A 144,179-nucleotide genomic window follows, 5' to 3' on the forward strand; every position below is an offset into this window, starting at 1 on the left:
GTGAAACCCTGCCTCTACTAAAATACAAAAGATTAGCTGGGCATGGTGGCTCGTGCCTATAGTGCTAGCTACTTCGGAGGCTGAGGCAGGAGAATCACTTGAACCTGGGAGGCAGAGATTGCAGTGAGCTAAGATTGCACCACTGCACTCCAGCCTGGGCAACAGAGTACGACTCTGTCTCAAAAATCAAAAACTCCCAGCAAGGAACTACTGGTCTAGTGAATGAATATCATCATATTCACACCTATGCTTCATGTTCATTTCAATTGTTTTAACACTTTGTGTTAAGACAGCTCTGTTTCTCTGGAGGTCCTGCTGAGACTTCTAGCTGTGTGCCACTGGCAATGAAACCCAACACATTTACCATACACACTTGTGAGCACATTCTTCAGATATCCTTCTGAATTATAATTGTAGCTGTTGTAAGTCATTTTGGGACAGTCTGCCCTCGAGGAACCAAAACAAATAAATAGAAAAGATTATCTCTCAATAGCTTTAATTAATTTTGTTCCATTAGTCTTGCACTTTCATACTCCTATCACATAATTATTTGTAAATTATATTCATAACTGTTTCTTAATTTGTAGTAATTTTATCACTCAGAGGATAATAGTTAATTATTTTCCCTATAATTATCATGGAAGAAAAACAGGGCTCTTTAAAACTGTGAAATTAAATTGGAAAGGAATTTCAAACAGCCACACTTCCCTTTGCCCTGACATCCCAGATGGTGTCTATGGTTTGTGTTCACAGTTATGCAAAATGACAGATGTCAGGAAGCAAATATTTTCAGCATATTAATAAGAGTGAATGCACTGCCACCTTCTGCATTGCAGCCATGCACTGACACAGAATGCTGATAACTCTCAGATGGAGCAGACGAAAAGGCTCAGGTACACTCCTGGATTGTTTAGTGTCTGGAGCAGTCAATGGAAAATCAAAACACTGAAGATCTAGCACCTACTCCACCAGAGACTCACTGTGTGACTTTGGTCATGTTCCTTTTAGGAGGCAGGGATATGAACTAGTAAGTAGAGAAGTAAGACTAGTAAGCAGAGAGCCACATCTCATTGATTCAGCATCATCATCAGAGATGAGATGGTGCACACACCATAATTCTCCAAATAGCTGAAGCTTATTTTAAGCTCTGACATGTTAATTTTTATCAATTTTGAAGGAAATCCCTCTAAAACATATACAGTCATATTGTTTCTTAAAGTGAATGACATAAAACAATTTCAACCTCCTCTTTAACCAACACAAAAATATATAATAGGCGGGGCGCGGTGGCTCACGTCTGTAATCCTAGCACTTTGGGAGGCTGAGGTGGGTGGATCACCTGATGTCAGGAGTTCAAAACCAGCCTGGCCAACACAGCAAAACCCCATTTCTACTGAAAATACAAAAAATTAGCTGGGCATGGTGGCGACTCGGCAGGCTGAGGCAGGAGAATTGCTTGAACCCGGGAGGTGGAGATTGCAGTGAGCTGAGATCATGCCACTGCACACCAGCCTGGGCGACAAAGCAAGACTCTGTCTCAAAAAATAACAATAATAATAATAATAATAATAATAAAACAGATGGGACAAATAGGTAAATTTACTCCCAAATTTACATGACATGGAAATGGACTATGTGTGGCAGTTAAAAGAGATCTGCTGTAGTCAAAGAACTCTCTTCCCAACTTGACCATTTCCAAAAAGGCCTGCATCTGCTGGAGGTGACATGTCACTCTACAGAGGCCTCTGGGCCTGACTTCTCTTCCAGAGGGCTGAGACTTAGTATGTGGATTTGCAGGCCTAGTAGCCAGAGTCGCTGATCCCTCCGGCCTCCTCTGGAATGTGTTCTTGGATGAGTTAGGCTTTCTCAACACGTGAACGCAGTGTTTCAGGTCTATCCCCTAATCTTAAGTACTATGACCCTCTTACCTTCTAGGTGAGGGGTGCCCTCCTACTCTCTGTTCAAACCATGTTTCAGGTGGAATGGAAAGGTGATGTGTCTGATTTTCAAATCCTTGTGCGTTGGAAGCATTGATGATGACGGCAGCAACCTCAGCTCATCCATTTTAGCTCCCTCTGCTGTTTCAGCAACATAGATCATTAAAACAAAAAATTACAACAGAAAACCAAACCAACAACGACAAAACCCCTAAGAACTCTTAAGGAGAGGAAAAGGAAAGAAACTTAATTGGGGCTGGAAAGTTTTATAAAAGAAGCAATCTTTATATGAAAAACTAAAGAGGATATGGAATACACTTTTCTAAAATAGCTACTTTTTCTTTCACTGCGTCTTTTTATCATCATTAAAAATTATGTTCACATTAATAAGTATTACCAATCTGATAATAATAATTTATGGCTTGGAGTTATTGATTTATTCTTCAACAAATATTTATGATCCCATTATGCACATAGTACACGGGGCTGGGTGCTGTGGATACACAGGGGAGGAAGAGAGTTGTTTTAATAATGCTCTTTAGCTGGGCACAGTGGTTCATGCCTGTAATCCCAGCACTTTGGGAGGCCGAGGCAGGCAGATCACTCAAAGTCAGGACCAGTTTCGCCAAGATGGCAAAACCCCATCTTTACTAAAAATACAAAAATTAGCTGGGTGTGGTGGCATGTGCCTGTAATCTCAGTTACTTGGGAGGCTGAGGCACGAGAATCACTTGAAACCAGGAAGCAGAGGTTTCAGTGAGCCGAGATTATGCCACTGCACTCCACCCTGGGCAACAGAGTGAGACCCTGCCTCAAAAAAAAAATACAAAAAGTAGCCAGGCACAGTGGCGCATGCCTGCAATCCCAGCTACATGGGAAGCTGAGGCAGGAGAATCACTTGAACCGAGAGGTGGAGACTGCAGTGAGCCAAGATCACTTCACTGCACTCCAGCCTGGGTGACAAAGAGAGACCCTGTCTCAAAAAATTAAAAAAAAAAGATACTCTTTAATCTCATAAATCTGCATGGGTTTATTCCTGTTTTCATTGTCATAACCATTCCTTGGAAAATAGACGAAATCATTAATGAAGATTAATGTAATTTACTATAGATTTATTTAAAAAAATAAAACCCTGTAAAAGTTTTGTCTCTGATCTTCAAACCTATCATTAAAGGCAGTAGTATGAACCTTGAAAACAAACTTGGGCACATGACCTAAACTTTCTGTGCCTTAGTTTCCTTAGTATAAATGGGATGTTGGCGATAACACTACTTCATACAGGATTGTTGGAAATAATAAATGAGTTAAATCACTTTAAGTGCTCAGGCTAATACCTGACACCCAGAAAGCACAAAATAAATGTTAGTTATTATCTTCATTCATTTGTGAATTCACTGAGCACCTACTATGTTTTTCCTATTCATATGAGCAAACATACAAAGACTTTATGCTTTGCTAATTCTTTCCATCATTTCCAGCAAAATTTCTAAAAGACAAGTCTTCCATAATTGCCGTCTCTGCTTCCCTACTGCCGGTTCTCACTTAAATCCTCCATACTCTGGATCCTGACTTTGGTCCCCTTCAGTACCTGTATTCCTGAAAGGCCGTTAAAGATCCCCAAAGTCCCCGCGGGGCTTGGTGGCTCACACCTGTAATCCCAGCACTTTGGGAGGCCTAGGTGGGCAGATCATGAGGTCAGATCAAGACCATCCTGGCCAACACGGTGAAACTCTGTCTCTACTAAAATACAAAAAATTAGCTGGACGTGGTGGTGCTTGCCTGTAGTCCTAGCTACTTGGGAGGCTGAGGCAGAGGAATCCCTTGAACCCAGGAGGCGGAGACTGCAGTGAGCCGAGATCGCACCACTGCACTCCAGGCTGGCAACAGAGCGAGACTCCATCTCAAAAAAAAGAAAAGAAAAAAAGATCCCCAAAGTCCAGTAAGACATTCACGTGGACCTTCTTCGTCTTGAAGTCTGGAAAGCAACTGCTGTCTGACATGTATTGTTCTTGTGGTTTCTCTGACACAGTGGTGGCAGAGTTCTTTTTTTTTTTTTTTTGAAACAGGGTTTCACTCTTGTTGCCCAGGCTGGAGTGCAATGGCTTGATCTCGGCTCACCACAACCTCTGCCTCCGAGGTTCAAGCGATTCTTCTGCCTCAGCCTTCTGAGTAGCTGGGACTACAGGCATGTGTCACCATGCCGGCTAATTTTGTATCTTTAGTAGAGATGGGGTTTCTCCATGTTGGTCAGGCTGGTCTCGAACTCCCGACCTCAGGTGATCCACCTGCCTCGGCCTCCCAAACTGCTGGGATGACGGGTGTGAGCCACTGCTCCTAGAGTTCTTTTATCTCTGACTCTTTTTCTGTTTCCTTTGATCTTTCTTTTGTCCCAATGAGGCAGGGAACCTAAGGATTTCCTACAACTAAATCAAACGGAAACACTTCAGTATGACAGGAAATGTCCTCTTCATTTACATAGGGCATACACCGAGTAAATGACTTTATAACTTTGCTTCATCCTCTTCATTTACAAAGGGCATACAGTAAGTAACCAATGGAAACCTCTCGAGGGTATTTAAACCCCAGAAAATTCTGTAACAGGACTCTTGAGCCTCTATGCTCCGGCCCGCTCCCACACTGTAGATTGTACTTTTGTTTTCAATAAATTTCTGCTTTTTTTTTTTTTTGAGACAGGGTCTCACTCTGTTGCCCAGGCTGGAGTGCAGTGGTGTGATCTCGGCTCACTGCAGCCCCCACCTCCTGGGTTCAAGTGATTCTCGTGCCTCAACCTCCCTAGTAGCTGGGACTACAGCCGTGTGCCACGATGTCCAGGTAAGTTTTGTATTTTTAGTAGGCACGGGGTTTCACCATGTTGCCCAGGCTGGTCTTGAACTCCTGACCTCAAGTGATCTGCCCACCTCGGCCTCCCAAAGTGCTGAGATTGCAGGTGAGAACCACCATGCCCGGCCAAATCTCCGCTTTTGTTGCTTCATTCTTTCCTTGCTTTGTTTGAGCATTTTGTCCAATTCTTTGTTCAAGACGCCAAGAGCCTGGACACCCTCCACTGGTAACACCAAGAACAAGGGTTCTCCAAAGTGCCGTATTCAACATCTTCTCTTCCTACTTTTCTGTCCTTGTGGAATAACATCCATGTTCACAGGGTCAACCATCACCACTGGGATTGGGGAATGGAGCATAGGCTGCTCTGGTGTGTTTTCCAACACCAACTACTTCTCTAATTCTCAGGATACCAACTGGGTGTCCTACAATTCAATTGCATTCTGACGCTCACTTCAGTAGTTAGTGTCAGATTCCACAGATTTAAGGACTCAGCCCCACCAGACTGCCCCCATTTCAAACACCAGCCTCAAGTCCCAGCCACATGTACTTCTGACCAACCAGCTGTAACTCAGGGATTCCCAGGATCCCGTCTTCAGTTTTGACAATTTGGTAGAACAGCTCACAGAATTCAGGGAAACTCTTTACTTATGTTTACTGCTTTATTATAAAGGGTACAACTCAGAAACAGCCAGACAGAAGAGACGCATAGGTCAAGGTATGGGGTGGGGGTGCATGGAGCTTCCACGCCCTCTGGGGCAGGCCACCATCCCAGCACCTCCATGAGCTCAGCAACCTGGAAGTTCATCAACTCTTGTTCAAGGGTCTTCAGAGAGCTGTTTTCCAGTGAGTGGGGATGAAAGTTACAACCTTCTAATCACTTGGTGTTTCTGGTTACCAATCCCATCCTAAGGCTATTTAGGGGCCCCACCCTAAGTCACCTCATTAGCATAACTTAAAGGTTGCTAGAAAGGGACTTTTTAACACAGACAAAAGCCACTCCTATCGTTCAGGAAATTCCAAGGGTTTTAAGAGCTTTGTTGCAGAAATCTGAGACAAAGGACATATATATATATAATATATAAATATATACGTATTATTATTATTTTTATTTTTTTATTTTTTTGAGATGGAGTCTTGCTCTGTTGCCCAGGCTGGAGTGCAGAGGCGTGATCTCGGCTCACTGCAAGCTCCGCCTCCCAGGTTCAAGCGATTCTCCTGCCTCAGCCTCCTGAGTAGCTGGGATTACAGGCACCCACCGCCACGCCAGTCCAATTTTTGTATTTTTAGTAGAGACGAGGTTTCACTATGGTGCTCAGGCTGGTCTCGAACTCCTGACCTCATGATCCACCCACCTCGGCCTCCCAAAGTGCTGGGATTACAGGCGTGAGCCACTGCACCCAGCCAAATATATTTCAGAGCCAAAGGGCTTGGGTATGAACTCAAGCACCATGACTTAGGAGCTGTGTGACTTGGGTGCCTTAAGTAATCTCCATGAATCACAGTTTCCTCGTCCGTTAAATGGCGATAATAATAAAACCTCCCTAATAAGCTTGTTGTGAGGATTAAGCAAGTTAACAGAAGCACTTAAAATAGTACCTGGCACATAGAAAGCGATTCGAAAGTGTTTGCTCACTATTCACTCCATGGCTCACTCCATTGTAAGATAACATTCTAACTCCTCTCTTCCCTACAGGTTAAGTTCCCAAGGGCTTTTAAGGCTCTCTATTTTACAAAATATTAAATTCCATATTATTCACAGCAAGTAATTTAATAAGTGTTAAATAGAGGTGAGATTGGCTAGAAGTAGTCTTCATTCTAAATGAAGACCTTGGGAAGCGGGGTGTGTGTGTGAGTGTGTATGTGTGTGTGCATGTGTGTGTGACTGTGTGTGTGTGTGTATGAGAGTGCGTAAGTGCATTTGTATTCCAGAACTCCACTTTCTGGAATAGGAATATTTAGGAAGAACATATCTAGGCTTTCAGTACACCTATTGAAATGGGAGAGTTCCCTTATCTCCCTTCCAGGGCATGTGGCTGGCTTCTTCCGTGCCCTGCTGCTCAGACCCCTAGGGGAGCATGCAGATGTGCAGGTGCAGAGGTCGTGGGGAGCGTTTTTGGGCTCTGACCCCCAAGGCAGTGAAGCCCAAGTGGGCGTGTGTTACAGTGTGCTCCTTCAGCTTTCCTGTCTGCTGATGGCTTGTCTTAATCAGCTGGATAGACCCTCTGCCTTACCGCAAGGGCAGAGGGCGTCCTGTATCCTGAGTTCTTACCCAGTGTACTGGAAAAATTGTATCACACGTGAGCTCAAAGGATGAGTGCAAGGTTTTATTGAGTGGTGGAAGTGGCTTTCAGTGAGATGGGTGGGGAGCTGAAAGGGAGATGGAGTGGGAAGGTGGTCTTCCCCTGGAGTTATGACGCCCAGTGCCCCCCAGCCAAACTCCCCTCGGTGTCCACATAGTTCCGCCATCCCTGGTCTGCCGGTGTCTGCTGGTGTGCTCCTCTGCTCCTCTCCATGCCCAGCCACTTGTGTCTGTGCCTGCTAAGGCCTTGGGCTTATATGGACACAGGCTGGGGGGACGTGTCAGGCCAGAGAGGTCTTGGAAAATGCAACATTTGGGCACAAAATCAAAACAGGAGAGCCTGTTCTCACTTAGATCTGTGGGCACAAGCCCAAGGGTGGAGCTCTCGCCAGGGACCCTGCCCTTTTCTACCCAGCACTTTCCTGCCCCCTCGTCCTGTATCACTAGCAGTATAGCAATATATACAGATAAGTACCAAACCCTTGCATGAAGAATGAAAATCTTTCCAAATCAGAAATTAAGAAGTGATTTTTGGCAGAGATATTGAAATAAATTATGTTCCTGGTTGCTGGTGGAATGTCAGTATTTTCATTATAAATTGTCGATTCAAATTCAGATGGTACAGGATGGAGTTCACTGTGTTCCATTAAAGCCTTTGAATTCCAGGGTGTGTGTGCCCTGATTCCTTTCAGGTTATTACACAGTTTTCCTTGAAACGGATAAAATTGGCTGATTCATTAAACTCATCATGACATAATGCCAAGTAATAAATTCAAAGACAAACCCATACAGGAAAATCAGGTCGCAAAAACTAACAATCTTTCTTACACATCCACTTGTTTCATTTGCAGCCATTTTTATGTATTTCAGTTTAATTTATGAGGAGTTCAGTTTAATTTGTGAGGACTCCTAGAATATTTTGAAGGATCTGCTAGGAATTTGTTGCTCTGTGCAAGCAAAGATCTATGCTTCCTTTAAGACTCAGCTCAAGTCACACCTCCCATTAATCTTACTTAACCAGAAATCTTATGTAACTCTTCTAATGGACTGTGTGTTGTGTTCCCAAAAATTCATATATTAAAATCCTAGCCCCCAATGTGATGGTGTTTGGAGGTAGGGTCTCTGGGAGGTGATCAGGTTATGAGGGTGCAGCCCTTATGAATGGCATTAGTGCCCTTATGAAAAAGACCCCAGAGAGCTCCCTCGCCCTCTTTCTGCCAAGTGAGGATACAATGAGAAGTTGGCAGCCTGCACCCCAACAGACCCCTCATAGGAACCCAGCCACGTTGGCACCTTGATCTCGGACTTCCAGCCTCCAGAATGGTGAGAAATACTTATTTGTTGCTTACAAGCCACCCAGTCTATGGTACTTTGGTATAGCAGCTTGAACTGACTAAGGCATTCCCTGGCCTAGTATTTCCACTAGTTCATCATCATAATCACCTATGAGTTTTTGAAAAAAAAAAAAAAAAAAAAAAAAAAAAATCCCAGGCCAGATTTCTAAAGATTCCCCTAGGTAAATCTGGAATAGGCCCAGTAACAATTGTAAAAGTTCCTGTGGGGACTATGATGATCAGGCAGATTTAGAAGCCACTTGTCTATCTCAATCTTCTAGTACTTAATAGGTGTGCAGTAGATGAGTTTAGAAATACCGAACTCCTGCAGATCTGCTTTTCTGAGAACTATTTATCTATCCACAAGTAGTGGGTCCTGACAAGTTTAACTTTGGTACATGACTTTCTTTTGGGGATGGTGATTTGACCAAGAGAAGGTATCTGACATAAGCTGAGTCAGACTTTTTTCTTGTTTTATTTGAATTGAGAGATTGAGCCTGAAAGAGCTGGGAACTGTGTCACTTAGAAGAGCATGAGACTCAAGGTCCACAGTGCCCTGCTGGGCTTCTGGGGCTTTTCTGCTTCCCGCCTTTTCTGGGGCCCGTTGCCATCAACTCTTCCTGGAGTTCCCGTGAAACACTGTGTATTGGCGCCCTGGGGCTGCTATAAAAACTACCGCCACCTGAGTGCCTTCAAACACTAGAACTGGATTCTCTCAGAGTTTAGGAGGCCAGAAATCCAAAATCAAGGTGTTGGCTCACGCCTGTCTTCCTAGCACTTTGGGAGGCTGAGGCGGGTGGATCACCTGAGGTCAGGAGTTTGAGACCAGCCTGGCCAACATGGCGAAACCCCATCTCTACTAAAAATACAAAAATTAGCTGGGTGTGGTGGCGGGCACCTATAATCCCAGCTACTCAGGAGACTGAGGCAGGAGCATCACTTGAACCCGGAGGGCGGAGGTTGCAGTGAGCCGAGATCACGCCACTTCACTCCAGCCTGGGCGAAAGAGTGAAACTCTGTCTCAAAAAAAAAAAAAAAAAAAAAAAAAAAAATCAAGGTGTGGGCAGGATTGGTTCCTTCTGGGGGCTGTTAAGGAGAGACTGCCCCAAGTGTTTCCCCTAGCTTCCTTCTGGTGTTGCCAGCAATCCTTGGCACTCCCTGGTTGTAGGTACATCACTCCAATCTCTGCGGCCTCTCCTTTTTTTTTTAAGGACACCAGTCATTGTATATAGAGCTCACCCTAAATCCAGGAAAGTTCTTCTCAAGATCCTCAACTAATTACATCTGCAAAGACTCTATTTCCAAATCAGGTCAGACCCTGAGGTTCTGGGTGGACTAGATTTCAGAGGGACACTTATTCCATCCCATACGTGCTTATTTGCTTGAGTGAGCTGCCAAAGACAACACACTCAAAATCCCAAAGAGAGAGGGGATCTCTCTTCCCCAACATTTATATCAGTCCCATAAGGAACTCAGGAATCAGCTTGGGTCATGTGACCACGCCTGGACTGTGTCAAGGGAGGCAGGCATTCTGATTGGCCAGCCTGAGTCACACGCTCATGTGCATTGGGGAAAGAGGAGTCAAATGATTGACAGCTTCACCAGAGTCACATGGGATGGAGAAGGGAGTTTTCCCAAAGGGAAGGAATGCTGGGTAGATATAATTGCAACCCCTCAGTATCCCCACGACTCATCTGGTTTCAGATTTGAAGGAAAAATAAAAATAGCAATTGACATTTCCATAGTTCATAAAATTTATAGCAAACTGGCCCCCAAACACTCCCTCTTTCCACAGACTTAGCAAGCTTTAGTTACAGGGTTCCTACTACCTAGTAATAAAAGATAAAAATTCTCAGATAAAGGACTTAAACCTTAGTCTCTCCATCTCAAAATTGTTACCCATAAAATCAACTGACTGTGTTCAAAGAAGTGATAGTTGTTCACATTGACATAGCACTTTGCACGTTCATATGTATTATCAAAATTGATGAGCACAGCGACTCTGGGAGACAGGCATGTGCTATTATCTCCATTTCGAGGATCTGGAAAACTGAGGGGCGGAACACGAAAGACATTTGCCGGAGGTCACATGATCAGCTTGTGCAGAACCAGCCTCAGAATCCAGACCCGCCTGATTCCTGAACAGCCTCTGCACTTATTATAATGGCCCCGTTCTGGGATCCCTTCAAAGCCAGGAGAGTACTCTGCAGAACACTTTGTCCCCCTCTCAAACAGCCTCTCCATGACACACGGTTGCTTTTTTGCTGGGAGACACTAAGACAAACTTTTGATCTCACAAACACGTTTTTCTTCCTCAGAAACACATATTCTCATTCCAAAGAAATGCAAAGCTCAGAGGTTTGTGGAAGAATCAATCTTTGCTCTCTTCTAGAAAATGAAAAAACAGGGAGCTTTGATATTGTCTTCTCCTCCTTAAAGTAAAACAACAGGCTGGGTGCGGTGGCTCATGCCTGTAATCCTAGCACTTTGGGAGGCCGAGGCAGGGGGATCACTTGAGGTCAGGAGTTCGAGACCAGCCTGGCCAACATAGCGAAACCCCATCTCTACTAAAAAAAAAATACAAAAATTAGCTGGGCGTGGTAGAGCGCCCGTAAGCCCAGCTACTCAGGAGGCTGAGGAATGAGAACTGCTTTAACCTGAAAGACAGAGGTTGCAGTGATCTGAGATCACGCCACTGCACTGCAGCCTGGGGATAGAGCGAGACTCCATCACACACACACACACACACGTATGGCTCATTTCTCCTCTGGAACTTTGAGGACTGAGGCTTAGGGTGATGGGCTTCAGTCGTGACAGGAGGGACCCGTCAGGACTTGGGAAGATATCTGTGTGTAGGTGTGTCCATGTACTTAGTGGGTATATGCATGTGGTGCGGCATGAAATAACGATGTTAATTTTCCCGCAGGGTGATTAGTTCCCAGGCAATAGCAACAGAAACCAAACAGCACTTCTTCACTATCTGCAGAATTGCGGGAATTCCCGCCATCTGCCTCATGCCAGGCCTCCTGAACAATTGAAAAGGAACCCAGGAAAAAGGGTGGAAAAGAGGGTTAATTTTAGGTGTCAACTTGGGTAGGTCATGGCACCCACATATTTCATCAAACACCAGCCTAAAAACAAACAAACAAACACAAACCTTTGCAGCAACAAAGATGTTTGATTAAGCACCTCTGTTGTTTGTTTGTGTTTATTTGTTTTTCAGTCAGAGCCTCACTCTGTCACCCAGGCTGAAGTACAATGGCACGATCTCAGCTCACTGCAACCTCCCCTAACTGGGTTCAAGCGATTCCCCTGCCTCAGCCTCCCTAGTAGCTGGAACTACAGGCACCTGCCACCACACCCAGCTAATTTTTGTATTTTCAGTAGAGACAGGGTTTCACCATGTTGGCCAGGCTGGTCTCAAACTCCTGGCCTCAAGTGATCTGCCTTCCTTGGCCTCACAAAGTGCTATAATTACAGGCATGAGCCCCACACTCAGCCTCAAACACCTTTGTTGCTGCAAAGGTTTGTTTTTTTTGTTTTATTTCCTTTTTTGTTTTTTGAGACAGGGTCTCACTCTGTCACCCAAGCTGGGGTGCGGTGGTGCAGACATGGTTCACTGCAACCTCCGCCTCCTGGGCTCAAGTGATCCTCCCACCACGGCCTCCCAAGTAGCTGGGACTACAGGTGAGCATCACTGTGCCTGGCTAGTTTTTGTATTTTTTTGTAGAGGGGGTTTCCTCATGTTTCCCAGGCTGTGCAAAGGTATTTTAAAGATGAAATGAACATTTAAGTCACTAGACTTTGAGTAAAGTAGATGGTCCTCTGTAATGTGGGTGGGCCTCACACAAGCAGTTGAAGGCTTTATGAGAAAACTGGCTGAGGTTCCCCTGAAGAAGGAGGAATTCTGCCAGCAGACTGTCTTGGGATTTGATCTGCAGCATCAATGCTTTCCTGGGTCTCCAGCCTGCCAGCCTACCCTGCGGACTGTGGGCTCACCAACAGCACTGTGTGAGCCTCCAACAGGACTGTGTGAGCCAATTCCCTGGCACAAATCTCTGAATATAAATCTCTACACGTCCTGTCGGCTCTGTTCCCTCCAGCGCATCCTTGCACACATGCTTCTGGCTGCCCCGTGACGCCTGCTTTCCCCCTTCACTGGTCACATGGCGGCTTTGCTTCCCTGTCCCCCACCCCGGGTGCATGGGCTCTGCTGTATCTTGTCTCTTCCCATGTAGGCCGGTCCTACCAAGTACAGGGGTCGTTTTCACACATGCTGTCATTGTCTCATATCTCTCCGTCCCCTGCTCAGACACACTCTGCCCCTTGAGCTGTCCTTGAGCTGATGACTACCAAGCATCGCTGACTTGCACTCAGCTCTCAGGGACGTCAGCATCACAGCTCCTTCTGGTTTCCTAACTCCTCTTTGAAAGACATTTCTAGGGGAAGCCATCGTTTCTAATTACCTTCAGAGGTTATCACCAAAACCTCCTTTCTGAAAAAAATTAGTACATTTCTACAGTAAGTCCTCACTTAACATCATAGGTAGGGTCTTCGAAACTGTGACTTTAAGCAACGTGTACAGCAGGTCCTTGAATAACGTTGGTTATAATGTCGATGAGGGAAAAAAAACAGTTTCATTATACATTGTTTTGCTTAAAGTTACAGTTTCCAAGAAGCTATCTATGACATTAAATGAGGACCTCATGTATATTCAGATGGATTCTCTTTCTGAGTCTCTAGATATAGACTATAATGTGAATTCTAATCATCACGTTATTTCCAGAGCTCCTGTATGCTCAGTTATATGCCTTAGTTTTGATTTTGGATATGCTAATCGTCATGTTAAGTTCCCCATCATTTGGAAACTGAAACATCGGATGCTCTATCAGCAGCCTAGGGATGCTCACATTTAATTAAATGCAGCTGGGAAGATACTTCTTTAATAATTGTTTAGTCTATTATCACTTATCAAGTAAGTATATAGCAGCTCTAATCTTCAGGAACAAATGACTTTCACCTCCCCTCTTTTCTGTAAAATGCACAAATTGCCATGAGCTCTTCTTGGTATTGGAGCTACTTTTCTTTTGAGGGTGACAATCCGTTCCTTTACTACAGTACTTGAAAACTTGTCCTTGAAAATGACCCAAGAGACCAGGGGAAAATGCAGTGAGCCTCCTGTTTGAGGGTGACACAGTCAGTGCTTGTCTTTACCTCCCTCCCTAGCTCCCAAGATCTAATGAAAAGGATACACAACATATGTTCTTAAGAGAATCAATCCATTCTCCATCACAGAGCTGGGAAAGAAGAAAGGCTGTCACCATTAAAGCAGAATTTGGTGGGGGTGGTGGTACAGATTTCTGGAATATTGAAAACAAATGGCCTCAATTTATGAAGAAACTAAGGCAGAGAGTTCCACCACTAAACACAGGCATTGTCAGAGGCGTGCCATTCTCCCAAACAGAGCCCCAGAGAAACTCCAAGCTCAGGGTCAACAGAAACGAACACAGACGTTAGTTAAAAGGCTGACTGCCGATTGTCATGTCTCGCTGCCACTTTGCATATAAAAATAGGAAAACATAAACATCAAGTAGATATGTGTGTAAAGGATTCTAATAGTCGGAGAAATACACATGGCCCTTATGCACATAAAAAGATGCTCAAATTCTCTAGTAGTCTAGTAGATAAGTGCAAAAAGAATGATGACAACATACCATATTTTACTCATTTGAAAGCTGATACTATCCTGTTTCAGTAAATGTATGGGTGAATGGTCTCTGCCTGTTGGTAGGGATCTAAAGGTATAGTTGTTTCTGTTTTTTTTTTTTTTTCCTTAGTTGCTCCAGAGCTAACTCCTCGGCAGTGCACCCAGAGTGAGTCTAAAAGTACAGTCTTCTGGGATGACAATTTGTCACCATCTAACAAAATGTCCCATGTCTTCGTACAGCAATTCTTCTTTGACTTTACAGAAATATTGACACATGCAGAAGAATACAAGTGCAGGAATATACCACATAACATGGTTTGCAATGGCTAATAATTAGAAACAATTTATAGAGAAATGGATAAATTACAGTTTATTTATAGTAAGGAAAACTATGTTTAAAAGATCTGACAGGGAAAGACCCTTAAGATATATTGTTTAAAAAAATAAGCAATGTGCACCTGGGATAATCCTAATAAACCCAAAGTAATCACAAGTGTCCTTACAAGAAGGAGGCAGTGGAGTTAGGGTCGGAGAGAAGATGTAAGGATGGGCACAGAGGTCAGAGAGAGGAGAAGATGCTTTGAAGATTGAGGAAGGGGCCTTGAGTAAAGAAATGCAAAAGCCGGGAAAGGCAAGGAGACAAAATCTTCCCGGGAGCCTATACCTCTTTTGTTGTTGTTGATTTTCAAACAATTACGAACATACTGAAATTTTCAAGAATAATACGACTTTTTTTCCCTGAACCATGGGAGAGTAATGCTGACACAAAGCCCCACCATTCTGAATTCTTTAGTTTGTAATTCCTACAAACAAGGAGATTCTCCTACACAAGCAAACATACCACCAGCAAAATCAGGAAATTAACAACGAAATCTTCCTACCACCTACTCTACAGATTCCACCCCAGTTTCTCCAATTGCACCAATCGTATCCTTTATAGCCAAAGGATCCAGGACAGGGTCTCCCGCTGCTTTCACTGGTCATGTCTCTACTCACTTTCAATCTAGAGGCTGTCTTCTCGCTGCCTTCTATCGGGTGGCAAATGATTCTGATTTGTCCGTTTCTGCTGAGATCAACTTGATTAAGGTGGTATTTGTCAGATTTCTCCACTGTGCATGACTAATGTTTTGGAATCAGTAAGGAAACGTGAGACTATTTAAATATCCCATTTCTTTCTTTCTTTCTTCTTTCTTTTCTTTCCTTTCCTTCCCTCCCCCTCTCTCTTTCTTTCTCTCTCTCTCTCTTTCTTTCTGATAGTCTTACTCACTTGCCCAGGCTGGAGTACAGTGGCGTGATCTCAGTTCACTGCAACCTCCACCTTCTAGGTTCAAGCAACCTTCCTTCCTCAGCCTCCCGAGTAGCTGGGATTACAGGTGCCCGCCACCACGCCCGGCTAATTTTTGTATTTTTAGTAGAGACTGGGTTTCGTCATGTTGGCCAGGCTGGTCTGGAACTCCTGACCTCAGGTGAACCGCCCACCTCGGCCTCCCAAAGTGCTAGGATGACAGGCGTGAACCACTGTGCCCAGCCTCAATATTCCATTTCTTATCAAACATTGACTCACTGATTTTAGCTTCCATTGACATTTTTGGATGATTTAATTATTGCCTTATTAATGACCAAACAGTTATTTTTCTAACTGCATCATTTTTTTCTACATTTACTTGTTGCCACTTGCATTAGTGTCCTATTGTGTGTCATACTGTATTAGTGCTGCTATAACAAACTACCATAACCTTAGCGGGTTAAAACAACTTAAATGTATTATTTTATAACTCTGGAGGCCAGACGTTCCCCATCGGTGTCACTAGGTTAAAATCAAGGCACTGGCAGGCCTGTGTTCCTCCTAAAGGCACCAGGGAAGAAGCCGTTCCCTTGCCTTCTAGCTTCTAGAGGACGCCTGCATTCCTGGGCTATGGCCCCCTCCTCTATCTTTAAGCCATCAGCATAGCACCTTCCCTCCTCTCCGATCTCTGCTTTCATCCATTTATCCTCTCTCTGATTCTGCTCCTCATGGCTGCTTTGTGTAAGGACCCTTGTGACCACATTGGGGACCTCCCCCCCATAATCCAGGATTATACACACTCGTCTGCATTTAAATCTACATATTATACATAATATAGACACATATTTGTATAATATATTATATCTTTATTTATCTATATAATTTTTTTGAGACATGGTGTCATTCTGTCACCCAGGCTGGAATGCAGTGGCACGATCTTGGCTTACTGCAGCCTCAACCTCCTGGGCTCAAGCGATCCTCCCACCTTAGCCTCCCAAGTAGCTGGGACTACAGGTGTGCACCACCACACCTGGCTAATTCTTAATTTTTTTGTAAAGAAGGGACCTCACCATGTTGCCCAGGCTGGTCTCAAACTCCTGGCCTCAAGTGATCCTCCGACCTTGGCCTCCCAAAATGTTGGGATTAAAGGCAGGTGTGAGCCACTGCACCTGACCCTTATCTGTATATTCAAAACCATGAGTTTGCACCAATGCCTTTAATTCCAATCCAACACCATAAGGTTCAGATCAGTTGTCTTATCATTCACCCTGCAGCTCATTTCCAACAATGAAAAGCCTGACTCCCACCACTTTCAATATGTTTCACTATTGGACTAATCCCTCTTGTGTGTGTTCAGTCTCCCCTCCCGGCCAGACCCCTCCACTCTCCTCACCCTACGCGGCCTGCCAGGTGAAAACAATACAGGGACTGCCACTAAGCCCTACTTTTTTTCTTTTATTTTTCTTTCTTTTTTTCCCCTCCCTCCTTCCTCTTTCTTTTCCCTCCCTTCCTCCCTCCCTCCTTCCTTTCCTTCCTTTTTTTTCTCTTTCTGTTCCTTCCTTCCTCTCTTTTTCTTTTCCTTCCTTCCTTTCTCTCTCTCTTTCTGTCTCCTTCCTTCCTTCCCTTCCTTCCCTCCCCTTCCCTCCTCTTCCCTCCCCTTCCTTCCTTCCTTTCTTCTTTCTTTCTTTCCTTCCTCTTTCTTTTTTTTCAAGGTCAGTCTGGCTCTGTCACCCAGGCTGGAGTACAGAGTGGCCTGATCTTGGCTCAAAGCAGCCTTGACCACCCTAGGCTCAAGCTATCCTCCTGCCTCAGCCTCCTGAGCAGCTGGGACCACAGGGCTGCACTACCACACCGGGATAATTTTTGTGTCTTTTGTAGAGACGGGTTTCACCATATTGCCCAGGTTGGTCTTGAACTCCTGAGCTCAAATGATCCACTCACCTTGGCCTCCCAAAGTGCTGGGATTACAGGCATGAGCCACTGGGCCAAGCCTGTCTTTTTCTTAAATACTACTACTTATCTTAGAACTAAATGTGAAATCATCCAACTATCATATTATCCTCAATTTGATTAAGATAATTACTGTTGGCTGGAAAAGGTAGTATTACATATGGCTTAATTCCTTTACTGTATAGTCCACAGAGATTGAGACTTTAATCTTCACATTGAGTGGAAAATAAGAGAGAATATGTTCAGATGACAGTAAAATAAAGTCAAATTAGACTTTCAGACAAAATTACATTAAATATATTTTGACATTGAAACAAGTGACCAAGTGCAGTTGAGGAATTTCTTTGACTCATGACATTTACAGTAAGAGTAAATATAGAGGCCGGACACAGTGGCTCACACCTGTAATCCCAGCACTTTGGGAGGCAGAGGTGGGTAGATCACGAGATCAGGAGATCCAGACCATCCTGACTAACACGGTGAAACCCTGTCTCTACTAAAAAATACAAAAAATTAGCCCGGCGTGGTGGTGGGCGCCTGTAGTCCCAGCTACTCGGGAGGCTGAGGCAGGAGAATCACTTGAACCCGGGAGGCGGAGGTTCCGGTGAGCTGAGATCGTGCCACTGCACTCCAGCCTGGTGACACAGCGAGGCTCCGTCTCAAAAAAAAAAAATAAAATAAAGAAAGAAAGAAAAAGAAAAACTCAGCTGTTAAACATTTCTTGCTCAAATAACTTCTGTAAAATGCTTAATAGAATAAATAATCGTATCAGTCAGAGTTCTCTGGAGAAACAGAACCAATAAGAGATATATATGTATGTGTGTATGTATACATACACATACAAAGAGAGAGACAGGGAGAGAGATTTTAAAGAATTGCTCAAGTAATTGAGGAGGCCGGCAAGTCTGAAATCTCTAGGACAGGCCCACAGGTTGGAAATTCAGGCAGGAGTTGATGTTACCGTCTCGAGTCCGAAATCTGCAAAGCAGGCCAAGCCCTCCGGAAACTCACTCAGAGTTTCTGTGCTGCAGGCTCGAGGCAGAATTCCTTTTTTCTCGGGAAAGGCTCAGTCTCTGCTCTGAAAGCCTTCAGCTGATTGGATGAAGCTCACCCACATTCAAGAGGATAATCCACGTTACTCAGAGTCAGCTGATTGTACGTATCAATCACATCTACACAATACCTTCACAGCAACATCCAAGTTAGTGTTTAACCAAGCAGCTGGGCCCCACAGCCAAGCCAAGTTGACACATAATGAACCGTCACTGTCTCTCTAACTACCTGTTTTCAAAGAAACATTGATTTTCTTTCGCAATCACTTCCAGAAGTTTGACTTAGTATTTCCTACACACTGTTTAACTAACATTGAATTAACTCTTAGTTCCTAATAAAGGTTTGCTAACACATACATACAAATCTTATTAGAAAATTGATTTGCATGTGTTAGAAAACATATTTATTGCATTATTTTGGAACAGTTTTAGTTTTTGCATTATCTCTTCTGTGGTCATATATTGGATTTTCTTTGATGCTTTTCACTGATGTCAGCTATTTGGGGGAAAACATAGATGATTTTTACAAAACGCGTCACTGAAAGGGTTTGGGCAGACAACAGTGCGTCTTTTGGTGCAGGCTGGCCTCACACGCAGAGATGCCGCAAGCTCAGTCTCCACCCCTCAGGCCTCTGCGGAGGGACGCTTGGGTCCGGCTAGTTGGACTAAGACAGCCCGGACTGCAAGGAAAGGCCTCAAGGCCCCGCCCCCACGCATTTGGGTTCTCTTTTTAAAGGGCAAACCCGAGTGGCCTTGCCAGGGGGAACAAAATGTGTGCTTGGGCATCGGGCAGGCTGGGCTTAGGTGACAGCTGTTCAGGCAGTTCGCTGTCTGGAGAGCCTGTTGCCAGCACCTGTTGACCTTGTGAGAAGTTCCATTTGGGCACAGCCCCTCCTGCAGGGGGAGGGGGGAGGTTCTGGTCCCATTTAGATTGTTGCCAGGCAACCCATATCTTCAGGGTCAGACTGTCCTGTTTGTCTTTCCACAAAGTGTACAGACAACCATAAACAAAGCATAGCTTAAGTAACATTTAGATTGCTGAGGGAACATAAAATAGGGCTTGTTTTTTCCGTCCCCCTCCCTCATCATTGCCCAAAGATGTTACTGATTTGAAACAATTTTTAGATGATCTGCGTGCAAGAAAAAACACAGGGACGGCCAGGCGCGGTGGCTCACGCCTGTAATCCCAGCGCTTTTGGAGGTGGAGGTGGGCGGATCACCTGAAGTCAGGAGTTCAAGACTGGCCTGGCCAACATGGTGAAACGCCGTCTCTACTATAAAATACAAAAATTAGCTGGGCATGGTGGCACATGCCTGTAGTCCCAGCTACTTGGGAGGCTGAGGCAGGAGAATTTGCTTGAACCTGGGAGGCGGAGGTTGCAGTGAGTCGAGATGGCGCCACTATACTCCAGCCTGGGCAACAGAGTGAGACTCCGTCTCAAAAAAAAAAAAAAAAACAACACAACAGGGACAAATATCCCATAAGCTAACGCTGTGATGATGTTGTCACAAATTACGAGTGGCCTCAATGGAGTGTGGTAGTTTTAAAATTTACTGTTTAAATAATGCAATAAATACAGACTACTTAAGTGGTGTATGTTCAATAACGCCACAGAACTCTTTAATTGTTTAATCATTTAGGGCTACATTTCATTATTTCATCTTTATTATATTTCAATCCATCCTCTATCAACACCATAGCAAAGCTTCCCTCTAGACCTGTGTGTCCAATAAGGTAGCCACTAGCCACGTGTGGTTATGTAAATGAAAATTACAATTTACTAGTTTAAATGAACAGTTAGTTCCTCCGTCACCCTAGCCACATTTCAAGTGGTCAATAGCCACATGTGGCTAGTGGCTACTTTATCAGGGAACACAGCTAAAGGACACTTCCATCATTGCAAAAAGTTACATTGGACAGTGTTGCTGACCTTTGGCAGGAAACTTGAATTGTCTGGTGTCCAGGTTTCATAAAAAGCCTGTTTACACCAGAAATGGGCAGAAAAAAGAAAAAGAAAAAGCCTGCTTAGGAGAAGCAATATTTACGGACGATTGGTGGAAGGGTGCCCACCTCTATAATTTATTTGAGTTTTAGCTTGGAATCAAGCAAGCCCATAGCAGTGTTTCTGGATCACAGAGTCTTGGCGCTCTAGAAAACTGTTTTCATGGAGCCACATTTTAGGATTTTGTCCAATAACTCATTAAGAAATAACCTTGTCAGTATTGCTGTGCAGAAAGTAAAGAATTAAGCATCATGGGGACCTGTCAAAGGACAGATGTGCTAGCCTGATGTGGCATTTACTGGACAAATCTGAGAGAAATTGAGCAGCAAAATAAATAATGATGAAATGGATTACAGAATTAACCCAGCATGAAAATAGTCTGTACTGGCCGGGCGAGGTGGCTCACGTCTGTAATCCCAGCACTTTGGGAGGCTGAGGTGGGTGGATCACTTGAGGTCAGGAGTTCGAGACCAGCCTGACTAACATGGTGAAACACTGTTTCTACTAAAAATACAAAAAATTAGCCAGGCATGGTGGCACGTGCCTGTAATCCTAGCTTCTTCGGAGGCTGAGGCAGGAGAATCACTTGAACCCAGGAGGCAGAGGTTGCAGTGAGCTGAGATCGCGCCATTGCACTCCAGCTTGGGCAACAAGAGCGAAACTCTGTCTCCAAAAAAAAAAAAAAAAAAAAAGAAATAGTCTGTACTGATGTAAATTAATATGTGGAGGAGAATGGGAAGTTGTTTCTAACCATGAAATGCCAACAAATGAATGCACAGGGAATAACGGAATTCGAACATCACCACTTGTCTATTGTTGTAGACATAATTGTTTTATGGAAGAGTCAGCAAAGAAACTAGCGGGTTGGATATGAGACAAGAGATTTTTATGACACCAAAGTGTCTCCTTATAAGTATTTATTAATTATAAAGGTAAAAAATAGTAACTTTACAGTGGAGAAATGGCAGACGCTACCTTAACCAAGCATTCAAAGATAACATCACCAGTAATGGGAAAAGTAGATATCTTGTGCCCCCTGATGGGAAACACTGAGGACTCACTACTACTTCTGAGATGTTCCTGCCGAAAATACTGAATCTGGATCTAATGAGGAAGAACAGGCAAACCCAGACTCAGAAACACTCTACAAAAGCATCTGGCCTGTGCTGTCCAAAATGTCAAGGGCTTCCAAGACAAAGAAAGATTTAGGAAGTGTTCCAGATTAAAGACCAAAGAGACATGATGACAGGTACAAATTTGAGCCTAGATAAGATCACTGAGCAGAAAAAAAAAAACCAAAAAACTCTTTTTTTCTTTTGCCATAAAGGTATTTAAGAAAAATGATAACATCTGAAAAGTCTTGTGTATTAGGAAATACTACTGTATTCATGTTAACTTCCTGATTTTGGTCATTGCACTGTGGTTACAGAAAATAACATTCTTGTTTTTAGGAAGTATACACTGTAGTGTTCAGGAGTAAAGGGGCATAGTGTCTCCAGCTATCTCTCAGATGGTTCAGAAATATGTAATTCCCTCTTACAGTCCAAGATCTCCAGCGGATGTCTGGAACCAATCCATGTGTATACTATATTTTTCCTGTATGGGAACACCTGTGGTAAAAGTCAGTTTAGAAACATGGTACAGTAAGAGATTAGCAACAATAGTTAATAAAAAGAACAATTATAACAATATACTGTAATAAAAGTTATGCAAATGTGGTCTCTCACTCTCTCTCAAAATATTGTCAAACCCCAGTTGATGCAGGCAACTGAATCCACAGAAAGTAAAATTGCCGATAAGGGGGGATTACTGTATATATGTACGTGTATAGAGAGAGATAGAGAGAGAAATACATTGGGAGAGAGGCAGAAAAGGAGAACAGTAAAGTAAATATATGGGAGGCCGGGCATGGTGGCTCACACCTGTAATCCCAGCACTTTGGGAGGCTGAGGCAGGCAGATCACCTAAGGTCAAGAATTCAAGACCAGCCTGGCCACATGGTGAAACTCCATCTCTACTAAATATATAAAAATTAGCCAGATGTGGTGGCATGTGCCTGTAATCCCAGCTACTCTGGAGGCTGAGGCAGGAGAATCGCTTGAACCCGGGAGGCAGAGGTTGCAGTGAGCCAAGGTTGAGCCACTGCACTCCAGTCTGGGCAACGAGAGTGAAACTCCATTTCAGAGAAATAAAAAAAAGTGAATATATGGGAAAATACAACAAATACAACATTGAGAAATCTAGATGAAGAGTATTAGCAACCTCTTTGTACATTTTTTGCAATTGTTTGTGGTCTGAAATTACTTCAAAAATGAAATGAATAGAAGAAATAATCTTATGAAATCCATTACTATACTTGTGGGAGGCTTAAACCTCTGCATCCCAATTGTGAAACTTCATATGAGCAAATTCTTACAATTAAAACCTATAAAAGCTTTAATTTTTTCCAAAGGTTGTAGAGTTTCTCTTTTTGCCTGTTTAAAGTATGAAACTGTTTCCCTTTTATCCTTGACGTTCAGAAAGCTCAGGGCTAAGTAGTATCTGTAGTTTCTAGCTAACTATAGTGACCATGGAGAACCCTATAGAAAACACTCTGTGGGCCGGGCACGGTGGCTCATGCCTGTAATCCAGCACTTTGGGAGGCCGAGGTGGGTGGATCACCCGAGGTCAGGAGTTCAAGACCAGCCTGGCCAACATGGCGAAACCCTGTTTCTACTGAAAATACAAAATACTGTACATAAAACCCCACCAGGTGGCGACTCATGCTCCTGTCCCCACTTTACAGATGGGCAAACTGAAGCACAGAGAAGTTAGGGAGCACACAAGCTCATCAGCTTAGAAAGCCGGAGAGCCAAGGGTGGAACCCACGCAGCCAGCACTGTTAACAAACTGGAACTGTGCGGCCATTCAAAGGTGAGAATTACAGAGGGAGGGAGCTCACTTCATGCTTGCAAGAAGATCTCAGCACAGAGTTGACCAAGGCAACAGTTAAATAGTCTTCAAAATAAATACACGTCCACATTATATTGTTACAATTTTTTTTTTTTTTTTCTGAGGCAGCATCTTGCTCTGTTGCCCAGGCTCCAAGTGTAGTAGTGTGATCTGGGCTCACTGCAGCCTCGACTTCCTCAGGCTCTAGTGATCCTCCCACTTCAGCCTCCTGGGTAGCTGAGATTACAGGCGCCTGCCAACACACCAACTAAATTTTGTATGCTTAGTAGTAGTTTCGCCATGTTGGCCAGGCTGGTCTCGAACTCCTGGGCTCAAGCCATCCACCCACCTCAGCCTCCCAAAGTGCTGGGATTACAGATGTGCACCAGCACCACGCCCGGCCTATTGCAACAATTTTAAAATTAGCATGTGGAAATATATAATAAAATAAGAATTTTAGCAAAATAAAGGATATTTTTCCTGAAATTTTTGTATAAATAATTGAAACGCATTACATTTATTTTTTTGGGTTTATTTATTTATTTTTACAGAGTCTCACTGTCACCCATGCTGGAGTACAGTGGTGCGATCACAGCTCACTGCAACCTCTGCCTCCCAGGTTCCGGTGATTCTCCTGCCTCAGCCTCCTGAGTAACTGGGATTACAGGTACATATCACCACGCCCATGTAATGTTTGTATTTTTAGTAGAGATGGGGTTTCACCATGTTGGCCAGGCTGGTCTCCAACTCCACCATGCCCAGCCTCCCATATATTTACTTTACTGTTCTCCTTCTCTGTCTCTCTCCTAATGTATTTCTCTCTATATATACATGTACGTATATATAGTAATCCCCCCTTATCGGCGATTTCGCTTTCTGTGGGTTTAGTTACCTGCATCCACCCACCTCGGCCTCGCAAAGTGCTGGGATTACAGGTGTGAGCCACTGCGCCCGGCCCCCATTATATTTATTGATGATGCTCTCACGTATGATACCAAAGAACTGGGTCAGGGAAGGGAGGACTTCCAGGCTGGAGAAATATTGTTAGGGAGTCACAGACGAGGCAAAGGTATGTGGGTGTATGTGGGTGTGTGTGTGACTGAGGGTAAGTGTGAGTGTGAGTGAATGTGGGTGACTATGAGTCGCCCTAGGACAGGAGGGTGTTCTGGCCAGGGCGGGTCCCACCTGGTGCCCTAGGCTGCTGTGAAGGACTGTGTGGCCACTCCCGACCCTGAGCTGGAATAAGCAGGTAAGTCTTTGTCTGACTTGTTTTGATTAATCCAAGATGTTAAAGGAGTAGGAGAGCTGGCTGTTTCTCTCCATTACTGTTGTGTAGGGGAAAAAAAAGACCAATATAGATATAGGAATCCCTCAGTATCCACAGAAGATTGGTTCCAGGACCCCTTCAGATACCCGAATCCAAGGATGCTCAAGTCCCTGATATAAAATGGCTTAGTATTTGCCTAGAACCATACACATTCTCCCGTATACTTTAAATCATCCCTAGATTCCTTATAATACCCAATACAATGTATTGCTATGTAAACGATTGTTATATTCTATTGTTTAGAGAATACTGACCCCCGAAAAATGTCTGTACATGTTCAGTACAGGCACAATTTTTTTTCGAGTGTTTTCGATCCACAGTTGGTTGAATCCAGCAATGCAGAACCCATGAACACGGAGGGCTGACTGTATATATATATATATATATATATATATATATATATATATATATATACACACACACACACACACACACACACACACACACACACAAGTTTAAAAACTGTCTGCAGAGGAGAGGCTGAGTAGAGAAATGTGGTGGTCTTTGGGCCAAACACTAGTACCCACCAATGATAATAAAAAAAGCAGGAGTAGGCCGGGTGCAGTGGCTCATGCCTGTAATCCTAGCACTTTGGGAGGCCAAGGCGGGTGGATCACCTGAGGTTAAGAGTTGGAGACCAGCCTGGCCAACATGGTCTCTACTAAAAATACAAAATGAGCTGGGCGTGGTAGCATGTGCCTGTAATCTCAGCTACTTGGGAGGCTGAGGCTGAGGCAGGAGAATTGCTTGAACCCAGGAGGTGGAGGTTGCAGTGAGCCAAGATCACGCCATTGCACTCCAGCCTGGGCGGCAGAGCAAAAACTCCATCTCAAAAAAAAAAGGAGTATTTACTAGCTGACCTGGATGTCTTACGTGCTACCCCAGGCTGGCCTGGCCCAGCTGGAGTCACAGGGGCGTAGGCAGGAGGCTGCCTGCCTGGAGCAGGAATAGGGGATGCAGAGGTCGGCTACAGGCACCTGGCACCCTTTTCTCAGCATGAATTGTACCTACCACCTGGCTACAAGTGTGGGTTCTTCCCATCAATCTAGCTCATAAAACCCTGTATTTTCCTTCATAAAATCTACTGTAAGTTGTAATTATAAGCAAATGTACTTCTACTTAACTTTTAACAGAACAGCTTGCACAGATCCCGCAAAGAAATTAACCAAAGAACCAAAGAAATTAACATCATGAACAGAGGCTGGGCACAGTCATGTTGAGGGTGACCAACTTGTCAGATCCGCCTTGGCCTCCCCAAAGTGCTAGGATTACGGGCACGAGCCACTGCACCCGTTTTATCACTGAAAGTCCTGTGTCCTGGGAAACCTCTCCGTAGCCTTACTATTGGGCGGTTTATCTTGGCTGCAGGATAACTGCTGGTACATACAGGCACCTTTGTACAAACTGGGAAAAGGAAACCCATCTTTTTGGCCGACCAACCAGGAAAAAGGTTTTCTTCGTCCACATTGAGACTGTCTCAAGCCTGGGCAAACAGCTTGGTGATTCATGTGAGCCCCTTGAGCAAGTACAAACATACAGGATGGCCTTGCTTTGCCGGGATCACAAGCTCATGGTCCAGGGGTTGAATTCTAGCCCATGGCCATATTTTTTTAGGCCTGTTTTTTTGAATATTTTAAGTACCAATGTGTAAAATTCAGGAGAGTCTGCATAAAAACACAACTTTTAGGCCAGGTGTGGTGGCTCATGCCTGTAATCCCAGCACTTTGGGAGGCCGAGGCAGGTGGATCACCTGAGGTCAGGAGTTCGAGACCAGCCTGGCCAACATAGCAAAACCCCGTCTCTACTAGTAATACAAAAACTAGCCAGGTGTGCTGGTGCACACCTGTAATCCCAGCTACTTTGGAGGCCGAGGCAGGAGAATGGCTTGAACCTGGGAGGTGGAAGTTGCAGTGAGCCGAGATTGTGCCGCTGCACTCCAGCCTGGGTGACAAGCGTGAAATTCCGTCTCCAAATAAATAAATAAAAATAAAAACATGACTTTTTGGCTACTGTTTAAAAGATCTAGTAATACTCTACTTTTCTTCTTCCATGGCAACAACAGGCTGGAGTCACATAGCAGCGGCTAACTTTGAACTCCACAAATCACCATACTCCCCATTACCCCTGAGTGTCACTGACTTGGAGGCTGAGTAGAAACTCATCATTCCTTAGTGCTTTGTGTTGTTTTTTTTCTCTAAACTGAACCTGCTTACATTTTGTGACAGCCCAGCCCCTGTAGGCTTTGTGGTTCTTGTCTGTTTGAGACAGGGTCTCGCTTTGTCACCCAGGCTGGAGTGCAGTGGCATGATTATACCTCACTGCAGCCTCAAACTCCTGGGCTCAAGCGACCCTCCTGCTTCAGCCTCCTGAGTAGCTGGGACTATAGGTTGAGCCACTGCGCCCAGCTCCCTGTCGGTTTTTTAGCATTCAGTCCCTGCTACTATCTGACTCTCCATTGATCACAAGGTGAGACTGCAGCAAGTTCAAACCTTACAGCCTCTTGGCTTAAGCCAGAAAGCAAGAGCATCTTCCTTGGAGTCCTGCCAAATCTCATTGCATACTACTGGTTCTTAGTAAGTCCAGACCAAACCTTCCTTTGTTGTTGTTGTTTTTGAGACAGAGTTTTGCTCTTGTTGCCCAGGCTGGAGTGCAATGGCATGATCTCGGCTCACTGCAACCTCCGTCTCCTGGGTTCAAGCGATTCTCTCCTGCCTCAGCCTCCCGAGTAGCTGGTGTTACAGGCATGCACCACAACGCCCGGCTAATTTTGTATTTTTAGTAGAGACACGGTTTCACCATGTTGGTTGGGCTGGTCTTGAACTCCTGACCTCAGGTGATCCACCCGCCTCGGCCTCCCAAAGTGCTGGGATTACAGGTGTGAGCCACTGCACCCGGCCCAGACTAAACCTTCCAACAGCATATGAATGTTGTATTTTTGCACTTCCATTTGTTTGCAATCTCAGATTTTTGATGCATGTCTTTAGGGTTCTGGTGGTTTGGAGGAAAGATCATGTATCTACTGTGTTTGTGTTTAGATTTCAGGGAGAGTAAGGCTTCTAGGAGGACATTGCTCCTGAGCCATATTTTGAGGAAGGTAAAGGACGAGAGGAGCGGGATGAGTATTTCAGATTGAGGACGTGGGCCAAGGGAGAACCAACTGCCCATGGCGAGGGAGAACAAGCTGCTCTGGGGCTCCTTACAACTTTCCCAGCTGTCTTTCTCCCCCTTTCTGTAGAGGCTGATGCTATTTGTGATGCCCATCTTCTATAAGCTGTCAGCCAGAAACACCTGCTGAAATAAAGGCCATCTGTTCTGAATGCTGAATGCGCGGTTGTTGGGATCTCCCAAGAAACACACACACAAAAATGAACTTACTCCAAGGAAGCCAGACTTGACATGGACCCTCTGGGGCTTTGACAGCCCTTGGCCTCCAGTGGACGTCCAGAATCAGGGAAGACATTGCTGTGGCCTTCTCGGTACACTATGGGCTCCCATCAGGTAGAGGTCACGCTGTGTGAGCTGGTGTGTCTCTTTTGACTCAGGGAACATGCTTGCTTGTCTGCACTGCAGTGAGTCCCCAGTGAAATGAAACGGCAGGTCTTCAGAGGCACGAAAATGCCAGCTGTTGTGTGTCATGGAAAGACGCACCAGCCTGGGCAAGTCAGAGGCAACTCAGAATAAATGGATCCACTGTGAAATGGGATTAATACCGGTTTCTACCCCATGTGGAGATCAGAGACTGGGCAGTTATTAATATTAAAGTGGAGCTTTGCTGTGCAGGTCAGCAGAAAGAGGGGTAGTGAGCTGGAGACGGGTGGGGGATCAACCAAGGGCTTTCATTTTTGTTATTTGAGAGATACTAGAGCATGCTTGTTTGCTGAAGGGAATGATTCAATAGATAGAAAGCGGATACAAGAGAGAAAGGGCTGATTTGTGGAAGCCTTTGAGAACGTTAGAGGCAATGGGGTTTAGAACCCAAGTGAAGATGGCTGGGTGCGGTGGCTCACACCTGTAATCCCAGCACTTTGGGAGGCCGAGGCGGGCGAATCACAAGGTCAGGAGATCGAGACCATCCTGGATAACATGGTGAAACCCCATCTTTACTAAAAATACAAAAAATTAGCCTGGCACAGTGGCAGGCGCCTGTAGTCCCAGCTACTCGGGAGGCTGAGGCAGGAGAATGGCATGAACCCAGGAGGCGGAGCTTGCAGTGAGCCGAGAAGGTGCCACTGCACTCCAGCCTGTGTGAGAGTGCAAGACTCCGTCTCAAAAAAAACAAAACAAACAAACAAAAAAACCAGAAAGAACCCAAGTGAAGATGTGGGCCTCGGGTAAGAGCAGAGGCATTTGATCCTGTGCACCAGGAAATCGAATATGGATACTCCTGTAACCAGGATGTAGCTGTGGTGCTGGGCAGATGAGTTACTTAAAGCAAACAGTTTTCCTCCAAACACAGAATGGCACTTAATCAGAGGCATTAATATGAGTTTCACGGGGAAAGGGGACATGAACTTAGGATATGGTTGAGAGAGGCAGGTAAGGGGATGGGACATGAAGTTGGAACTCTGGGGTTTTACTGTAGCATGTGGGCTCTGAGTGTCTATGGAACAGGGCGTCTATGCCGGGACAGGGAAAAGAGATGGAAGCAGAATTGCCATTCTTTACAGTAAGTTTTGCCTAGGCTGTCTATGATAGTGCTGCAAGTTTTGAGTTAATGACTCTTCACCAAAATCTTTTACTTAAGTGTCCACAGATCTGCTTATTCCTGATCTAAGCTAGAAATCCAAGAAACTAAATTCTGTTGAGCCAGTCAACGAGGATCAGTTTCAGCCCGGCGCACTGGCTCACACCTGTAATCCCAGTACTTTGGGAGGCCAAGGCAGGCAGATCACTTGAGGCAAGGAGTTCAGGACCAGTCTGGACAACATGGTGAAACCCCATCTCTACTAAAAATACAAAAATTAGCCGGGCGTTGTGGTGTGGTCCTGTAATCCCCGCTACTTGGGAGGCTGAGACACAAGAATTACTTGAACCTGGGAGGCGGAGGTTGCAGTGAGCCAAGATTGTGCCACTGCACTCCAGCCTGGGTGAAGGAGCAAGACTCTGTCTCAAAAAAAAAAAAAAAAAAAAAAAAAAATTCCACCACAGGGAAGAGTTAAGAAAATTGCTAGGGAAGCTGCCCAGCCCAGTGGCCTCAGAAGAGGGACAAAATTCCCTGGAGCCAGGTTTAGACATGGGGTCAAGTGTTTACTTTGCAGCCAGACCTGGGCCCACTGTCTAAGTGGAGATGTCTGCCACGTCTTCCCTTCTGAAACAGTCACTCCGCATTTCTTTCAATAACAAATATCACTGAATGTGCAAAAGGGAAATGATTTAAAGGTGACATTTAGAAAGATGAGGAAATTTTAAACTGATTTTCAGCTTCTTCAGAATGACGTTTCTCCTTTCACTTAAAGAATCACAACGTGGAGGCCAGGTGTGGTGGCTCACGCCTGTAATCCCAGCACTTTGGGAGGCCGAGGCGGGCGGATCACAAGGTCAGGAGATTGAGACCATTCTGGCTAACACAGTGAAACCCCATCTCTACTAAAAATACAAAAAATTAGCCGGGCGTGGTGGTGGTCGCCTGTAGTTTCAGCTACTCGGGAGGCTGAGGCAGGAGAATGGCGTGAACCCGGGAGGCGGAGCTTACAGTGAGCCGAGATTGCGCCGCTGCAGTCCAGCCTGGGCGACAGCCTGAGACTCTGTCTCAAAAAAAACAAAAACAAAAACAAAAATCACAACTTGTCAGTTAATAGGGTTGCAAATTTAAAAAAAAGAAAAAAAGGGCCGGGTGCAGTGGCTCACGCCTGTAATCCCAGCACTTTGGGAGGCCGAGGCGGGCAAATCACAAGGTTAGGAGATCGAGACCATCCTGGCTAACACGGTGAAACCCCGTCTCTACTAAAAAATACAAAAAATTACCCGGGCGTGGTGGCGGGCGCCTGTAGTCCCAGCTACTCGGGAGGCTGAGGCAGGAGAATGGCGTGAACCCGGGAGGCGGAGCTTGCAGTGAGCTGAGATCGCGCCGCTGCACTCCAGCCTGGGCGACAGACTGAGACTCCGTCTCAAAAAAAAAAAAAAAAAAAAAAAAAGTTAAAGAAAAAAAAAGAATTACAACTTAAGTGCAGAAATTGAATATATTTTTGTTTTTAATCACTGACTCAATGCAGAAGCAGATGTCCTAATTTCAAGCATGATGCAGTTGGAATGACAGGTACAGCTCCAGTGGAAAATGGTGTACAACAAATTCTGCAGCTTATTAAGAAACAGGAGGCTTGTCAGGTGCGGTGGCTCATGACAGTAATCCCAGCACTTCGGGAGGCCGAGGTGGGTGGATCACTTGAGGTCAGGAGTTCGAGACCAGCCTGGTCAACATGGTGAAATCCCGTCTCTACTAAAAATACAAAAATTAACTGCCGTGGTGGTGGGCACCTGTACTCCCAGCTATTCAGGAGGCTGAGGCACTAGAATCGCTTGAACCCCAGAGGCAGAGGTTGCAGTGAGCCGTGACTGTGCTACTGCTCTCCAGCCTGGGCAACAGAGCAAGACTCAGTCTAAAAAAAAAAAAAAGAAAGAAAGAAACAGGAGGCTTAAGTAAAATGCAGGATTTTGCTCTATATTATAGTTTGCTCCATTTTATAGGTAGAAAAAAATAAAATTTTAAAGAAGTTATTTGCTGACAGTGGAAAGTGGTCAGGTTTTTTTTGTGTGTTGTTTTGTTTTTTCAGTCTCAGACTGAACTCTCTAGGACACTTGCCCTGTTAAGTGGGTTGGTGCCAGAGAGAAAACGCTCTGGACACTCCAACTAGTGAACCGCTAGACTTCACCAGACTGACTCCCCACCACCTTTGGCCCAATCTAAGCACTGTTCTGGTTCAATTCAAGGTCGTCTGATTTGATTCCACTGAAACCCTCACAACCATTGAAGTCGAGCAGCAACTTAAGATTTAGAAAAGTGGTTTTCAATTTTTTAAAATAGAACTCACAGTAGATTTTATGCCACAACCCAGTCCTTAAACACACACACGCCCATTCTAAAGCAAGCCAAAAATGTTTCACCAACAGTATCTACTCTCAGAACACATATTGCATTCCGATCAATATATTCTATTCAACTCTGTTTTGTTCATTAAAAAAGATGTTGCTAAAAATCTACTACATTGATTTTTTTTTCTTTTTTTGAGACGGAGTCTTACTCTGACGCCCAGGCTGGAGTGTAATAGCGTGATCTCAGCTCACTGCAACCTCCGTCTCCTGGGTTCAAGCGATTCTCCTGCCTCAGCCTCCCGAGTAGCTGGGATTACAGGCACCTGCCACCACGCCAGGCTAAGTTTTGTATTTTTAGTAGAGAAGGGGTTTCACCATGTTGGCCAGGCTGGTCTCGAACCTCTGACCTCAGGTGATCCACCTGCCTTGGCCTCCCAAAGTACTAGGATTACAGGTGTGAGCCACTGTGCCCAGCCCTAAATTGAATTTGTATCCACTATTGGGTTACAAACCAGCCTGCCTGAAAAACACAGGTTTAGAAAATGTATTTTTCTCTATTTTGATCATTTATGTATTAGAATAACAGCCAAGATTTTATAAACCGGAAAACATTTGATATTAATATTCAAGGACATCTGATTAGAACAAAGGTGACAAAGTATTTATTTTAAAAATAATCACCACCACTTATTGCCTACTTTTATAGTATTAGGCTCTTTACAAACATTTTCTCCAATCTCTTAAACAACCTTGTAATTTACGGTACTCTCGTTCCCATCAAGGGATGAACCCCAACCTCACAGAGGATGGCCAGAAGTAACAAGACCCAAAGGAGACGACCGAGCAAGCAAGCCGATGGACTTGCCACAGCGCATGCTTGCTGGCAGTAGATAAGACTTGGTGGATCCGAGCGAGACAATTCATTACTCTCAGCACAGCACACGACAGCAGCTCAGCATGACAGAGCTTGGTCTCCTGACCCCAAGTCCCATGGCACAGGCCAGGCTCTGCACCTTTGATGGCAAGTGGTAACAAGCCAGTCTCCTCCCTATGGGACAAACAGTGGCCTGGCAGTCATGCTGTGGTTGCCTCTACGACTAGCTACACAAATGGCTACACCCTGGTCAGAGGGTGGTGGGCCTTGCAGGTTGGCATAGTCTGCAAAGACACGCAGGGTCCCGGGGCCCGTGGTGGACTGACTCTCTCAATAATTCTCCACTTTATAGTGGAAAGACATTATTTTCTTTTTTTTGTTTTTGAGACCGAGGCTTGCTCTGTTGCCCAGCCTGGAGTGCAGTGGCGCGACCTCGACTCACTGCAACCTCCGTCTCTTGGATTCAAGCGATTCTCTTGCCTCAGCCTCCCAAGTAGCTGGGATTACAGGCATCTGCCACCACGCCCAGCTAGTTTTTGTATTTTTAGTAGATATGGGGGTTTCACCATGTTGGCTAGGCTGGTCTCGAACTCCTGATCTCAGGTGATCTGCCTGCCTCGGCTTCCCAAAGTGCTGAGATTATACAGGTGTGACCCACCTTGCCCGGCCGAAAGACATCATTTTCTTACATGTATACAAATAATGTGGCAGGGTATGCATTCTCGTACATCCCCCTTACTCTGATGCAAATGTTTTTCTTTGATCCCCTGTCTAATCCGGCTCCTTTGACCCAGGACATACCTGAAGATACTGATGAGTATGGGCAAGTAATGACACAAGACTTTCTCCCTGTACATCGATCATTTCACACAGACAAGCACAGACGTGGAAACAATTTCTAGAAGTGGAATTTCTGGACCAAAGGCCTTTGTGATTTTGATGGATATTGCTGAATTGTCCTTTGTCAAGGTTGCATTAGCTTACACTCAAAACAACTTGTGAGAGAGAACCGGTTTCCTCACACCTTTGATATGTCACCAAGCTATTCAGTCTTCGCCAGTGTCACAGGAGAAAAACAGAATCTCCCTGCAGTTTTAGTTTCTCTTGTGATGAGGGTGTGTCCTTTTGTTTAACATAAATTTACATTTCCTTTTCTGAAACTGTCACATCTAAGAGTTCTTTATGTATAAGTATACTAAAAGTACTTTTTCTTAGTTTTATTTATGCAATTTTTTTCCACGCACAATTTTTTACATTTATGTCATCAAATGTAACATTTTCTTTATGGCTTCAGAGTCTTGTGTCATACTTTGGGAAGGTTGTCTCACCCTGAAACTATTTTTAAAATCTCCATTTCTTTTTTCTTTCTTTTTTTTTTTTTTGGAGACAGGGTGTTGCTCTGTTGTCCAGGCTGGAACGCACGGGCATGATCACAGATTCACTACAGCCTTGACCTTCCCAGCTCAGGCGATCCTCCCACCTCAGCCACCTGAGTAGCTGGGACTACAGGCACATGCAACCACACCAGGCTAATTTTTAAAATTTTTCGTAGAGATGGGGGTCTCACTATGTTTCCCAGGCTGGTCTTAAACTACTAGGCTGAAGCGATCCTGCCATCCTGGCCTCTCGAAATGCTGGGATTACAAATCCATTTTATTTTAAAAGTTTTTTTCATCTCTCTGAATTTACCGCAATGTTAAGAGTGAGATAGGAGTGCCTTTCCTTTTACCCCAGGGGCTCTTTGGTTCTCCAATACCATACATTGAAGAAACGGCATATTAAATTTTCTCATATATATATATTTAGGTCTATTTCTGGGCTCTATTTTCTTTCATTGATCTGAGCAGGTATCAGCACAGTATCACTTTAATTCTTGCTGCTGGAAATGTTTGACTAAATTTTATTTTTATTTTTTTTTGAGATGGAGTCTTGCTCTGTCGCCAGGCTGGAGTGCAGTGGTGTGACCTCGGCTCACTGCAATCTCCACCTCCCAGGTTTAAGCAATTCCCCTACCTCAGTCTCCCAAGTAGCTAGGACTACAGGTGTGTACCATCACACTCAGCTAATTTTTGTATTTTAGTAGAGACGGGGTTTCATTATTGTTGGCCAGGCTGCTCTCGATTTCCAGACCTAGTGATCCGCCCGCCTCGGCCTCCCAGAGTGCTGGGATTACAGGCTGAGCCACTGCGCTGGGCCATGTTTGACTAATTGAAAGAACTAAACTCACATCATCACTGTTTTTGAAAAAAAATTTTTTTTTTTTGTCTATTCTGGTATGCTTAGTTTTCCTTAAGAACTTTGGAGTCAGCTTCTCTTTCTTTTAAAAATCCAGTTGCAGTTTCACTGGGATTACCTTACTTATTTATAGGATTGCCTTATTTATAGGATCAGTTAAACAAAACTAGTATCATTATCAATTGATTTTTTTTCAATTGCTTAGGCTAAAATCCAATTTGGAGTTAGCTCCGATGCCTCCAGCTCTCCCACATCCTTCATCTGATTCACCAGCAAGCCCGTCAGCAGTTTCTTCACTATATATCCAGAAACTGACCGCTTCTCACCCACTCCCACCTCCCACCCTTGTCAAGGAATCGTCATTCTTCACCCACTTCCTCAACAGCTTCCTAACTGGACTTCCTGCCTTCCCTCTTGCTTGCCTATTCTCAACACACAAGTCAGATCCCCTCACTCCTCCGCTCAATACATACGCTCTGAAGGCTTTCCGCCTCACTCAAGTAAAAAGCAGACTTGGAGCAGAGGAAACAGCCAGAACAAAGGCCACAGGCAGGATCATGTTGGGGAAGACGAGGGGAGGGCCAGAGCTAGCAGGAGTCTATGGCCTTAGCGACTAGTTCACGCTAAAAGTAGCCGAAACTAGTTACCCCCGCGGGGTGGAGATTGTGAGAGAAGGGAAAAAGATCTTTTTTTTACAAAATTAAAAGCCTTGCAGAACTACTTGCCTTCTAAAACTATCTACATGTATGACTTTGATAAAAATAAAAAATAAGAAATTTTAAAACACTGACATACAAAAAGAAAAATATAGAAACCAACGGAAAAATGTAACAGATGGTATTTGTCAGCATGCAGTGGGAGTTCAGCTTTCCTTTAGCAGATGGACGGACATTCTTATAACCAAAACTGCATGATTCCTCAGTTATCATGAGAATTTCAAACAAAAAAAAACTAACATCTATCAATTTAAAATTTGTGAGATGCCCCTGGGAGGTAAAGAATATTTTGTTAGTGTAATTTATCAAGTGAAATGGCAAAGTGACAATGGTAGGTTTAGCAATCTTCAGAAAAACAGAAGGGGGAGGAAAAGGTTTGATAGTTTTTTTGTTTTTGTTTTTTGAGACGGAGTCTGTCTCTGTCACCCAGGCTGGAGTGCAGAGGCACAAACTCGGCTCACTGCAACCTCTGCCTCCTGGGTTCAAGCGATTCTCCTGCCTCAGCATCCTGAGTAGCTGGGACTGCAGGCCACTCAGCTAATTTTTTATTTTTAGTAGCGATGGGTTTTCACCATGTTGGCCAGGCTGGTCTCGAACTCCTGACCTCAGCTGATCCTCCTGCCTTGGCCTTCCAAAGTGCTGGGATTACAGGCATGAGCCACCACGCCAGGCCAATAGTTTTGTGTTTTAAAAATAATCATACTGTTGCGTAGATATTTGAAAAAAGTGTGATTTTAGGAATACAAAGGATAGTGAAGAGAATATGAAAGCTAAAGTGTTGGCTTTCTGTGAAGAAGCCTCAGAGATGAAAATCTCCCGTAGGCTCCAGGGTCCAAATCTTCGTATGTTCCTTCACAGATGAGACTGACTGTAAGCAATGCAGAACACCTACTGCCCTCTGTAAAAACAAACATATGGCATGCAGCGTCTTCTTGCCTTAGGAGCAGGAGAATGAAGAGCCGGAGCAGTTAGGAGGAAAAGCTTCCTCCTTAGTCAATTCCACAGCCATGTTAAACACAAAGATTTTCCCCGATTGCTTTGTGTACTCTAAAAACTGTCCCAGTGTTAAACTTTTAAGGTTGATTTCTAATCACCCAATTATGAAGCAAAATATTTTAAATCTGCATCCCCCCCTCCACTCCCCAACAGTTTCCTCCTTTTCTAAGCTGGATTCTCTTTCACTAACAACAGAGCATAGACGTGGTTTGTTATTTAAAATATCAAGAATAGTTTCCCAACAGGCCAGACTTCGTGGCAGGCAGAGAAAAGGACCTATTATAGATCCAGAAGGCTGCAGCCAAACAGGCAAGATCACTTAAAACTTCCCAGGTGCCAGCAATAACAAACAGAAAACGGGCAGGGGTGGGGACGCTTCCTGCCTTACTGTATCACCACCATCAACCTATTACGACAATTTATTCTGGAAACTAGATTTATACAGGAAGCTCAGCAAGCAAAAATGGTATTCCTCTAGAAATGGGAAAGTTAAAATAATTTTCTTATTTTTGGTTCTCATTAGTGAGAAATTAAGGCTATTAAAATTACTTATCTATTTATTCAGGCATTGCCTCTTAAAATGTTCTCAGCTCTTCATATAAGCAAAAATTATCATGCAAGAATTTTCATTATTACAAATTTACAAAGTCATTAAAGATCTCATTCTCAAACACTTGCTCCTCTCCTCATACTGTGCAATGTAGCTTTACTTAATTGATCTTCAGGAATAATGCAAAAATCAATGATAAAAGTCCTTAGCCCTTTGAAAGGCACATTTTGTGCCTCTGAAAATTAACAATCTTCATATAAAAGTCGTTTCATCTTTCGCATGCTCTGATCAGTGGCTTTCACACTTTTTTCATGACTCATTTTAATAAACTTTACATAGTGACTCAGTACCCATACATGCACACCCCAAACTAAAGTTTTCACAGGGAAAAAAAACCCTCTTACAACAGGTAGTGCATGCTGGTATTTTCTGTTCAATTCTATTGTCTCCCATTCCATTAAAAAATGTTAGTAAAGACCCCTAATTAATTTCCTCACTAAAGGAACACAAATTTGAAAATCACTCTGGGTTACATATTACTTATTTTTTTGTCACGTTAACTGAAAATACTGAAATTTTGAATCTTAGATGGCCAGACAATCCCTCTTGTTCTGTTTTCACTCTGGAATATTCAAAGGTAAAAACACGCAAACACAAATCTCTATTGTTACTACATAGCATGACTTTTATATTTATTATTTATTTTTGAGACAGGTTCTTGCTCTGTTGCCCAGGCTGGAGTGCAATGGTGTGATCTCTGCTCACCACAACCTCCATCTCCCGGGTTCAAGCGATTCTCATGCCTCAACCTCCTGAGTAGCTGGGATTACAGGTGCCTGTCACCACGCACAGCTAGTTTTTTCGTATTTTTAGTAGAGACGGGGTTTTGCTATGTTGGCCAGGCTGGTCTTGAACTCCTGGCCTCAAGTGATCTGCCCGCCTCGGCCTCCCAAAGTGCTGTGATTACAGGAGTGAGCCACCACACCCTGCCAAATTTATGGTTAAAGCAATCACAGCCAGCCCTCTGGAAACACTGGCCGAATCCTCAAAACTGCTCTCTTCTGGGAATCTGGAGTCCTGCTTACTCGGGAGCCTAGGTCCTGGGGAGGCTGCAGTGAGTTATGATCGTGCCGCTGCACTCCAGCCTGGGTGACAGAGCAAGACCCTATCTCTCTACAAAAAAAAAAAAACCCTCCGAAAAAATTCCAAGATCCAGGGTTAGGCACATCTACAGTACCAAGCAGGGCTTGGTGAAAGCTTCAATCAAGCAACAAATAAAAAAAAGCTGTGGCCTGTGACGAAATGGTGTGGAATGATTCTAATGCTGCAATCAAAAAGAGAAAATCCAAAGTGCCGGCCAGTACCCGTTTCATTCCATAGGATATTTAAACATATCAGATTTGTCAAGGTTCACTGCAAGTGTATTTGTCATCTTTAAATTCAATTTCAATTTTTTCATTTCAAGAAGTTCTCTTTGGTTTTCAAATCTTCTGATAATTGTCTTGTTCCCTATTCAGTTTATTTATTTAAAACACACTTTGAGTCTGTATAGTATCACTATACCCTTGCGGCTCCTATCCCCCTAGGATTTTTTGGCAGGCTCTCATGCCTTGCTTTTATGTATTGTGATTTTTGACTGTGAGGACACATTCCATAAACTCTTTATGGGGCACCTCACTGGTGGTCTGGGTTCAAGTTGAGTTCTGAAAGAACTTCATTTCTAACAGTTACCTAGAGCCCCTACTGATTTGGTTCAACTAAAATACTGGCTTGAGGTTTTGTCTGTTTTAAAATCATACATAGGGGGAGGAATTTGGGCTGAAATCCAAGTGTGAGGTAACTTGGGGGCACAAACTGTCAGGAGTGTGTGTGTATCCACACTTATATATGTGTATATATATGTATATACTTATATTTTACTCTTCCATCCAGAACCACAGTTCCAAGACAGAAATTCCCTCAGGGCTCGCACTGGAGGATGGGCCTCAGTCTTACAGATGTGTCGGGGGTATGACTCCCTAACCTAGGCTGATCCTGGCCTTCATCTCTTGTCTTCTGGGCCCTTGAAGCTGAAAACTAAAGCTGTCCTTAACCTCTAGGTTCCAACTTTCACTGAATTTTTTAGCCTCCAGGCATTCCTTTTCTCCTGTGAGCTCATTTGAAAAACATTTTTTAATCCAACATTTTGAATAGTTTCTAGTAGGAGGGTACATCTTGCACCATAAGGCCATGCAGATTTATAAAATCAACAATTCTCTCTGAAGTGATCTGAAATAAAATGTGTAGAAAAATCACTGTGTATAATTCAGACTTTATTGCTTATTAATTATGTCACTCCACAAAATTTTAAGTAAACAGACATTGAGAAAATATACTGGGAGTGTTAAACAGATGACGGCAATATTGACGAGGCTGTTCAAGTGTTTTACATAAGGTAATAAGAGGCACCACCATCACCATAACCCCTAGAAATGTGTACATTTCATATAAAAAGAGTAAAAATAGTTCATTGTTATGTAACTAGCATCATTCTCTGTAATCTATGAGCCATAATAAGCCTGAACAATTTCAGTCTCTTCAGAGCAAAACAAAGTATTTTATTCCACTAGCAGATGTTTCTCCAAAAACAAAAAACAAACCAATACAACCACAAATACTACCCACACACAACCCTGAAACATAAGTTGCCGTATTCCAGTGGTCTTGAATTTTAACATGTTTTGCTCTACGTTAATTCAAGAAATAAAATGAGAAACAGCTTTGAAAATGAGATTAACTCCTTTGCTGTAATTATACTTACTCTATAATTCATTTAGCTGAAGTCAGTTAACGAGTAAAAACCGAGGATACAGCTCAAACTGCTCTTAACTTCTTTAAATGTTTACTGTTCTATCAAAACTCAGACCCAAGCTGCACAGGTGTACCTTGAGGCACTAACAATCTCCCTACCAGACATAACAGTTTTATGTGTTCTTAAAGCTGGGCGCATAAACAAAATCACTGTACATCACACATAAACATCAGAAACTTTTCTTGGCACAACTAGACCAATAGTTTCCTCTATTATTATTACTTTTAAATCAGGCATGTGTAACAGTTCAGCGTTTAAAAGACTCCCATGTATATGATTAAAAACATGCTCAGGTTGAGAAATATATTTGAATACTTGAAGAGACACTCCAAAAAGAAACAAGACTTGAAATGCGGTTTTATGTTGAACCATTTAGGAGACCTCAGTTATCCAACAACTAAAAGCACACAACAGCAGATAAATAGGATTTTATTAAAATCAATGTCTCCAACAATACAAAAACTAAGTATTAAGGCATCTTTTACTCCCATCCTGGTATATGCAAGAGAAATGTTTTAAGGAAGGGCCGGCATTTCTTACTAAAATGCTTTCTAGTGTATTTGGCAGATTTGTTTTTATATTCTCCTATTCCACGTATCACTCAAAGCACTCATGATCAAACATCTTGACCCAAATCAAGAGAAAAGTATAAATAGATATTAATTTATTAAAGGGAAGCAGTTCACCTTTCAAAAATTAAAAGAAACTACAAAAAGTATCATGTATAAAGTTCAAATACCAGCATTTAAATTTCTCTGAAGCAATTTACGGTTCAGTAATTAAGCAAAAGAAGAGATGAAGACTTAAGAAGCCTATTAATATGGATTGCACTATGGAGTAACTGTTCACTACTTGGCTCCACTGGGATGATAGTTTGAAAAGGGCTTCATACTCCTTTAAGAAAATAGCACATCCACCAGGATAAGATCATTTAAATTAACACTGATTCTTATTCCCCATGCCTGTCCATTTATAAAGCTCAAGGGGCTTCATAAAGTATACTAAACAGTAACATTTTCACCTTTTATTAAGGCAAGTTTGTGAAAATAATTTAATACAACCAGATCTCTTCATGAACTTTCAACTTACAACCTTTTTAATGTAAGAAACATACAAAAAATTGTGTTTTATAAAAAGTCGCCTCAATACTGGAAAATAGTAATGAAAGATTTTGAACCCAGTTTTACTCTTTAAAGAATGCTCTTTCCTTGTCTCAAATTCCAAGCGCTACTCATCATCCTTAGAGCCAGTTTTGCTTAACTATAAGAAAAAGAGAGAAAATAGTCAACAAGTGGTATTTTCTGAGTTCACTATTTCCATGGAGTATCAAAATTAAACTATAGGCAACGAGGCTTAAGTAACTTAAATCACCTACAGTTTTTACCACATGTAGCTACTTTTCAACTTCAAGCTCAGCTACTTCAAACGGGTTTCAAAATGTAACCTCGACAAAAATCTAAACTCAACAGAACAAGGTGGTGTGTGGGTGGGTGAGCGGGACACTCTTGAAGCTTCCTAGGAAGTAAACTGGAACCAAGAATATACAAATAGAAGGTACCATCTATAAAATGAATGACACTCTTCCAAAGTTCTTGTTTTCCATCACACATTATTTTTAAAAATTTTAAAAAATAATTTTAAATGTGGTCAAATAAAAAAATAGGTAACCTAAGATTTACCATCTTAACCAGACAATAAATTCTTATAGTTTTGAAAATATGATAAAAGTCTTATTTTTGCATTGCAATTTTTTTCTAAGAAAAATCTTCGGCAGGGGTTGGCAAATTTGGGGTAAGGGGAGGCAGATAAAATACAAAGATGATTCTGATCAGACTACTGCTCCAACTACTGAGAAAGGCCACCGCACCTGACAACTCCAAGAACACTAGAGAGTGTGGGAAGCCGTGAAAAGCAGAAACTGCTAAAGGTGTTGGTTCTCAAATATTTCGGCCTGAGGACCTCTTTCCATTCTTAAAATTTTTAAGCTTTTTGTAGAGAAGGAGTCTTACCAGTTTCCCAGATGGTCTTGAACTCCCGGGCTCAAGCAATCCTCCTGCTTAGGACTCCCAAAGTGCTGGGATTACAGGCGTGAGCCACCATGCCCCACCCCAAATCTCCTTATTATCTAGCTCAGTGGAAGACAGCTGGCTTCTCACAAATATGCTTCAACAGTAAATCAGGTATAATGGAAGACAGCTAACAACAGCACAGTATAAGTAGTAAGAACAACCTGGGTTAATATGCACATCCTCAACCTACTGATTGAGAAAATTCTGGTAAACACAAGAAAATACAAGCACACATTCTCTTAGTGCTTTAAGAGTATTAGTGATGGCATCATCAAATGTCATGCAGCCTCTGGAAAACGCCAGAGAAGTTTCATAAGAAAATGGGTTGGCCGGGCGCGGTGGCTCACGCCTGTAATCCCAGCACTTTGGGAGGCTGAGGTGAGGGGATCACAAGGTCAGGATATTGAGACCATCCTGGCTGACACAGTGAAACCCTGTGTCTACTAAAAAATACAAAAAATTACCCGGGCGTGGTGGTGGGTGCCTGTAGTCCCAGCTACTCGGGAGGCTGAGGCAGGAGAATGGCGTGAACCCGGGAGGCGGAGATTGCAGTGAGCCGAGATTGTGTGACTGCACTCCAGCCTGGGTGACAGAGCGAGACTCCGTTCAAAAATAAATAAATAAAATAAAAATTAAAAAAAGAAAAGAAAAAAGAAAATGGGTTAAGGCCGGGCATAGTGGCTCACACCTGTAATCCCAGCACTTTGCGAGGCTGAGGTGGGTGGATCACTTGAGGTCAGGAGTTTGAGACCAGCCTGGCCAATATGGTGAAACCCCATCTCGACTAAAAATAAAAAAATTAGCCAGGCGTGGTGGCGCATGCCCATAGTCGCAGGCTGAGGTAGAAGAATCGCTTGAACCTGGGAGGCAGAGGTTGCACTGAGCTGAAATTGCGCCACTGAACTCCAGCCTGGGTGACAGAGCAAGACTCTATCTCAAAAAAAAAAAAAAAAAAGCATTTAAGGGCACACATCATCTTACTATTATGATGCAAACAGTTCTGACCTTGTGTACCCCTTGAGAGAGTCTCAGGGACATCCCAGGGGTCCAAAGCCCACAGCTGGAAACTACTGGCTTAGCATAATAGATTCAGAGACCAAATTATGTCTAGGTGGTAACCTCCTTAAAAATATCTTCTTTCGGGCTGGGCATGGTGGCTCAAGCCTGTAATCCCAGCACTTTGGGAGGCCAAGGCGGGTGGATCACCTGAGGTCAGGAGTTGGAGACCAGCCTGGCCAACATGGTGGCCAGCCTGGCCAGATGGCCAACATCTCTACTAAAAAAATACCAAAATTAGCCAGGTGTGGTGGCAAGCGCCTGTAATTCCAACTACTTGGGAGGCTGAGGCAGGAGAATCACTTGAACCCGGAAGGTGGAAGTTGCAGTGAGCCGAGATCACACCACTGCACTCCAGCCTGGGCAACAAGTGCGACACTCCATCTCAAAAACAAACGAACAAACAAAAACCACAAAAAAAAATTCTTTCATCTCCCAAGATTACTGGATAATTTGAATTTTACTCTTTGTTACAAATTGGAATTTTATTTCTATTATCAGGGACTCTTAAAAACTTCTGGAGCTAGGGAAGGAGGAGCACTATCAACACCTTTAGATCAGATTCGTTTTCTTCTCATTTTCGGCTTAGAGCTGCACTAAGAGAGGCAACATTTTGACTAAGAAAATTGCTCATTCTGGAGCACAGCATATTTGGAGGAAAGAATGAATTTGGCTGGTTAGGCTGTATGTTGGTATACGTAGGACAACATGAAGTATCCATCAAGCATCAGTGGAGAAAGTCCTGGGAAATGAGAGAATGCCGGAGAGGCTTCACTCATACAGTACCTTACACAGGAGAGGAAGAAATACTGTGTCTCTTCCAATTGTAAGTTAGGGCCCAACTCCCAGGAAATATTTTTGTACTAGTTACTAGGAGCACTAAGATTATTTTAAAGTTTCAACAGAAAATGCATTCAATGGAACAAACAGCTGGCTTTAAAATAAAGTTTAAGAAAATGGCCAGGGCCGGACACTGTGGCTCACACCTGTAATACCAACACTTTGGGAGGCAGAGGCGAGGGGGATTGCTTGAGGCCAGGAGTTTGAGACCACCCTGGTCTACATGGCAAAAGCCCATCTCTATTAAAAATACAAAAATTAGCCAGGTGTGGTGGTGCATGCCTGTAGTCCTAGCTACTTGGGAGGCTGTGGCACAAGAATTGCTTGAACCCAGGAGCAGACGGTGCAGTGAGCTGAGATCACGCCACTGCACTCCAGCCTGGGTGATGGAGCGAGACTCGGCTTCAAGAAAAAAAGAAAAGAAAAGAAAAGAAAAGAAAAGAAAATAGCCCTGAGCAGTGGCTCATGCCTGTAATCCCAGCACTTTGGGAGGCCAAGGTGGGAGGATCACTTGAGCCCAGGAGTTCGGGACCAGCAGCCTGGGCAACAAAGTGAGATGCTGTCTCTAGTAAAAATAAAAAAATTAGTTGGGTGTGGTGGTGCATGCCTGTGGCCCCTGCTACCTGGGACGCTGAGGTGAGAGGATCGCTTAATCCGGGGAGGTCAAGGCTGCAGTGTGCCATGTCCACGCCACTGCACTCCAGCTTGGGCAACAGAAACAGACCTCGTCTTCAAAAACAAAACAACAACAAAAAACCCAAAACAAAAACCAAAAAGGTTTAAGAATACACTGCTTGTAAATTACCTGTATTTGTGGGTCCTCACTAAAATCCTAATCTTTAACTACCCTTGCATCACATTAAACACTTCTCACAGGAGTTGTGGCACTAAATGGAATGCAAAATTTATTTCGTGAAGTCCTACAAAGAGAATTAATTTACTATGTTAAATATTAGTGTAATGTATTTGAAACTACAGCTAATACAAGAAAAATCTGAGACACGTAGGCAGAAAAATTCAAAATGAAAGCAAACAATTTTAAACAAAAACAGAACATTGTTCCTGGTATGATGAACAACCACGTTTAAGGTCTGTCCTTAAAAAAACCCACAAAAGCCGAGGCCAGGTGTGGTGGCTGCTGCCTGCAATCCCAGCCCTTTGTGAGGCCGAGGTAGGAGGATCACCTAAGCCCAGGAGGTCGAGAACAGCCTGGGCAACATATCTGTCTCTGCAAAAAAAAAAAAAAAAAATTAGCCAGGCATGGTGGCACATGCCTTTGATCCCAGCTAGTCAGGAGGCTGAGGATCACTTAAGCCTGGGAGGTCCAAGGCTGCAGTGGGCTGTGATTATGCCACCAGCTAGCCTGGGTGACAGGGCAACATCCTGTCTCAAAAACAAAAAACAAAAACTTAAAAGTAATTTCTACTAAGAAAGTAAAACATTCTTTTCCATATCTGGTTTTCTTCAGTTTCCATATATTGTTGATAACTTGGAGTCATATTTAGGAATCTGCATTATTTTTTCTTTTCTTTTCTTTTTTTGTCTTTTTGAGATGGAGTCTCACTCTGTCACCCAGGCTGGAGTACAGTGGCACCATCTCAGCTTACTGCAACCTCTGCCTCCTGTGTTCAAGTGAATTCTCGTGCCTCAGCCTCCTGAGTAGTTGGGACTACAGGCGTGTGCCACCATGCCCAGCTTATTTTTGTATATTTAGTAGAGACAGGGTTTCACCATGTTGGCCAAGCTAGTCTCGAACTCCTGACCTCAGGTGATCCAACCACCTTGACCTCCCAAAGTGCTGGGATTACAGGTGTGAGCCACTGTCCCCTAAGCATCTGCATTCTTAAGATGTGCTTACATAGTCATACTATATTGTAGTTTTAACTTCTGCAAATTTTCCATTACTTAAAAAAAAAAAAGATCTAAAATTGAGAGTGTAGGGAAGAGAAGAATGTAAAAGGTATTTCAAAAATACTTACATGCTGAATGTAAAAAAGGAAACAGACATCGCAGTGAATTCCAAAGGTTGTGAAGGGGAAAACAAAAAATAAGAATTTCATTATTTGCTGGTAATAATTGTAACAAGTTTAAAGACTAGAATATAAATGTTATATACCTTCACAACATCAACCCAGTTCCAGCCTCGAGGAAGTTCTCCTTTGTGATCTAGAAGATAAAAAATAGTAACTTTATTTCTAAGACCAACCAGCTAGTTTTATAATAATTAAGATTTTATATACTATTGTACACAACAAATAGGTTAAAAATTTAAATGACATATTACTAAGTTGGAAAAAGAGTTTATCATTATGAATCGATACTGTTCTCCTAGGAATACTTGCAAAATATTTTAGGTATACTCCTTTTTTACATTTATGATATTGCTATCCAAGACAAAACCTGATAACAAGGAAAAAATATAGAGATGGGTTGGTAATGCCAGGAAAAGCAGTTAATCCATTTATTAGTTTCATGCATTTGCATGAAGCTACTGCTTTATATAAGAGGTCATTGCTTATTTAAGTAATAAGTTGTATTGTTCTGTTTAATAAATTAGCATTTCGCATCCAGAAGCTAGGCTCAAGACAGGAGGACTCACAAATATATGTCTGACCTGGCTTCAAGACTAAAAGAAGGGCTGGCTAACTTATGTATTAGTTGCTATGATCTGATAACATATTCATTATTTAATCTAACATTCTTTAAAAAGGGCTTTAATCTGTTGGGATTGCTTGGAAACTAGCTTATAATTCATAGTCTGCAAAGTGCTTTTATAATTTTAACAGAATATTCAAATTTAAAGAATAGCTTAACAAATATTATCTAAAAATTCTTCAATTTAAAATGGCTTGATTTCCTTTATGCTTGATGTATGCCATGCATATCTCCACTTTGTGAAACCTTAAAAATTTAAACTCAAAACAAGTACATTATATGAATTTTCCAGCTAGGGAAAAAGAAATTAACCCATGATACTTACAGGAGAGAAACAATATTACTGGAGCTCAATTTTAGATGCTATCGGTTCTTTTCTCTTTCATGCCAAGAAGAATCGTATCCCCCTGGTTACTGGTTACGGGGGGCACATCACCAATTTTGGTTAACTAAAACTAAGCCACAGTGCCGTGGCTGTCCCATTAAAATTTTATTTAGAATGAAAGCTCCAAGTCACAAACTCCTATACTGTCATTATGGGAAGGTAATGGCTTTAGGTGGGCATCATCAAAGAGATGAAGGTAGGGAGATATTAATGAAATAGAGTGATCACAGGTCATTATGTATGAAAGCAATAGTACCTAACTGACATAGATGCTGCAATATTCAAAGAGAGATAAACCAAATTCTAGACAACAAACTGTAATGGCTAACAACTTACTGCTTCAGTTGTTTTTATAGTTTAATGCTGCTCTGACATTAGGTAGAATGAATTCTTAGATTTTTTTATTTCACAAACCATTACCATTTCAAAAATGTATTTTGGAAACAAACACAGAGTTGCTATTTGCCACAGACAGACATTAAACAAAACATAAACCACAAAAAAACTGCCATTCCATTACAGAAGAAAGGACATTTAAAAGGCCCTCACCAGGCCGGACACGGTGGCTCAAGCCTGTAATCCCAGCACTTTGGGAGGCCGAGGCTGGCAGATCACGAGGTCAAGAGATCGAGACCAGCCTGCCCAATATGGTGAAACCCTGTCTCTACAAAAAATAACAAAAATTAGCCAGGCGTGGTGACATGCGCCGGTAGTCTCAGCTACTCGGGAGGCTGAGGCAGGAGAACTGTCTGAACCCAGGAGGCGGAGGTTGCAGTGAGCCGAGATCACGCCACTGCACTCCAGCCTGGGCAACAGAGCGAGACTCTGTCTCAAAAGAAAAAGAAAAAAGAAAAAAAAAAAAAAAAAAGGCCCTCACCAAAAGAAAAGGGTCGGTTCTTCTCAATAAAGAGAAACTTTTTAACCTCACATAGTAGCGCACGCATAGATACATACATAAGTGTAAATGCGCAAGTACACAAATGACGTCCTCATTTTCCCTAACTGAAAAAGTTTACAGACTGTTATCAATTTGCAAGTTTTCAGGTTAAATAAAGAAAAGCAATCAAATATTATTGTTGATATGAACTGGAGTTTATTATCTTCTTCTAAAGAACTCTTGTTTAGAACATATGAGAATTCTATTCTTAAATATCATTGTTGTATAATTAACTACAGGCAAAAATGTTAAATTACTTATCACACTAAGACCTAATGGTATACCAGTATCCATTTCAAATGAAAACTGTATTTCAAAAAATTTTTAATAACACACAGCTACTAAAGAGGTAAACAAATCCCAAACATGTTAGAGCTCCAGGTAGAACATGTTTTTGTAGACTATTTAAATGCTCCTCAATCTCTAGACTCATTTATAGTTACTTTGCCACTCAGTTACCTTTTTTTTTCAAATGGTGACCTCTTGTGATGAAGTAGTAGTAAATATTTTCTTTTTTTTTTTTTTCTTTTTTTGAGACAGAGTTTTGCTGTTGTTGCCCAGGCTGAAGTGCAGTGGCAGAGTCTCGGCTTGCTGCAACGGCTGCCTCCTGGGTTCAAGCAATTCTCCTGCCTCAGCCTCCCGAAATATTTTCAATATACATATGTGACCCAAAAGTTCACTGGCCCAAATGTTCCAAGAAGAAAGAGTAGAGAATTAATCTAAATATATCCACCATATCGCACTAAGAAGCAATCCATTTACCTGGGTTATAAAAGAAAAAAACGGCTGGGCGTGGTGGCTCACACCTGTAATCCCAGCACTTTGGGAGGCAGAGGCAGGTGGATCACCTGAGGTCAGGAGTTCGAGAACAGCCTGGCCAACATGGTGAAACCCCGTCTCTACTAAAAATACAAAAATTAGCCAGGTATGGTGGCACGCACCTGTAATCCCAACTACTCGGGAGGCTGAGGCAGGAGAATCGCATGAGCCTGGGAGGTGGAGGCTGCAGTGAGCTGAGATCATGCCACTGCACTCCAGCCTGGGCAACAAGAGTGAGACTCTGTCAAAAAAAAAAAAAAAGAAAAGAAAAGAAACACACACAAACCTGTTTTGTCTGCCAGCTTACGCTTCTGGGCTTTTGAAAGTTGTTCTTTTTTGTCTTTTTTCTTACTTGATGGGGCTGTATTAGGAGTTTCAATTGAAATGATATTGCTTATCGATGTCTACAAAAAAAAGAAATAATTCTCAGCCTCATACCTTACAACTTGTGTTACACTAAATACAGCTATATCCTGAAGTGGGTTGATAATTTTTACACTTATGAAATAAAAGAATCTTATATTATTATGATTCATTTTTAAAATCAAGTGCCCTTAACACATTATTAGTTTCACTCTTTTAAAAGTTCAGATCAAGGACGTAATATTAGTTTAATTGTTATAACCAAAATCCTGGGAAGGAAGATCTGATTATCAGCCTTATGTTGAAGATCTGAGGTTCCAAGGTAGGTTTACAATTCAGTTAACTTGCTATTATTTGGAAATTTAATTAAAACCTTTTTTTTTCTTTACAGAGCTTTTCTCAGTGTGAACACTTGACAATTTAAACAGGTCTTTAGAAAAATCACGTGCGCCTACCTAGAACATCCTGGTTCCCGGAAGAAAAATTTTAAGACATTTGGGTTAATGCAGTCAGGGTATATGATAGCTAAAATGTAAAATGCTTACTAGGTCTAAGCATGGCTGCAAATGTTTTCCATATACCACACATTTGATCCTCAGCACAATCTTAGAAGGTAGATACTATATAACCCCCATTTGACAGATGAGGAACTGGGCACATAAAGATTAAGAAAGCTGCCGAAAGTCACAGAGTTGGTGAGTGGTGCAGTGATGTGAACCCAGGCAGTCTGGCCCAGAGTCCATGATCTTAGCTACCACCCTCCACTGCTCCTCCAGTTGCCTCTTGGGGTTCTGTGTCCTGTTGGGAATGTGAAAGCCAAAACCACTCGCACAGAAGACAGGCCTTGCTGCCAACAGCTTAGCACTTGGTTCACAAGACAACACTAAATTATACTGAACCCCTCAAAGTCTTTTAGTGCATGACGTGGTGCAAAGGGGCCTCATACACAGATGCTTAACGTCATGAAAGAAGTATTTCCTAAAACTATTCTAGAAATAATAATAAAACAATTTTTTCTATTCAATAAAGTTTCCGCATGCTGCAACATCTACAAATTGAACTGTGGCAAGACTATTTACAATGAAACAAGCCTCATGGAGAAAGCAATTTCATACTTATTTTAGCACTGCATAAGAGATCCCTTAGCTGTCTAAGCTTTATGGAGAGATTAAACAAATATTAAAAATACTAGGTTCTACGATATCTCAGTTTTGGTGGGCATGTTATATATTCTAGTCTTTGATAAAGGATAAAAATCTAGAGAATATATTATCATTTTCTAGGTTAAATAGAAGAAATCTGAAATCCATTGTTCTCATTTAACTCAAGTGTAACTCTCACTTTAACAAAAGTCTTCTTCCGATTTTGAATATATATTAAGTAGTACAAATTTATTGCTAACAGCAAAACCAAAACAACAAAAGAATCCGGCAAAAAAATAATCACATACTCACTGCGGAATTGATGGGATTGTGATTCTCCATGAACTGCTCTTTATTGTCTTTGGCATATTCGAACAATGTATAGGTCATAGCGGTTCCAAGATTAGCTTCTACTGCTTCCTGTAGCTTCGCTAATATACTCTGCTTTACAGCTGATGATCTACAATGCACAACAAAAATACCTTGCTGAGAGAAAAGTATAACAGAGAGTGAAATGAAAAGCAGTAAAAACAAGACACTACTCACATGGTGTTGTTAAAAAAAGCGTTCATAGATAGAATTGGAGGTGTTTGGGGATATGTTTCTGTCCAGGAAATCTCTATTAAGAAGGCTTTGGGATCACCATTTTCACCTATCTGAAGAGAATGGGAAATCTTAGGCTTGTAAAAGGTGATAAAAAGACAGAAAACTAAATTATAATCTTCAAAAGGGTGAATTCTTTCCAATACTCATGCTCAGATCAGAAATGTAATATTTTGAAAAGTCCAGTGACACAGGCTAGGACTGAGCAGGGGTGAAGGGAGTCTCAGGACAGTCTGACTTTAATTTAGTCCTAGTATGCCTTCATAGGTTCGGTTTATGCCCATGTCCTGTCCCTAACCAGCCTACCAGCTTTTCTAGTACCACGCCTACATCTTAGGTATTTTTTAGTGTTTTCTGAGGATGAAAATAAGACATCAACTTATCCGTGGGATACAGAAAGAGAATGGACAAAAATAATTCACAAACTCGACACACCTCGTCTTTGTTTTAAGTTATCCAACTGCTAAATCCTAGGAGGCACAACCCCAAGAGTCAAGAAAATGAAATTTAAAACTGAGAGAAAGAAGGAAAAGGCAAAGGATAAGGGACAGGAATGCCTTCAGCTGCTAACAATTTCTGAATAAAGACACCCTTGTTTCTTATGCTCTGCTAACTTTTTATTTAAACATTTTTAATCTTAAAGAAAAACTGAAATAGTATAATGAACACTCTGACATTCATCTTATTCACCAAATACTTTCTGCCTCGTTTACTTTATCTTTCCCCCTTTCCACCATAGAATCAACCCCTACTCTCCCAATGTGATTTTTTTCCCCTTTGGTTTTTGCTTAAACATCTAACAGTAATGAAATTTCCTCAATATTTGAGTAAAGTATCTTAAGAAAAGGACAATCTTCTTCATAACCACAAGATCATTGTTACACCCAAGAAATTCAACATTGGTACAAAAATGCTATCTAATACATAAACCATATTAAAAACTACCCAATCATATCTAAAGTGTCCTTTAATAGACATCACCTCAACCCACAAATCCATAATCCATTGAGGGATCATGGATTGCACGAGTTGTTATGCCTCTTTATTCTGCTTTAATTTACAACAGTCCCCAGCCCTCTCCCCTGGCTTTTTTTTTTTTTTTTTTTTGAGACAGGGTCTCACTCCACTGCCCAGGCTGGGGTCCAGCAGATCACGGGGCGGTCACAGCGAGCTGAGATCGTGCCATTGCACTCCAGCCTGGGCGACAGAGCAAGAGTCTGTGGCAAAAGTAAAAAAATAAAAATAAAAAAAGAAATCAGCTGGACACAGTGGCTCATGTCTGTACTCTCAGCACTTTGGGAGGCCAAGGCGGGTAGATCATGAGGTCAAGAGATCGAGACCATCCTGGCCAACATGGTGAAACCCCATCTCTGCTAAAAATACAAAAATTAGCTGGGCATGGTGGCATGCGCCTGTAGTCCCAGCTGCTCAGGAGGCTGAGGCAGGAGAATCACTTGAATCTGGTAGGCAGAGGGTGCAGTGAGCCGAGATAGCGCCACTGCACTACAGCCTGGCAACAGAGCAAGACTCCATCTCAAAAAAAAAAAAAAAAAAAGAAATCCTCCCACCTCAGCCACTCAAGTAGCTGGAGCTACAGGCGTGTGCCCCATGCCAGACTAATTTTAAAAAACTTTCTGTAGAGACAAGGTCTCCCTATGTTGCCCAGGCTGGTCTCGAACTCCTGAGCTCAAGTGATCTTCCTGCCTCAGCCTCCCAAAGTGCTGGGATTATAGATAGGCATGAGCCACTGTGACTGGCTTCCCCTGCCTTTTAAGCCAAAAAGAATACAGGCTAGTTTTCTTGTATAATGTCCCCAGATCTGAACTGATTCAAATTAAACATTTTTGGTAAGAAAACTACAGAGGTGATGTGGCATCTTCCCATAGCATCATATAAGGAGGCACACAAGATCTTCCAGAATCATCATTGGTGACACTAAGACTGATCACATGGTTTAGGTGATCTTCTCCAGATCTCTTCAACACAAACCTTTTCATTTTGTAATTAAGGAATAATCTCGCTGGGTGAGGTGGTTCATGTCTGTAATCCCAGCTCTTTGAGAAGCTGAGGTGGGAGGATGACTTGAGGCCAGGAGTTAGAGACCAGCCTGGGCAACACAGCAAGACCCTGCCTCTATTAAAAAAAAAAATCATCATCGTCTGTGGGGCAACACTACAAAACTGTATGAATACCTTGTTTCTCAACAACCTTTCACCCAAAGGTTTTAGCCTTCATTAACAGTCCTTAACTATAACTGAATCAGTTATCATACTGGTGGTTGCAAAATGGTGATCTTCTAGTAAAACTGTGGAATGATACATGAATCAACATCTCATCCTTGCACAGGGCTATGCTAATCTCCTCTGTATTGTTATTAAAATAAATGTAGGGATCTACTGATAGACCTGGATAAGGATTATCTGCATAATAGATGTCATTGGTTTATGTTTAAATATAGATGATAAAAAGTGATAAAAGTGATAAAAGTTACCTGCTTGATGCAATCACTACATCCTTACTCATGGCGCATTTAGGAATAAATTATCACATGCCTCACACTGTGCTGGGTACCGAAGATACAAAGATAGAGACAAGGCTATTCCTGTCTTCAAGACAGATATTTATATAACTTACAAAACTGCAATACGAATAATAGTTCAAAAGTAACAAAACAAAGTATGAAGAAATGGGGAAAGGCTAATTCTGATTCAAAGTCAGAGCAGAGACAGGAGATATGGCCCAAATATTAATGTGTCACAGAGAAGGCCTGAGTTAGGCCTTAAAGGAGAGGCAGGGGGATAATGGACCTGAGGTGAGAGAAAGATCAAACAATGTGCGCAAAAGCAGAGTACTAGAAAAAAATACACGGGGGAAAATGTCACAACCCATTATGTCTAAGGCATGTGAGTGGAGGGGAAAGTTTGGAGACAGAAACAAACAGAAGGATTTGGAGTGTCAAGTGAAAAAATTTCGTCCTCATTTTATAGGCAAGAGGAACCCAGAGAAAAACATTTTTAAAGAAGAGAATGGGATGACAACTTAAATGCTTCAGAGCGCCAACTAGTACTGTTGGAGGACTCATGGTGGAGTATAAGGGGGAAGCTAAAGAAAGTATTAAACCAGGGACGTCAACTAGGAGGCTACCAGACTATTCTGTGCAAGAACTCAGGGGTGTGACTTAGGACACAGGAAGAACTTTACCCCTGGCCCTTTGACTATCAACACAGTCTCCTAATCTCATGTATCATTCTTCTTAAATCCATCCTATGGGTCACGTCAGTGTCCGTTTTATAGTACATATAAATGTCCTAGGGCATTCTGCACAACATGCTCTAAATCACTGCCATTGTGAATGAGACATTTAGGAGAGTATAGGGAAATTCTCGACCTCCCATTTGCTAAGGAGAGAGAAGCAACTGGATTCAAACCGAAGGGCCTAGGACTTCGCTCCACTGTTAACTTTGGACATTTGAGGTCCATGGTTATTACATACTTGGAGATGGTGTAAGGACTGTTAAGCTTGAAAGGGAATTGAGAACAGAAACTTATTTTCTGTGATGGTCATCCATCGATCATGCATAAGAATCATTTCTAATAGTTTAAACTGTGACAATGTTAATAATAACTGTAAATCTTTTACAAAAAAAACTTCCCCATTCCGCTACTTATAATCATTTGTGTGTTTTTTTTGTTTTTTTTTTTTGAGTCCCGCTCTGTCGCCCAGACTGGAGTGCAGTGGCACAATCTCTGCTCACTGGAACCTCCGCCTCCTGGGTTCAAGTGATTCTCCTGCCTCAGCCTCCCAAGTAGCTGGGATTACAGGCATGCACCATCATGCCTGGCTAATTTTTGTATTTTTAGTAGAGACAGGGTTTCACCTTGTTGGCCAGGCTGGTCTAGAACTCCAGACTTCAGGTGATCCGCCTGCCTCGGCCTCTCAAAGTTCTGGGATTAAAGGTGTGGGCACTGTGCCCCGCCTACTTATAATCATTTGAATAAAAGGTTTATATGACTTATTTACAAAATAAAATACTGTTACTATTTTTTTTTTTTTTTTGAGACAGAGTCTCGCTCTGTCGCAGTGGCTTGATCTCGGCTCACTGCAAGCTCTGCCTCCCGGGTTCACGCCATTCTCCTGTCTCAGCCTCCCGAGTAGCTGGGACTACAGGCGCCCGCCACCATGCCCGGCTAATTTTTTGTATTTTTAGTAGAGACAGTGGGGTTTCACCATGTTGGCCAGGATGGTCTTGATCTCCTGACCTTGTGATCCGCCCACCTTGGCCTCCCAAAGTGCTGGGATTACAGGTGTGAGCCACCGTGCCCAGCCCTACTGTTACTATTTTATGTTAAAGATAAGATTAAATAATTTTTAAGGTTTTTTCCATTTCTAGTATCTTATGATTCTGGTACAATAAAAACAAGTTTATCTTGGTTTTTTAAAAGTTTCTGAATTAAGTTTTCAAACGTTAAAAATGACTGATGTTAGGGTGATGTTTCCATTTAAATGCTACAGAAAATACAGACATAATAAATTTAAACAAGTTTAAAAAACAAAATAAGCATTTTTAGCCACTTTCAGTCTTTTCTAGCAAAGTTCTAAGTGCTCTTATTCATGCCATGTCTTACCCTATATTGAAAAGAAACTGGACTTAATTCCCGGAAACTTTCATCTCCTTCATAAATGGAGCGTAATGCTTCTAGTTCCATCTGAAATAAAGAACTGAATGAGTTTTGTTTAGTGGTATAAATGAATTAGAAATAGAGGGTCTTTACTTTCTCATTCAAGCCCACTCAACTATGTAAAAGCTTGACTAACTTATATAACCTTAGATACTTACCACATAGGTTCATGCAGCAACACATGACAATATTACTACCAATGATACTTACTTTCAAACTCTGTGTCAGGGACTGCTAAGCATTGTACAATGTATGATCGCACTGACTTCTCAAATCAACCCTGTCAAGAGGCTCCTATTATTTTCTCCTTCCTACGGAAGCAAGGAAGTCTCCCTTTAAAGCCACTCCAGAGCAAGTGCTCTTAGAACTCTGCTAAAGACGAACCTGGGTGCAAAGAGCATTAAACCTGAAGACAAGAACTATGAAAAACAATACTTTCCCATTATTTACATACATTTCTTTTATATGTAATCCTTCCCACAGTGATACAAAGCTCTAAAAAACACCTAAGGGCAAGAAAAAGAACTTAAGAAAAAGGCTGACAAGTATCTACCCAAGATGAGACAGGACTGTCAGAGAAAATGTAACTAGTAATCCTTGCTTGGACATAGTTCTTAGAACATTTTGGTATTACAACTGAGAAGTTCATCACTGTGATCACCGATGAATACCTGAGAAAAGAAGTAAACCAAGACTGCACTTGGGTACACGTTTAAGTTTTTCAAAAAGATGCATGTCATGAATTCTACAAACTAAAGATGGTAAAAGTGGGCTTGATCTACAGTCAAAATTTTAGAATAGAAATTATTGGCTGGGCGCGGTGGCTCACACCTGTAATCCCAGCACTTTGGGAGGCCGAGGCAGGCGGATCACCTGAGGTCAGGAGTTCGAGGTCAGCCTGATCAACACGGTGAAACCCCATCTCTACTAAAGACACAAAAATTAGCCGGGTGTGGTGATGGGCGCCTGTAGTCCCAGCTACTCAGGAGGCTGAGGCAAGAGAATCGCTTGAATCCAGGAGGCGGAGGTTGCAGTGAGCTGAGATCAGGCCACTGCAATCCAGCCTGCGCTACAGAGCGAGGCTCCGTCTCAAAAACAGCAACAACAACAACAGCAAAAAGACATTGTTGAAGAAATAGTGTGTGAGGAACTGGGACATTAAGGAGTAGACCCTAAGACCTAGTAAGCCATATGAAAAACAAGATATACCCTTCTTAGATAGGGAAACTTGATTGGCACAATGAAGAAAGGCATAAAACACCGACTGTATAGATTTCAGCCAGGCTCCACAGGTTTCTCTTGCTACCTTTACAGAAAAAACAAAACAAAACAAAATACAGAAATTCAAGCTGGATTCAAGAATAACTAAGATTAGATTGGAACAAAAACCTTACTCAAGATATAGTACTACACCTTCTGTCCCTAATCCTTTCCCATATTTTAATTTATGACTTGGACAGGTACAAAAATAGGAGGCAAGTTTATTAAATTTGTGGATGACAATTTGTTGGGACACTGAATAATGCTGATGGCTGAATAAGAATCCAAAAAGTCTTTGAAAAGCAAGCTAATGATGAAATTTAGCAGAGTAAGTAGAACTTGTATTAATACTCAGATACCTAAATGTAGAAGTTGAAGATGAAAGACAAATTGCTTTGTATAAAGCACTTAAAAGATTTCAGTTGACAGTAAATTTAACTAGACAAAACAGCATGATGCCACAAGTTTGAAACAGGACATTTAAAAAATTAAAATCTGTCCACAAACACGTGATTCCAGGATAGTGAAGAGATTAACAAAGAATGGATATATGAAGACAAGCTAAAAGGAACCACTTCCTCAGAGAAGGTCTGAGAAACTGGGCAGGAAACTATCTTCAAAGATCAGAACATCGGTCATCTGAAAGAAGAATGAAATTTTCTTGTTAAACTGGAGATTCCTGGGCCCACGACAGAAATTCTGATTCAGTAGGTCTGGGGTGGAGTGCACGCATCTGTTTTCTAGCAACCATCTAAATGGTTCTAAGGTAGGGGACTATGGTCCAATTCTGAGAAACATTACACTGTATGTTCTTTGCTTTGCAGGGAGACGAAGCTATTAACGCATTCACTTAGAAATTCACCTGGCAAGAATATTTTAGAAGAGATTCAGATATCAACTAGCTAGCTTGTTGGACTTTGGGTCCTTTAAAGGTTAACTTCCAATCCAGAGATTCTATTACATTTATCATGTAAAAGTAGTAAGTTTCAAGCATTATACTTTAAATTAACAGTGAACTTATCTACCACCCAATAAGACCTGGTTTCTAGTCCCGATTCTACCACGTACTTACTGTGCAGCCCTGCGGCTATCATCGACCCACCTATCAAAGTTAGAAGGTTCCCCTACAGATGGCCCGTAGCACCCACCCCCCAACTCTAATATTATATGATTCAATGTCAAAATGGCATCTCACAAGGAAATATTTGAGCATAAACCATAAATTCAGGTGGTACATGAATGCTCAAAACAGACAGATGGGTAAAAGATTTCCCCAAACAATATGGACAGAAACTCAGATGCACCACCAGTGTCATTTTCTTCCATGAGAAATGTAACTAACTCAATTAGCCCTCTACTAGCCAAGAGATTTAAAGATGACCAGACTAAAATTTAAAGGTGATCAGCCTAACTCAGTAAACAGGCACTGAACACATGGGATTCAAGGAGAGCCAAGAGCACTGGATCGTGCACCAAGGACGCTCATCCCTGTTATTAAGTAACCAGGGGAGACTCCCGGGTTTGCAAAAAGTAAAAATGAGGGGGGAAGAGTGGCAGAGGCGGACTCCTGCCCATTCACGCGCGCTTGGGTGGGACGCCGGTGAACTCGGGGCACCCCGGCCGGCTCCGAGGGCACAGGGCACGTGCCGGGCAGGCTGTCCGGGCACCAGGTCTCACGGGGGCCCGGGGCTGCGCGCCGCGCCCGCGCTGGGAGAGGGCCCTGAGCCGGGGGGCTCACCTCCTGGTCCTCGTTGGCACTCATCGCGCCGGTCGCGGGGCGCCTCCTGAGCGGACGGCGTTCGCAACAACGAAGAGAAAGCGAAGGCAGCGGCCCAGAGGCCGGGGGTCCCCCTTTCGCGCCTCGGCTGTGGGGGCGGCACAGTCTTGGCACTGGCAGACGCCAACTGCGCGCGCCCCGAGGCTCGGCAGCGCCCAGCCGCCGGCGGTGGGCTGTGGGTTACGAGCCGGAGCCGCGGCTGGTGGGGCCTGGGAGGTGCAGCGTCTTCCTGACGCTTGGATGAGCGGCGTAAAGTTCCGGGACAGCGATTGGTGTAGAGCGCTGTCACTCAGGCCCAGAAAGTGCTTCCTGTGCCGGGGAGGTGGGTACAGGGAAGTCTCGCCTGTTGGAACTGGCTGTGGGGCTGCGGCGGTGGGGACGGGCCCCGGCGTTCTGTGACATCCCCCCGCCTCCCCTCGTCTTGTCCCGGCTGGCGGCGACCGGCCTCAGCTGCAGCGGGCCCGGGGCGTGGGGCCTGGGTGAGTCCGGGCCCGGAGACCCGCGGGGCCAGGCGGGACCGCCGAGGAAGAGAGCTAGCTCTTAACAATGCTGGTTTGGGGGCCTGCGTTTTGCAATCCCATCGACGGGTGCAATCCTGGCACTTCTCTTTTAGACCCGAGGAAAGACGCACCCGTTTCTAGGGCCTCCCAGGTTTAAGACGGGGGAATAAGAGGAGTAATATATCTGCCTTTAGGGACTGCAAGGTTATTTCTCTAGCTTTCCTCACTGGAGCTACCAGAACAGATACTGGGACCACGGGGACGGTGTTTCTCCTAGGTCGGATTGTTGCTTCTCATCTTTAACATCGAAACATCATTTCGTCCCCACACTGTCGTTCCTCTTTTGTTCGTTTTGTAGTTGAGCATCTCTGAATCCCATTCTTAGCAGCCTTGTGTCCTACACCCTGAACTTCCAGTTAGTTAAAAGAAAAAAAAAGTAACCACATTAGGTTTTGGGGTTTTTTTAGTTGCCAATTTGATTGGGTCACCTTTCTTATCTTTCACGCTAGTTTCCAGTTTACTTCCCTTGCATTACTTGATCTCCCATCCATTATTCACCTTCTATAGCTGCGCCTCCTTTCATGTATAGTTTCGTTGGTTGCTCCATTGGATATCTGAAAATTTCTCCTTCCAGCCTGTCATTGAAATCCATTCGATCTGCGCCTGTGCGTTATCGGGGTTCTCATTCAAATTCCTTTGCTACAGAATAAGCACGACCATTTCAGGTGACATAGGAGAACGTGGCAAGACTTTCTGATACAGTTTTCGTGCAGCAATTTTGGGACACATTTCCCATAATTTAGATCTCTGCTGTCCAGTTCTGTAGCCAGTAGCTACATCAGGCATTTGAAATAGGCTAGTCTGAATTGAGATGTGCTGTGAGTGTGAAATACACACCAGATTTTGAAGACTCAGTACAAAAAAAGGTAAAATATGTCATTAATAACTTTTATATTAGTGTCAGTATGATAATATTTTGGACATACTGTACTGCGTTAAATTGAATATTAAAATGAATTCCATCCACGTTTTACTTTTTAATATGACTGCTAGAAATTTTTAATTTATTTATGTGACTCTATTTCTATTGGATGACAGTCATATTTAGTTCCTCTTATTTCAACTCCATATTTAAAGACCACAGCTATGTCTTTTGGGCCTCTGGAGTTATTACAGGAAATGGCCTCTAGTCTAGACTCGTTCATATTAAGCAAAGGGGCCCGTATTGTATTTTGGTCACTTGTTTTTTGTTGTTGTTGTTGAGACGGAGTCTTGCTCTGTTGCCCAGGCTGGAGTGCAGTGGTGCGATCTCGGCTCACTGAAATCTCCGCCTCCCTGGTTCAAGCAATTCTCCTGCCTCAGCCTCCCGAGTAGCTGGAACTATAGGCACGCATCACCATGCCCGGCTAATTTTTGTATTTTTAGTAGAGACGGGGTTTTACCCTATTGGCCAGGCTGGTTTTGAACTGCTGACCTCGTGAATCGCCCGCCTTGGCCTCCCAAAGTGCTGGGATTACAGGCGTGAGCCGCCATACCCAGCCTGGTCACCCCTTTTTAATTTTCATTCCTACATTACCCAGAACTAGACTGTTTCTTTCTCTGAACATGCAATCCTTTGCCCTCATAACTTAATCCTGTCCTAAAAATATTTAAACAATTCTAAAACAATCTGTTGTAGACATTTCTGGCAAGCTTTGCAAATCATTTATTGAATACCTGTTGTTCTTTCAGTATGTAAACATGAGAAAACTAATAGTCTTTCCTAAATTAACCTTTCAGTTGAAAATATTCCATGTTTTGGGGATTAGGTATTAGCCTAAGTGTGCCTCACTTTTCACAAAGATTGTGTTAGACTTCTCCATAATATACTGGTATACTGGTGTAGATTACCCTTTTTTTTTTTTTTTTTTTTTTTTTTTTGAGACGGAGTCTCGCTCTGTCGCCCAGGCTGGAGTGCAGTGGCGCGATCTCCGCTCACTGCAAGCTCCGCCTCCCGGGTTCACGCCATTCTCCTGCCTCAGCCTCCCGAGTAGCTGGGACTACAGGCGCCCACGACCATACCCGGCTAATTTTTTGTGTTTTTAGTAGAGACGGGGTTTCACCATGTTAGCCAGGATGGTCTCGATCTCCTGACCTTGTGATCCGCCCGCCTCGGCCTCCCAAAGTGCTGGGATTACAGGAGTGAGGCACCGTGCCCGGCCAGATTACCTTTTAAAAGAACCTCATGACACATTCTTTTTCAAATAAGATTATATTTAAAATGTAGTGATAATTTTGTTTGGAATAACTTTTTTTTTTTTTTTTTTTTGTGGCACAATCTTGCTCTGTCACCCAGGCTGGAGTGCAGTGGCACAATCATAGTTCACTGTAACTTTAAACACCTAGACTGAAGTGATCCTCCCATCTCAGCCTCCCAAGTGGCTGGGACTACAAGTGAGCACCACCATGCCCGGCTATTTTCTTTTTTATTTCTTTTAGAGACAGGATCTCACTATGTTTCCCAGGCCAGTCTTGAACTCCTGGCCTCAACAATCCTCTGGCCTTGTCCTCCAAAAGTGCTGGGATTATAGGCATGAGCCACTTGTGCCTTACCTGAATTCTCTGTAATATGCTGGTATAGATTATCTTTTAAAAGAACCTCATTTGGGTGGCCAAGGCTGGCAATCGCCTGAGGTCACGAGATCAAGACCATCCTGGCCAACATGGTGAAACCCTGTCTACTAAAATACAAAAAATTAGCTGGGCATGGTGGTGCATGCCTGTAGTCCCAGCTACTAGGGAGGCTGAGGCAGGGGAATCACTTGAACCCGGGAGGTGGAGGTTGTAGTGAGCTGAGATTGGGCCAGTGCACTCCAGCCTGGTGACGGAGTAATACTCCGTCTCAAAAAAAAAAAAAAAAAAAAAAAACCTCATGTTGTTACATCCTTTTGCAAGTAAGATTATATTAAAAATATAATGACAGTCTTGTTCGGGATAAACATAGTTTTATATACTTATGAAGTCAGGGCATACGTTAGATTTATTATGGACTGATTCTTAGCTAAAGAACGCAGTGGAAACATCCTCCGAGAGGTTTCCATTCATTGTTAGTTTTTCCCTTACAGATTTTTCTTTAAAGAGTAAATTTTATATTGCGGGAAATGAGACAACATAGCTACTATTTAGATAATTACATAAATTAAAGGCTATTTTAATAATATCCTAGGTATTCAGAAATTCAATATTAGCAATTACAGAGAAATTAGGGGAAGTTTATTATATGTAAGTCAACTGTTTTTCTTTTATATTTTTCTTTCAATATATTTTTCTTTTATAGTTGAAATAGATCATGTAGATCTATTTTAATTTTACCACCTTCTTGCTTTCTTGGTCTACTAATTTCAAAGTTCTGTGTGCATTTTGAGACATTACTGAAAATGCCGATTTGTCTTAAAGTTGACTTCAACATTTTTAACATGAAAGATTTTTTCTTAAATGTCATATAGTTATTACATTGTAATAGATCTAATTCAGGAATTAAAGTTTTCCCTTTTTCTCTCTTCTGTTTGCTTGACAGTTTGCAGATACTCAAAGCCTTTTGCCTTTTTGTAATGATTATTTTATTTATTTTATTTTTTTTGAGACAGAATCTCACTCTGTCACCCAGATTGGAGTGCAGTGCCGTGATCCTGGCTCACTGGAGCCTCCGCCTCCTGGGTTCAAGCGATTCTCCTGCCTCAGCCTCCAAGTAGTTGGGGTTACAGGTGTGTGCCACCATGTCCAGCTAATTTTTTGTTTTTTGTTTTTTGTTTTTGAGACAGAGTCTCCCTCTGTCATCCAGGCTACAGTGCAGTGGCGCCATCTTGGCTCACTGCAACCTCCACCTCCCGGGTTCACACCATTCTCCTGCCTCAGACTCCTGAGTAGCTGGGACTACAGGCGCCCACCACCATGCCCGGCTAATTTTTTGTATTTTTAGTAGAGACAGGGTTTCACCGTGTTAGCCAGGATGGTCTCGATCTCCTGACCTCGTGATCCACCCGCCTAGGCCTCCCAAAGTGCTGGGATTACAGGCATGAGTCACGACGACCAACCAATTTTTTGTATTTTTAGTAGAGACAAGGTTTCACTGTGTTGGCTAGGCTGGTCTTGAACTCCTGGCCTCCAGTGATCCACCTGCTTCGGCCTCCCAAAGTGTTGGGATTGTATGCGTGAGCCACCATGCCTGGCCTTGTAATGATTATTTTTTTGTAATGATTTTTAAATAGAGATTCATATATTGGAAATGAATATGAGTTGGTTTTTTTTTTTGAGACAGAGTTTTGCTCTTGTTGCCCAGGCTGGAGAAATGAATATGAGTTTTTAAAAATTAATTATGAATGTATTAACATTTGTATTTCAGGTTTTTTGTGACATCGTAAACATGAGCCCCACACAGTGGGACTTCCCTGTGGAATTATGTTGCCGGCCTATGGCCTTTGTTACTCTAACGGGCCTGGATGTAGTTTATAATGCAGTCCATCGAGCTGTCTGGGACGCCTTCTGTGCCAATCGGAGAGCTGATCGAGTACCAATTTCTTTCAAGGTGCTCCCAGGTGACCATGAGTATCCCAAATGTAGACCCAAGGTAATGGCATTGTGATGGCATGTGTTCTTTCCCTCTCTCTCTCTATGTGTGTGTGTGTGTCTTTTTTGTTCTGTTGTGTGTGTGGAGTTTATCAAGACAGTGGTCACAGTGGTACATAAAGAAAGCCTTAGGCATTTTCATGTAATACGCTGCATGTATATTTAATAATAGTTCTTTTTTTTAAACTCCAGAGGAATAATTACTTTATAAAGCTTTCTATCCTACGAGCCCAGGTTTTCCTTTTTTTGTTTTTAGGAAAAAACCCAACATAGTCCCCTCTAAAAGGAAGGTCTTGCATTCCCCACCATCATTACTAATGTCGTTTTTGAATCCGATGGTCTGTGCAATGTGGCTCAATTTCACAGATTTTTTGAGCACTTGCTTTGTGATAGGTACCTGGAACCATGCAACAAGCTAGTGATACGAATTTAAGTGAGACAGGTTCCCTATTCTTGAGGAGTTATACATAAACTAACACAGTTTATTCATTGCGGAATGAAGAAAGGTATTAAGTTCAAAACTGACTTTTAAGGTGAACAACATAGTAAAGACGACTTTACCTTAGATAATAATTATTATCATGATGATAGTATCACTAATAGCTAACATAGTTGTAAAAAAACAGTAAAACAGTTTACTGTTTTAAGCAGTTTATGTGTAGTGATTTGTTATTTATCATAATCTTATGAGGTTGGTTTGAAAGTTAGGTGATAAAACCCTTTTAGTTCTGACCCCTATCCTTTTTTTTTCTTTTGCCCTAGAGCAGTGTCTCTGACATAGTAGTCTCTGGACCAAGTATGTCATCATAACCTGGGGTATTTATTTAAAATGTAGATTGCAGCCCTCCTCTTTGGTTTCTGGGAATATAGGACTTGGTCACCGGCTGATTATTTTTGTGTGTGTTTGAGAACCACACGGACAACATTTCATATACCCAGCCCTGGAAACTGAGCTCTCTGAAATTGTGCAAGTAATAGCATCCCAGCCCTGGCCCTCACACGATTATTTTTCTTTTCTTTCTTTTTTTTGAGACGAAGTCTCGCTCTGTCCCCGAGGCTGGAGTGCAGTGGCGCGATATCGGCTCACTGCAAGCTCCGCCTCCTGGGTTCGTGCCATTCTCCTGCTTCAGCCTCCCGAGTAGCTGGGACTACAGGCGCCCGCCACCACGTCCAGCTAATTTTCTGTATTTTTAGTAGAGATAGGGTTTCACCGTGTTAGCCAGGATGGTCTCGATCTCCTGACCTCGTGATCTGCCCACCTTGGCCTCCCAAAATGCTGGGTTTACAGGTGTGAGCCACCGTGCCAGGCCTACATGATTATTTTTCTTTAGTGTCATTTTGTGTCAAGAAGGCAGGGAGCCCAGCACAAGCCCTCTTTTCTCTTCTTAATGCTCGAATTCAAGCTGCTTTTCATGTCTCTATTCCCAGCTTTTGGCTGAGTCCCCATGTTATTTTGTGTCAGACTTCCTTATTGACCTCATCTTTCCTTACTGGAGGTAGACATTGGATCAACATGAAGTGGAGTAGTCTGAGCCAGCACAGCTGATTTGGAAGGAATGTGAGGTTTCAACTGCATCCTTCAGGGCTAACACTCAAATCTACAGCATCCTCTTCCCACTCTGTGGCACTCAGTGCTCAGACTCAAGTGGCTGCTGTGAAGCTTCTGTTTAAGAATTGTTCTCTGCTTTGTACTTCATCTACAAGTGAGGTGAAATGCATCACAGCAATATGTCTTTGAAATAAACAAAGCCTATTGGATTTTAGATAATATTTTATTTGAGCAGTTTTATAAGAACAGAAGCTGGAATGGTGAAGAATATAAGTAGAATTTACCTGGAAATGGGCTACTTTTTTTTTTTTTTTTTTTTTTTAGCAAAGTATTTGAGACCCTTGACATCATTAGACATGCATCATCGTTTTATGCATTCAGTTATGGGGCTGATAGAAACTCTTTGGCTTCAGTCATTCTTTAAATGGGAAGTATAGCTTCTCCAGGGTTGAGATTCCACCTTCAACACTTACTAGTTCTTACTGAATCTGTAAGCCTGAGTTTCCTAATCAAAAATGGGAGGTGTGTATATTGAATGAGATCAATGCACATAAAGTGCTTGGCACTCAGTAACAGGTGGTTTCTGCTCCTGTCAGGTAACTTTTCAATTTCTGCCAATGTTTGCAGAGAACTTCATATGAGTGGTACATTCCTAAAGGGATCTTAAAGACTGGCTGGATGAATAAGCATCTGAATCTGGTGCCAGCCCTGGTGGTTGTGTTCTATGAACTGGACTGGGATGAGCCTCAGTGGAAAGAAAAGCAGTCTGAGTGCGCCACCAGAGTGGAAATAGTCAGGTATGATCTTCTGTGTCAGGGCAGCTATGTCAGTTTGCACATGTGTGTTATTCACTAACATTCCTTGAAGGCAATGGAGTACCGTTCAGACTGCAGTGGTCACTTTGCGAATTGACCTCCAATGAATCTTGTTCACTTCCTCACAGGTAGCATAATTATTGACTGTATATAATGCTGGGTACGTGAAGAAATTTAGAAGACTAATTGGTCTGAATTTCCAAATGTTTTTCTTGTATTATCTTTTTTGGAGACATAGTAATTTACTGTTTAGTCTCTTAAAACGCTTTGCTTTATCACTGTTTAAGTTTCAAATAATTAATTCTTTTGGATGACTACTCTGCAGTGTATCACCATAAAGAAGTAAGTTGCATTATAACTTTTACATAAAAGTATACATTAATCTTTTGCTTTTAAGGAAGATTTTTAAGATTAGAAGATGTGAGATCATACTTTTAGAATTTAAATCATTGTGACATATATGTGCTTTGTGTGCAGGAAAAGTTTTCTTCTGATCTTGGTTTTTTTAGTTGAAATTTATCTTCGGTTGAATGACCAAGGTTGTATTTTATGTGAAGTCATGAATACATTTTTTAAGTTAAAATAGTTAATTTTATTCTTGCTTTTTCATTGCAGGCAAAGTTTACAAGGAAGAAACACAAAAGTTGCAGTGGTTCTGATTCAGAAGAAAACCCCTTTGCCCCCAGGTATCAGAAGTCTAATTAATGAATTAATTGTTTTATACCTCCAATTCTTATTAAAGGGAGATAGGGATTTTTTGGATGTTTAAATCTTTTATGCATTCAGTTGTGGGGCTGATAGTATGTTAACTTTAAAAAGCACCAATGATACATGAACAAATGCTTATTGTAAAAAATTAAAGATAGTGAAGAATGCAAATCTCAAGTTCCCCTAGTTCCCCTAGTTCCCCTGTTCCACTTGTCTTCTTATGTAGGGGATATAGGAAGGCATGTTCTATTCACAAAACAATTCACTTGAATTTTTTTACAAGAGAATAATTTTTTTTGACTTCCAAAGCTTTCCAAAAAAGAATATAATTTACTTATCTAAGATCTATTTGAAACTGTATTCCTTATATGAAATTTTTTCATTAATTTTCTGTAGGGCAAAGAAAAAGGCTATAGGATTTGTAGTTTTCTCTTGGAAAATGTCTTAGTTTCAGATTCTTATTTCCACTTTCCCAGACTTTTGTAGACCAAAATATATTTTTGTTTCTGTGTTGAAACTTATAGCATCCAAAATGGTTTTGGAGACTTCTTTCATGAATTATTGCTTCCAGGTTTAGTTATGTTTTTTGAAATAGTTATGTGGTGTATCTGTTGGCATTACTTGGCCACCTACCCTGGCTCGGTAGAAAATTCCGCAGTGTCTTCCTAAAAGGCGTGTACTGTGTAACCTCTAAGAAGCACACAGAGCTCTCCAGGAGCCCCTGAGTCCTGCTGGTGTGATGAGAAGCCGTTTGGGTTTTTATTCCTAATTCTGTTTTTCAGACTTGGGGAAATAGTTATTTGGGAAGCTACATTAGTTATTTTATTTCTCATTCATCTTGATGGGGATTGTCAACAGGAGAAGATGTCATTGCTTCAGAAAGGGCTGCAGCTTTATGCAATGCATGTGAACTCTCAGGAAAGTCTTTGTTTGTACTGCCGCACACTGACCACCTTGTGGGTTATATTATAAGGTGAGTAGAGGTCTTTTAAAGTTTTGTTTTTTTAGATTATTAAGAATTGAGAAATTGGTAGCTTAGACCCATTTATTTTTTTAAAAAATCATGTTCATGAAAAACATTCATATGATACAGAGGCTATGGGGTAAAAATAAAAGTCTTTTTTGTTAAATTCTTAACCCTCTCCAATTCCCTGAGGTAACCAGTATCAACAGTTGCTCAAGTTTCCTTCCAAAAAATGTCTTTTTGTATAAGAACAAATATATGTATTTCTTTATAGTATCCGTACCACACACACAAACACAAAAACATAAATGTGCTCATGTGATACACAGTGATCTTCCACTTAACATTACCTCATTAACATGCTTCCATATGTGCATCTAGGTCAACTTTATTTAAAGAAACAAAGTTTATATGTTTCTCCATTATACTTTCCAGTAATTACCCATGTCCTTGAGTGACATGTCTGTCCTGTGCAATGGAGAGTGTCTCCATTGCACGCTGGCCTGTTTTTGCTTCATTCTTGAGCTGTCGATGGATCTATGTCACTAATTTCTTAGGAAGGTGTGAGCCCTGTCATATCTTAAATATCTTTATAAAGCCTTTGTGTATAAAGGGCAGATTACCTGGAGACACAACATTACCTCAAAAATCATGTGGTCATTATTCATTGTTTTGTAGCATTTATTGTCACACAGAAGTTTTGTAGTAGTACATTTTATGCTAGGATGTATTTAGATATGAATATTTTCATTGATTTTGACTGTAAAATGGTTTTCCTTTTCATTCTGCCTAAGTGTCCTTCATTAACTCATGAACAGTTTTATTTATTTTTGAGTATTGCTTCTCTTGCATTTGTTTCTTTCTCAGAAGCAAACCTCTGAAAATGATCCGCTGCAGGAGGTTACCTGGCCTTCTCACTGGTATATAAATGACCAGGCTTCTAAGAAAGAGAAGCATACATTTAGCAGAGAACATGCAGAGGAATAGGATCAAATGAAAAGATGAATTGCAAAGAAACTTAAATGCAATTAGCAAAATAAATCTTTACACTGGAAGCAGTAAACAGTAGAATTCACACCACAGAAAATCAAGTCCATGGTGCCCAGGATAACATTGAGATAATTGCTTAGAATTCAGAGGAAAAGAATAAATGAGTTTTATTCCTTAAATGCAGACATATGAGCAATAGGGAACAGAGAGAAGAGAGGGGCAGCTGGTAGCACACTCAGGCAACTTTTCTTTCCACTGAGGCTCATCCCAGCATCACACCTGGCCTCAGCTCTCCAGGCCTGGATAGCTCCCCATTGACTCTGCACTTCAGTGCTTTCCTATTCACAGTGCTGTTCCTTGTCAGATGCTTTCATAGTCATGCCCACCTGCCAGCTCTCCTTTTCTGGGCTCTCTCTTACTCAACATTTAAGGCTACAACGAAGCCTTCGTTAGAAAGCTGTTGTCTTCTGTGCTACACCCTGCTGTAATGACTCTTCACCGAGCAGCATTACCTTCCAGAGGCTATTTGGCAATGCCTGGAGACTTTTATGATTGCCACAACTGAGGGGGTTGCTGTATTGGCTTCCAGTGGGTAGAGGCCAGGGATGTTGCCACACACTCTACAGTGTACAGGACAGCCCTGCACAATGAGGAATTACCTGGCCGAAATGTCAGCAGTGCTGAGCTTGAGAACCCTACCTTAACCATCAGTGATCCTGCCACCACAGCTTTCAAATTTAGGCGGTCATGGATTCAAGAGAAACAGAGGATGGGCCTCTGCCCTTAACCACTTGTAGTTTTGTTGTGGATGATGAAACATTTCAATAAGGAGTACATTGTCAAAATAACTGATGTAAAAACAAGTGCCCTGGGTCCATAGCCTCCAGTATGTGGATACAAGATGGGGAGTGCATAAGATAGTCCATTGGAGATGAGGAAACTCATAGACCCTTTCTTCAGATTTATATTTTATCTTCAGAGAGAGAGAGAGTAAAGCTGAATATCAGGACATCTTCATCTCATTGATCTGGGAGGGAAGTAGCGGAGCTACTGATGGCACACTTGCTCCTGTACTTTCAGAGCCTTTCGAGGTATTACCTATAAATGCTACAGTGATTTCATTAATGTTTTTTTAAGTGTCAAAATGTTAGAATCGTGATAAAACTTCTGTAATGCATTGGGAGTGATTGTGAAAATCTTTTGTATTGGAGAAGTTTGGTGATCATTTCAAGGCAAAATACAGGAGTTGTCCAAGTTAATGATTCGAGTAAGCATTTTTCTTTTATTAAAAAGTAAGTGTTCCGAACGTTCAGACCTTTCCTCTTAGGACAATAGGCTGTCTGTGTCATGCTTACTAGCAGCTGTTTAAAAACCACGCACATACTTTGCCTTTCAAAACAAAGGTGACAGTTTCATAATGAGTAAGAAAGCAAATGCTTTTCAAAGGAAAGTTGTGCTATAGAGAGAATATGCCAAAAATGGCTCTGGAAAATATTGGAAGCAGTTTTCTTTTCTTTTCTTTTTTAAGATGGAATCTCATTCTGTCACCCAGACTGGAGTGCAGTGGCACAATCTCGGCTCACTGCAACCTCTGCCTCCCAAGTTCAATCGATTCTCCTCCCTCACCCTCCTGAATAGCTGGGACTACAGGCATGCACCACCACACCCGGCTAATTTGTTTGTTTTTTGGTTTTTGGTTTTTTTTGAGACAAAGTCTCACTGCGTCGCCCAGGCTGGAGTGCAGTGGCGTGGTCTTGGCTCACTGCAACCTCTGCCCCCCAGATTCAAGTGATTCTTCTACCTCAGCCTCCCAAGTAGCTGAGATTACAGGCGATCTTGGCCAGGCTGGTCTTGAACTCCTGACCTCATGATCCACCCGTCTCAGCCTCCCAAAGTGCTGGGATTATAGGCGTGAGCCACCATGCCCGGCCTAATATTTGTATTTTTAGTAGAGTCCGGGTTTTACCACATTGCCCAGGCTGGTCTCGAACTCCTGACCTTAGGTGATCCGCCCACCTCGGCCTCCCATAGTGGTGGGATTACAGTCATGAGCCACTGTTTCCGGCCCTGGAAGCGGTTTTCTAATTAGTTTAAAATTATTTGAAGCAAAGAATTTCCATGGGCTTGAACTCCGTTGTTAAAAATACAAAACGATGTATGCAGATGTACAGATTCGTGCAGTTAGATTTTTGTCTCTGATCTTCGTCTTTCCATAAATTAAAAATTGGAACTGCTGTAAGCATTTGGCTGGGCGGGACAGTATTGAAGCAGTGTTTCACTCTCCCTTCTGTCCCCTTTTCCTGAAAAGGCTGGAGGAGAAAGGAAGAAAGGATGTAAGGACCCCACCCCTCATCCTCCGCAGCCCCAGCTGCTGCTCCTGCTTCTGCTCTTGTGCCTTTTATTTGCAGCCTTTAGCACAGGATCTGCCTTCAATATCACTTCCTTTTAAGTATACAGTAGTCCTCCTTTTGTCCTCCAAAGTTGTGTGAATATTTTTGCCTCTTAGGTACTTTACAAAATTCAGGAACACCCCTTTTAGACATAAATCTGCATCTATAACTTAGAAACTAGAATGTCCTTCACCTGAAAACCGGTAGCTCTCTTTCCTGGAATCAGTGCTAGTTTTTCAAAGTTCAGTTGCAGTGGCTAAAATATATGTTTGTATGCTCTGAAAAATGTGCTTGCTCGATATGCTAGTGCAGTGGTGGCAGAAAATGGACTCCAGGTGATCTTTATATGAATATTGCTAAGAGTAAATATACATGTGTTCTAATAAAAAGTTAGAATAAGGAGCAGCTCGTAATTAAAAGTTTAACCTAAATTATCTGGTAGGATAAATTCTATTTCGAGACAGGTCAAACAATAAAATACAGATAATTGTGTGCGTATTTGTATATATGTATGTACGTGTGCATCTTGTCTAGCTGAAAACAAGTTGATCAGGTTCCTACCTTCATAAAGAAGCTGATTTAACTGTGGAGACCAAAAGCATCCATGTTAAATTCCACAGAGCACTGCAAGTGTAAATTCTGTAATATAGTTTGTAAGTCTTACAGGATTTCAGAGAAGAAATAAATAGATGTGACCTGGGAAGGTTTAAGGAAGAGGAAGGCCTGCAACTGTGCTTGAAGGTGTGGATTAGTGGGAGGAAGTGGTGGTTATTTTGGACAGAGGAATGTCATAAAAAAGCATGGACATCTGAAGTTCAGCTAGTTTAAATCACTAAATGGGAAGACTGAATCAGTTGGATTTTTTTTATTGTAGAACAAAAAAAACTCAAGGTCTCTTTCCTTAAAAGAGCATTCTTAATGTTTGGTGTTGCCTTAAAAGTGTAATGTTTGAGTATCTGGTAAGAGAATTGGTCTTTTCACTAACAGCCTTATGTCTTGACTAGATTTGTCGTTTATTTATTTATGTTTGTGAAACTGGTTATAAGGTTTTCTCCAAATAAGCCTCAAATAATAAAGAAGTGTATGAATTAAAAAGTGGAAGCCTTACAACATTTATGCTCTATCCCGTGATGTCTCTGTAGCCTGTTACGGTTAAAGCGAGGGAAAGATTTGACTCTGTATCCCTCAGTTTAGAGGAAATAATAGCACTTACCAAGCCTACTTACTCTCAGTCTTCTGTATTGACTGTTTAACAGGTGTTTTATCTCTAAGTACACATTCAGCTTGAAAACTAAAACCACACTTATCTTTGATATTTACTGAGACAATCTAGATTAATAATACTGATTCTCTATTGAGAAGGATTTTTTGTTTTTGTTTTTTCAATCATTCAGAATAGTCTGTAGACATATTTCTGGCTACCATAACATTAGACATTCTAGTCAGTGCCTTGTTGCTACCCGTTTGCAAATTTTTTTTTTTTTTTTTTTTTTTTTTGAGATGGAGTCTCGCTCTGTTGCCCAGGCTGGAGTACAGTGGCGTCATCTCCGTTCATTGCAAGCTCCGCCTCCTGGGTTCATGCCATTCTCCTGCCTCAGCCTCCTGAGTAGCTGGGACTACAGGTGCCCACCACCACACCTGGCCAATTTTTTGTATTTTTAGTAGAGACAGGGTTTCACTGTATTGGCCAGGCTGGTCTTGATCTCCTGACCTCGTGATCCGCCTCTGCCTCCCAAAGTGCTGGGATTACAAGCGTGAGCACTGTGCCCGGCCCCCATTTGCAAAATTTAAAGGATAGCTTAGGTTAATACATTCCTTCACACATTATTTGGTTCAAGGTTAGATTCTAATTTTGTCATATTTTAACATTTTTAAAACTACAGTTTTGAAAATAGAAAAATCTTAAAAGGCCAGACATGAGGGTTTATGCCTGTAATCCCAATACTTTGGGAGATCGAGGCATTTGGATCGTTTAAGTCCAGGAATTTGAGACCAGCCTGGGCAACATGGTGAAACCCCGTCTCTACAAAAAATATAAAAATTAGCTGGGCGTGGTCATGTATGCGTGTAGTTCCAGCCACTCTGGAGGCTGAGGTGGGTAGATCACTGGAGCCCAGGAGGCTGAGGCTATAGTGAGACTTGATTGCACCACTGCACTCCAGCCTGGGCAACAGAGCGGGACCCTGTCTCAAAAATGAAATAAAATGAAATGAAATGAAATGAAATAATGAAATGAAATGAAATGAAATATCTTAACCTAGAAAATCAAATATAAAATATAATAGCTGATATTTAAGTTCGTCTTTTATCTGGCTATGAGTTCTGCTTTCTTTCACGCCCTAGGCAGATAACTCCTGATAACTTCTTTTCACCAAAGAAAGCTTGAGTTGTGTATCCATCTCTGGTCAGATTTTCTTGTTCCTATGTAAGTTATAGAATGATGGAGGATTTAAATCACACAAATGTTTTCACCTTATTTGCCAGTTCTCATTTTTGGTTCTTTCCCCATTAGTTTTCTTATTCTTTTAAATCCTAAATACTAAAATCACCAAAAAAGTGAAATCTAATTGATTAATAATTTTTTTCAGACTTTTTATAAAAATATAAAATAGTAGGGGCGAATGTGCTTTTAGAGATTCCAATCAAATTTTAGGCTGGGAGCGGTGGCTCACACCTGTGATCCTAATCCCAGCACTTTGGGAGGCCAAGGTGGGCGGATCACTTGAGGTCAGGAGATCAACACCAGCCCTGCTGGCCAACATGGTAAAACCTCACCTAAACTAAAAATACAAAAATTAGCTAGGCATGGTGGCACATGCCTATAGTCCCAGCTACCTGAGAGGCTGAGACACAGGAATCGCTTAAACCAGGGAAGTGGAAGTTGCAGTGAACCAAGATTGCGTCACTGCACTCCAGCCTGAGTAGTGACAGAGCCAGACCCTGTCTCAAAAAAAAAAAAAAAAAAAAAAAGATTACCAAGTTTTTATGAATCAGAGAAAGGTATTTTTATTTGTTGTATCCTGTATTATAAATAATTTTAAATGGCTTTTGGATGGTCTTGTTTTTAGACTTTTTGATCTGAAAATTCAGGTTATCTTTTGCTTCACTTTGTCTTATTCATAATGTAAAACAGATATTTCTGTCACCATTTTACTTTCAGGTCTCACAAATATTCTTGAAAAGTTTGGTTTAAAATAATTTAATATGTAAATGCTTGTTTGTTTTTGTTTTTTACAGATTGGAAAATGCCTTTTATGAACATGCACAGACTTATTACTACACTGAGATCAGAAGAGTGAAATCTCATAAAGAATTTTTGAATAAAACAACACACCAGGTACGTGATTTTTTGCAATAATAGAAGCATTCTGGAGCGGATTATTATTATTTTTGAGGTGATTATTACATGTTCTTATTACTTTAATGTTTTAAATGGTTTCAGCATTTCTAAAGTTTTTTTCAACACTTTTAAAAATTAATTTGTTTTTAAATTAAACTCTTTGCTTTTAAAGTTCTTAAAGGTAGATTTTTATAGCCTTCTTAATTGTGCCTTTATTTGTGGGAATAATTCTTGTATTTCAGTTTTGAATATTTTTCTTCATTCTTTTATGTCTCCTCATAATAAACATTACAATTTTCACATTTTAAATAGAATATGTATAATAGTAATTTTTTTGTCTCTTTTTAGCTTTTATTTGTTAGGCATCAGTTCAAAATAGCTTTCTTCAGTGAGTTGAAACAAGATACACAAAATGCGCTGAAGTAAGTTGTTAAGCTTTCAAACTAAATGTTTCCTGTTTTTATATTAACAATAACATGTAATGGAAATTTCTGAATCTCAGCCAAAGTATAATTAAGTTTAAAGTGTTCATATTGCTTAGATTTAGGAATTAGTGTAGAGATGAATGGAATATAATATTTTAGGATTTTTAAAAATTTTCATTTTATTATTGGAAGTAAATTTCATTGTGTCATAAAGCTTTCTGGTTTGATTAATTAAATTTTATGAGCCACAGAAATGTAATATTAAAATTTTCCCCATCTTCTTGACTTTTTTTTGTGTATACTCTGTAAAATTCTTGTAAGAGGCTGATTTAAACATTATCTAAATCGGACTTTGTTTTTCCAAAATAAATTTTTAAATGTGCCTCTTCACAAATTTGCATGTCATCCTTGCGCAGGAGCCACGCTAATCTTCTCCGTGTTGCTCCAATTTTAGCATATGTGCTGCTGAAGTGAGCACCAGACTATTGATTTTTATAGGTTTATACACTAGTACATTTATTAAATTCAATTTTTTAAATTAAATTTTAATGTTATCAGTCAGTTGCATCATTTTCCATTTGAAGTCTCTGCTTAGAGCCTTGAAGATTAGTTGCAGATGTGTTGGCAGTGGTTAAATATTTTAGTCCTTTGCTTTTACGAAGCAGAATTCAATGAAACTTGACCTCTTTGTAGCTTTAACTCACTTTTTGAAGACAAAGGTATTAAAAACAGCTATTTATCCCAAAATTGAGGAGGGCAAAGAAAAATAGAAATAAATAAAAATAATTTTATTATTCACAGGAATATTGCAGAAACATCTTATTTTTGTTGTTGTTTTGAGATGTTTAAGTACCAAAGCACCAAGTTGTGTTTCCTGAATCTCAACAACTTCATATAACTGGCTTTAATGTAGTTCATTTTTTTTTTTTTTTGAGACAGAGTTTTGCTCTTGTTGCCCAGGCTGGAGTGCAGTGGCGCGATCTCGGCTCACTGCAACCTCTGCCTACTGGATTCAAGTGATTCTCCTGTCTCAGCCTCCCGAGTAGCTGGGACTACAGGTGCCTGCCACCACGCCCAGCTAATTTTTATATTTTTAGTAGAGACAGGGTTTCACCATGTTGGCCATGCTGGTCTCGAACTCCTGACCTCAGGTGATCCACCCACCTTGGCCTCCCAAAATGCTGGGATTACAGGTGTGAGCCACTGCGCCTGGCCTGTAGTTCATTTTTACCGATGGTATTAGTTTAAATCCTTCAATTTCAGTTCTGTTCAAAAATAATTCTGGAAAGAAATACATTTACCTGGAAAAGTTATGAACAAACTTTTTCTATGAAAAGCCTGTTTTGAGATTTCCTCATTTCCTTCCATGTGCAAGGTAGGCCCTGTTCCCAGCAGGCCCTCCTTTCTCACCATGCTTCTCCTTCAGCGTGAGCTGCCCGAAGGACATTTTTCCCTGCTCTGTAGACTTTACCTGAGGCCAGTAATATTCACTTAACCTGTAGAGGTACTTGGGGTTAAAAAGCTCTTGACCTGTGCTGCTTTTTTTTTGAGATGGCATCTCCCTCTGTTACCTGGGCTGGACTGTGGTGGCACGATCTCAGCTCACTGCAGTCTCTGCCTCCTGGGTTCAAGGGATTCTCCTGCCTCAACTTCCTGAGTAGCTGGGATTACAGGCTTGTGCTACCACACCCGGCTAACTTTTGTATTTTTAGTAGAGACGGGGTTTCACCCTGTTGGCCAGGCTGATCTGAAACTCCTGACCTCAAGTGATCCGCCCACCTCAGCCTCTCAAAGTGCTGGGATTACAGGTGTGAGCCACCGTGCCCGGCTGACCTGTGCTGTCTTGATACCACCTTTGCTAATAAAATTTCTATTTGTTTGAGAGCTTGTAATGGTACTTTAAAATACTTATGTTTTTTAACAGAATGCTGATTTTTCTGGACAGTTGTCCAATTTCCTTTTTTAAGTTATCTGTTTGTTACTGACAGATGTTAATGACAGGAAGAACAACGCACATGTCATGGTTCTGTTCTTTATGAAATCATTGATTCCTCTCATATATTTAATAACTAAGGGCTCATTTATCAGGAAATCAGAGATTGACATTATTGAGCTGTTGAGCACTAAGAAATGTTGAGTAAATATTCTTTGTTATTTCTAGTGATTTGGTTCTTAGAAATCGTTTATTAAACTAATTTATATCATTATTAACCACCCTCCTCATTTAGGAATTATAGGACCGCCTATAATCTTGTACACGAATTGAGAGCCCATGAAACTAATATTCTGGAAATTAAGACTATGGCAGGATTTATAAACTACAAGGTAATAATTCTGCTTCCAAATACAGGGAATTTGTGTTTCAATATTAAATTATCTTTTTAAAATTTGAACATCAAAATTAATTTCTTGCTCTGAAAAGTTAGTATTTGATTAATTATGATCTCCCCTTTTATATCCTTTTTCTCAGAAGGGCATCGATTCTTAGCAGGCTATTTATAGTAGTTGTATTTTGAATTGATAAGTTCTAGAGGTTTTAAAAGTTTGGAGGGTTTTTTGGTTTTTGTTTTGTTTTTCAGTGGGAGCAAGGAGGAGTTGAGAAGAAAGCTGCCTGTATTACTGAGTTTTAAAGGATAAAATTATTAGAACTATGTGACTTCTTCTTGGTTTAATGGCACAGAAAAGAAGTGTCTATTCACCTTAGAGGAAACTTTTTTTTTTTTTTTTGAGACGGAGTTTTGCTCTGTTGCCAGGCTGGAGTGCAGTGGTGGGATCTCGGCTCACTGGAACCTCTGCCTCCCGGGTTCAAGCGATTCTTCTGCCTCAGCCTTCTGAGTAGCTGGGACTACAGGCATGCGCCACCACACCCAGCTAATTTTTGTGTTTTTAGTAGAGACAGGGCTTCACCATGTTGGCCAGGATGGTTTCGATCTCTTGACCTCGTGATCCACCTGTCTCGGCCTCCCAAAGTGCTGGAATTACAGGTGTGAGCCACCACGCCCAGCCAGAGGAAACTTTTATACCTACTGTTTGAGCATTTTATTTTGAGATTGTCTATCACAGGAATAGGTGCCCTCAGAAGTCAAGCAACGGCTGTTTGGTTCGCTTTTAGTTTTTTCACATTCATCTTAAAGATGCCTGACACTGTGTTGGTGATGTATGGCCAAATAGATACTTTAATTTGCTGTTTTTTTCTAATAGGAAAAGATTAGAAACAACCCAGTTATAAGTGATTGGTTATATAAATTATAACTGTAAACAAAGGAATATTAAAAGCTGTTGAGAATGAGGCCACTGTATGTAGTGATATAGAATAATACCCAAAATATATTGCAAGATGAATAAAGTCACAGACTAGCATATTTAGTGTGATGTTGTTATTTGTATAAAAACAATAGTTTTCTAGAAAGGCATACACATACTTATCTGTGTGTAGAATGTATCAGGAAGCATATGGCAGAAACTGATTGCCTCTAGAAAGGGAAATTAGATGGCTGAGAGACAGGAATGGACGAGAGACTGACTGTTCATGTGTTCCTTTGTACTTAAAAAATAAAAGTGAAAATTGTAACAAGCATATGGAAATAAATTTAGGCTTTGTTTCTTCCTTTTTTCCTTTTGCCCCAAATACATACATATTAGTACTATTTTGAAATAGCATGCCAGCCACAAAATTTTCAAGAATTTCTGTAATACTTGTTTGATATGGAGGTAACTTTGCTTTAATTATGCTACAGAAAATCTTTAGCTTTATGGCAAGTCTAAAACTGAAAATTGATCTATCTTATCTCAATTACCTGTTGGACATAGTTTATTTTAGTCCATGTTCTTCATTGGGGGTAATTTTTAAATTCTGTTTCATATTTTTTAAAAGCTTTTCTGAAGTGTAGAATAAATTATGTACAAATAGTGAGTTATTTTATTTCATTTCTAAAAGGGATATATAACCTTTGGTTTTAGCATAACCATTCTGATGAGGAAAATTAATTGTATTGCAAAGAGCTTCAGAGAAGGAAATTTCATTGTCTTTTTCTAATGTTATTCTCAAAATAGTTTTTAAATGAATATGTCTTTTGACTTTCTTTTTTTCCTTTATTTTGGGATCAATTTTACATTTTGCAGATCTGTAGGCTGTGTTTTCAACACAACACCCCATTGGATGCAATTGCTCAGTTCCGAAAACACATCGACTTGTGTAAGAAAAAGATTGGAAGTGCAGAGCTGTCTTTTGAGCATGATGCATGGATGTCTAAACAGTATGTTTTACATTGTCCTTTTAGAATTTTTTAAAAATGATACATAGTATTTGGAGAAATAGCATGGACTTTGGTTCTAAAACTGAACCAGGTTTTTTGTCACTAAGTAGGTTTTTGATGATGTAGCATAAGTATGTTTCTGGTAATATTGTACATTGATATTGTATACAGTTCCTTAATGGGAATTATTTAATTCATGGTACCATCTTTTTCATTCAGCATATATTTATTGAGTCTCTACCATATGTCTAGGTCCTGGGGATATAGCAGTAAACAAAATTCCTGCTGTCATGGAGCTCACTGTTTGAGAATGAAGTTTAAAAATTGCTAAAATGAAATTGTTCCCAGAAACTTGGGTGTATTTATTTGAGTGGTAGGAACTATGTTGAGATCTAGTTTGATGGTATATTTATAAAGACTTGTTAGAAGAGATGACTTAAATATAGAACCTATCTGTAACCTACAGTTAGTGTGTATTAATATTTACAAAGAAATTAGAACAAATATTAACTGTTCATCAATAGCACCATTTTAACACAGTCTGCTGAGGTTAAGGTTCCCAGAATGAATTACCAGAAATAAGCTTCTTTTTCTTTTCATTCCTCTTTATTTCTTGATTTTCTTTTCTTTAAGATTCCAGGCCTTTGGAGATTTATTTGATGAAGCTATTAAGTTAGGGTTAACAGCTATTCAAACTCAGAATCCCGGTTTCTATTACCAGCAGGCAGCATACTATGCCCAGGAGCGGAAACAGCTTGCAAAAACCCTCTGTAACCACGAAGTAAGTTACTCACTCCGTATTATCTAGCACATAGAAAAGTTATTCTTCTTTTGAAAGAAGCTAGAACTGATTGGTGTTGATAATTTTTTCCAAGTCTTTACATTTAATTAGTTTTTATTTTTTATAGCTTTAGGAATTACATTGATCTTTGGTTTTAGCCTGAGTACTCTATTTTCACCTGTGAATTGAGCAGAAGTTTTTCTTTGAAGAACTAATTTTTGGCAGTAAGTTAGTGACTATTTAGACAAGAGAAAATTACTTTAAAAGCCACATTTTCATCCTTGTCACACTATAAATCCATTGTTTTGTTTCTATGATCACTGCTGTAAAAGTTTGGAAATCTGTTTTGACCCACTGGAGAGGATAAATTTTGACTTCTTTCTCTTCCTGGGGTTTTCCTGTATGGAGACTCTTTTTTTTTTTGGAGATGGAGTCTGTCTCTTGTTGCCCAGGCTAGAGTGCAGTGGCGCAGTCTCGGCTTACTGCATCCTCCATCTCTTCATCTCTTGGGTTCAAGTGATGCTCCTGCCACAATCTCCTGAGTAGCTGGGATTACAGGCGCCTGCCACCACGCCTGGCTAATTTTTGTACTTTTAGTAGAGATGGGGTTTCGCCATGTTGGCCAGGCTGGTCTCAAACTCCTGATCTCAGGTGATCTGCCCGCCTTGGCCTTCCAAAGTGCTGGAATTACAGGCGTGAGCCACCGCGCCTGGCCTCCTGTGTAGAGACTCTTAAGAGTCTGTTTGAGGAGTAGTGTTCATTGCATAGTTTCTTGATGTTTCAGTTTGCCTTTTTCTTGGAAGATTACATTTAGATATCAGTTTTCTTATAAACACCTTTAAAATAAGAATGTGGTATATATATAAAAATATATTTATATTTATATTGTTACAGTAGTTTATTTTCACTTAAAACCTGCAGTTCTCTTCTCTGAAGATGAGTGAATATTATCAGTAGTACTATTTTTAAAACTGTTCCAAAAACGAATAGATTGTATATTAGTACTTAAAATGAATGGATTTTTTCTCTAAAATGATGATTTAGCTGTTTTTGCCATGCTATTTGTATGATTTGTAATTTTATTGTGTGTATTATATTTCTAAAGTTTGGCATATTGTAATTTTGAACACAGTATTTTAAAAAGTGACTAAAACTAGGTTTTATAAGAATGTAAGGAACTGGGCATTAATAAATATCATTGGTTAAAATGTAAAATAATGGGCCGGGTGCGGTGGCTCACACCTGTAATCCCAGCACTTTGGGAGGCTGAGGTGGGCGGATCACAAGGTCAGGAGATCGAGAGCATCCTGGCTAACACGATGAAACCCCGTCTCTACTAAAAATACAAAAAATTAGCCGGGTGTGGTGGCGGGGGCCTGTAGTCCCAGCTACTGGGGAGGCTGAGGCAGGAGAATGGCGTGAACCTGGGAGGCGGGGCTTGCAGCGAGCCGAGATCGTGCCAGTGCACTCCAGCCTGGGCGACAACTCTGTCTCAAAAAAAAAAAAAAAGTAAAACAAAATTTCCATCAAATAATAATTTGAGAAGCTTTAAAACTGTGCATATCTTTTGACCTAGAATTTAATTTTTGGAGATAACTAAGGCAGCTAATAAATTCTGAAATAAGTACCAAAATTTATTTATAAAGTTGTTCTCACAGATTTATTAATTAATTGTAAAATAGAAATAAGATGAATAGCTATAGGGAATTTGTTAAAATATGCACTAGTAAGCAGCCATGAAAAATAATGTTTTAGAAGAACATTTAATGCTGGATTAAATATACAGAATATATTTAAATGAAAGAAGCAGGTTGAAAATTAATCATTAACAAATTTGTGCATGTGAAATCTGGAAGAATGATAACATACATTCTTAACAGTGGGAGTTGGTAGTAGGTTTATAAGTAATTCAGATTTTCATCCTTTTGGATGTTTTCTGCATTTTTCATGTATTACGTTTTGGTTTCAGAGGGAAAAGTTAAAAAGAAGAAAAAGCACTGTAAATCTGTCAGTTCTGGTGCCAAAAATATTCCCCCACAATAGCAAGATTTAATACAGAAGTGATAAAGAAGGAAAATAGTGTCTTCTTTGTAGAACTCCTTGTAACATTGTTTTCATTTACACAAAGAGCATGTATGCATGCGGAATAAATATAGAGCATAATTTGTAATATATTTTTACTGGTTTATTAGAGCAAAGATTAAAAAAGTGAAGAAATTACTGTGAAATCATTCGTCAGAATCAGATTGATTTTTATGAGACTACCTAAATATTATGAAACATTTTTAGCTTAATTTTTGTTAAAATTTATGTTAAAATATTCACAAATTTGATAATTGAATATATATTTGGTGGTTGTATTTATGAAAACTTTTTTGTTCAGTCAAAGATTGGGCAAGAGTTGATTTGCGATGAGTTCCATAAACTATTATTTAGGTTTGTGTTTTAATTTACAGGCTTCTGTAATGTATCCCAATCCTGATCCCTTAGAAACACAAACAGGCGTTCTTGACTTTTATGGACAAAGATCATGGCGACAAGGAATACTAAGTAAATAATTTTTCCCTCTGTCCTTTCCTCTCAACCTCAAAAGGCAACAATAGCTATAATAGATTTTCCATTGGCTGCACATGCATAAGAAATTATGTTGAAGTAAAAATGTGTGCTTTTTAAACATTGTTTTTGTTTTTAGAATGCTTTGTATGTATCACTGCATCTTAGAGTGACTTATAATTAAAGTTGCTGTTGTGATTAAAACATGTATCTGGGTGTGGTGGCACATGCCTGTAGTCCCAGCTACTTGGGAGACTGAGGTGGAAGGATCACACCTGTGAACAGCCACTGCACTCCAGCCTGGGCAGCATAGTGAGACCTCATCTCAAAAAAAAAAAAAAAAATACAACATTTGGACATCTGTTGTTTTAAATGACACATGCCACTGTTGTCTTATTTAAATATTTTAATTCCAGTTAACTTTTAACAATTGATTTGACATTTTAAAACAGCATTAACTCATATTACCTTAAAAACAATTTCTCTGCATATTTTTTAATACTTTATACATAATTTAATTCAAGCAATTGAATTATAACTGTTAAATTACTGGCTAGGCGAGGTGGCTCATGCCTGTAATCCCAGCGCTTTGGGAGGCCAAGGTGGGAGGATTGCTTGAGGCCAGGAGTTTGAGACCAGCCTGGGCAACATAGTGAGAACCCATCTCTACAAAAAAATACAAAAATTAGCCACGCATAGTGGCATGTGCCTGTAGTCCCAGCTACTTGGGAGGCTGAGATGGGAGGATCGCTTGAGCCTAGGAGGTTGATGCGCAGTGAGCTGTGATTGTACCGCTGCACTCCAGCCTGGGCAACAGAGTGAGATCCCATCTCAAAAAAAGAAAAAAAGGAAATGATTATCTCCAGCAAATGTATCCTCTATAGAGGATGATATTGACATTGCTTTTCAGATCGTTGATTCCAGTAGGTAGAAGAACATTGAGCTCAATAATGTTCCCATCAGAACAGAACACAGAAGTTTCCATGTTAATAAAGCTGCCTCTTAGCACCTTTACGATTCTAGAATGTTGAAGAGTCTGAAATGATTATATTAAATAAAGGTTTCAAGGAGTGTACACATACAACGTTCGTGTGAAGATTTATATTAAATGAGCTGTCTAAAATGAGTTGTGTCTCATCTTACGCAGGTTTTGATCTTTCTGATCCTGAAAAAGAAAAGGTGGGAATTCTTGCCATTCAGCTGAAGGAGAGAAATGTTGTTCACTCTGTAAGTTTTGTGTCCAATATAAACTATTTTTTACACTATTTAAGAAAAATATTTGTATTGAAATGTTTCACACTCTACTTTTTCTAATAGGAGATAATCATAACTCTTCTGAGCAATGCTGTTGCACAGTTCAAGAAGTATAAGTGCCCGCGAATGAAAAGTCACCTAAGTATGTATCCACAAACGTCACCATTGCATGCAACTTTGAATGACTTTAAGTTACATACATAAATCTTTTTTTCCTTTATAGTGGTTCAGATGGGAGAGGAATATTATTACGCAAAGGATTATACCAAAGCTTTGAAGTGAGTCCTGTTCACTATTTACTTTTACAAGTATTTGGATTATCTGAAGTGAAACTGAAATAGAAATCAGTGTTGAAGGAGTTCGTATTTTCATATTTATTTCTATTGTTGTTAAACTCCATTTCTGTAATGTTTTTTTCAAGTGCTATTGATGGCACAATCTTTTTCAGCGTTTTAAGAAATCTCACGTTTAGCTAAATATGAGAATACCTGTTCAACCATCTCAGTAAGATTTTTCTATACTTACATAAAATGAGGAAAGTATTTTTTTCTCCATGAACTCTTCGAACCCTTTCTTGTGAAGCCGGTTCAGTATTACATTTTGTCTTCTTTGAGGTTGCTGGATTATGTGATGTGTGATTATCGGAGTGAAGGATGGTGGACTCTGCTCACTTCTATATTAACTACAGCTCTGAAGTGCTCCTACCTCATGGCCCAATTAAAGGATTACATTACTTACTCCCTAGAACTCCTTGGTAGAGGTAACCTGATGTTTTTTGAGTAAAATTCTTGATACATAAAATTATTTAACATCTTTAAGCTTTTTAAAATTTAAAGAATAATTTAGTCCCAGATAATTAGTATACTTCACTATGTGCAAATCACTGTGCTTAGTCATCTTAAAGAGGTATTTATTATTATATCAAGTTTCTAAAACAATAAATGGGGGTAGTAGACTTAATTATAAGTACTTAAAGTGTTTTTCCTTCTTTCTTCGTACTAGCTTCAACTCTGAAAGATGACCAGAAGTCTCGGATAGAAAAGAACCTCATAAATGTTTTAATGGTAGGTTGGAATTGTTTATATAGAGTGTGTTATTAGGAATATGTGTACTTATATCTATATCAACTAATCCAAGTAGTGGTTTTTATTCAACTAGTTGAATGAATGTTAACTCTGTGTTGATGCAGAATGAAAGTCCTGATCCAGAACCCGACTGTGATATCTTAGCTGTGAAAACTGCTCAGAAGCTGTGGGCAGACCGAATTTCTCTGGCTGGCAGCAATATTTTCACAATAGGAGTACAGGACTTTGTGCCATTTGGTAGGTAGCTAACATCTACAGTACTATTTCAGAGAAATTGTCTTATTTCTACAAAATGAATAGGTGCAGAATAATAAATATAAAAGTCAAGAAAGAATTTTCAAAGTATAATCATGTTATAGATAAACTGATTTTTTTGTGTGTCCCCTCAGTGACTTACAAAGGTAGTTAGGATCTTAAATACTTGACTTATGTTTTAAAATACGCTTTGCTCATTTGTAGTTCGGGTGTTATTAGAAACACCTGACAGTTATTTAAAAGGTTGTGCTTTACTGTCTAGGTAGGTATTTTGAAATAATAATAAAATGGTTCTTTTTCATTTAAAATCTTGTCATCTACATTTCAGAAGCAGCTGTGTTTTTAAAATTAAAGATGGTTTTGAAGCTGTAATTTATTTAAATTTTATTTTATATTATTTATTTGTTCATTTATTTTATTTTTCTTTTTCGAGACAGGGTCTCACTCTGCCACCCAGGCTGGAGTGCAGTGGCATGATCTCAGCTCACTGCAACCTCTTCCTCCCAGGTTCAAGCGATTCTCCTCCCTCAGCCTCCTGACTAGCTGAGATTACTTACGGGCGTGTACTACCATGCCCAGCTAATTTTTGTATTTTTAGCAGAGATGGGGTGTCACCATGTTGGCCAGGCTGGTCTTGAACTTCTGACCTTAGGTGATGCACCCGCCTGAGCCTCCCAAAGTGCTGGGATTACAGGCACGAGCTACCATGCCTGGCCTATTTATTATTCTTTTTGAGATAGAGCCTTGCTCTGTCACCTAGGCTGGAGGGCAATGCTGCGTTTACCACAACCTCCACCTCCTGGGTTCAAGTGATTCTTGTGCCTCAGCCTCCCTAGTAGCTGGGATTATAGGTGCACACCACCATGCCCGGCTAATTTTTGTATTTTTAGTATAGATAAGGTTTCACCGTGTTGGCCAGGCTGGTCTCAAACTCCTGACCTCAAGTGATCCGCCTGGCTTGGCCTCCCCAAGTGTTGGGATTACAGGCGTGAGCCTCTGTGCTCAGCCTAAATTTTATTTTTATGATAAAAAGTTAGTTCATTTGTCTCTTGAAGTGCCTTAAGTGCAGAAGTCAGTAAGAATGGTCAGTGCAGATGTGTCTTTCTGAAGAATCAATTTGGTTAACAGGATGTGTGTGGGTCGTGGGTATCTGGTTGTGCATAACACAGCCCTTTTGTTTTATTTCTAGTGCAGTGCAAAGCCAAGTTTCATGCCCCAAGTTTTCATGTTGATGTTCCTGTTCAGTTTGATATTTATCTGAAGGCTGATTGTCCACATCCCATTAGGTTTTCCAAGCTCTGTGTCAGCTTTAATAATCAGGTAATGATGCCATTTCATGTGTTTTTACCACGTTTATCTTATTGTAGCTTATGTTAAACTAGATAAAACGAGCTTAGTGAATTTTATGTCTTAATGGTTTCATAGTAACAAATGAACTTTGGTAAGGTCTATTCAAAAATATATCTCCAGGGCCGGGCACGGTGGCTCACGCCTGTAATCTCAGCACTTTGGGAGGCCGAGGCAGGCATATCACAAGGTCAAGAGATCGAGACCATCCTGGCCAACATGGTGAAACCCCGTCTCTACTAAAAATACAAAAAAATCTGCTGGGTGTGGTGGCACGTGCCTGTAGTCCCAGCTACTTGGGAGGCTGAGGCAGGAGAATCACTTGAACTCGGGAGATGGAGGTTGCAGTGAGCTGAGATCGTGCCACTGCACTCCAGCCTGGTGACAGAGCAAGATCTGTGTCAAAAAGTATATATATATATGTTTCTAAACTTCTAGCAATTCAAGTTTACACTTTGCTTACTCCAATTTTTGTTTTCACTCCATGTTTATAAAGTCTTAAGAATTCTCTGTGTGTGTGTATATATATATGTACACATACAGTATATATATACTTTTTTTTCTGTCTTTTTTGAGACGGGGTCTCGCTCTGTTGCCCAGGCTAGAGTGCATTGGTGCAATCATAGCTCACTGTAGCCTCAACCTTTTGGACTCCCACCTTAGCCCCCTAAGTAGCTGGAACTACAGGCACCTGCCACCACGTCTGGCTAACTTTTGTATTTTTTGTAGAGACAGGGCTTTGCTGTGTTGCCCAAGCTGGTCTTGAACTCCTGGGCTCCAGTGATCCACCAACCTCAGCCTCCCAAAGTGCTAGGATTACAGGTGTGAGGCATCACATCTGGCCTTACATTTTTTTTATAATGTATACTTGAATTCCAAATAAGGTATATTCAGAATGAATAGAATTAAAAAAAATTTGGTTTATATTCTGCTTCAACATTATTAGTTAATGTTATTAGTTTATGATTATGGAACTAATTTATGTTTGACATTTAAAAAATTGAAATGGAATAGATAGATATAATGTGAAAAGTAAATGTGTGTCTTCTTTCTTCTCCATTCTCCCACACACCCTCTACGTTAACTTCTTGAATAACCTAGACATTTTCTGCACATGAATATATAAGCAACTTTTTTTCTTGCAGAATTGGGATCATATCATATTTCCTGCGTTTGAATATATTTGAAGCATTATATAGTATATAGTCAAGTACTTCATTACAACTCTATTATAAACTCACTTAGTAGATAATCATCTTTTGATTACCCAGAAAGTATAGTGAGTCTTTCACCAACAAGCATTTATTGAGAGTTACGATATTCTTAACATGCTGAATCTGAGTATAGCATATGTCGACCTCATTAAAATGTAGGCATTTTGGGGACAAGGGCCAGGACAGAATCAAAGATTGCCCAAGTAGGTAATGAAGACTAAATTACGTAGTGTAGGCTAGAAAGAGGGACAGCTGTAGTAGGCACGCCAGAAAAAACGGAGGGAGTTCCAAGAATGAAGATGAAATTACAATAGGTCGAAAAGATGGAGGGGGAGAACATGTTTGGCAATGAGAAAACACTGCATGGAAACAGAAGCGCACAATCTGTGTTTCTGGGAAAGTCACACCTCACTAGAACAGAGGGTTTATAATGCTGGGTGGTGGGAAATAAGGCCAGGTGGCTTAAAGGAACCTTGAAGAGTTAAGCGGGGATAGGCTAGTAAACAGATGTCTTTGAAGATTTATTTGTTCTTTTGTCTGTGTTCTATTTATTGGATGGTGATAAAGAAATGTTATCTGTTTTATTAGGATTTGATTCATAAGAAATGAGAAATATCTCTGTAATAGAAATGGTTAGATGAAGCTGGGTCACCTGAAGATCAGTATGTTTTATTCAACTTCAGACCCTTGCCTAGGGATTTCCTCTAATCCGTTTGAGAATTTTATTTTAGTGTGTGTGTGCGTGTGTGTGTGTGTGTGTTTGTGTGTGTTTTGAGACAAGGCTGCACTCTATCTCCCAGGCTGGAGTGCAGTGGCACCATCTTGAGTTACTGCAGCCTTAGTCTCCCAGGCTCAAGTGATCCTCCCACCTCAGCCTCCTCTGAGTAGCTGGGACTACAGGCACATGCCACCATGCCCAGCTAATTTTTGTATTTTTTTATAGAGATGGGGTGTTGCTCAGGCTGGTCTTGAACTGCTGGGCTCAAGGAGCCCACCCACCTCAGCCTCCCAAAGTGCTGGGATTACAGGTGTGAGCCATCGTGCCTGGCCCAGTTTGAGAATTTTAAAGCAAGAGCATGCAATTTATTCTTAAAGTTTTAAGAAACTTTATTCTAGTAGCAAAATAGAAATAATATCATGGAAGCCAATTAGAGGCTCTTTATAGTAATCCATGTACAAAAGTACAAGTATCGGAATTGAGTTGCTGGTGTTGGGAATGGAGATTCAGGGATATAAGAGGCATTTAAAAATAGATAAATCTGGATTGCCAAGTGCATATAGCGGCTGAAAAGTGGGGATAGGATGAATGAAGGACAGGAGGTTTTGTACGTGCCCTTTCCTCTGCTTGAATTGGTTTGCCCTCCTCTCCGACTACTTCATTCCTTCTTGCCTTTTCTCACTTAAAAGCATCACTTCTTCAGGGAAGCCTCCCCTGACTTACATGACTGAATCACTTAGCCAGGCTCTCATAGCCTTGGTAGTACTAATCACACTGTGGTTTCACCGTTGTCTGTGTGATTATTTGGTAAATTACCTGTTTTTCCTTACTGGAATCTAAGCTCCACAAGGGCAGAAGGGCAGGGGTTTTTTTTTGTTTGTTTGTTTTGTTCATTATGAAATTAGAGGGTCAACACAAGGACTCTTTTTTTTTTTTTTTTTTTTTTTTTTTAAAGAGATACTTTGTTGCCCAGGCTGGAGTGCAGTGATGTGATCATAACTCATCTCAGCCTCAAACTCCTGGGCTCAAGTGAAGTTTGGGGACTCTTATTTTACTTTTCCCTTAATAGCCTACTATTTCATTTCTTTTCTTTCCTTTTTTTTTTCAACAAAAAATATAAGCTACTATAATTAAAAACTAATAACGCTAAAATGGAATATAAAGCAATTAGTTTTAAAATTTAGATTATATTCTGAATATATCTTATTTGAAATTTAAGATACAGGCGGGGCGCAGTGGCTCACGCCTGTAATCCCAGCACTTTGGGAGGCCAAGGTGGGCGGATCACTGGAGGTCAGGAGTTCAAGACCAGCCTGGCCAACATGGTGAAACCCCATCTCTACTAAAAACCCAAAAATTAGCTGAGCGTGGTGGCGGGTGCCTGTAGTCTCAGCTACTTGGGAGGCTGAGGCATGAGAATTGCTTGAACCTGAGAGGCAGAGGTTGTAGTGAGCTGAAATCGTGCCATTGCATTTCTAGTGGGCGATGGGGTGAGACTCCGTCTTAAAAGAAAAGAAATTCACAATATAAACCATAAGAAAAAAAAAAAGTAGAGTAGTTTTTATAAGCATGGAATAGAAATGAAAATTGGTGGGAAAGTATAATACTTGAACTGTGTAAGAATTTCTATGAAGGTAATTTATATGCTGGAATAGAAGATGGCTCTTGGAAAGGTCTTGATATTTATTGAACAGATGAGAATAGTGATTCCATAGATAGAAACATGAAAGCTGTCTTCCTTTACTCATCTATGAGGATTGTTCTCTTCTGGGAAGGCAGATGCACATTCACTTTGGGACGTGCTGAGTTTCAGTGGTAGTCGACTTGTCCTCTAGACAGTTGTGGATATAAGCTTGTAATTAAGGAAATAAGACAGAATAGGACAACTGTATGTGAGAGATACTAGCAACAATGGTATGGTGAACGTGGAAACAAATACATTTCCAATGAAGTGAACATAGAGAGAAATGAAGACCTGAAAGAAAGCAAAGGAATGGGGCTGGGCTTGGTGGCTCACACCTGTAATCCCAACACTTTTGAAGGCTGAGGCAGGAGGATCACTTGAGCCCAGGAAGTTTGAAACCAGCCTGGGCAACATAGTGAGACCCCATCTCTACAAAAAATAGAAAAATTAGTCTAGTGTGATGGTACATGCCTATGGTCCCAGCTACTTTGGAGGCTGAGGTGGGACTATCCCTTGGGTCCAAAAGGTTGAGGCTACAGTGAGCCGAGATCATGCCACTGCACTCCAGGTAGGAAAAACAGGAAGTAACCAAGCAGGATGAGAAACAGGAAAGATTATAGCATCACAGAAGCCAAGTAAAAAAAGGCTCTTCAAGAAAAGGAGGTGATAAACAGTAGTGTCCAGTGCAACAAAGAACAAACTGTTTCTCTGGGAGAGGGATAGCTAAATATTTTCAGAAAACAGTTTATGTGTAGTGAACTGTTATATTATGGCAGCAGTAAGTGGATAAATGCCTCCATTTGGCATAAAAAATACTTCCTTTTATTAGTAACCCTTCATAATGCTTCAGTGTTTGTGGAGTTATACTAAATGAGCTCCAAAGCACTTGGCATTTAGGGTTAGCAGACATCTGACATTTGATGACCCCCATTCACCTTTTTCAGGAATACAACCAGTTCTGTGTAATAGAAGAAGCATCCAAAGCAAATGAAGTTTTAGAAAATCTGACTCAAGGAAAGATGTGCCTAGTTCCTGGTAAAACAAGAAAACTGTTATTTAAGTTTGTTGCAAAAACTGAAGATGTGGGAAAGAAAATTGAGGTTAGTTATGAAATTTGTTTTAAAATATTTTTAATAATAAAAGTAGTATGTTTATATCAATATTCTAAATAATACAAAAGTTGATTAAGTAAAAAATGAAAATCTGCTACTTGGACTTCCTAAAGGAAACCATTCATAATAGTTTGGGAAGTTTCCTTCAGACATTTTTCTGTGAACATACTTGTAGTTTAAAATTTTTTGCAATTAAAAAATTGAGAATATACTGTACATAATAAACTGTAGCTGGCTTTTGTCATTTAATAGTGTATATTAGATATTATTTCTTGTTAGTATATAAACCAATCTTGTTTTTTAATGACCACATAATCAGTTAAGGAGTTTTAAATAATGTATATTATGTAATATAGCAAATATATTTTTTATGTTATTCAGACTGAATATCTTTTAATGTTTAAGCATTACTGAGTACATATTTTTAAAGAAAAATGAACATATATATTTGTAAAGATTGATATAGTATAGATAATTGAAATGCCTTTTAGAAATATAGGATCTAAGTAATATCTTTATTGAGCATAAACTCTGGAGCCAAACTGTATGGGTTTAAATTACAGCTCTCTAGCTTATTAGCTTGTGGCCCTGGGCAGTTACTTAGCTTCTTTGTGTCTCAGTGTATTCATCTGTAAAATGGGGATCATAAGAGTACTAATCTCTTAGGATTTCATGAGGATTAAATCAGCTAGTTCATGTAACTTGCTTGGAATAGTGATTAGCACACAGTAAGCATTCATTAAGTGCTTGTTTTTCATGACTTGAATGGGAATGGTTAGCTCATCTAAACTTGGGACCATTGCTAAGATAAATGGCATATAAAGTTATACAACCAGTGTTCCCATAACAGTTTCTGTGAACATGTTGCTTTTATTATTTGCTTATTCATTAAAAAAAAAAAACTTTCATGATTTTGACTAAATGCCCTAATTGCATATTTTATTTTTTCATGGTACCTAAGGGAACCTACCAGACATAAATTATAATTAGTAATTCTATTTTGAGTCCTTTTGTTAATGGTTTTAGTTGAATAGAACATGTATTCAATTAATAAAGCATTTTATTGCTAATACTATAAATATTTTTGAGAAAAATATTTGTGGAGTCAGAAATGAGGTTATAATGTATCCATAGCCACCACAATACTTATTTCATTCAGCAACCACTAATTGAACCTTCGTTACATCAGGGACTATGCCAGATGTTAAAATCATAACACTACTGTGCAATCAGCCTGTCAACAGAAAGTCAGGTTATTGTCTCTGTTTTAAAGGTGAAGAAGTTGGAACCCAGAGCGCAGTTAGTCTCTGTCCCAGCCCGAGTAAGACCTCTAATAGCAGGTGTTCTCACTTCTGTCACACTGGGGGTCTCTAGATGAACTCCATGGTCTAGCAGTCAACGATGTAATTTTGGTGAGAGGAGATGGTGACAAGCACATATGAGATGACATTTCCAACATCCTTTTTTTTCTTTTTAGATTACTTCAGTGGATCTTGCTCTGGGCAATGAGACGGGAAGATGTGTGGTTTTAAATTGGCAGGGAGGAGGAGGAGATGCTGCTTCCTCCCAAGAAGCCTTACAGGCAGCTCGGTCTTTCAAAAGGCGACCTAAGCTACCTGACAATGAAGTTCACTGGGACAGCATTATAATTCAGGCAAGCACAATGTAAGTCTGCTTTGCTAAGCTGATATTAAAGGTCATCCCCTTATTTCTTTTGCTATTTTTTTTGGAGACAGAGTCTCTCTCTTGTCCAGGCTGGAGTGCAGTGGTGTGATCACGACTCACTGTAGCCTTGACCACCTGAGCTCAAACGATCCTCCCACCTCAGGCGCTACCCTTGCCTTCCCCAGTAGTTGGGACTACAGCCAGGTGCCACCATGCCTGACTAATTTTTGTATTTTTTCTAGAGATCAGGGTCTTACTATGCTGCCCAGCCTTGTTTCAAACTCCTGGGCTCAAGCGATCCTCCTGCCTCAGTCTCCCAAAATGCTGGGATTACAGGCCTGAGCCTCTGCACCCAGCCTCTTATTTCTTTTAAATACTTTATTTAAATAATTTATTTGCTTTTTTTTTGATCAGTTACTTAGCTAAGGTTTCTTTTCAAAGGATCATATCCAGAGTTCCAAACATTTCTGTACATCTGCTACACGAACCCCCTGCACTGACTAATGAAATGTATTGTTTGGTTGTGACTGTTCAGTCCCGTGAAAAGACCCAAATCAGAGATGTGAAGCTCACCGCTGGCTTAAAACCAGGTAAGCATTCCTTTTTGTAAGTTTGATCAGTATTAATCCAACATTAAATAAGCATCAGTGATGTCACCTCTAGGACTTTTGTTTACAAGAAGGTATGGCATAGTGCTCTTCACACAGTATTGATTATTGGGATAATGTTTGAATTCTTTGTTTTGAAGAACCAATATTAACTCTTTTAGGACAGGATGCCAATTTAACTCAGAAGACTCACGTGACTCTTCATGGAACAGAACTGTGTGATGAATCCTACCCGGCTTTACTCACTGACATTCCTGTTGGAGACTTACATCCAGGGGAACAGGTAAACTTGGTCAACTGGGATTGAAGAGGAAATCAATTAGTTTGTAGTTTTAAATATATAGTGAGTTTTTAACAGTTCAGAGCGTTTTAACGCATATTCTAGGACTGAAAAAGTGATTTAACTAATGAACATTTCATACACATTTTACATACTTAAATGTGTAAAATGTCTTAAGCAGTTTTTCTACAAGGGAATTTAGAAAACATGCTTAACATGAATTAGTGGGCTAATAAAATACCCGTTGTTTGTAACTTAGTGCAGTTAACTTCTCAGTCAACTTCTGCTTCCAAACTAGATAGAAAAATATTTTGGAAGTTAAAGAACAATAATTTCTAAAAGATGCAGTAGTAATGATCCCACCCTTATACTGTGGCCACAGTGTAATCAGAGTACTCTTCTACAGTGGGAGCATTGATGAGTTACATTGTAACATTCTGTAAAAGTGATAAAGAATTTAGCCAGTTGGTATAAATAAACTCTAGAAGGTGGGAACATTATCCTAGAATATATATCAAGAAGAAATGTCTGTAATACTAATTAAATTACAACATTTATTTTGTTACAGCTGGAAAAAATGTTGTATGTTCGCTGTGGAACAGTGGGTTCCAGAATGTTTCTTGTATATGTTTCTTACCTGATAAATACAACCGTTGAAGAAAAAGAAATTGTTTGCAAGTGTCACAAGGTATTTTTTTTATAGCTACTTTATAAAGCATCATATGTGGAGTATTCCCATTTTGTGTTATTTTAGTTTACCTATAAAATAAGCATAAAATAAGCAGTTTAGGTGCTTATAGTCTGTTATAAATTTTAATTAAACTTTTAAAAAAATCACTTATATTGAGATTTGTTTAGTCTGGCATTCACTGCTCAAACATTAAACAGAAAATTAGCTTATATGGCTTTTCTTTTCTTTTTTTTTTTTTTTTTTTTGAGGCGGAGTTTTGCCCTTGTTGCCCAGGCTGGAGTGCAGTGGCACGATCTTGGCTCACTGCGACCTCCACCTCCCGGGTTCAAGCGATTCTCCTGCCTCAGCCTCCCGAGTAGCTGGGATTACAGGCATGCACCACCACACCCAGCTAATTTTTTGTATTTTTAGTAGATACGGGGTTTCTCCATGTTGGTCAGGCTGGTCTTGAACTCCCAGCCTCAGGTGATCTGCCCACCTTGGCCTCCCAAAGTGCTGGGATTACAGGCGTGATCCACTGGACCCGGCCTATATGGCTTTTCGTATAGAGGATCAATAGGATTGAGATCTCAAGCAAATCACAGATGAGATAAAATCTGTAAGTTGACTTATATATAGAAGGTTCTGGAGAAAAGGAGGTCGCCCTTTGAAAGGCATTTTTCTGTTATTAAAAAATATTGGTAAAAATTGTTTTTGGTAAGTGCACATAAAAGTGAAAATAGGAACGATCACGGTTACAGTTCACAACTCGAAGGCAACTGCTGACTCTTTGTGTTTCTTATTGGTCTCTTTTCTATTTCTAGAGATTTTTAACAGGCCATGTTTCTAAATAGATTCAACTGTGCTGTATATAATGTTTATGTTCTCTTTTGTTAGTAGAACATTATGATATTTGGTATCTTCTTGGTCCTGACAGTAATGTTGTCTTAGTTTTCTCGTAGGAATTGGGTCCTCAGCCCAGCAGAGGAGAAGGCCTATAGCAATTTGGGGATTTGTAGTTTTGTTACTGCACAGAGTCTGGGCTGTGGGCTATTTACTAGTCATTGGGAAAGAAAACCATCTCAAAATTATTGGTATTTCCCAAGCGGGAGAGAAGAAGGCATGTAATGTACTGTCGAAAATTTCTCATAGCCTGGTATATAGAGTCCTATATGGTAACTTAGGAGATAAGGGTGCCAGTCTCAGCACATTATATGTATTATCTCATTTGATTTTTCTAACAAGCCTGTGAGGATTATGAAACTGGGACTTAAAGAGACTGCATGAGTTGAGCATCCCAAATCTGAAAATTCAAAATCCAAAACGTTCCAAAATCTTTTGGAAACTTTTTGAGTGCCAGCATGACACTCAAAGGAAATGCTCCCAGGAGCATTTTGGACTTGGAATGCTCAACAAGTAACTATAATCCATATACTCCCAAATCCAAAAAATCTGAGACACTTCTGGCCCCAAGCATTTCAGATAACCTGTATAACTTTCCCAGGGTCACGTCATTAGGTTCAAGGTCACAGAGCTAGTAAGTATGTATTGAGCCAGGATTAGAATTCAGCTCTGTCTGGCATTACAGCCTCAGCTTTTAACCAGCATGATCTTTTTTAAAGGTTTCTTACCAAGAGGTTGTGTTATTTGTTTTGAAAGATGAAATAACCCCATGGTTTTTTTTTTTCTTCTTTCTTTTATTTTTTTATTTTGACATGGGGTCTCACTGTGTTGCCCAGCTTGGAGTGTAGTGGCACGATCTTGGTTCACTGCAGCCTCCACCTCCTGGGTTCAAGCAATCCACCCAACTTAGCCTCCTGAGTAACTGGGACTACAGGTGTGCACCACCACACTCAGCAAATTTTTTATATTTTTGGTAGAGACAGGGTTGTGCCAAGTTGCTCAGGCTGGTCTTGAACTCCTGAGCTCAAGCAATTTGTCTACCTCAGCCTCCCAAAGCTGGGATTACAGGTGTGAGCCACCATGCCCACCCCCCATTGTTTTTCTAACGGACTCTTTTAGAAAGGAGATGTAGCATGTTGGTTAAGAGTGTAGGCTCCATGACCTCATCTTAAAGTGGCAATCATAATAGCACTTGTTTCCTAGTGTGATTATGAACATTACATAATACATGTATACGGATGATAGCAGTGTCTGTCACATTACATTATTATTATCTTTCTTATTAGTCATTTTGAGTTGAGGTGTAGTAAGAACTTAGACAAAAGGAAGACCCTAGCTTTGTGGAACATCTGATTCCTCCTCTGCAAAATGGTGATGATGCCTGCCCTGCCCACTTCATTAGATCCAGAGATAAATAATGTATAAGAAAACACTTTAGCCAAGTGCTGTGGTTCACTCCTGTAGTACCAGCACTTTGGGGTTCTGAGGCAAGAGGATCACTTGAGGCTAGGAGTTCAAGACTAGCCTGAGCAACATAGCAAGACCCCATCTCTAAAAAAATAAAATACAGTAGCCGGGCATGGTAGTGTGCGCCTGTAGTCCCAGCTTCTCAGGAGGATCACTTGAGCCCAGGTGTTCAAGGCTGCAGTGATCTGTGATGGTGCCACTGTCCTCCATCCTGGTTGCCAGAGTGAGACCCTGTCTCCCAAAGAAAAAAAAAAAAATTAGTACTCAGTTCTCTCGACACAGATTTTTACAAATGTTATCTAAAAGGCCTTTACTTCTTAGTATGTATAATTTGGGATTATTTATTGATCAGTGATAGATTGTGTTTTTTAAAACTTTATATAAAAAGATTTAGAAAATCCATGAATGTGCCCTTTACATTTTCTTGCAGGATGAAACTGTAACAATTGAAACAGTCTTTCCATTCGATGTTGCGGTTAAATTTGTTTCTACCAAGGTATGTTTCTTTGAGGCATACTAGAAATCATTTAGGTTATAAAAAGGGACTGAAATGATAAAATGGATTAAGGTAATTTCCGACAGACCTTTTATCTTCATTTGTGACAGTTTGAGCACCTGGAAAGGGTTTATGCTGACATCCCCTTTCTGTTGATGACGGACCTCTTAAGTGCCTCACCCTGGGCCCTCACTATTGTTTCCAGTGAGCTCCAGCTTGCTCCATCCATGACCACAGTGGACCAGCTCGAGTCTCAAGTGGACAATGGTGAGTCTGGTTCATTCCCACTTAAAAAGCAGGAGAATTGTGCGCATGCGTGTGTGTGTGTATAAGCTGGCAATGGAAGAGTTAATTAGCTTTTTGCTAAGTGAGGGAACTTGAGACCTGCACTCGTGAAAGCAAATGCATATGGAATTAAGGTGGAATTAGTGTCATTTATAATACCATTTGCTTGAGTATACCTGATTTTAAGAGGTTAGAGTTTTTTCCTACTCTAAGGAAGTTATACTTTGAAAATGTACTTCACAAAAAGAATTCTTTTTTCATTTTTGAACTTTTTAAAGATTTTTTTCTCATTAACTCTTAATGTTTACTGGTTTTCATAACTTGAAATGAGAAAAGGTATTTATTAAAGAAACTTTGGAAAATATAGAAAAATAGAAGTTACATTTTCTGAGTCACCCTACTAAAACAATTTGTAAGACTGATTCAAATCCAGGACAACACCTTTCTGGTTTTAAAAAGTACTAATAATATCTTTTGCTTTCAGAATGTCTTCATGAGTTTTTTTTCATCTCTCCTTGAAACTCGGTTTTCTCTTGTGTGTTTGGAAATCATTGTCTCTGTCCTACTTTGTTTTTCTGTCTCCTTCCCTTTTTCCTTATTTGTCCTTATTATGCTAATTGGGAATAATGAGCTTTAGGGTCAGACTGAACTAGATTCAGTTCTCAGCCCTACAACTTGTTCTTTCGTGAACTTGGATGGTTCCTTTCATCACTTCTTAGAGTCAAAGAGGATGATGTATGTGAAATAATTAATATATATGAGAACATATGAAATAGCTCAGTGCTCATTTTCTAACAGCTCAATAAAAGCTTGTTATTTGTCCATTCTTGCTGATTCCTTTTCTTTCAGTGTTGGTCATTTCCAGTATCCTGACGTTGGTTCTCTTGTTCTTTCTCTACAAGTCTTCAGCTGCCACACGACCTTAGGCTGCCTGCATTCCCTCGTCCAGTTGGAGGGGTTGTCTGGTTGGAAGGGTTGTTGTACGTACACTTGATCCAAGCTGGAAACTGCAGAGAAAAACTACACTCCTTCACACGCACATCCATCCTTCACACGCACATCCATCCTTCACACGCACATCCATCCTTCACACGCACATCCATCCTTCACACCCACATCCATCCTTCACACCCACATCCATCCTTCACACGCACATCCATCCTTCACACGCACATCCATCCTTCACACGCACATCCATCCTTCACACCCACATCCATCCTTCACACCCACATCCATCCTTCACACGCACATCCATCCTTCACACCCACATCCAAACATTTTTTTAATCCAGCTTTTCATCTCCATCCTCAGTGCCATCCTCACCATTTCTCTCAGCTGGTCTATAGAAGTAGGTCCTTAACTGTTTTCTTCCTTGGCAGTCATTCTCTTCCCTATCCTGCCTTTCATATTGCCACTAGACTTTGTGACACACTGGACCTCACCTGGTCAGGCTCTGGCTGACCTTCCCAGCTGCCTCTACCCCAGGCTGTCTACTGCCCTTTGCTCTCTCCCAGGTTTCAACCAAGACAAACTTAGGGCATTCATCCAACATTACCCCCAGCTACTTTTGAACATATCTTTGGAACTTTTGTGTAAAACCTTCATCTTTTTCAACCTGTTGAACTCTGGCTTGCTCTTCAGGGCTCTTGTAAACTTGAACTTCTTGTTCCTCCCAAGCAGGACTAAGTACTCTTCCTTCTTTATTCCCATGGTGTTTTGTACACACCTACATTGTAACACTTACCATATTATATTGCAATTTCGTATTTGTAAATATGGCTCCCTTACTAGACTGTGTGTTCCCTTAGAACCTGAGTTGTGTCTTATTCATCTTCATATCGCTAGCATCATAGTACTTAGCTAATAAGTGTTTACTAAATTAAGGAATAATCTGTGGCTTGAACTTCTAGTATATTAGTTTCTTACTGCTGCTGTAACAAACGACCACAAAGTTAGTGGCTTAAAATGACACAGATTCAACTGTATTAAAGTTCTACAGGTTACAAGTCCAAAAAACAAGGTGTCAGCCTGGTTGCGTTCCTTCTGGAGGCTCTCAGGGAAAATCTGTTTCTTTGCCTTCTCCAGCTTCTAGAGGTCACCTGCACTCCTCCTCATGTGGCTCCTTCCTCTGTCTTCAAAACTAGCAGGTAGCACTTCTTTGTCACAAATTGACCCTAATGTTAATTGGTTTTTTTTTTTTTGAGACAGAGTCTCTGTCACCCAGGCTGGAGTGCAGTGGCACGATCTCGGCTTACTGCAAGCTCTGCCTCCCGGGTTCATGCCATTCTCCTGCCTCAGCCTCTCTGAGTAGCTGGGACTACAGGCACCCACCACCACGCCCAGCTAATTTTTGTATTTTTAGTAGAGACAGGGTTTCACCGTGGTCTCGATCTCCTGACCTCGTGGTCTGCTCATCTCAGCCTCCCACAGTGCTGGGATTAGAAGCGTGAGCCAGCACGCCCGGCCAATGTTAATTATTAATAAACATTGTGACCATTTTATTTAACTTCTTACAATTAAGGAGAACTTTGGTAGAGTTTAATATGAATGGCCCAGGTTTTTTAAAAGACGATCTCTAGAGGCTCAAACTGATGTGTATTTTATTTACTGGGCTACAATATCATTTCCAAGTCTTTAACATTACATAAAAATACTTAAAGCAAAGGTTGATCCAGCTTTTTTCCCTTTCACTGCTGTTATCTGTCCACAATCAGACCTCCATTGATCTGTCACAACCATCTTCATTAGAAAACCATAAAAATAGCCTAATGTTTAGAAACTTTGTTGTTATTCCTTTGGAGTTGCACTCACAGATTGCTAAAATTGCCGTTAAATATGTACTGTTGCCTGCTTGCATTTGAAGCTGAGGCATTGCAGGCTCTGGAGAGCTGAAAGGTGGAGGAGACTTGGTTTGAATGGGCGCTTATCTTGTCATCAGGGAATTTGCTATAAAATTGGCAGAAGGAAAGCATTCTTGCACAGAGGTGAATGGCCATGTGAGGCAATAGTGAGGCGGTATGAGTGCTATTAGTAATACAGGCTGAGTATCTCTTACCTGAAGTGTTTGGTACTAAGAAGTGTTTCAGATTTCGGGTTTTTCAGATTTTGGAATATTTGCATTATACTTAGTGGGTGAGCATCCCTCATCTAAAAATCTGAAATCTGAAATGCTTTAAAGAACATTTCCTCTTTTAAAAAAAATTTTATTTTCATTTTGGAGCCAAGGTCTCACTCTGTCACCCAGGCTGGAGTGCAGTGGCAGGATCATGGCTCACTGTAGCCTCGGACTTCTGGGCTCAAGCTATTCTCCCACCTCAGCCTCCCAAGTAGCTAGGACCACAGGTGCACGCCACCACACCTGGCTAATTTTTAAATTATTTATAGGGACGAGATCTCCCTGTGTTGCCCAGGCTGGTCTCAAACTCCTGGAGCTCAAGCAGTCCTCCCACCTTGGCCTCCGTAAGTGAGATTACAGGTGTGAGCCACCACACCTGGATGCGCTTCCTTTTAGAATAACCTTTGCGTGTCATGTTGGCACTCAAAACATTTCAGATTTTGAAGCATTTTGGTTTCAGATTTTTAGATTAGGGATGGTCAACCTGTATATGTTTACTCAGAGAAAGCCACAATTTTCTGGAATGATATTTTGAGTACTTTAAGAGTAACTGAAATTTTCTATTTTCTTTTTCTCTACCCCAAAGTGTTTACTTTGGAGGCATGAAATAATTTGGAAAAAGAAAAACAATCACCATAAGATATTGATTCTGTCTCTAAGCTTTTTGCATTCATTAGTTTCCATAGGACTTTCTTGCAGATATACAGATGCCTCATTGGATTTTACTGTGATGGAATATTGATACATTAGCAAAAACAGTGGACTTTGTGACCTTGAAAAAGTCATTTAACATCTCTGAACCCTACTTTCTAAGTCTCTACAAGTAATATATAGTGGGTGAGGTGTTCTTTCTTTGTTCTGTTACTTGGATGTGAAACTCTCCTTTCGTAGATGAAACCATTGCATAAGGAGTATAAAGACTTTTCCCTGTAGTTATCTTACAGACTGGAGAGAGTGCTAGTGAATGCTTTTGTCTTCAATGCCCATCTCTTGGAAATATTGAAGGTGGAGTAGCAACCGGGCATTATATTATCTCTTGGAAAAGGTAAGAATTATGTCAATCCTGTCTTTTCTTCAATGTCTCTGTTATTCTCATACCTTTATTATTCATCTTTGTCACTTAATATTTGAGAGTTTCTGTCATTCTGAAGAGCAGAAGTCACGTGGATATGAACACAAACCTGAAAAAGATAATTAAAGCTGAATTTGTGCTTGTCGTAATTTGTGACTTATATGCTATTAAAATTTTAGCCAAACTAAATCTGTACACAAAGGGTGTATGTATAAGAATGTTCATGGGCTGGGTGCAGTGGCTCCCACTTGTAATCCCAGCACTTTCGTAGACCTAGGTGGGAGGATCACTGGAGCTCAGGAGTTTGAGACCAGCCTGGGCAACATGGCGAAACCCTGTCTCTACAAAAAATACAAAAATTAGCTGGGCTTGTTGATGCACATCTGCAGTCCCAGCTACTCAGGAGGCTGAGCGGGGAGGATGACTTGAGCTCAAAAAGTGGAGGTTTCAGTGAGCTGAGATTGTGCCACTGCACTCTAGCCTGGGCAACAGAGCGAGACCCTGTTTAAAAAAAAAAAAAAAGTTCATAGCAGCATTGATTGCAATAGGAAAAAAATGGGGGAAAAAAACGTAAACGCCCATCAATAGAAAAGAGAATAAATTGTGGCACGCTCATACAGTGGAATACTATATTTCAGTGAAATGAATGAACCAGAGCTACACCATCAACATCTTAAGGTAAAGTGAACAAAGCAAGCTACTGATGAGAATATGAATAAATTGCATTTATATGCCATTGAAAAACATGCTATGTATGTCTTAGGACTACATACATAATTTGGAAAAGTATAAAATACATAGGAATGATAAATACCCAATTCAGGATAGTGGTTACCTTGGGGATGGGGGGATACAAGCGGGAAGGGCTCTGCAGGAAGATTCAATTGTATCATTGTAATTTCTTTCTTAGACTGGGAAGTAGATACATGATATTCATGTGTTATCCTGTTGGTGAGGCTTAGTTATTTTCAGAAATTTTAAAACAGGGAATAAAATGTATTACTTAAAAATGAGAAAGGAATCAGAAGATACTAGTTTTAAGGGAATGTTTATACAACTCAGAGTAATGAGTAGGAAGATCTGAATGTTATGGCTGTCATGAAAAAGTTATAAATTATCAAAATTGACTAAAGGAAAAATTTTTTAACCTAAAAAAACCAGTAACTGGAGGAAATTCATGAAATTGCCTTCAAAGAATATATGTTTAGTAAATGTAATTACATGGTATGACTTATTGTTTTCATGTTATAAATTATATGCAAAGCATAGAACAAGAAGGAAAATTCCCTGGGTTTGTTCCTGAAGAGCACCCATACCTAAACCTGACAAAGGCAGAAAATAAAAAGACAACTGTAGGCCAGCAGTTCTCAAACTTTTTGGTCTCAAGACTCCTTTACACTTTGAAAAATCAGTAAGAACCCTAAACAGCTTATTTATGTGAGTTATATGCATAAATATTTACCATGTTGGAAACTAAAGCAGAAACTTTTTAAGAATGGAGAAATATGTAATTTTACTAAGAAGTAAATAAACTTGTCTTTCTTTTCCCCATTCCTGAATTTACCATATTGATGTTTAGTTTTATTTTTTTGTTTGTAGGTGTCAAAATAGCATTTTAAAGGCACTGCTGAATTATTCCATCATACTACAGTATGAATTTGTGCTTGTCATAATTTGTGACTTATATGCTATTGAAATTTTAGCCAAACTAAATCCGTACACAAAGGGTGTATGTATAAGAATGTTCATGGGCTGGGCGCAGTGGCTCCCACCTGTAATCCCAGCACTTTCGTAGACCTAGGTGGGAGGATCGCTGGAGCTCAGGAGGTATATTCATTTCTTATTGATGAGGGCTTAGATGCTTTGCCTGTTGCTTTTGCTCTGTGATAGTTTGCACATCATGTCAGCTGCTCCACCCTTAGGCTCAAAAGGGATTTCCCTGGCACCACCCCTATAGTTCCCACTTTAGCTGTACCACAGGGAAAATATTTAACAGTTTCATAATGTTACTTCAGCTCCATAAATATTGGAACACCACTATGTTTGTTGATAGTAAAATGCTTTTAGTTCTTCAGTTTCTACTATATACGTGTAGTGAGTTACAATAGTGCTCTTCAAAGTGGTCTGGGGCCCACCTGTAAACCATCCTCAGTGAGTTAAGGAATTTATGTCATGATGTAAATCACTGCACTGTTCCTGAATTGAGAAAGTCTTGCTACCAAAACACTGTATTAAATCGTGTACATCATGATTGACAGTCTGACACACCTCCTGACTTATCCCCCACTGGTAACACGCAGCAGCCCTGGGTTATAACAGTTTGTTAATTGGAAATACTCAGAAGTGTGATTTTAAAAGCTCTTAACTTCACAAAATATTTCCATTAATAATGTTTTGGGAGGCCTGGTGCGGTGGCTCACGCCTGTAATCCCAGCACTTTGGGAGGCTGAGGCAGGTGGATCACCTGAGGTCAGGAGTTTGAGACCAGCCTGGCCAACATGGCAAAACCTCGTCTCTGCTAAAAATACAAAAATTAGCTGGGCGTGGCTTCATGCGCCTGTAATCCCAGCTACCCGGGAGGCTGAGGCAGGAGAATCACTTGAACCCAGGAGGTGGAGGTTGCAGTGAGCCAAGATTGCACCATTGCAGTCCAGCCTGGGTGAGGGAGTGAGACTGTCTCAAAAAAAAAAAAAAAAATTGGCCAGGCGCATGCCTGTAATCCCAGCACTTTGAGAGGCCGAGGTGGGCGGATCACGAGGTCAGGAGATCAAGACCATCCTAGCTAACACGGTGAAACCCCGTCTCTACTAAAAATACAAAAAATTAGCCAGGCGTGGTGGCGGGCGCCTGTAGTTCCAGCTACTCGGGAGGCTGAGGCAGGAGAATGGTGTAAACCTGGGAGGCAGAGCTTGCAGTGAGCCGAGATCGCGCCACTGCACTCCAGCCTGGGCAACAGAGTGAGACTCTGTCTCAAAAAAATAATAATAAAATAATAATAATAATATTTTGGGAAATGGATAAGTAACATTTCCTTTGAAACTAGCTGGTGAATACATGTTTCCTGTTTTTGATGAACTTCTTTCATAGTTTAAAAAGATGTTTAAAAAGAGTTTAAAAAGATGACCTCTTCTGCCACAGGACCTCAGCAATGGAGAATATCCCCATCATCACAACTGTCATCACTCTGCCGCACGTGATTGTGCAGAATATCCCTCTCCATGTGAATGCAGGTAGCGGAATTCAAATTTTACTTGATAAGAAGGACCCAATAATAATAGTTATTTTAACCTCTAAGAGTTTAGTTATTTTAACATTCTATTTAGAAAGTTTTTCAGCATTTGTAAAAGTAGCTTATGGCCAGTCTTGCTTCCTCTCTACTTCTACACACTCCTCCTACCCCTGTTATTTTGGAACAAATCCCTAGATACAAAGCCATAAATACTTTCATATGCCTGTTTTAAAAATAATGGCTATTTTAAAAAATATAATTACAGTACCATTATCACCTCTTTAAAAATTAGCAGTAATGTCTTAATGTCATCAAATTCCAGTGTTGAAATTTTCCTAGTTAACTCTGGATGTTTTTTCAGTTTATTTTGAGGACTATACACTGCAACTGATGGATAAGTCTTATACTATCCTGTAACCTATAGGTAGGCAGCTAGGCTGACTACTACTGCCTCCCCCATACCATCTCTCCTCTCCCCACCCACCATTAACCCCTGCATCACCTCTTCCAATACCGCTTTCTCTACCACTTTGTCCATCTCCTCCCTCCCCGCATCTCTTCCTTGCTGAAGAAACTAAGTCATTTGTCCTATAGAGTTTCCCACAACCTGGATTTTGGAGATTACCTGGTGCTGTTTTTAAATGTTTCTCTGTCCCTATAAATTGGCAGCCTGTCTGTAGGCTTGATCAGATTCAGGGTCAAGTTTTTGGCAAGAATACTTCATAGTGTATGTGCTCCCACCAGGAGGCAGGTAACATCTGTCCATCATTCTTTCTTTACTGGAATACTTTATCAAGAGAAACTTCCCTTTATCAACTGTTTGGTTATCCTAATGTCTATAATTTGAAAAAACTGTTTATAGTGCTCACTTCAACAGCATACATGTAAATGGGACTGGTGCAGAGATGAGCACGGCCCTATGCAAGGATGACACCCAAATTCATGAAGCCTTCCATGTTTTTGTATCCTAGGAAAAATAAAATGGCAGAACTGCCAGAACACACACACACACACACACACACACACACACACACACCCACCCACCAAACAACAGTGTGTCCACAAATGAATGAATGAAAGTTTTACTTATAACTTCACTGAAACACAGCTTTTGCTTATTCTAGTTTAGGAACCATGAGTGATATTTTGGGAAACCTTTTATGGATTTAAGAAATGATCCCTGGCTGGGCGCGGTGGCTCACGCCTGTAATCCCAGCACTTTGGGAGGCCAAGGCGGGTGGATCACGAGGTCAGGAGATCGAGACCATCCTGGCTAACACGGTGAAACCCCGTCTCTATTAAAAATGCAAAAAATTAGCCAGACATGATGGCGGGCGCCTGTAGTCCCAGCTACTCGGGAGGCTGAGGCAGGAGAATGGCGTGAACCCGGGAGGCGGAGCTTGCAGTGAGCCGAGATAGCACCACTGCACTCCAGCCTGGGCGACAGAGCGAGACTCCGCCTCAAAAAAAAAAAAAAAAAAGATCCTTAAAATGTAATTCAGTTCCTGATAGCCAAGACCCTGTCTAGGCCAGTCATTTTTAGAAGGACACTCATTTCCTTAGCCTGTTTTATCATAGTCTTATTGCTGTTGTCCAATCAAAGAATTTTCTTATCCGGCAAGAGTACAGTAACGTCATTAATTTAAATGATACTATGTCCATAGAATGAGATTCATTTACAAAACGAAGCCATAAGTGGGGAGCTATTTTTTAAACCAAGAGAAATGTGTCATCTTTCTCTGTAGATCTGCCATCATTTGGACGTGTCAGAGAGTCGTTGCCTGTCAAGTATCACCTACAGAATAAGACCGACTTAGTTCAAGATGTAGAAATTTCTGTGGAGCCCAGTGATGCCTTCATGTTCTCAGGTCTCAAACAGGTACAGGCCATATCTTGTGATGCTTATGTTGACACAAAAGTGTGCCAGGAAACGGAGAGCTGTACCTTTAGTTTTTATGAATGAACTGAGTAAAGCTGACTGTGGTCCCTGTTGTTTTGGTAATAGTGAATTTTTAAGCACCTTAAGTACAGCTGCCTATAAAGGTGGGTTACCCTTGTCACATCATTGAGACCAGACACGTGGGTTCTTCTTATAAAACAGAAGTCCACAAATCCTTGGACTCTATTATAATATGTTATAATTCCTGAAAAACTTAAAAATGTCCCCTTATTACTGATGAGTGTGTGTGTGTGTGTGTGTGTGTGTGTGTGTGAGGCCTGGAGACTTCACTGTCCTAGTATTAACAGCCCATTTTTCTATCAGTGAAGTTTCATAGAAATTTTGATTTTGCGTAGAATATACTTAACCTTTCATGTGTTTAGATACAATTTTGTTTCTATACTTTAAATTATCTAGATTTTTTTATTTGTTCAGTCAAATCAGAGTTGGAAAAGTTCATCAAGTTTTTAAATGAGCAAACAAAATACCCAGGCAAAACCAAGCTTCAGTGAGAGTCCTGTCCTCCACTGTCAGAGGGATAACAGAGATGCCCCTCCAAAGTCAGGAAATACTTTTTAATTAACAAGGGCATAATTAGAGAACAAATGTGTCTTAACACCTGGAAGTGTCTATCCTGACTAATCAACTGCTCTGCATATTCTGAGTGCTGTGTTTGTTGTTAAATGCAAAATAGAATTTTATATGAAATATGCTGTATGTTCAGGTACTGTTTTATATTTATAATATACAGTATTAATTATACCAACTATAATATTTACAAATGAGTGAGCTTTTTTCTTGAGTGTCTTGATTTTTTCCAGGTGTTGACTTATATAAATCGTAGGAAATATAAAGATGCTAAAATCTTACCAGTTAGTATACTTTTTAAAAGTATTGTCAAAGATTTTCAAAACATCTTTTTTTTTTCCTCCTGCAGTTACTTAACACAAAGGTAAAATCCTTAAAACAAAACAAACTACTAAATAAATTAGAAAGAACTAATTTGGTATTGACATAATGTCTACAAGTAGATACTCTTTTTACAAATTATCCCTTTACATATTGTGAACATAAAAACTACCTGGGCTAAGACAGAGAAAAGATTCACCTGCCTTGAGTTCTCATTCTTTAGGAGATATAAGTTACCCATTGTAGGTCTTGGTAGAAACCGAGAAATCTTGCATATATTTTTTACACATTTCCTGTCTGCCGTGTCCTAAACTCATACTAATTCAGCCCTACACTTTGGAATCTGTTTGGAAGATGGACTAGGAGAGAGTGAATATTTCAGTAGAAGGATTTGGTTATCCAATCTTTTGTAAATAATTGAGGGTAACAACATATAGATATTGCACATATGTGTATTTGATTATCTTTCTCTGTGACTTTTTATGATGCAGATTCGATTACGTATCCTCCCTGGCACGGAGCAGGAAATGCTATATAATTTCTATCCTCTGATGGCTGGATACCAGCAGCTGCCATCTCTCAACATCAACTTGCTTAGATTTCCTAACTTCACAAATCAGCTGCTCAGGCGTTTTATACCTACCAGTATTTTTGTCAAGGTAAAGCTTAGCAATTTTCTGCTTTTTAAATTCAAAGTCTTAAAAACAAACAGACTTCTTTTTCATGTAAACTTCACTGAACAGTATTTTGAGACCAACAGTGATAGTTTTGCCTTTTATTATATGTATTTGGCAGTATTGCTGTTCATTTCTATAGTTACTTTTTATAGAATCTAATTTCAAAGATTGTATTTCCTTAGGTAAATAATGATTTATCTTTATAATATCCTTAAGCATATTTTCTCTTTGGTTTAGTAAAGTATGCTTTAAAATTGTAATTTGTTTGTAACTAGTATTTCATCAAAATGAATTAACTTTAAATATCCTTAAACTTTTCTGATTCCCTGTAACTGTGTAATATTAGATTTAGCTCTCTTCTGAAAATGATCATCTCTCAGAAACTATACTCTGATTTAATGTTTTTTTTTTTTAATTACACAATTTCCAGGTCCCTACAATGAAAGAATACATACGATGGGCAGTGTGTAAGAGTGAATTGGAGGGATGAGTGGTTAATTTAGCTCAGCAGCCCACCTCTGATTGTCAATCCCTGATACCTAAATAAGAGCCATCTCTCCACATGCTTCTGGTGTCCCTCTAACATACATATACATTAACATAACATACATACACATTAATATATGTCACTGCTGTGTGCCCTCTTTTAAGTTTCTACCCTCATTTGGAATGACAGTTTATATTGCTCACTACTTCCTTTTTTGTGTCTGTCTTATTCAAGTTTGGGGAAACAGTTCCTTGTTTATATAATCCAGGATTTGGTAAGTTATCTGTTAATAATATTCTCTGTACTCTGCCAGCTTTTATATTTCCAGACTTTTATACAGAGTTTTTTCTATCTGTATAAAAATAATTAACCCTCCCAAGCTCCTATTCCACACCATACTTTTAAATTGTAAAAGAGGCCTGGCGCAGTGGCTCACACCCGTAATCCCAGCACTTTGGGAGGCCGAGGCGGGCAGATCATGAGGTCAGGAGATCGAGACCATCCTGGCTAACATGGTGAAGCCCCATCTCTACTAAAAATACAGAAAATTAGCCGGGCGTGGTGGCAGGCACCTGTAGTTCCAGCTACTTGGGAGGCTGAGGCAGGAGAATTGCTTGAACCCAGAAGGCAGAGCTTGCAGTGAGTGGAGACTGTGCCACTGCACTCCAGCCTGGGCAACAGAGCGAGACACTGTCTCAAAATAAATAAATAAATTGTAAAAGAAAAATCTCATAATTTTGGATATCCTTGTGTTTAAACAGTGGCTTTTTAAACATTTTCGCCAGATCCCTTCAGTCTAAAGACACTTCCATTGGCCCCACACTCTCCTGGTGAAGTCACTCTGCAGGGGACGAGTCTCATGACTGGGTGGGGGAACAGAGGGGAACAGGTGGCCTCCATAATGTCCCTTTAGCTGTTAGACTTTTTGAAGTTTGCTATTTTTAAACTTAGAAGTACTGTTTGAATCATTTAGATGTATGTAGACTTGATCATATTCTAGCTGCACAGAAATAGCTTGTTTGAAATACTAGAGAAACTAATACTGAAAAGGAGAGATTTTTGGTTCCATCAATTATTCTCTTTCATTCCTTTCTCTGGTGCTCAGGAGACCCAAACCTAATCCCAGCTAATGCTTGTTCAGTCTTTTGATTTTCTCTCAAGGTAAACCTCTTCTGGGTAGTGTTTAAATTCACAAGGAAAGGTTCCAGAAAATAAACATTTTTTTTTTTTTTTTGAGACAGAATCTCGTCTGTCGCCCAGGCTGGAGTGCAGTGGCACGATGTCTGCTCACTGCAAGCTCTGCCTCCCGGGTTCACGCCATTCTCCTGCCTCAGCCTCCCGAGTAGCTGGGACTACAGGCGCCCGCCACCACGCCCGGCTAATTTTTTGTATTTTTAGTAGAGACGGGGTTTCACCATGTTAGCCAGGATGGTCTTGATCTCCTGACCTCGTGATCCTCCTGCCTCGGCCTCCCAAAGTGCTGGGATTACAGGTGTGAGCCACTGCGCCCGGCCTAACATTTTTAACATGACTAGCATGCCCTGTTTAACTGCAGGGATCCTTTTCTGAGTACAGGTACCACTTTCTAGCAACTTGACTGCTGCCAAAAGTGTTCACCGGACTCCGCAGAGCCAGCTCTTTAATCAGTAGGGAAAATTTATAATTAAAAAATTTTGGCCGGGCGAGGTGGCTCATGCCTGTAATCCCAGCACTTTGGGAGGCCAAGGCGGGTGGATCACCTGAGGTCAGGAGTTCGAGACCAGCCTAGTTAACATGGTGAAACCCCATCTCTAGTAAAAATACAAAAATTAGCTGGGTGTAGTGGTGGGCGCCTGCAATCCCAGCTACTTGGGAGGCCGAGGCAGGAGAATTGCTTGAACCTGGAAGACAGAGGTTGCAGTGAGGTGAGACCATGCCATTGCACTCCAGCCTGGGCAACAGAGTGAGATGCTGTCTCAAAAAAAAAAAAAATTGCCATTCCACAGTGTATATATAGTGTACATATTTCAAAACATCATGTTGTATACCGTAAATGTCTACAATTTTTTTTTTTACTTGTCACACTAAGGACAGTGGCTGAGGATTACCCTTTCCCACTTATTGGACAATCACTGACTAAAATTTAGGTCCTAGTGCACCTGTATTAAACTTTAGAGCTATGCTGTCCGGTATAGCCACTAGCCACATGTGGCTATTGAGATTTCAGTTTAAATTAAATTTGCTTAGTTACACCGCCACACTTCAAGTGCTCAATCGCTAAATGTGACTAGCGACTGCCATACCAGACAGTGACGTCCTAGGCAAGGATGAATCCATACTTTTCTTCCTTTGAATAAAAGGCTTTGGTTTTCTAATTGTATGATGCACTCATTTTTTGCTCCTGCTTGTAAAAGCTACATTTGGCAGGGATTTCACTAGCTTGAGCCATGATTTGGTTTCTAAAATTGAGCAGCTCCCATCAGTACTAAAAAAACAGTCAAGAATCAAGGATCGGGAACCTATTTCACTCACTCCATTCCTGCCGTGAATGTCTGGAAGCTATACTTAGCTATGTTTCTGTATGTATGTACACACACACCGCTATATACATCTGAACAACCGCAGCAGCAGCAAACTGAAAGCAGGAGTGCTGTCTTCACTGCCTCGGGAATGCCTCCGAATCTTTCTGCTTAAAGCATAGCAAATCACTTTTGATTGTGAACACTCTTCTGTTTCATTTCCTGATCATCTTTCTCCTGCTTTCCCCACAAAGGTCTGCTATTGTATATCTGTATAATAAAATAAAATTATTTGTAAGAATTGTATTCTTTTAGCTACTAGCTATCCCTCTGGGATGTTGTTAACCTGCCAGAAATTTTACAACTAAAAACAGTTACGATACCTTTTATTCATTCTTAGTCTTGACTTTTCTGACGTGATGTTTTAAATTCTTTCAATCAGTGATCTTAGAGATAGGGCAGTTTTTGTTTTTATCTGCCACTTTTATCCTTGCAGCATGCATTGGAGTTCACTGCAGACACTTTTTCTCAAACAGGAGATTGGGCAACCTTGAGTCCCCAAAAGGAACTTACCTGTCAGCTCAGGCTCTGGGCCTTCTTAAAGCTTGAGACATAGGAGGGCCCTGAGCAAGAGAGAGAGAATAAAACTATCAGTTAAGCAGGAATGATAAACAAGGTTCCGTTCCACATGTGGGAGATGGCCTGGCAGTAGCTACTGGAACGCAGGGTTGAGAGAGAAGTACTGACAGAAGAGGATTCTTCAGGTGGAAGTGCAGAGTCAGCTGGTGATGGCTACAGGAGAGGGCGGCTCCCAGCCTGTGCTGTGGCCATCCCCAGGTGCAAGTGAAGAAAGAAAGAGGTGGGGTGAAAGGAGGAGAATCACCATATCACCATTTTTATTTTGATGCTTACACTCATTTATTCTGTTTTTGTAAAACAGTTTCAAGAATTTAAAAATCCTTCCAGTTAATAGAGCTTTTGTTATTATATTATAATTTTGTAAACCCACTTTGTTTTTCCCACTTTAAAGCCACAGGGTCGACTCATGGATGATACCTCTATTGCTGCTGCATGATGTTCAAGACCGGCCCTTGGCTGTTGTTACAGAGACATTGGGCAGAGCTATGCAGGTGTTTCATTGTGAACTCTAGCTTTGATCATGGTAAAAAGTTAATCTTTTCTATTTTTTAATGGATGTTATACCAAGTATTCAGAGGAACTCATACTTCAAAAATATTAGGAAAATCTGTCTTATAGTTTCTCTAATAAATATCTGAAATCTCAGTACGACATGAAAGGATGTCAGACCATTGTTATTGTTGAAAGTCATTTGATGAATGGTAAATTCTGTGAAAAGTAAGTGATTTGCATGTATAATATCAGGAAAATTAAGCATCCCAAGTATGACTGGACAAAGAGAGCAGATGCACCAGTGCCTGTGCCATGAAGTTCCGAATCCCCATGTGTCTCTTTCAGAGCTGGCCAGACCGGAAATAAATCATTCTCATAAATTCTGTGTACTCAGAATACATACACAACAACATAGGGAGTTGTATCACTGATACGGAAAACTTCCAGAAAGTTTTAATCAAAGCAGTTTAATTAAGGTATCAAAAATATCTTTGCTTAATATCAAAAAGTGTCATATAGGTTCAGCTTGCTGCCAAAATATGGATCATTTATGAAGCAGGTTCATATTTTAGAGGTGTTAATAAAATCCTCATCGGAAAAGATCCAAAGTGCAAGGATTTGATTATAAACATAATTTCCTAGACTGAAAGTTTTTGGAAAAGATGCAGGGTCTGAGTCAGGCCTTTTGGTTATATTGTGCAGTTTCAAAAGAACTATTTAAAACTCTTGAAAACTCATGTAAATAAAAATTATAGGGTGAAAATTGTATTTGTTAAAATACCTTAATAATTTAAAACGACCTGATTTCCTGGAAAATTTTATTATTCAAAAGGTGGAGGCATTGTAAAAAGGAAATAGTGATGTAAATAAACATGTTCTCTTTCAAGTATGCTTGTCTGTCTATATCTTTTATGTTGAGCTTGTTTGATTTCAGCTTCATGAAACAGCTTTTACTAAGAACACTGTTGCATGAGATGCAGTGGCAAGCACAGGATTGAAAATTGGGCTGTGTTCTAGAACTGGCTCTGGTAACATTAGGTGAGAGCTGGACAGTGCTATCTTGGGAGGACATGAGCTCCCTGTTGTAACATGGCTTTTCAGGTAGAGGCCATGGAGCATGACTCTAGAGTCCAGCTGTCTAGGATCAAATCCCTCCTCTGCTGCTTTTGTCTGGGTGACGTTGTTCGAGTTCCTTACCCTCTGTGTATGTCAGCGTTCTTGTATATAAGATGTAAATAACACCCATCTTATAGGCTTGTTATGAAGGATGATATAGATTCATACATGAGAAGAGCTTGGAACAGTGCCAGACCCAAAGTTATGTACGACGGTGCTCAGCCAGTGTCATCTATATTTTTATGGGAAGGCTGAAGAGGGTATTCACTTTTCTACTGGAGAGTTCCATGTTATCAGAATTTGTTGATACATTTTACATAATTTACTACATATATGAGTATACACGTGTATGTAAATACGTGAAACTATAAACAAGTTTCATAGAAGAATGCATTCTGTGTACTCTTACATATTTTGTATCCTACTCTGTTTTGTTAAAAAACATCCCTGGTTATAAACCTGATGAATTGATTTCATGACCCACTAATAGGATGTAAAGTGCGGTTTGAAAAATACTGGACCGAGATCTTGAAGGTGCTGTTGAATTCTAAGATGGTCTGACGCAGTGCTTACATAATAAAGATCCCATGTGTTAACACTGCCATTGTCAAACGAAGTACATGTTTGAACAGTGGGCCACTGACATGCACTTTAAAATGATCAACATGGATGGCAGTGGGATTTGTGTACCTGTGCGCACTTCTGTACGGATATCAAACAGGTCTTTTTCTTCTTGATCTTTCTTAGAGTTGGCAATAGAGTAAGCCTTTCTCAACCAGGAATTCTCCCATATCACAAATTCTACTGTGAGTATATTCTGTCTACCTATTTTGAAACTGAAAATTTTGATTCAACAATACATGAAGTCATCATCTACCCTGGGTTCTAAACTCAGAACTGTTCCAGTGTTGCAGGAGCTCTTCATTCACCGAGGCTCCGAGTGTCAGGGAGGACCTCACCCTGTTTCTCCCTGCCTCTGCCAGCAGCCACGACCATCTGTCCCTCATGAGAACGTCTGCCTTCTGTCTTTGTACGTTTGGTTCTCAACATTGCTGTCTGCCAGTGTTCGCACCATCCAGGGATACAGTTTTTTAAATAAAGTGTTATAAATTGTGGGGGAGGTGTGTATAAAAGTTTAACTCGTATACATGATGCGATAAGCACTGGTGGATAATCCAAATATTACCAAAAGGAGCATGCAGATGGTAATGTCTTTGGGAAGGACAAAGTTATTAATTTGCTTAATTTTATATTTTTGTGATCCTTCAACTTGCAAATTTGATCCCTTCAACTCAGTTTTCCTCATAATGTCTTTAGTTCTTTATCTTTGAATTCTTATGAGAATGAAGAGGTTTTACAGAGCATGGCTCTTCACGTTTTTCAGAATGTCTTCACATTACTTGGAGATTCATTATTTTTGTTCGAATTCAGTCATTTCTTTCATGGACCATGTTATATTTCCACCCAGAATATAAAAAGCCCCCCAGTTGATACTCTGAAATAATAGCTGTGAAGAATTCCAAGCTGTAATTTGCATGTTGGTGTTGTAAGGAGAAAGGGAGCGCTTTTAAGGAAAGGACAGCAAGCAGACAAGCGAAGTTCACCTTTTAAGGGGGAGGGTCCATGCAGTCCCAGCAAATACCCTTCTGAAGCCTCCTCACCTGGCCTTAAAATTCAGAAAAGGCACCCAAAGTGTCCCAACTCAGTTTAAAAGTTAGACATGGGTTGCATTATTTAATGGTAGAGTGGATAAATAGCAGTGACAGTAACTTTCAAAGCAGTTACGTGCATGCAGCATTAGTAATTAGAGATGGTCCAACAAATCTATGATAACCAAATAGAAATGTATACATTATCTCATCTCCTCAGTTTTTCATGCCATATGGATTCACCCCACAGGACTGAATCTTCTCTAGCTAAAGCATTATGAGTGAATGCTAACTAAAAGCATTCAGTTATATAAGGAAACAAATTTTTACGTTATTTTATTGTCCCAGTATTCTTACATACCCTGTTTTACACTTACAGATTTGTTCTGAAACATTTCTAATGAGTGACACTGCTGCTGTTCTTTTTTTTTTTTTTTTTTTTTTTTGAGACAGAGTCTCACTCTGCTCATTCTGTTGCCCAGGCTGGAGCGCAGTGGCATGATCTCAGGTCACTGCAACATCCACCTCCCAGTTTCAAGCAATTCTCCTGCCTTGGCCTCCCTAGTAGCTGGGATTAGAGGTGTCCACCACCATACCCAGCTAATTTTTGTATTTTTAGTAGAGATGGCGTTTTGCCATGTTGGCCAGGCTGGTCTCAAACTCCCGACCTCAGGTGATCCACCCACCTCAGCCTCCCAAAGTGCTAGGATTATAGGCGTGAGCCACCGTGCCCGGCCATACTCATGCCATTCTTTGGTGACCATAACCATACCATTTATTTTAGCAAGCGATGCCATTCTCAGACACACCTACTGAAGAGCTCCATAAAATTCACTAAATGAGTATAAAATTCCATGTTTTTCATGAAAAAAGTGCATAGTTCAATTATATTCAAGTTTTCCTTAAAGATCAAATTGGTGAAAAAACATTCCCTTCCACTCGATTTACTTATGTCTGCAAAAAGAGAAGATGATCACAAGGCCTTATTGTTTCTGCTTTCTGAAGCATGTTTTACTAGAGGGGAAAGTAGAACCAAGGTCGAAACTGCCACGCATGTCCACTCAGGGTGCACTGCCTGAGTTAGCCCTGCTCTGCAGGGAGCTGTGTTAAAAAGGAAAAAGCTCAAACTGCCAAGTACCCCTGCATTTCAAGGTCTGTGTACCATCCAAGTTATACTCCAAGCAACTTTTTTTTCTTTTTTTACTATGCTCACTCCAGTTTTTTTTTTTAATCGTTTCTATTTTCTCTCCATTGAAAGAACACAAAACTCATAGTAACCTTGAAATTGGTTTTTTATTTACAGAATACACCTTTATCCAAAATGTATCAACATGAGGCAGAGCGCGGTGGCTCATGCCTGTAATCCCAGCACTTTGGGAGGCTGAGGTGGGCGGGTCATTTGAGCCCAGGAGTTCAAGACAAGCCTGGGCAACATGGCAAATCCCCGTCTCTACTAAAAATACAAAAAATTAGCCGGACGTGGTGGCTCGTGCCTGTAGTCCTGTAGTCTCAGCTACTCGGGGAGCTTAGGTGGGAGGATCACTCGAACCTGGGAAGTCAAGGCTGTAGTGAGCCATGATCACACCACCACACTCCAGCCCGGGTGACAGAGCGAGATCCCGTTTCAGGAAAAAAAAAATAGTATCATCATGCATGGTAAATGGAAACTTAACAAATATTACCTTGTTAGGTTGGTCAGGATTTCTAAACTATCTTTCCCAAATGATCATTTCTGACATTTATTGAGTAATGTGATGTGCCACATGGGTATGTTTTTATCTCATACAATACTCATAAAAGCTCAATGTGGTTTTAGGTACTCTTATTATTCCCATTTTAAAGATGTGAAAGCTGAGGCGCAGAAAGGTTAAGTAACTTGCCCAGTGTTCTGGTTATCCATTGCTACAAAACAAATCTGCCCAATGTTTAATAGCTTAAAACAACCATCATTATCTTTATGGTTTCAGTGGGGCAGGAATTTAGGAACAACTCAGATGGACAGTTCTGGCTTGGGGTCACTCATGCAGTTGTAGTCAAACAGTAGCTGGAGTTAGAATAGGACCAACTGTGAGAACCAGGGGAACCGAGGCAGCTTGGAGCTAGCCAGGCACCTCTATTTAGTTAGGGTCGCTCCATGTGTTCACTGGGATTCCTCACAGCATGGCCGGCTCAAGGTGGCTGGACTGCTTACCTGGCAGCTCAAACCTCCAGTGAGAATGGAACCAGCAAGGGAAGCTGCATCACCTTTTTTGACCTTGCCTTCAATATCACATAATGTCACTGCTAGGGTCACAGTCCACCCAGATTCAAGGGGAGGGAACACAAACTATAAATGTCACCTCTTGAGGGGGAAATGGCCTCATCCAGAAGGTACAGGACAGGAGGTATTATTGCCTCCATCTTTGGAAAACAAAATCTGCTGTACCCAGTGACATGGCAAGTGGGAGTAGAGCTGGGACTGTCATCAAGGTACTGTCCTGCAGAGGCCGCAACACTACACAGCCACCATTCTAATGCTGCCAGGGCTTAGTCCTAAATAAATTTGTCTTGAGCTAAATTATGTATGCCTGAAGTACTAGGCATTTTTATGAATTAAGATCTTTCCATGCCTGGGTCTCCGTGGCTCAAGCCTCTAATCCCAAAATTTTGGGAGTCTGAGAGGTAAGGATCGCTTGAGGCTAGGAGTTTGAGACCAGCCTGGGCTAGCAAGCCCCTGTCTCCACACAAAACAGAAAAATTAGCCAGGAGTGATAGTGCCCCCCTGCTACTCTGGAGGCTGAGGCAGGAGGATCACTTGAACCCAGGACGTGGGGCCGCAGTGAGTCATGATTGCACCACTGCACTCCAGCCTGGGCGACAGAGAGCCTGTCTCTAAAAAAAAAAAAAAAAAAAAAAAAAAAAAATTCTTTCATTCTGTGACAGTAAATCTATTGCCCTCAATTACACAAATTTATTCCAAGTATTTACTGTGGGCCAGTTTGTAGGCTGGTTGCTGTGGCCATAAAGGAATCCCTATTCCTGAAGACCAGTGGTCCAGCAGGAGACACTGCCACGGCAGCAGGTTCTGACACAGTGTGGTCAGTGCCATGGAAATGGGTACAAGACTAGTAAGTGATGGGATGTCTGGGATTTCCTTTAACATACCTGAAAAGAAACAAAATAACCAGATTGGAGAGAAATGGATGAAACAAGATTTGAAAAATGTTGATAACATTAAAGATGGGTGGGCCTGGGGGCTTTGCCATTCACTCTCCTTTTGGGTATGTCTGGAAATTTCCATAATAAGAAAATAACAAAGGATACAAGGTAGACAGGAGCCCCAGGGAAGGATTAACTTTATTATAGAGTATGAGGAGGAAGCTGCGGGGAGGTAGGGCTTCCTCAAGGAGGGACATTGACATTGGAGTTGTTTTTGTTTTTGTGTTCATAATAAAATGATTCTGTGCTTTTGTTGTGTGGGAATGCGTTTCCATCATCCATGAACAGAAAATGTTATGTGAACTGGATTTTGGAGGACATAGAAACGTTTGTAAAATAAACAGATCAAGGAAGAGCTTTCCAGGTGATGAAAGGGACTGTTGGCATGCACCCCTGCGGCACCCTGGCATGCCAGTGCTTTGAACATAGACAGACTTGTCCACTGTTGAGTAAACCTAACCTTTATTTTTTTCTTCCTTAGATATTCAGTGATAAGAGAATGGTGAGCAGGGGATGAAACTCACTTAAAAATGCAAGCGCGCTTGCTGCTGTCTCCCTGCACCTCTGCAGAGCAGGGCTTCTCTCCCGGAGCTTTTGGAGGAAGCTGGTCTTCTTTTTGGTAATGCTCATCAGCTTGAAGAACTGTAGTCTGAAAAAATATTCGATCTTGGAGAATAATTCAAAATCACTACCTCAACAAAGGACTGAATTCCAAATGCCAAATTTAACAGGAACAGTTCATAAACCCTTTATTCAAGATGAAATAGGCCAGGCGCGGTGGCTCAGGCCTGTAATCCCAGCACTTTGGGAGGCCGAGGTGGGCGGATCACGAGGTCAGGAGATCGAGACCATCCTGGCTAACACGGTGAAACCCCGTCTCTACTAAAAATACAACAAATTAGCCGGGTGTGGTGGCGGGTGCCTGTAGTCCCAGCTACTGGAGAGGCTGAAGCAGGAGCATGGCCTGAACCCGGGAGGCGGAGCTTGCAGTGAGCCAAGATCATGCCACTGCACTCCAGCCTGGGAGACAGAGTGAGACTCCGTCTCAAAAAAAAAAAAAAAAAAAAAGATGAAATACGGAATTATTCAGTCATAGGATGGGAGGGGCTCCATGATAGCTTTTTAAAATCAAACAGCTGATTTTTTTAAAATCAAAGGTATTAGTGACACCAGTTGGTCAGACTACATTTACGATATTCTCTCCACTTCTGATTGCCATCCCATCCTTTATTTCATTTTACTTTATTGTGACCATTTCCGAACAGACACAAAAGTAGAGACTGTTACACACTTCCATGCTTATACTCACCTTCAGCCACTAATGCCTTGCCCTCTGCCATCCATCCTCCCTACCTCATTTCACCAGAAAGAAAAGGACTTTTAAAATCACACAACCACAATGCATTATTACATCTAATCAATTATTTCTTTACGTTGTCTAGTATAACATATTCAATTTTCCCTAAGTCTTTTTACAGTTGGCTTGTTTGAATATGGATCCAAACAAGGTCCATCATTATATTGTTTCATTTCATGTAGAACAGTCCCGTCCCCCTTTATATCCCCTATTGACTTGATGAAGAAATGGGTCAGTTGTTTTGTAAAATATCCCACATTCGGGGTTTAGTTAATTGCAACCCCAGGGTGTTTATGTAACTTGTTCCTCTATCTACTGTTTTTCCAATGGACTGGGAGTTAGAGTTACAAGCTAGCCTGAGCTCAAATTCTTTCTCCTTCTCATCCTCCCTCCAGTTCTTCTCTCCTCTACTTCCTTCCTTTCACCCTCCTTCTCTCTCCCTCACTCCTTCCTTCCATCTTTCCTTTTTTTTTTCAGAATAAGGCTATTTCATAGGTGATATTTCCCATCACCACACTTCTGTCTCGTCTCGCTTTTCGTGGTAAGACTGATCAATGGGTTTAGAGGATGGCAGCCTAATTCCTTTATCATGAGGTTCAGCTAAACAGCCATCGATGCAATTGTCTGAATTGAATGACGCTCATTGCATTGATGCATTGATCGCTGTTTAGCTGAACTGTATATTTAACTTGAATGTTTTAAAATTAGAAGTTTTTCAATTGGAAGTTGCAAAATGTAATTAAAGAATGCTATTCTGCATTCATTGACTGGAATTCTTAGAGATTTTTTTTTCCTCATCCACTAGGTCTATTTAATTACCCTACAATATAGTTCCTACAGCAAAGAGAACTTTTTTTCTTAATTCAGCCCATCAGACAAGGAAGCAAAGATAATTTTTAATAACATAATTCCTTCTCTTTATTTGTAATTTTCTTCCTTTTTTTTTTTTTTTTGAGACGAGCCTAACTCTGTCACCCAGATGGGAGTGCAGTGGCATGATTTTGGCTCGCTGCAACCCCCGCCTCCCGGGTTCAAGTAATTCTCCTGCCTCAGCCTCCCAAGAGTAGCTGGGATTACAGGCGCGCACCACCAAGCCCCGCTAATCTTTGTATTTTTAGTAGAGACGGGGTTTCACCAGGATGGCCAGGCTGGTCTCGAACTCCTGGGCTCTAGTGATCTGCCCGCCTCAGCCTCCGAAAGTGCTGAGATTACAGGAGTGAGCCCCAGCGGCCGGCCTCTGTATTTTTAATTTTCAGTGTAACGAGTTGGTGGCCCTCCTATCTCTAATGTTATCCCAGAGCTTCGGTGTTTGTGCTTCGTGCCCTCTTCGTTTCTCCCCTGTTCTTATGGAATAATGATGTAAATTAGGAGCCTGGGGTCAGGAGTCTAAGGTTAGGGTGAGGGCTTTCCCGTGGTGTTGGCAGCAGCTGGCGCCTGCGCCCTCCGTGCAGGAGAGCAGCTCCCTCCAGCGGCTTCCCTCGCGCTTTGTGCCTTGCCCACCGCTCAGACGCTCTGCTCTGAAAAGTAAAGTTCACAAGATATCTTCAGCTGCAAGGATAAAATCAAGAAGACAACTTCAAACACAACCTTTATCAACTTAAAATCAATATTAATGTACGAATGGTCCGAATGGTCACCTTGGGAAATCAGTGAAAGGGCCTGACATGGAGAAGAGATTAAATTATGTTTAATAAATGTTCATTTTATGTTCATTCTTTGAAAACGGGCACTCATTGAGTGACAGATCTTTTACCACACACAAACACTAACAGATACGCGTAACTGCGCCCTGCAACATTTTATTTTCCGGCTGCTTCCCCCTCCGCTGTCAGGTGGCAGTGTCCACGGTGCTTAGGGGAACAGGAGGGGTTCCGGTGCTGCTTCCCTTCCGTGCACAGAAAATCCACCCAGGCTGGCGCGGCGGCTCACGCCTGTAATCCCAGCACTTTGGGTGGCTGAGGGGGGCGGTTCACTTGAGGTCATGAGTTCGAGACCAGACTGGCCAACACGGTGAAACCGTCTCTACTAAAAATAAAAACCGTCTCTACTAAAAAAATTAGCCAGGCTAGGTGGCGCGCCTGTAATCCCAGCACTCTGAGAGGACAAGGCGGGTGGGTCACCTGAGGTCAGGAGTTCCAGACCAGCCTGGCCAACAAGGTGAAACCGCATCTCTACTAAAAATACAAAAATTAGGCCGGGCGCGGTGGCTCACGCCTGTAATCCCAGCACTTTGGGAGGCCGAGGCGGGCGGATCACGAGGTCATAAGATCAAACCATCCTGGCTAACACGGTGAAACCCCGTCTCTACTAAAAATACAAAAAAATTAGCCGGGCGTGGTGCAGGCGCCTGTAGTCCCAGCTACTCGGGAGGCTGAGGCAGGAGAATGGCGTGAACCCGGGAGGCGGAGCTTGCAGTGAGCCGAGATCGCGCCACTGCACTCCAGCCTGGGGGAAAGAGCCAGACTCCGTCTCAAAAAATAAAAATAAAAAATAAAAAATAAAATTAGCCTGGCGTGGTGGCAGAATCTGTAATCCCAGCTACTGGGGAGGCTGAGGTGCGAGAATCACTTGAACCCGGGAGGCGGAGGTTGCAGTGAGCCGAGATCGCGCCACTGCACTTCAACCTGGGCGACAGAGCGAGACCTCATCTCAAAAAAAAAAAAAAACAAAAGAGGAAACAAACAAACAAAAAACCTACACCAGCCCAGCCTCTCTAGCGAGGCTCGCCCGCCCGGCCGGCCCCCGCACCCGGTCTCGGCTTCTCTGGCCAGGCCGCGGGGCCGTTCGGCGCGGGGCGGGGCGTCGGGGAGTTTCCGCAGCGGTTAGACCGGCCAGGGGACCTCGGGACAATGAGCCTTTCTGTTTTAAAGCCGGAACCCAGCCGGGCCGCGCCGCGAAGAGGCTCCCCTGAGGCTGGCAGGAGAGACCTGCAGAAACTCGTGCGCGCCGAGCGAGGCGGGCGCCCTGGGGCTGGGGCACGCGGCCGGCGGGGGCCGCCAGGGAGCGGCCGTGGCGGGACCAGGACTACGTGCGCCCCGCCGCCGCCAGCACCCGCCTTGGGAAGCCCGTCCGACGCGTACGCTGCAGGGGCCTTCAATAGGGGCTGTCGCCACCTGCACCCGCGCCGCTGCGGTTCGCAGGAAACTCCTGTGGCTTTTCGGAAGCACAATGCAGAACGTCCGGTGAGGGTTTGCAAAGCCGCCCTGGGAGATGCCGCAGTGTGAAACCTTTACGGTTGCACCTGGCCTCTGCTGCACCTGGCCTCTGCCATACCTGGCTTCTGCCGCATCTGGCCTCTGCCGCTCCTGGCCTCTCTGCTGTATCTGGCCTCTGCCGCACCTGGCCTCTCTGCCCCACCTGGCCTCTCTGCCCCACCTGGCCTCTCTGCCACACCTGGCTTCTCTGCTGCATCTGGCCTCTGCTGCGCCTGGCCTGTCTGCTGCATCTGGCGCCTGTTGCACCTGGCCTCTTGGCTGCAACTGGCCTCTTGGCTGCAACTGGCCTCTCAGCTGCACCGCTTTGCTGCCTCTGCAAACTCGGGTGCCCTGGAGCTTCCTACCCAGAAGTGAGTGCCGTGCACACTGCAGGTGCGAGGTGCCCCTCCTTCTGTCTGTTCTGTTTGGTTTAGCAGATGACAGCACTCTCAGTGGGGCCTGAAACCTTGACAGTCATGGCTTTCTTTGTAAGGACTCTCTTCCTTCATTAAATCGCTTGTATTTGGATTACAGAGATCTGTCATAAAGAGATTCAGTACTTAATAATAACGTGGGGAAAGGATCACCAGGTACTGTTAAGAAAAAAGCAAGGACAGAACAGTGAATACGGTAATGATCTTGTTTTGTAATACAAAACAAAACAGACACTATGCAAATACAAACCCAAAGGAAAATGATCATGCATAAAAATACTGTTTTTGGGCCGGGGGCTGTGGCCCATGTCTATAATCCCAGCACTTTGGGAGGCCAAGGCAGGAGGATCACTTGAGTCCAGGAGTTCAAGATCAGCCTCGACAACAAAGCGTGACTTCGTCTCTACAAAAATTAAAAAGAAATTAGCCAGGCGCTGGTGTGGGCCTGTAGTCTCGGCTACTTGAAAGGCTGAGGTATGAGGATTGCTGGAGCCCAGGAGGTCAAGGCTGCATTGAGCTATGATTGTGCCACTGCACTCTAGGCTGGGCGACAGAGCTGGGCCCCATCTCTCTCTCTCTCTCTACAAAGATAGTTTTTGGATTGTTGGATTGTACAGGTGATAATAATTTTCTTTATTTTACTTATCTGTTCCGAATGGTTTTCCACAGTAAACATGTTTTTTTTTCTAAGAAGAAGGGATAATAAATGTTTATTTTTTGAAAGGAACATAGATCGGCTGGGCGTGGTGGCTCACGCCTGTAATCCCAGCACTTTGGGAGGCGGAGGCGGGCAGATCACGAGGTCAGAAGACCAGCCTGGCCAATGTGGTGAAACCCCGTCACTACTAAAAATAAAAAAAATTAGCTAGGCACGGTGGCACACACCTGTTGTCCCAGTTACTCGGGAGGCTGAGGCAGGAGAATTACTTGAACTGGGAGGCGGAGGTTGCAGTGAGCCGAGATGGTGCCACTGCACTCCAGCCTGGGCGACAGAATGAGACTCCATCTCAAAAAAATAAATCAATAAAAGGAACATAGATCACAACACCAGAGGGAAGAGACCTAGCAGACGGGTCCTATGCAGAAACTTGCTCCCCAGTGATCCACAAGTCAGCTAGGAGGTAAAGTATATGCAAGCCACATCAGTGTTCCAGGATGAGGGTTGCCATTAACAAGTTTGTTTCCAGCCCTGAAATCTGTTCCCATTTGAACAAATATTACTCTTAGGAATAGTATAGGGCTCCCCACCAAGATGGTTTAAGCAAAGGTCATAGGCCCTGCCTGTCTAAAAATGTAACCCTGAAGTTCTTTTTGGGTGAAAGCATTGTTAGGTGTCTCAGACAAGGAGTGTTCTATTCAACACGGAAGCACACGTTTGCTTGTGAGGTGTTACTGCAGACTTGCCTGAGATGCATCCAGCCCAGAAGGGCAGGCACAGTGGGCAGCTTGTGTATGGAGGGAGATCAACCAGGAGAGGACACAAAGATACATTTTTGAGACTTTATTATTTCCCATCTAAAAGTCCACCCCCATTCTAGTGGCCAGAATTGACTGCAGAGAAGGCAGGGTGCCCAGGAAGGGGACTGTATGGTAAACACAGCATTATCACTGCCACGGGAGCCTGGCAGGGCTCAGCTGAAACTCCACCTCCCTCCACAGCCTTCAGGGGTCCTTCTTGTCCTATGGACTCTTCTGGCATTTCCTGTGTGGATGCCCATCTCATACCTTTAAATTTTTAAATTTTATTTATTTGAGACGGAGTCTTACTCTGTCACCAGGCTGGAGTGCAGTGGCACTATCTCAGCTCACTGCAACTTCCACCTCCCAGGTTCAAACAATTTTCCTGCTTCAGCTTCCCAAGTAGCTAGGATTGCAGGCGTCCGCCACCCTCCCCAGCTAATTTTTGTATTTTTAGTAGAGGTGGGGTTTCATCATGTTGGTCAGGCTGGTCTCGAACTCCTGACCACAGGTGATCCGCCCTCCATGGCCTCCTAAAGTGCTGGTGAGAGGTGAAGCCGGCTGGGCTTCTGGGATGTGTGGGGACTTGGAGAACTTATTTATCTAGCTAAAGGATTGTAAACGCACCAATCAGCACTCTGTGTCTAGCTAAAGGTTTGTAAATGCACCAATCAGCACTCTGTCAAAATGGACCAATCAGCACTCTGTAAAACGGACCAATCAGCACTCTGTAAAATGGACCAATCAGCTCGCTGTAAAATGGACCAATCAGCAGGATGTGGGTGGGGCCAAATAGGGGGATAAAAAGCAGGCCATGCGCACCACCTGTGACAACCGCTTTGGGTGCTCTGCGGTGTTGTGGAGGGTTTGTTGTTTTGCTGTTTCCAGTAAATCTTGGTGTTGCTCAGTTTTTGGGTCCACGCTGTGTTTATGAGCTGTAACACGCACTGCAAAGGTCTGCGGCTTCACTCCTGAGGTCAGCGAGACCATGAACTCACTAACCCGCTGGGAGGGATGAACAACTCCGGACGCACCGCATTTATGAACTGTAACACCACGAAGGTCTGCAGCTTCGCCCCTGAGGCCAGCACGACCATGAACCCATTGGAAGGAATGAACAACTCCAGAAGCGCTGCCTTTAGGAGCCGTAATACTCGTCGTGAAGGTAAGCAGTTTCACTCCTTAAGTCAGGGAGACCACGAACCCACCGGAGGGAAGAAACTGCAGACACACCGAAGGGGTGGCCTGTCCCTCCACACCTGTGGATATTTCTAGTTGGGTGGGACGAGAGAGTGAGAAAAGAAATAAGACACAAAGTATAGAGAAACAACAGTGGGCCCAGGGCACCAGCACCAGCACTGGTCTCTGAGTTTCCTCAGTTTCTATTGATTACTATCTTCATTATTTCAATAAAAAGGAATGTAGTAGGAGGGCAGGGTGATAATGAGAAGGTCAGCAACAAACATGTGAGCAATAGAATCTGTGTCATAATTAAGTTTGAGGGAAGGTACTATGACTGGATGTGCACGTAAGCCAGATTTGTTTCTCTCCACCCAAACATCTCAGTGGAGTAAAGAATAACAAGGCAGCACTGCTGCAGACATGTCTCGCCTCCCACCATAGGGTGGTTTTTCTCTGATCTCAGAATTGAACAAATGTACTATCGGGTTTTATACCGAGACATTCAGTTCCCAGGGGCAGGCAGGAGACCTGGGCAGTTCCCAGGGGCAGGCAGGATAGTGGCCTTCTTCTATCTCAACTGCAAGAGGCTTTCCTTTTACTAACCCACCTCAGCACAGACCCTTTACAGGTGTCGGGCTGGGGGACGGTCAGGTCTTTCTCATCCCACGAGGCCATATTTCAGACTATCACAAGGGGAGAAACCTTGGACAATAAATACCCTGCTTTCAAGGGCAGAGGTCCCTGCGGTTTTCCACAGTGCATTGTGCCCCTGGTTTATTGAGACTAGAGAATGGCGATGACTTTTACCAAGTATACTGCTTGTAAACATTTTGTTGACAAGGCACGTCCTACACAGCCCTAGATCCCTTAAACCTTGATTGCATACAACACATGTTTTTGTGAGCTCCAGGTTGGGTCAAAGTGGCTGGGGCAAAGTGGTTGGGGCAAAGCTACAAATTAACATCTCAGCAAAGCAATTGTTTAAAGTACAGGTCTTTTTCAAAATGGAGTCTCATGTCTTTCTATATAGACACAGTAACAGTCTGATCTTTCTTTTTCGTACAACACACCATCTTTAAGAACTATAACACTCACCATGAGGGTCCATGGCTTCATTCTTGAAGTCAGCGAGACCAAGAACCCACCAATTCCGGACACACTGGGATTACGGGCATGAGTCACTGCACCCAGCTCATCTTGCACCTTTTTAAAGGCTGCATTCTGTCTCTCAACTAGCTCTTTGTCCTATATCTCTTTTCTCCCTAGTGCCCAATGCAGGGCTCAGATGGGGTTGGACACAGCCATCAATGGCCAGGGGATGACTTAGTTGCTCAAAAGTGCAATCTGGGCTGTCTTGTTACTAAAAACGGTTCTGTGAAATGCTACAGTCAACAGCCACTTGCTGGTTTAACTCAGTGATTGAGCTGGATACAGTGACTAGAGAGAATCCTAATAGTATGGAGGCCCAAGGTCAGCTGCCTTGTTGAGTCGGTCAGCAGAGAGAAAGCTCTCCACCAGAGTACTCAGAAGTGTAGCGGGCTGTCTTCAGGGAACTATGTCCTGGATAGCTACAGGATACGGTTCTAGGTGTTCTGTCAATGATCATATTATTTAGTGCAGTTAAATAAGGATTTATTCACTGATCAAGCAGAATTTTTAAAAATATGTACTTCCCGAATGCTAAAAATGGAATTAAAAGCAGCCAATTCTTGTAGAATTGCTGACTTCCCTTTTTCTATTTGTGAGAGAGAGATGAGTGATCCCGACCTTAACAGAATTTTTTTTTCTTTGAGATGGAGTCTCACTCCATCACCCAGGCTGGAAGGCAGTGGCGCGATCTCGGCTCACTGCAACCTCTGCCTCCTGGGTTCAAGCGATTCTCCCACCTCAACCTCCCCAGTAGCTAGGATTACAGGTGCCCACCGCCACGCCTAGTTGTTTTGTATTTTCAGTAGAGAATGGGATCTCGCCATGTTGGCCAGGCTGGTCTCAAACTTCTGACCTCAAGCGATCTGGTTGCGTCAGCCTCCCAAAGTGCTGGGATTATAGGCATGAGCCATTGTGCCTGGCTAATTTTTTTGTATCTTTAGCAGAGACGTTTTCACCATGTTGGCCAGGCTGGTCTGGAATTCCTGACCTCAAGTGATCCACCCGCCTCGGCCTCTCAAAAGTGCTGGGATTACAGGCATGAGCCACCGCGCCCGGCCTAGACCCCGGACCTTAACAGCAGCTGTTAAGGACACAGCCCCCGTTTGGCCAACGCTAAGAATAGCATTTTGCCAAATAGTAGCTTGTTCTGCCTTCTGTGCAACTCTCCGCTGGATTCTGTTCAGTCGAAGGGGACGGCAGGAGTGAACGCCTCCGAACTGTGTGTGTAAGGAGAGGGAGGGGCTGGCAGACATCTTGTGATTGACAGCAACCCAGTGTCAGCCCATCCGTCATTCACTGGTCTCTGACCCCAGCACAAATCCCACCGAAGCTGTTGGAACCTCGGTAGAGGAAGTTGGGGGTCTCGCACCAGAAACAAACGTTCCTTACTTACAGAGGGGCAGCTTTCCCTGGAAGTTGGCCGGATCCGGCATCTGCTCACATACGCCTTTCCACTGCCTGGGAAGACAGAGTGGCAAACTGGCTGGGCATTTGTAACCATGTCATCTGGAATCCTGTTTGCATGTGGATGGAGACTTTTCTTACTGTACTCTGAACTGTTCATTCATTCTTTGACTTAACAGATATTTGTTTGTTTTTGAGACAGAGTCTGGCTCTGTTGCCAGGCTGGACTGCGGTGGTGCAATCTCTGCTCACTGTAACCTCTGCCTTCCAAATTCAAGTAATTCTCCTGCCTCAGCCTCCTGATTAGCTGGGGCTGCAGGTGCACGCTGCCACACCTGGTTTTTTTTTGTTTTTGTTTTTGTTTTTTTTTGTATTTTAGTAGTGACAGGGTTTCTTGAACTCCTAAGCTCAGGCAATCCGCCCACCGCGGCCTCCCAAAGTGCTTGGATTACAGGTGTGAGCCACTGCCCCAGCCACTTAACAGATGTTTATTGAACACTAAAAATGTGTCAGGTGCTCTCTTAAGCCAGTTCAAGTACATTGGTGAACAAAATACACCAAGACTCCCCTCCTCATGGGTATTTTAGGATGGATAATAAACAACAAATATAATAGATAAACATTAGAAAGTATTTTAGAAGGTGATACATGCTATGAAAAAAGAAATAACAGCAGGGTGCCAAGCATGGTAGCTCACACCTGTAATCCTAGCACTTTGGAAGGCTGAGGTGGGTAGACTGATTGAGCCTAGGCGTTGAAGACCAGCCTGGGCAACATAGCAAGACACCATCTGTACAAAAAAATACAAAAATTAGAGGTGGGTGTGGTGGCACATGCCTGTACGCCCAGCTACTCGGGAGACTCAGATGGGAGGATCACTGCTGCCTGGGTGGTTGAGGCTGTAACAAGCCATGATTGCGCCACTGGATTCCAGCCCGTGTGACAGAGTGAGACCCTGTTTTTCCCCACCCAACCCCTGGCAAAAAAGGAGAGCAGGGTGAGTGGGGGTTACATTGTTAAATAGGAGGTCAGAGCAGGACTCGCCAAAAAAGTAGCATTTAAGCAAAAACTTGAAGTAGAAGAGGAAATTAGCTTTGAGGTGGTTGGAGAAAGCAGGTTTTAGGCACAGAGAAGAGTTAGTTTCAATGTCCCGAAGCAGGGGCATGCCCAACGGGAATTTCCAGAGCAGTGTGGGGAGCAGAGTGAGCAAGGCGATGAGATCACAGAGGTGTCGGATCTTGCCGGACCTTCCAGGCCATTCATTGCACAGACTTGGCTTTTTCTCTGAATAGGGAACCACTGGGAGGTTAGAGCAAAGGAGTGACGAGCTCTGACTTAGCTTTCACAGGATCACTCTGGCTGCTGTGTTGATCCTGGACTGTCAGGGTACAAAGGTAGAGGAGACATTGCGGTGATCCCAGGGCCCTGGAGAGAGGAGTGGCAGTGGAACTGATGAGAGGTGCTCAGATGCTGGAGAGAACTAGAGTGACTTGCCCAAGGTCACACAGCTAGTCAGCAGGAGAGCCAGGTAAGAGCCCAATTCTCCCAAATTACAATGTCATGCTTAATCCACTACCCTTCTCTTCAGTCTTTCGGCACCTCGTGGCCATGCTGAGATGCAGGTTTCACATGTGATTTTTGGTTGTCTTGGAGGCATCAATGCATTTGAGTATATGTCTAGGTATCTCATTCCAGCACCATTCTTTTGAAAATGTTTTGGGGCTAGAAGGTAGTATATCAGACATCCACTCTTTGCTACACACACTGATACCTGGATATGATTTCTAGATATTTTTGCAAAAATTCTTGTATACACCCTTTTTCTCTGTCGAAGGCGCATCTAGTGATACCAATATGACACTGAAGGCACCCGAGGTGGATTCCTGGCAAGCTTCTACTCTGCATAAGATGAAGATCTGCTCTTGTCTGATGGCTACTCCAGGAAGAAGCAGATGAGCTACGGCTGGAATTATAGCCATGATGATTTTCTCTAATCTAGAAGGTTCCTGAGGATGTCAGTGACTGATCTGTGGCTTGGCATGTTCACTGAGTCGGTTCTGTCCACATTTCCAGTCTAATGTAGCCAGGAGGGGTTCTCATAGCAGACACTCTGAGGTGTCTCAGCCTTTAGATTGCAGGAGACAGATCTAGACTTAGGCCGCTGGCTTAGGGGATGCTGCCAAGTGACGTAAAGAGTTTCAGAGTCTTAACTAAACCGGAGGGGATAGCTTCAGTCTTGCCACAACTTCCTAAATGGGCCTTCCAGCAGAACCATTAGACTGCAAGTGCCAAACAGACATGTTGTATTCACCGCCTTGTCTCCTGCTCCCCCAGAACCATCCATGGTGCATTAGAAAAAAAGAATATTTGTTGCACATATAGGTAAATTTGGGCCTACTCTTTAGAAATGATTTATTCCTCAGTTTCAGATTCCTCTTTTTTTTCTTTCCTATTTTTTGTCCTTTCTCATTACTTTTTATTTATCAATTTATTTCAGGGTCTTGCTATGTTCCCCAGGCTGGTCTCAAACTCCTGGCCTCAGGCAGTTGCCTCGCTTCAGCCTCCCAAGGTGCTGGGATTATAGGCATGAGCCACTGCACCTAGCCTGCCTTCTTCATTTTCCAAATTTACATTTACATTTGAGAACTCCTCCCTCACCCCACCCCATGTCCATTTGTCATTTGCTCAGAATCAAACCACAGAGGCCCAGACCGGGCACGGTAGCTGACGCCTGTAATCCCAGCACTTTGGGAGGCCAAGATGGGTGGACCACCTGAGGTCAGGAATTCAAGACCAGCCTGACCAACATAGTGAAACCCCATGCCTTCTAAAAATACAAAAATTAGCCAGGCGTCATGGCACATGCCTGTAATCCCAGGTACTGGGGAGGCTAAGGCAGGAGAATTGTTTGAACCCGGGGGGGCGGATGTTGCAGTGAGCTAAGATCATGCCGCTGCACTCTAGCCTGGGCGACAGAATGAGACCCTGTTTCAATAAATAAATAAATAATGGGCCCATATGTATGCCTGTAAAAGCACTGGCCATAATCGTATCTAATGCCCTAATACCTGGAAGCTTCCAAGTGCCACCACAGCAAAGTCCTGGTGCTTTTGAAAGCAGAAATTGGCTCATGCCTTTAATCCCAGGACTTTGGGAGGCCGAGGTGGGCAGATGAGGTCAAGAGATCGAGACCATCCTGGCCAACATGGTGAAACTCCGTCTCTACTAAAAATATAAAAATTAGCTGGGCGTGGTGGTGCACGCCTGTAGTCGCAGCTACTCGGGAGGCTGAGGCAGGAGAATCACTTGAACCTGGGAGGGTGAGCTGAGATCACACCACTGCACTCCAGCCTGGGCAACAGAGCGAGACTCCATCTCAACAACAAAAAAAAAAGAAAAGAGAAAGCGGAAACCGAAGCACAGTGATTGAGTGCATCCTTTATTCTCATGGCCAGTTCCAGGTAAGTTGGAGATGTACCGTGGCCTACATAACGTGCCTAAGGATTTCTGAGAGTTTCTGTCAAAGTGTAAGAATGAGAGCTCTATCAGACACTGCAGGCTGATGGCCCATGTTGTTCGCTCACCGTGGGCGCTCTAGCCCTAAATCCCTTTGCAGAAGTTTTTTTGAAAGTGTAAGAATGAGAGTTCCATCAGACACTGGAGGCTGATGGCCATGTCGTTCGCTCGCCGTGGGCGCTCTAGCCCTAAATCCCTTTGCAGAAGTTTTTTTGAAAGTGTAAGAATGAGAGTTCCATCAGACACTGCAGGCTGATGGCCATGTCGCTCGCTCGCCGTGGGCGCTCTAGCCCTAAATCCCTTTGCAGAAGTTTTTTTGAAAGTGTAAGAATGAGAGTTCCATCAGACACTGGAGGCTGATGGCCATGTCGCTCGCTTGCCGTGGGCGCTCTAGCCCTAAATCCCTTTGCAGAAGTTTTTTTGAAAGTGTAAGAATGAGAGTTCTATGAGACACTGCAGGCTGATGGCCGTGTCGTTCGCTCGCCGTGGGCGCTCTAGCCCTAAATCCCTTTGCAGAAGTTTTTTTGAAAGTGTAAGAATGAGAGTTCTATGAGACACTGCAGGCTGATGGCCGTGTCGTTCGCTCGCCGTGGGCGCTCTAGCCCTAAATCCCTTTGCAGAAGTTTTTTTGAAAGTGTAAGAATGAGAGTTCCATCAGACACTGCAGGCTGATGGCCCATGTCGTTCGTTCGCCGTGGGCGCTCTAGCCCTAAATCCCTTTGCAGAAGTTTTTTTGAAAGTGTAAGAATGAGAGTTCTATGAGACACTGCAGGCTGATGGCCATGTCGTTTGTTCGCCGTGGGCGCTCTAGCCCTAAATCCCTTTGCAGAAGTTTTTTTGAAAGTGTAAGAATGAGAGTTCCATCAGACACTGCAGGTTGATGGCCGTGTCGTTCGCTCGCCGTGGGCGCTCTAGCCCTAAATCCCTTTGCAGAAGTTTTTTTGAAAGTGTAAGAATGAGAGTTCCATCAGACACTGCAGGCTGATGGCCCATGTCGTTCATTCGCCGTGGGCGCTCTAGCCCTAAATCCCTTTGCAGAAGTTTTTTTGAAAGTGTAAGGATGAGAGTTCTATGAGACACTGCAGGCTGATGGCCCATGTCGTTCGTTCGCCGTGGGCGCTCTAGCCCTAAATCCCTTTGCAGAAGTTTTTTTGAAAGTGTAAGAATGAGAGTTGCATGAGACACTGCAGGCTGATGGCCGTGTCGTTCGCTCGCCGTGGGCGCTCTAGCCCTAAATCCCTTTGCAGAAGTTTTTTTGAAAGTGTAAGAATGAGAGTTCCATCAGACACTGCAGGCTGATGGCCCATGTCGTTCATTCGCCGTGGGCGCTCTAGCCCTAAATCCCTTTGCAGAAGTTTTTTTGAAAGTGTAAGAATGAGAGTTCCATCAGACACTGCAGGCTGATGGCCCATGTCGTTCATTCGCCGTGGGCGCTCTAGCCCTAAATCCCTTTGCAGAAGTTTTTTTGAAAGTGTAAGGATGAGAGTTCTATGAGACACTGCAGGCTGATGGCCCATGTCGTTCGTTCGCCGTGGGCGCTCTAGCCCTAAATCCCTTTGCAGAAGTTTTTTTGAAAGTGTAAGAATGAGAGTTGCATGAGACACTGCAGGCTGATGGCCGTGTCGTTCGCTCGCCGTGGGCGCTCTAGCCCTAAATCCCTTTGCAGAAGTTTTTTTGAAAGTGTAAGAATGAGAGTTCCATCAGACACTGCAGGCTGATGGCCATGTCGTTCGCTCGCCGTGGGCGCTCTAGCCCTAAATCCCTTTGCAGAAGTTTTTTTGAAAGTGTAAGAATGAGAGTTCCATCAGACACTGCAGGCTGATGGCCATGTCGTTCGCTCGCCGTGGGCGCTCTAGCCCTAAATCCCTTTGCAGAAGTTTTTTTGAAAGTGTAAGAATGAGAGTTCCATCAGACACTGCAGGCTGATGGCCATGTCGCTCGCTTGCCGTGGGCGCTCTAGCCCTAAATCCCTTTGCAGAAGTTTTTTTGAAAGTGTAAGAATGAGAGTTCTATGAGACACTGCAGGCTGATGGCCATGTCGTTCGCTCGCCGTGGGCGCTCTAGCCCTAAATCCCTTTGCAGAAGTTTTTTTGTTTTTTCGAAGCCACGTTTCTTTGTCCCCACCCCAGGGAAAACCCCAGCTGACATCTTTTCTTCTGGAGACACTAGAAGATGACGTCTTTGGAGGGCTCTTCAAATAAAGTATCATGCAAATAAAAAGATTTTGCCTTTTGGAAACTTCTTCCGAAACCCCTTATGGTATTTCATCAATCACAAAAATGGGAATTGAGTCACCTGCCCGAGCCCTGTAACCAGGACAGTTGTAGCAGACGCTGAACGATGGCCCTGACAGATGTGACTGAGTCTCCCTCGCCTTCTGTTTTGTTTTGTGTGTCCAGAACTCCTATTTGTGAGAAAATTGTATTCCCTGCGCTTGAGTCCTGGTCTTCTGAGCTGACATAAGGAACTGGAAGCAGCGGGGCCTGCCATGCAGCAGGGCTCCATCTGCCCCAAGTCTCTGTGAGTGCCGCTCACTGCACAGAGGCCCTGGGTGATCAGAGGCTGCACCAGTGAACCTGGGCAGCCCCGCGCATCCTGACAGGCCACGTGTAATTTCTGCCTCTCAGTGAAATCTTCCTGCAAGATTTGCTCTTATTTTCTCTGCAGCAAACAACAGGATGAACTTTATTTTCTCATTGAAAACAAGGTGCCAGGAAGTGATTGCGCACCCATCACAGATGCACAGAGCCTTGGGCTTCAGACTTTCCCCTGAAGCCCCAAAAAGCCACCCTTATTGACCACATGTACTGAGTGCCCATCCGAGCAGGACTGCAGGAGTGGCTGGACTGTCCATGACCCCTAACAACCCACGTGTCCAGAGACGGCGTTTCTGCCTTCTTGGGAGGGAGGCCTGTTGAGCTGCATCCGCACCTCATGATGCCTGCAGTGGCACGTGGAGCTGCACCTGCACACTTGGCTTCTGGTTGCCGGGGTGCCCAGGGAGTTCACCATCGGATAGCAGCCCGCTGCCTGCCTCTCCTCTGCCCTCCTGTGGGACACTCCTCGGCTCCCATGACCTCTCGGAGCCCACATTTGCCCTCCTGCTCACCTCACCAGGCCCTGGAAGTTGCAGGCTGCAGGTGGGCAAGGGAGGCTGCCACCACTGCTTGGGATCCGGTCTCCTGGCGGCTGCCTGCAGAGACCACCCAGATAAGGGGACAAGGAGTTGGTGTCCTGTGAGACAAACTTCAGTCAATGGCAGACAAGAGTCAGTGGATGAAGTCTGCCTTCTTTCGTGGACTGTTTTATGATACTGTTTATAGTTTAGTCAGCCTCTCCGGAGACATCCTGTAAGGCAGAAAAATCACGGCTTTGTGAGGAGCTCAGCAATGCACTTGTGTTTGCTCTCTCTCCTTCCCTCCTTGCTCCTTCCTTCCTTCCCTGCTTCCTCCTTCCCCTTTCTTCCTTTTCTCCTTCCTCTTTTCCCTCTTCCCCCTTTTTTCTTTCCTCTTTTCTCTTTCCTCCTTCCCTCCTTCCTTCACTGATACTTTTTGGGATTGCTCTCCCTAGTAAAGCATAAGCACAAATGCCTTGTCCTTGGTTCCGGTTTCCAGAGAACCTGGGCTAAGTTTATTCCAGAATATCTTGATCTTGAATGTCCTTCTCTCTCTCCTTCCTTCCTTCTTTCCTTCCTTCCTCCCTCCCTCCTTCCTTATTTCTTTCTTTCTTCTTTTCTTTTTTCCTTTCCTTTTCCTTTTTTTTTTCCTTTTCCTTTCTTTCTCTTTTCTTTTGACGGAGGCTCACTCTGTCACCCAGGCTGGAGTACATGACACAATCTTGGCTCACTGCAACCTCCACCTCCCATGTTCAAGCGATTCTCCTGCCTCAGCCTCCCGAGTAGGTGGGATTATAGGCATGCACCACCAAGCCCAGATAATTTTTGTATTTTTTGAAGAGATGGGATTTCACCGTGTTGGCCAGGCTGGTCTTGAATTCCTAAACTCAAGTGATTCGCCCGCCAAGGCCTCCCAAAGTGCTGGGATTACAGGCGTGAGCCACCACTCCGGGCCCTGAATTCTTTTTGCAATTTAAAAGTGTTTGCAAAATTTTTGACCTAGGCCATTCATCTTCTTATTTTTATTATGTTATTTATAGAAGGAATATATATTTATAGTAGAAAATTTGGAAAAGGCAGAAAAATATAAATAAGAAAATGAAAATAATTCACCAGCCATTACTGAATGATGAAGACCTTGAACTTTTTGGAGAATTTTCTTCCAGTTTTTATTCTTTGCATCAAGAGTGTTCGTTTTATAAGTAGTTGTCCCCAAAACAGCCAGACCTATTATTTTTAAACTATCTCTCATGCCTGACACTAGACTCATTTGCAAATTTTTAATTTTATTTTTTAGAGACAGGATCTCATGCTGTTACCTAGGCTAAAGTGCAATGGTGCAATCATAGCTCACTGCAGCCTCGAACTCCTGCACTCAAGTGATCTTCCTGCCTCAGCCTCCTGAGTAGCTGGGACTACAGGCAAGTGTCAATACACCTGGCTAATTTTCTTAGTTTTTATTCTTGTCTCACTCTGTTGCCCAGGCTGGTCTCAAATTCATGGGCTCAAGCTATCCTCCCACCTTGGTCTCCCAAAGTGCTTGAATTACAGGCATGAGCCACCATGCCCGATCTTATTTGCAGTTTATATGGCCAACTTAAATTGGAGTAATTCAAACCCGTAGGGTGAGATTCCTAAGTGTATTCTCAGAAATTAATGGACATTGCCAAAGTGGCTAACATGCTTTAAAAATGCTTTAGTCATTGATAGCTTTTCTGCACACACGAAGCACTAATAATACTCTCTCACAATGACACTCAGAGAACAATAGGGCGTGGGAGGAGGGCTGGTGATGCCATTCTATAAATAAGAACTAAAGAACCATCCGGAGGTTCAGTTGAGAGATATTAGGCAGTTAAAGTGATTATTGCTAAAATAAAGAATATTCGTTTTGGTTTATTGGAAGCTATGGTAGCATTTTGGGAGACTGTGATTAGTTATTAATAGCACAGATGGTGATGAGTCAATCTTGGCTTCTCTGCTTGTAAGTTGTTTGACGTTGGGGTATTACTTAAACTTTTTTTTTTTTTTTTTTTGAGACAGAGTCCCGTTCTGTTGCTCAGGCTGGAGTGCAGTGGCACAATCTTGGCTCACTGCAATCTCCGCCCACCAGGTTCAAGCGATCCTCCTGCCTCAGCCTCCTGAGTAGCTGGGATGACAGGCATGCACCACCTCGCCCAGCTAATTTTTGTATTTTTAGTAGAGACAGGGTTTTACCATGTTGGCCAGGCTGGTTTCTAACTCCTGACCTCAGGTGATCCGCCCACCTGGGCCTCCCAAAGTACAGGGATTACAAGCGTGAGCCACCACGCCCAGCCTACTTAAACTTTTTGAGTTCCAGTTTTCTCATCTGAAACATGATAATAGGTAATAATAATAAAAAATAAAAATCTTGCAGAATTGTTCATTTATTTATTCAACAATTATTTGCTTAGTGCTGTCTAACAAACAACGGTTCAGGAGGCTGTAGTGTTTGGGTTATGGTAGTGAATGACACAGACAAGGTCTCAGCTATCTTGGAGCTCACAGCGACAGCTCAGCAAATGACAGCATCATCAGCACTGCCACCTCCACCATTGTCATCGTTGTCATCGGTGAAATTTCCCTTATGTTGCATATTGATTTAAGAACATTGGTTAGCCCAGAGTACTGCATTTTTTAAAAACTAAATTAAACTTTTTATGTTGAGATAATTATAGATTCACATTCATTTGTAAGAAATATTACAAGGAGATCTTTTGTACCTTGCAAAACTAAAGTACAAGATCACAAGAGAATATTGACATTGATACAATCCACCAGTCTTAATCAGATTTCCCCACTTTCACTTGTTGTGTGTGTGTGTGTGTGTGTGTGTGTGTGTGTGTGTGTATTTAATTCTAGGCAATTTTATCACCTATGTAGGTTGATATATCCACCACCATAGTGAAGATACAGAATAGGCCAGGCATGGTGGCTCATACCTATAATCCCAGCACTTTGGGAGACCAAGGTGGGAAGATTGATTGTGGCCAGAAGTTTTTGAGAGCAGCCTGCAACGTAGTGAGACCTATTTTTTTCTAAGAAAAAAAAACAGAAAAACAACAAGATACAGAAAAGATCCATCTCTATGAGGATTCTATGTGTTGTTAACCATTGCTCCCCCCCCCCCGCCCGCCCCTACCACCTCACACAGTTCCTCATCTCTGGCAACAACTAATCTGCTCTCCATTTCTTTCATTTCATCATTTCAAGAATGTTATCAAGAATGTTATATAAATAGGATACTACAATATGTAACTTTGGGGATCAGCATTTTTCACTCAGCATAATTCCTCAGAGATTAACCCGATCCATTTTTTTTTTGTTTTTTTTTTTTGGAGGTGGGTGGGAAGGAATATCCCTCTGTTGCCCAGGCTGGGGTGCAGTGGCGAGATCTCGGCTCACGAAACTTCTGCCTCTTAGGTTCAAGCGATTCTCCCGCCTCAGCCTCCAGAGTAGCTGGGATTACAGGTGTGCGCCATGCTGCCTGGCTAATTTTTGTAATTTTTTTTTTTTAGTAGGGTCGGGGTTTTGCCATGTTGGCCAGGCTGGTCTTGAACTCTGGACCTCAAGTGATCTGCCCACCTCAGCCTCCCAAAGTGCTGGGATTACAGGCATGAGCCACCGCGCCTGGCCTAACCTGTTCCTTTTTATTGTTGATTATTATTACATGATGGATGGACCACACCGCGCCTGGCCTAACCCGTTCCTTTTTATTGTTGATTACTATTGCATGATGGATGGACCACAACTTACCTATCCACTCACAAATCGAAGGACATGTAGGTTGTTTCTAGTTTTTAAATACTATGAACAGAACTGCAATAAATATTTGTTTACAGGTTTTTGTGAACATAGTTTTCATTTCTCTGAAATAAATTTCTAAGAGTGCAATTACTGGGTCTTATGGTAATAATATGCTTCAGTTTACAATAAACTGCTAAATTGTTTTCCAGAGTGGCTGTACCATTTTACATTTCCACCCATAATACATGAGCGATTCAGTGTCTCTGCATCCTTGCTACCATTTGGCATTGTGACTGTTTTTTACTTTAGCCATTTGGATAGGTGTGTAATGATACCTGTAGCTCACTATGGTTGTAATTTGCATTCCCTTGACAGCTAGTGGTGGTGAACATCTTTTCGTATGCTTATTTGCCATCTGTATATCCTTTTCAGTGAAAACATAGTTGTTCCATTTTCTAACCGGGATTTCGACACGGTTGAATTTTGAGAGTTCTTTATATATTCTGGATACCAGTTCTTTGTCTGACATGTTTTTTGCATATTTTTTTTTCTTCTCAGTCTGTAGCCTGTCTTTTCATCCTCTTTGAGGAGAATAGAGCAAAAGATTTTAATTTTGATGTGGTCCAATTTATCGTTTTTTTCTTTTATGGATTTATTTTTAGGGTTGAGCCTAAGAACTCTTCGACTAGCTCTAGAGCCCAGATTTTCTATGTTTTTTTTCTAAAAGTCTCATAGCTTTTAAGTCTGTTATATATTTTATGTGAAATTCCAAAGGAATTTTCAGAAATGCCTTTTACTTTAGTAAAAGTTCATACTGATATTTCCAATTCAGATTTAAGATTACAGAGTTTTTACTTTTAAAAAATTAAATTTATTGGCCAGGCACGGTGGCTCACGCCTATAATCCCAGCACTTTGGGAGGCCAAGGTGGGCACATCACCTGAGGTCAGGAGTTCGAGACCATCCTGACCAACACAGTGAAACCCCTATAATACAAAACCCCGTCTCTACTAAAAATACAAAACTTAGCTGGGCGTCATGTCACGCGCTTGTAATCCCAGCTACTCAGGAGGCTGAGGCAGGAGACTCACTTGAACCCGACAGGCGAGGTTGCAGTGAGCTGAGATCGTGCCACTGCACTCCAGCCTGGGAGACAGAGCTGGACTTCGTCTCAAAAAAAAAAAAAATTAAATTGAATAATTAAATTAATCTATTTTCTTATATCATTGACAATTGTAGTTCCTAATGACAATAACACAATTACTTATTGGCTTTATTCTACAAATACCTAAAATAGTTTTAAAATAAAAATACTATTATTACTAAAATGCAATTAACTGCATTTCAGATTTTTATGGGGCTCTGTGTCCTGAGATTATACATATCTAAGGATACACAGTAAAATTCTGTTTCACTTAATAATTCCACTTAATTTGTTACTTCACCTTATTAATTCACTTAATGGTTTCACTTAAATAATTCCTTTCTCTGTCTGCTTGTGCCACCAGCTTTATATGTACGGCAGCTATATTTCAGTTTGTTTTCCATTTTTGGTTTTGCTTTGTTTTTAATTGATGATTTAATTTTATTTTTTTAACCATGTGAACCATGTAATGTTCCTGAAGTTTCTAAATGACACCACTTGGTAAGTTTCACTGAAGCCTTGCTTGCCTCCCAGCTGTCTGTAGTGTTCTAACCTCCACTCCCACAGGGAACCATTTTTATTGGTTTTTGGTTTTTGCGTCCTTTGTTTTTATTTTTGTTTTGCAAATTTAGGAAAATGTCTGATTATTTCTCTTTTCTTATACAAAAGGTCTCAGTTCTATTATACTACTTTATGATAGCTATGTCATATATCTCTCTCAATTTTTTTTTTACAATGTAGATATAAAATTTTTGATATGTCTTAATATTTAGGAAGGTTTGTATTTTTGTTCTAATTGTTATCTTGGTATTCACATCTTTGTATAAGAGCTTTGAGTCCCTTTTTTAATACACTGTCTATTTGCTCCCAACTATGGGTAATAATGAAATTAACTAATACCCACTCTTTACTCTTTCTCATCCGGCTTCCAAAATTAAAGTGATAGCCTTTTACTCACAGTTAATATCTGTGAGTTACTTACTGAGCTTATTCTACTTTCCAAGTACTTCGTTCATCCCAAACTCAATTTTTTATTAGTTCTATTATATCCATATTTTCAGAGTATATAATATTGAAATACCTTCTTCCTTTTTTTTTTGAGACAGGGTCTTGCTTTGTCACCCAGGCTGGAGTGCAGTGGTGTGATCATGGTTCACTGCAATTTCTGCCTCCTGGGTTCAAGCTACCCTCCTACCTCAGCCTCCCGAGTAAATTGGATTACAGGCATGTGCCACCACACTCGGCTAATTTAAAAGAGAAAATTTTGGTAGAGACAAGATTTCACTATATTGCCCAGGCTGATCTTGAACTCCTGGACTCAAGTAATCCTCCTGCCTTGGCCTCCTAAAGTACCGGGATTACGTGCGTGAGCCACCATGCAGGGCCTACCCTTCTTCCATTTTTATTCTCATTATTTTTTCTTAGTTCTACGGATAAATAAGGCTCATCAAAGACTTTGTGCTGAAGCTTCTTATGATTATTTTGAATGGTTGTTTGGAGCTCATTTTCATAGATTTCTTGGAAAGGCATGTGGGAACAATATTATCTGAGGTCTTGCATGTTTGTTTGTTTATTTTTATTTATTTTTTGGGACAGAGTCTCGCTCTGTCACCCAGGCTGGAGTGCAGTGGCGCCATCTCAGCTCACTGCAACCTCTGCCCCCGGAGTTCAACCAATTGTCCTGCCTCAGCCTCCTGAGTAGCTGGGACTACAGGAGTCTGCCACCACCATGCCTGGCTAATTTTTGTATTTTTCGTAGGGACAGGGTTTCACCATGTTGGCCAGGCTGGTCTAGAACTCCTGACCTCAGGTAATCCACCCGCTTCGGCCTCCCAAAGTGCTGGGATTACAGGCTTGAGCCACCGCGCCCGGCCAGTCTTGCATGTTTATAGCGGTGATCTTTATTGTTGATGAGTTTGACTGGATGTAAAATCCTTGGCTCACATTTTCTTTCCTTGAGTATTGTAAATGTGTTGTTCCATTGTCTTCCATTATGAAGTGTTATTATTAACAAGTCGGATACAAATTTTATCTTTTTTCCATTGTAGTTCTCATTTGGTTGTTTAGATACTCAGATAATTTTTTCTTTCTAATTCCCGGTAGTTTAACAAGAATATCTCAGTGTGAAATGTATCTCTGAATACATCTCTGAGTGATTTTCCTAGGTACATAGTATATCCTCTTAATTGTAGATTCTAGTATTTTTCTTTTTTTTTGAGACAGGATCTCACTCTGTCGCCCAGGCTGAAATGCAGTAGTTTGATCTCGGCTCACTGCAGCCTTGATCTCCTGGGCTGAAGCCGTCGTCCCACCTCAGCCTCCTGAGTAGCTGGGACTATGGACATGTGTCACTATGCTTGGCTACTTTTTAATTTTTTTTTTTTTGATAGAGATGGGTTCTCATTATGCTGCCCAGGCTGGTCTAGAAGTCCTGGGCCCAAGTGCTCCTCGCCTCAGAATCCCAAAGTGTTGGGGTTACAGGCATGAGCCACCATGCTCAGCTCAAGTATCTTTTTATTTGTCAAAAGATTACTTACATTATTTTTTGTTCTGATCTATTTATTTGATTTCCTTTTTAAGAAACTCCTATGTCATATTGTCATAGATTTCCTTTGCCAATCTTCTATATCTATCTTTTAAAAAATATTTTTAAAAATTTTCTGTTTGGACTGTGTGTGGTGGCTCATGCCTGTAATCCCAGCACTTCGGGAGGCCGAGGTGAGAGAATCGCTTGAGCTTAGGAGTTTGAGATCAGCCTGGGCAACATGATGAGACCCCTCTCTATAAAAAATAAAAAGATTAGCTGGGTGTGGTGGCGAGCACCTGTAGTCCCAGCTACTCAGAAGGCTGAGGCAGGGGGATTGCTTGAGGCGGGGAGATTGAGGCTGCAGTGAGCCGTGATAGCGCTACTGCACACCAGCCTGGGCGACAGAGGGAGACCGTGTCTCAGAAACAAACAAGCAAGAAACAACAACCAAAAAATGTCCCGTTTGATTTTTGTTTCCTCCTTTCTAATCTCAATGTCCTTCCTATACTTTCTGTAATGCCTATTACTCTCATGTAATTTCTAGCTTAGTCTTAATTTATAAAATATTATTTTCTAATTTTTTTCTGAGCTCTTTTGACACGTTTCTATTGTTCAGCTATCTAATTTTTAATGTATTTATGATATGTTTCTGTAGTTTCTGAAGTTTTTAGAATTACTTTGGGTTCATTTTATATTAGGACACATTTTTCACTTGCTTTGTGGACATATTTTTCTTGCCTTTTCCGTGCATTTTTATCTGTTAGCACAATTAATATTTTTTTTTAGTTTTTCTTTTTCTTTCTTTCTTTTTTTTTTTTTTTGAGACAGAGCCTTACTCTGTTGCCCAGGCTGGAGTGCAGTGGCGCGATCTTGGCTCACTGCAACCTCTGCCTCCTGGGTTCAAGCGATTCTCCTGCCTCAGCCTCTGTAGTAGCTGGGATTACAGGCGTGCACCACCACGCCTGGCTAATTTTTGTGGTTTTTTTAGTAGAGATGAGATTTTGCCCTTTTGGCCAGGGTGGTCTCAAACTCCTGACTTCAGGTGATTCGCCTACCTCAGCCTCCCAAAGTGCTGGGATTACAGGCTTGAGCCACCACACCTGGGCATAATGTTTATACGTATATGGGACAGTTTTTTTCCTGTAATTTGAGGACAGTATTGTCACATAGAGAGTAGGAGATAGGCCCAGGTAGGTTTCTGGCTTGAAAACTCCCTTCTCTATTGTTATTTCAAAGTTCTCCCAAAAGTGGCCATTCTCTGTCTTCACCTCCACAGCTATGAGATCTTTCTCCTTTGTATTGTCTTTCTTTTTATACCTGGTGCCCTGATCTGATCAATTTAGATTCTACTACCAGAAGCCACCTTTTTTTTTCAATTTAGGGTAGGTTCTTTCCCTCCTAGCAGAAGGGTTTTGTTGAGTACATCTGAGGTCCTCCAGGACCTAGGTCATCCTAGTGTGTCCGGAATTGGTGGGTTCTTGGTCTCACT

General features: G+C 41.8%; 2 protein-coding genes, 1 non-coding gene and 2 pseudogenes across 14 annotated transcripts; 2 read left to right on the forward strand and 3 right to left on the reverse strand.

The window, feature by feature from the left end:
• Positions 1–40,990: 40,990 nt before the first annotated feature.
• On the reverse strand, positions 40,991–58,754 carry RWDD4 (RWD domain containing 4). 3 transcript variants are annotated; one of them, XM_063810020.1, is made up of 8 exons: positions 58,465–58,754; positions 55,413–55,493; positions 50,730–50,839; positions 50,496–50,643; positions 48,965–49,082; positions 45,999–46,048; positions 45,862–45,864; positions 40,991–41,177 (listed from the first exon to the last, which is right to left on the reverse strand). In XM_063810020.1, the coding sequence occupies exons 1-8, from the start codon at positions 58,486–58,488 to the stop codon at positions 41,145–41,147; spliced, it is 567 nt and encodes a 188-aa protein (XP_063666090.1). In that variant the 5' UTR covers positions 58,489–58,754; the 3' UTR covers positions 40,991–41,144. The 3 variants fall into 3 exon arrangements, 1 of the variants encoding a protein (XP_063666090.1); XR_010156770.1 differs by having other exon boundaries at positions 45,862–46,048; XR_010156771.1 differs by having other exon boundaries at positions 45,862–46,048; positions 55,413–55,506; positions 58,465–58,586.
• On the reverse strand, positions 53,088–53,192 carry LOC112209070 (U6 spliceosomal RNA). The gene has a single exon (XR_002943750.1). It is a non-coding gene; the product is annotated as a U6 spliceosomal RNA (small nuclear RNA).
• A 48-nt stretch (positions 58,755–58,802) lies between the features above and the next one.
• Positions 58,803–113,365, forward strand: TRAPPC11 (trafficking protein particle complex subunit 11). Of its 10 annotated transcripts, none has more exons than XM_054683512.2 (32): positions 58,832–58,982; positions 59,638–59,929; positions 62,630–62,746; positions 63,385–63,609; positions 65,785–65,954; positions 66,588–66,658; positions 67,539–67,653; positions 74,262–74,361; positions 74,713–74,786; positions 77,018–77,114; positions 78,912–79,045; positions 79,679–79,826; positions 82,283–82,376; positions 83,527–83,606; positions 83,697–83,775; positions 83,857–83,911; positions 84,248–84,393; positions 84,636–84,697; positions 84,823–84,955; positions 86,163–86,293; positions 90,881–91,036; positions 92,526–92,713; positions 93,155–93,303; positions 93,483–93,604; positions 94,170–94,289; positions 97,072–97,137; positions 97,248–97,404; positions 101,471–101,582; positions 104,748–104,839; positions 106,584–106,717; positions 108,178–108,345; positions 112,379–113,365. In XM_054683512.2, exons 4-32 carry the CDS (start codon positions 63,406–63,408, stop codon positions 112,421–112,423), a joined length of 3,402 nt encoding a protein of 1,133 aa, XP_054539487.1. In that variant the 5' UTR covers positions 58,832–58,982; positions 59,638–59,929; positions 62,630–62,746; positions 63,385–63,405; the 3' UTR covers positions 112,424–113,365. The 10 variants fall into 10 exon arrangements, with proteins under 10 accessions (XP_024212140.1, XP_009446898.1, XP_016808043.1 ...); XM_063810017.1 differs by having other exon boundaries at positions 58,858–58,982; positions 65,754–65,954; XM_024356372.3 differs by lacking the exon at positions 59,638–59,929 and having other exon boundaries at positions 58,803–58,982.
• Positions 75,155–75,267, reverse strand: LOC112209038 (U6 spliceosomal RNA; annotated as a pseudogene).
• LOC112209079 (U6 spliceosomal RNA) lies at positions 105,702–105,800 on the forward strand (annotated as a pseudogene).
• Positions 113,366–144,179: the final 30,814 nt, after the last annotated feature.

The sequence above is a fragment of the Pan troglodytes genome, chromosome 3 (assembly GCF_028858775.2).
Source record: "Pan troglodytes isolate AG18354 chromosome 3, NHGRI_mPanTro3-v2.0_pri, whole genome shotgun sequence".
Classification (NCBI taxonomy): domain Eukaryota; kingdom Metazoa; phylum Chordata; class Mammalia; order Primates; family Hominidae; genus Pan; species Pan troglodytes.

What these genes read in the sequence shown, in the direction of transcription:
- RWDD4 (XM_063810020.1), bottom strand. Translation starts at nt 58,488, where the DNA reads ATGAGTGCCAACGAGGACCAGGAG. An exon ending in GCTTTTTTTAACAACACCAT is followed by an intron (nt 50,644 to 50,729) that starts GTGAGTAGTGTC and finishes TGTGCATTGTAG; the next exon opens with ATCATCAGCTGTAAAGCAGA. An exon ending in ACAATCCCATCAATTCCGCA is followed by an intron (nt 49,083 to 50,495) that starts GTGAGTATGTGA and finishes TTTTTTTTGTAG; the next exon opens with ACATCGATAAGCAATATCAT.
- TRAPPC11 (XM_024356372.3), top strand. Translation starts at nt 63,406, where the DNA reads ATGAGCCCCACACAGTGGGACTTCCCTGTGGAATTATGTTGCCGGCCT. An exon ending in TGAATAAAACAACACACCAG is followed by an intron (nt 74,362 to 74,712) that starts GTACGTGATTTT and finishes GTCTCTTTTTAG; the next exon opens with CTTTTATTTGTTAGGCATCA. An exon ending in GATGCATGGATGTCTAAACA is followed by an intron (nt 79,046 to 79,678) that starts GTATGTTTTACA and finishes CTTTTCTTTAAG; the next exon opens with ATTCCAGGCCTTTGGAGATT.